The sequence below is a fragment of the Dreissena polymorpha genome, chromosome 3 (genome assembly GCF_020536995.1).
Source record: "Dreissena polymorpha isolate Duluth1 chromosome 3, UMN_Dpol_1.0, whole genome shotgun sequence".
NCBI classification, from domain to species: Eukaryota; Metazoa; Mollusca; class Bivalvia; order Myida; family Dreissenidae; genus Dreissena; species Dreissena polymorpha.
Window position 1 is genome coordinate 114,577,821 of NC_068357.1, and position 144,179 is coordinate 114,721,999.

The following is a 144,179-nucleotide window of genomic DNA, read 5'->3' on the forward strand; positions in this document are numbered from 1 at the left end:
CACATGCTCGAACGGAAATACGATAGGGCTTACGGGATCGAGATTTTAATTAAGACTGTTAATAAAACTGATAATAAATGGTTGATTTTTTAATCGTTTTGCTCACGTGTTACATACGTTCCATATGGGTCTGCGCTATTTGATAAAAGGAATTTCTGTACGAAATATTCTAAATGTAAAAATAGACATCCCTAATTTTGGAAATAAATTGATCCAATTTATAGGATGGGGGAGTCCACTAGGCATAAATAGGTTGAAGATAAAGGAAATACAGAAGGGGTTCATTGCTTGTCAAGGCGCAACACGTACGACATCAAACGTGTAAAATACGTCATATAATATGGGAAATAAATGTTCTCCTTTAATTTCTACTCACTTTTAAATCTTCAAACACGCTTGAGTTACAAACGAACAAATGATAATTAATTATACATGTTCAATTATTTTCAAATGGTCTGAGAAAGGGTAAAATAAAAAAAATATGTGTCGTCTGAAACACTCGATTGATATATTCGAATTCGTTTGTAACTTCTGTTTCTAAGAAACTCTAATGAAAATACTACTTATTTGCTGTCGCTATTGTTGTCCCTTTAGTACTGCGTCCATGCGTCTATCATGCGGCAAATTTTTCGATAGCAAGGTTTCAATGATTCCAGTACAGTAAATAAACTTATGACGTCTATGTGGCTAATGAAACACATGGCAAATTTACACAAGAATTACAGGCTGTAACATTAAATTGCATGTTGTAAATATCGGGCTTCAGATGTGAAGTTTGGTCCTCTCCACACCACGGTAATGTTGTTATACTGTAAATTGTCGTACTCAAATATTATCAATTGCACTCATCTTGATATAAAAGCATGCCCACGTAGTGTACGATCGTACTTGGCAGTGTTCTGAAAATCGAACGAAATAAGTCCACAACAACATTATATAAAACGATACTTCTTTTTAAAATTAAAATAATTTGATTATTATCCTGCTACGCATCAATTTTTTTCAAAAGAAGATATTTTTCCTATTAAATTTAGTTGTGCACACATATATAACTTTATAGACTGTCGAGTATAGAGCTTTCGGGTCATTTATTAAAAAGATACTATATCATTAGTCGTTATATTACGGCTTAAACAAAATTATTTTTGCAAATATATGAGCCTTGTTCTGTGAAAATTGGGCTTAATGCATGTGCGTATAGTGTCGTCCGAAATTAGCCTGTGCAGTCCGCATAGGCTTATCGGAGACGACACTTTCCGCCTAAACTTGATTTTCGGTAAGGAGGGACTTCCTTGAAAGTAAATATACCATAAAAGCGGAAAGTGTCGTCCCTGATTAGTCTGTGCGGACTGCACAGGCTTATCTGGGACGACACTTTACGCACATGCATTATTCCCAGATTTCTCAGAAGAGCAAGGCTCATATTTATTTGGAGAGTTATTGCTTGTGGCTATCAAATATTAAACAAATGTATTAGATGTAATAAACATTAAGAGGAGTTACGTTATGTTTTAAATAAAATTAGGATGCATCTTGCCTACAGTTACACAACTCAAGTGAAATGTGTATCAATCACTAACAAGATAAGTACTGATGCAAAGCATCAAAGGGCGTCGGGAATTTCAGTGTAAAAGGCACTCAATGAAGTTACATGTAACGATTTTTTTCTACTGTAAATATTAATATATTGGCCGATTATTTTAAACAAAATAGAAAAAGATACTGGTATAACCAATATCTATGATTTTGTGTTATAACCCCCAAATAACCAGTATCTATGATGTTTTGTTATAACCCCCAAATAACCATTATCTATGATTTTGTGTTGTAACCCCCAAATATTTCATAGTTGATTTTATTTACATTGGTTTCCTTTTTTTACTGGCATCCGTGTGCAGTTTTCATTAATGGAACAGAACTGTGTAGGTTTAAAAAATCTGCTTCATATTGTAAGCGTTATTTCATATTTTTCTCAACTTCAAGGGTAGATGATTCTGAACTTATTCTTACGTTGCTCATTTACGATAGGGGTTGAGTACTCATTGGTATGAAAACACTGTAAAAGTTTTAATGTGTTAACGAACCCCCCCCCCCACCCTCGCACACATATATGTCATGGGCATAATAAAAACAAAAAATAGTTACAATAAAACAGCATATTTATTTAAACTAAAATGTCTACATAAAAACAAAAAGTTAGCATAGAACACAAATACAATAATTTCATTCTACTGGGGCTGGAACCTTGGACCTCTCACATGTGAAGCGAGCGTGTAACCACTACACTACGGAACCGCTTGAAAAATCACCTTCTAACTAAGATACTAATAAGCTATTAATAGTCGGTTTAAATGTAAACCCGGAAGTTTAAACGCTGGATAGTGAGTGGGGTTAAAGGTCCATACCAAAGGGTCCATACCACTGGCAAGATACGGTTCAGGCCTGCGGCCTTCTATATGTGTTTCTTAAAAAACAACCTGTAGGAGGACTTGATAGTAATGAGACTGGGGTGCTGTGATGGTGCCCTTCATTGATAAGCGGTTGCTTCCTTTATCAAGACTCATTATTACAATTAATAATACGTGTCGCGCTTCGCGCTCAATAGCGCCTTTATAAGTATCTAGGTGGTTGCTAGGGTAGTGGAACAAAGAAGTTTTGTTTTTATACAAAACCAGAAAGTTTCATCGGTTCGCGTATTTGCCCAGTCCCCGGGATCTTTTATTATTGCCCAGTCCTTGTGATCAGTTATGAATTAAAAGAATTAGCTTTGCATTATTTGCAATAAATGTTGTAGTAAATGTAATAGGCACAAATACAGTACTTATTTACACTAATTTACACAAAAAATCACCACTATGCAAGATATTCTGACAACAAAAATATATACATTGATCTGTAAAATAACTTCTCCTCCCATAAGCGAAGAAAAAACGTATTACATACTAGTCGCCGCACTTCAGTGCGACGCCAATAAAAGTCAATGACAAAAAAGACTACCGGGTATCGGTGAATCAAAAGCTCATCTTTGAACACGTTGGTTAAAATACAGCATTGGAGTAACTTTCTGTACAAAAGAGCATGAGGAATTATTTTAAATAAAGTGCAAATATGTGTAAAAGTAAATCATGTATACGGCGTGGTATTTAACAAGCACGTGATATAAGTCGTTAATGCAATGGACTTATTACATATTGCAAACCCGCATCCGATCGTAAATGGAATCTTGTTAGTTTGTCTTTAAATTTTTGGACTCCCGTATTTTTTTAAATTAATTTTCGTATCTAAATTTTCGGACACGAAAAAAACACGGTAAATGGTAAAACATATATATTGGAAATATATTAAGCTTTGGACATGTTGCCCATGATGGCCCCCCCCCCAGCGCACGAGTTTTTTGAGTATTGACTGGCGGTAGGCCATGATGGTAATCATAAACGCGTTTTTGACGTGTTTACAATGAAATGTGAGGCCAATTTTAATAATGATAAATAATATTTTTCCCTAGTATCAACGTCATTTACTATATAGCTTAAAATGACAAATATGTCAAAGCGCGAAATCTTCACACCGAACATTTAATGTATCAATGGTCAGCCTCGCAGATTTCCAGATAATTTAGGGATCATAAGAAATACGAGATTAACACATGGACGCATATTGTCTGGACTTGTTTATTGAAATAAATAATATAGCCTACACGTTTGCTTAACCCATTTATGCCTAGTGGACTCTCCCATCCTTCTAAATTGGATCAATTTATTTCCAAAGTTAGGGATGTCAAGTATATTTATTTTATATTTATAATATGTCTTACAGAAATTCATGTAAGCAAACAGCGCAGATCCTGATAAGACGCCGCATCATGCGGCGTCTCATCTGGGTCTACGCTGTTTGTCAAGGCCTTTTTTAATAGACGCTATGTATAAATGGGTTAACGCTTAAAATGCGAACATGTACATTTATGTATCAACAAATGTTGATCCTTCCTCAATCTATACATAGCTCCATCAACACGACATAGTGACATATTTTGAAAATCCTATATGAGCCGTGCTCTGAGAAAAGGGGGTTAAATGCATGTGCGTGAAATGTCGTCCCAGATTTGCCAGTGCATTTCACGGAGGCTAATCAGGGACGACACTTTCCGCCTAAACTTGATTTTTGCTAAGAAGAGACTTAAAAAAAAATCATCTAAGCGGAAAGTTTCGTCCCTGATTAGCCTGATGCGGCGTCTCATCAGGGTTAGCACTGTTTGCCTAAAGGAATTTCTGTAAGAAATATTCTAAATATAAAAATAAATATACTAAACATCCCTTATTTTGGAAATAAATTGATCCAATTTAGAAGGATGAGAGAGTCCACTAGGCATAAATGGGTTAAGTCACGTTTTGTTATTACAAAGAAATAACAAAAATATAATTAAATTGAAACTTGAAGAGCAGATGTCAACCTGACCTTGTTATGTTTCCTTCAGATGTCTTACAATAACTGCAGTATACTTTTTTAGAAGAACAAATGTACAAACGACAACCTTGCGTGAAAATGCAAGTAAACATATAAGTAAACAGCATAGCAGATAAATAAAATACTACATGTTTGTTATTCTTAGAAAAGAAAACTCCGGGAAAGTTGTGTTTTTGTTTATTTTTTTTAATAAGCTCATTGTACATAAGCATCGCATAGTGGATGGCTGACTGATAACTTGGCAGTCATGTTTTTCCTTGCTGCAGTTTTTTTCAAACGGACTTGGAGGTGGCAGTGGTGTAATGGATATGATGTCCGCCTAGAGATCGTGTGATATGACGGGTTCGATCTCCACCAGAGACACCAAGTACTGGTCCAAGGAAACGGGCTCGAGAGCGTTTAAAATAAGCCGAAGACTTTCTATGCAATCGAGCTTAATTAAATGGGTTGAAACTAAATGGACAGGGAGTGATCTGGTAAAGAGAATACGACATATGAAGTAAAATACCAGTTATAACTTATTCTGAAAATAAAGCCTTGCTCATAAATAATCATCATTAAAAATTTATAAAATAACAAAGAGCTAAACACTCGAAACGATTGAATAATTTGCAAGGATAACGTTGTTTTCGTTAAAGTTTGTTATAACACGTATATCATTTACAAGACGTATAAAGAATGAAAGAATGTCTGAAAGAATGTAACATTTCGGAAGCCAGCGAGGTGTAGACGATAGCCTTTCAATCAAAAGTACAATCGGGGACAAGTTTTTCCATTATTGTTTTCATAATGGAGTTCTACAGGTGTTAGGTTAAAAGCCAGCAACTGAAGGCATTTTCTGACACACTTTATAAATAACCGAACAGAACAAGTCCATTTCAAGACGACATTTACACCGCTCTAAAATTGTTAAACGATTTTAACCTTTTTGCCATGTAGCTATGAATCTTACCGTGCGATGTATGCATACTTGTAGAAAAATAAACTGATCTGACTGATTATTTACGTCTGTTTTTGTGAAAGTAAACAACACTACCGTTGTTATTTTAGCCGCTGAATTTACAAGAATTCGAATTATGAGAAACGGTATAGTTTATTGTGTTTTGGGTAGTCGATTTTGGATTTTTTCCTATCCACTTATTCATACACTTCATCAAGATTTAAATCGTGTAGCACATTAATTTACACTTATGCTACGAAAGACGATAAATATATTTTAAAATAAAAAATAGAGGTCTAAAACTTGTTGTTTAACCACATATGAATATGTAATTTAAATGTTCATATTTCTTTTCAAAAATATCTAGGCCACCATAAATCTGTTAAAAACTTAATGGTTAAATTAATTAAGATAATTTCGGACTTGATCTAAAAGGAAAAACAAATTTACCTGCAAAGGCTTATTTATTATTTGCAGTATACCGGTCATCTATATTGCCAAAGAAACATTTATGTATGGCTGTATATACATTTGAGTCGCGTTTTGAGAAAACTGGGCATAATGCATGTGCGTAAAGTGTCGTCCCAGATTAGCCTGTGCAGTCCGCAGAGGCTAATCAGGGACGACACATTCTACTTGTATGGTATTTTTAGTTTCAAGGAAGTCCCTCCTTACCGAAAATCAAGTTTAGGCGGAAAGTGTCGTCCCTGATTAGCATGTGCGATCTGCACAGGCTAATCTGGGATGACACTTTACGCACATGCATTAAGTCCAGTTTTCTCAGAACGCGACTCATTTCATAGGCATTTTAAGTTGAGGTATGTATTTATAATTGTATGTAAGCAGTGACTTATCACCGGCGCATTATCGGTTTGTTCTTTTTTTGTGAAAACTTGTGTGTGCATTATGGAATTGTCAGATTGACAATTGCGTATATAATCGCATGATAGCAAACCAAAAATCCTGCAATTATGTAAGTTTAGACCTATGATGTCAGATGCTCTTCATGAATATGTAATACTTAAAATATTCTTACAAAGGCACACACTCTAAACAGCAGGATAACATAAAACTATTTTGTTAAATTGTATGGCTCATATAAATATTTAGGAGCGCAACCGAGCATTAAATTTTGGCTTATTGCAGGTAACCTGCAAGTGTATTGGATACTTCTCTAACGCAACATTTTTTAAACTTTAATATCTCTGTGGCAATGTGGCTATTTAAAAACTTTGTAATTAATATTTCGTTAAATATGTTAAATTTTTGTAATCACATATTAAAGAGCGCTTTTGAGTTTTGGTGCAAAGTCGACCTTCTTATTGGCGTAACAAGTACACCGATTTGAATAATACATTTATTTAAAATGCCATGAAATAACCAATAAATTGTATGAACAATTTAATCAGTAACATACACAACAAGAGCTGTCTCCATCGGAAGAAATATGCCCCCGAAAAACGCTTTTCCGAAACCTAAACTCAGATTTCGAAACCTAAACGCGGACCCTAAGTTCGAGGTCAAGGGGTCAAAATTTGTAAGCGTATGGAAAGGCCTTGTCCATATACATATGCATACCAAATATGAAGGTTACATATGAAGCGGCATAGAAGTTATGAGCATTTCTCGAGCGGAAACGCATTTTTTTATGATTAAAGGGCCGTAACTCAGAAGTGCCTGGGTAAATTTGGCTGATTATCGAACTTAAGCTAAATTGTATTGCCTTACACATTTTTATGAAGTTTGGTAAAGATCAGATGACAATTGCTGGAGTTATTGAGTGGAAACGAGAAAAAACTCAATTTTTCGATGATTCAAGGGCCGTAATTTCGGAGTGTCTTTTTCAATTTGGCTGATTATCGAACCTGACCTAGACCTTATGACCTTACACATTTTCATGAAGTGTGGCGAAGATCCTTTGACATTTGCTCGAGTTAATGAGAGGAAACGATACAAAACCCATTTTTTCCAAGATTCAAGGGCCGTAACTCAGGAGTGTCTGGGTCAAATTGGCCGATTATCGAACTTGACCTAGACGTTATTGCCTTACATATTTTCATGAAGTTTGGTGAAGATCCGATGAAAACTGCTCGAGTTATTGAGCGGAAACGAGAAAAAAACCAATTTTACGATGATTCAAGGGCCGTAACTCAAGAGTGTCTGTGTCAAATTGGCCGATTATCGAACTTGACCTAGACATTATTGCCTTACAGGTCACATAACCCCAAACCGGAACTCCTGTTTACAGGGTTACATGCAGTCAATTTGATACTTAGCACACATTGTTCAGTGCATGCTGCATAGGATCTGTAAAATAGAATGCAAATGGTACGTTTTGGTATTAATTTGAAGGTATATTTGTAAGCAATAAGAAAAAGAGCCATTTTTGTGCTCTACTTTTTCTGTTGATGGTTCCCGGCTTTGAAAGTAGGTCATACTATTTGATTAAAAATGGTCGCCTCAACATGTGTCAAAACTGGTGTGCCTATTCTAAGGTTCATATTTTGAGTTACAACACATAGAATTTGATGGCATGCATTTTTTTCCCAAAGATTATACATTTATCTTTCCAATGATGTATGATGATATAGTGGGTCATTGCTTGATCATGGTAAAAATTGATATCGAACTTCAACTATTTTATATGTAATATAGAAGGAAATTAATTGCGCATGCGTAACCTACACCTTTCCGTGAAGTTTGGTGAAGATCTGATGACAATTGCCCGACTTATTGAGTGGAAAATAATCCGGACGGACGGGAAGACGGACGTATGGACTGACGGTGCGATTTTAATATGCCCCCGGAACCTATGCTCTGGGGGCATCATAAAAAACAGCAACAATTTTTGTTCTTCAAAATTAATGGCAAAATGTGTGGACATTATTCAATATTGCATGCACGGTAACCACACAAACTAACTCGGAAAATTGAGCCCGATTGGTAAGGTAATACCGGAAGGTAATAGTTACCGGAATATCGAATACCTGTATATCCAGTGACTGCACGGCTAATTTGCGTTTTATTTTCGAGTTAGAAACGGCCACATACGTCAGACTGTAGAAAAAGCACTTTAGTTTACAGAGCTATCGGCGTCAAGAACTGACGTTGAGTGCACCATTAAATACCAGTTCTTGATTATCAAAACGGACGAAGAAGTCACGGTGACCGCACGGTCCGCAATGTCATAATTGTTATATTCTCAAAACATTTAACAATCGCGGACAATCTTACTAAATCACAATACACTGCATCATAAATTATATTCGTATGTTCTCATGTTGCGCGGTATCAAATGCAGGTAATAATAATCTATCAATAATTAACAAGACATAAACATACAAAAACAATAATTTATTGTGCAAAATGTAAACTGTGTAACAAGTTTTTGAATTATAGATTGATCAGCTTGTATATAAATAAATATCACATTCGACGATGTAAACTAGTATAATAAGTAGACAAATCGAAAAAATTAAACAAGAAAAAAAATCATATAGGTAAACTAGAAATATATCCATTGGACATGGATGCCACAATCTCACATTTTTTTCTGAAGCCTCCACTTACGTCGGAAGAAAACCGAATCCAAATATAGAGAGTGCACATGATGGTTAATATGCTAGTAAAGTGTGAGCCCCCTACCAGCAATAAGGTTTGAATTAGACGCTTCACAAATTGAAAAAAACAAAACCGTACAGTCGTGTTCTGAGAAAACTGGGCATAATGCATGTGCGTAGTGTCGTCCCAGATTAGCCTGTGCAGTCCGCATATGCTAATCAGAGAGGACACTTTCCGCCTAAATTGGATTTGTTTTTGCTAAGAAGAGAATTCGTTTAAACGAACAAGAGCACCGCATAACGAGTGCCACGCTCAGCTGCGGGTGCAGTTTTGAATAAATGAAAGCTTGTCAGATTTTTTTAGAGGTCACAGTGACCTTGACCTTTTACCTAGTGACCCCAAAATGGGTGTGGCATGTAGAACTCATCAGGTCGCAGCTACATATGAAGTTTCAAAGTTGTAGGTTGAAGCACTTTGATTTTAGAGCCAATGTTCAAAACCTTAACAAAATGTTAAGCTTTTAGCTCGACGCGGACGGCAGACACGACGACGGACACGACATGACACGACGCGTTCTCTCGCCGAAAACAGCCAAGCTAAAAAATGTAATAAAATCGGAAAGTGTCGTCCCTGATTAGCCTATGCGGACTGCACAGGCTAATCTGGGACGACACTTTACGCACAAGCATTATGCCCATATATCTAAGAACGCGACTCGTGTTTGGTTTGAATGGCCCAGATCTCCCCTGTTGTTTTAATTATCCTCAACAAAATATGGAGATGCGCAACTTCACATAATGGCTAACATGTTTGTAAAGTTTAATCTCTTTAGCATCAATACCTTTTAATTACGATCAACACTAGTTAAAATGTATTTTTTTATATAAAAAGTTACAGAAACTCCGTTTTTGTGACGAAACGATCCGATGAAAAATATGAAATTCGCATGATGACGTGATGGTTAATAAAAATGTGTTTTACAAATTTCTAGTCCTCTTAAAGCAATAGCATGATACTTTATTAGTTAAACGTGACATGTCTAAAATGTCACTTTTTATAAAAATGGGTTGTAACTCAAGTTGTGTGGAAAAATAAAAACCAAAATATGAAGGCACGCAAGTTCACATGCTTATTAATATGTTTGTGAAGTGCAGGCCCTCCAGCCGCAATAGCGTCCGAATTACGCGCACCGATGTTTGTGAAGTGAAGGCCCTCCAGCCGCAATAGCGTCCGAATTACGCGCACCGCGATATCAAAATGTAATGATTTTGACTGAAAAGGGTCCATAAGTATGGTTATGTAAAAAAATCTTGACATAAAAAAGAGGTTCCCACAAGTTGAAATGATCGCAAAGTTTCACATTTACGATTTAGCTGCAACACAAACAAGACGGACGGACAAACAAAACGGCATAAACGAAAACAAATAAGGTAAACAAATAGTATAACTAATCCCATTACGAGTAATTAAAATATAAACAACATGTGTGTATACACACATTTTAAATCACCTGTATAAATACCAACAAAATATTACAGCACTAAATCGTCCACGCATATCACGTTTTACTAAGTGTATTACATCTACAAACTAAGATCAGTAAAAAAATAAGGCATAGAGTTAAAATTCAATCTAAACAATCTTCAACATGACGTGAGATCGTACTCTTAGGTGTATAACATGACATACTGTCAATAGCAAAAAATAAACAAAGTAATTTGGAGATTCAGACTATCAAACAACACATTTGAAAGTTCCAATCATATATTATTAATATTCATTTTTGTTTTCGAACATAACACTCATGTTTTTCTGTATCTGAGCATTATCCTGTTGAAGCATGATTCATCCTGTCCCTTATTAAATATTTGAAGCAATAAATTGTGGATTTTATAAACTGAGCATTAGGTATGTGTTTAAACAAAGATCTATAAATAAACATGCTTATTGATTGATCTTTGCTTTAAATTGGAAAAATTTCCATATTATTTTTAAAATTGTAACCACCTGATTTAAAGAGAGAATTACAATTAAAATGGTCATTTAATTATGTCAGTTAAAAAGAATAGAGTCTATTTTATCAAATGTGGTCGGGGGTATTATGCCCTGGGTTGTACAATAATTTGGAGGGATTATATATCCATTCTGTCTACAATTCACCATTTACATTGCCACCTCTGCCAAATGTATTGATTTTTTACATTAACTCATACAATTTTTACGAAAACATAGGTTGTTTTTTTTCTATCAGCATTCCTGCCTATGATTAAGCCATCATATATGCCTTCATACACCAAGTTGTGCATTCAAAAGCTTAAATGGTAAAAAAATAAATATATATATATGAGCCACATTCTGAGAAAACTGGGCTTAATGCATGTGCGTAAAGTGTTGTCCCAGATTAGCCTGTGCAGTCCACACAGGCTAATCCTGTGCAGTCCACACAGGCTAATCAGGGACGACATTTTCCACCTAAATTGGATATTTGCTAAGAAAATACTTCATCATAAAAGCGGCAAGTGTTGTCCCTGATTAGCCTGTGCGGACTGCACAGGCTAATCTGGGATGACACTTTACGCACAAGCATTATGCCCAGTTTTCTCAGAATATGACCTATATATTTATTTATTTATATTTATGGACAATTAGATTTATGATTGGAATCACATAGAGAGTATGTCTACAGAGATATCATATTAAATCAAGAAAGTGCGTCAATTCTGTTCTTCATGTATTAACATGTTAAATATCAATTTAAAAACACACACTTTCTACAACAGATACACTGAGGTAAATTTTAAAATTATAAAATAACATTATCAATATTGATATAATAATACTTTATATTTAAATTTCAATGATTAATTACATCAATATTAATGGAAATATTATTAATAATTCAAAAACAAAGTTTACATCCCATGCATTTAAGCACTCAGATACACAACCTAACCAAAACAGTCAAAATGTCACGAGTTTAAATCATTGACAGCCATAAATTCATACCAACCAAAACAGTCAAAATGTTGTGAGTTTAAATCATTGACAGCCATAAGTCATGAGTTTAAATCATTGACAGCCATAAATTCATGCCAACCAAAACAGTCAATTAACATGAGTTTAAATCATTGACAGCCATTAATTCATACCAACCAAAACAGTCAAAATGTCATGAGTTTAAATCATTGACAGCCATAAATCCATACCTACCAAAAACAGTCAAAATGCCATGAGTTTAAATCATTTACAGCCATAAATCCATACCAACCAAGAACAGTAAAATGCTATGAGTTTGAATCATTGATGGCCATAAATCCATACCAACCAAGAACAATCAAAATGCCATGAGTTTAAATCATTGACAGCCATAAATCCATACCAACCAAGAACAATCAAAATGCCATGAGTTTAAATCATTGACAGCCATAAATCCATACCAACCAAAACAGTCAAAATGCCATGAGTTTAAATCATATACAGCCATAAATCCATACCAACCAAAAACAGTCAAAATGTCATGAGTTTAAGTCATTGACAGCCATAAATTCATACCAACCAAGAGCAGTCGAAATGCAATGAGTTTAAATCATTGACAGCCATAAATCCATACCAACCAAAACAGTCAAAATGTCATGAGTTTAAATAATTGACAGCCATAAATCCATACCAACCAAGAACAGTCAAAATGCAATGAGTTTAAATCATTGACAGCCATAAATCCATACCAACTAAAACAGTCAAAATGCCATGAGTTTAAATCATTGACAGCCATAAATCCATATTAACCAAAAACAGTCAAAATGCCATGAGTTTAAATCATTGACAGCCATAAATCCATACCAACCAAGAACAGTCAAAATGCAATGAGTTTAAATCATTGACGGCCATAAATCCATACCAACCAAGAACAGTCAAAGGGTCATTCAATACATAAACAGCCATAAAACCCAACTAAAAAAAACAGTCAATGGGTCATGAATTAGAAATCATAAACATCAATAAATCCAAACTAACCAAAAACATAAAAAGGGAAATGATATAAAGTAACACAGCCATAATATATTATTGCTTATTATTCTTTTGGTGTTAAGTTCTGTTCTGTACTTCCATACATACATTGGTTCTAAACATGTTGAAGCTTTAATTCCAGGCTGGTAGTTTCCTTTCACTGATGTCTTCAGTATCCTGCATATCTATCTGGTCAATGACCTCTGGTGATCTTGACCTCTGAGGAGCTGTCCAAGGTCGTGCCCTTGCCTGTGACCCCTCCCAATGGGACAGGCCAAGCGCCCCAGGTCCTTTCTCTTCTTTTCCTGCATGAGAATCCATAAACTTTAAAACCCCAGGCTGGTTGACATCATTCATTGCAGATGGCCCAGCATTCAAACCTTCAGCCTCTTTTCTGAGTCTTTTCTCCTCTCTTCGTTCTCTCCTTTTTCTTTGTCGCTCCTCCTTTTCTGCCCTCCTTTTCTGTTTGGCCATTTCCTTTTCAGCTTCAGTCATTTGTCTGTCCACATTTGCGTCATTCTTAATCTTCTTTTCATCATCATCATCAATATTGTTTATTCCATCAGGTTTTGCTGTTGCTGCTCTATTTTGATCCTCCTTGGAATCATCACCTGTTCCATATTCTTTTGATGTTATTTGCTTTTGAGGTTTCCAGTCAAGTTTAAACCCAGTCTTCACCAGTTCTTTTTCATTCTCATCTGGCGTTGATTTCAAGTTTGGAACAGTGTTCTGTCTACTCAGTTTAGCAGACTTCCCCTGTATGTAATACATTCCTGAATTTACTCTCATCTAAAAGAGGTCAAAATTTGTTCATTAATTTTTTTTCAGAATTTAAAGTAACACTATATAACAGATACAAAACTGCATTGTTATATATTTATATTAAAATTTGGCTTGAGACCATAAAAATACTAGACATTGCGTACAATTCCAACAAAAAAAAAATGTCGTCTTAAATTGATCATCAATTAAAACATTTAACAAGAAGAGAAAACAATTAACTGCAACTGTTACAATTTTCAACTAACATTAGTTAAAATATAAGCATTTAATGGGTGAATTAATGTTTCTTCCAGAAATATTCATTAGTATCTTAAAAATAAGGCTAAAGCTATATAAAACTAAAGCTGGCATAATATTAATCAATAGTAAATAAGTTCTTTCTCGAGAGCAATTTTTTTTAAGTTCAAAACTTACCACTTGTTGTTGTGATTTTTTCGAGACTTTGGCGGGAATTTCTGTTGCGGCAACCTTGTCTTTTACCTTGATGACGTCGCCTGTTCTAGGCCAGGGGTGGTGCTGTTTCTCAGATAAGGCAGAGGGGGGACGCCCCATCACAATTGTTGCGACCCCGTCGCTGGAATTAAAATAACACAGTTTTAATGTTCTTTTTTAAACAAATTTAATAGAAGTTCAGTTAAAATAAAACGTTCTTACTTGCAACCCTGCTCATATCTTGACAAATGTCATTTTGCAATTATAATTGTGAATGCCATTTTTACCTTTCTCAATGCATTAACTTTAAAATGGAAAAGCAACATGGTAAAATAAAACCAAAAAACAAGAAATGTCTATGTTACTATTTCACACAATTTCTGTGATTGGTGTCAGGGATTTCAAAAGTTCATAAATAAATGTATCACTTGCAGAACGAATCTAAACAAAGTGAAATTTAAGCTGCACCAGCAGGTGAGGTACCTTACTATAACCTATGTTCTTTTATTTACACCAATTACTCCATTTTCTTAACAGTGAGACACAGTACAAATACACTCTACACAGCACAAAAATACACAAAAAACACCCACAAATCAATAAAACTATGGTCCCTGCCTTGGAACAGCCAATCCAAACCATTTTTGGTAAACAACAATTCTAATTGACTCAAAAAGTCACACTTGGCCCCAAGTGGAAAGTGTTGTCCTTGATTAGCTTGTACCCACATGAATTAAGTCCCTTACTTGTACCCACATGAATTAAGTCCCTTACCTTCCCATGACGATAGTGCCAGCGGGGAACTCTGGGAACTCTGGCTGGTGATTGTTACCCAGCACTTCATCCTCTATCAGCTTGGTCAGCATATCCACCCTATCATATACATTAAATGAATAATTACATATTGACATGTTTTGCGAATAATTTTGTTTAGTTGGATTTTTTTTGCCATTTTCAACAGTTTTTCAGTCATATCTCAGCTTTCAGGCTAAATGCACATATTGACAACTGAAACTGACAACTGCCCTACTTGAATCAGCGGTAGGGAGAGAATGGACGTGGACAACTGCCCTACTTGAGTCAGAGGTAGGGGGAGAATGGACGTAGACAACTGCCCTACTTGAGTCAGAGGTAGGGGGAGAATGGACGTGGACAACTGCCCTACTTGAGTCAGAGGTAGGGGGAGAATGGACCAGGACAACTGCCCTACTTGAGTCAGAGGTAGGGGGAGAATGGACGTGGACAACTGCCCTACTTGAGTCAGAGGTAGGGGGAGAATGGACGTAGACAACTGCCCTACTTGAGTCAGAGGTAGGGGGAGAATGGACGTGGACAACTGCCCTACTTGAGTCAGAGGTAGGGGGAGAATGGACCAGGACAACTGCCCTACTTGAGTCAGAGGTAGGGGGAGAATGGACGTGGACAACTGCCCTACTTGAATCAGAGGTAGGGGGAGAATGGACGTGGACAACTGCCCTACTTGAGTCAGAGGTAGGGGGAGAATGGACGTGGACAACTGCCCTACTTGAGTCAGAGGTAGGGGGAGAATGGACGTGGACAACTGCCCTACTTGAGTCAGAGGTAGGGGGAGAATGGACGTGGACAACTGCCCTACTTGAGTCAGAGGTAGGGGGAGAATGGACGTGGACAACTGCCCTACTTGAGTCAGAGGTAGGGGGAGAATGGACGTGGACAACTGCCCTACTTGAGTCAGAGGTAGGGGGAGAATGGACGTGGACAACTGCCCTACTTGAGTCAGAGGTAGGGGGAGAATGGACGTGGACAACTGCCCTACTTGAGTCAGAGGTAGGGGGAGAATGGACGTGGACAACTGCCCTACTTGAGTCAGAGGTAGGGGGAGAATGGACGTGGACAACTGCCCTACTTGAGTCAGAGGTAGGGGGAGAATGGACGTGGACAACTGCCCTACTTGAGTCAGAGGTAGGGGGAGAATGGACGTGGATAACTGCCCTACTTGAATCAGAGGTAGGGGGAGAATGGACGTGGACAACTGCCCTACTTGAGTCAGAGGTAGGGGGAGAATGGACGTGGACAACTGCCCTACTTGAGTCAGAGGTAGGGGGAGAATGGACGTGGACAACTGCTCTACTTGAATCAGCGGTAGGGGGAGAATGGACGTGGACAACTGCCCTACTTGGGTCAGAGGTAGGGTGAGAATGGACGTGGACAACTGCCCTACTTGAATCAGAGGTAGGGGGAGAATGGACGTGGACAACTGCCCTACTTGAGTCAGAGGTAGGGTGAGAATGGATGTGGCAAGGATTTATGACCAATCCCTGCACAAGTTCTTTGGCAGGGTTGGGAATCAAACCTGAAATTCTCCAATTTGTAGTCCAGTGCTCCAGCAACTGAGCTAGCTGGCCCTGTTATCTGGATAAAAAATCTACTAGAGCTGCCCCCTTTAGGCCAAATAATGCAATACTGAGAAAGCATTAATAATCATGTTATTGAAATTTTGAGGTTGAAAATAGGGCACAGCTTTTGAAACCAGAATGAAATCCCAACAGCCTCCAATTGCTGCTCATCAGTTTCTTAGGTTTGGAAATGAAGAGGTCATTAATTTTATTTGATTTTCTAAGGACTACAAACAAGTCAAAATAGGTATCTTTGCTGTAAAGGGTTAAAGACAGCATGCTCTTGAAACTTGGTGCTGACCTTTTTTCAAGGTTCTGAACCCTTGTATCAAGGCTGTTCTGGTCAGACTCCCGTTTCCTCCTTAGAAAATCAGACATCATCTCCTTCTCAAACACCTGCAGGTACTCTAGATGCTTCTTGCCCAGCCACTGCCCTGAAATGGAAAGTGAGACCTCTATAGCTGACAATTAACAGTAGACAAACACAGACCTCTCAGCCATTTGGATGTCAGATTGATTTTGTCCTACGAATCGAACGAAATCAAATTGAATCTCAATTATTCATGTGATATTATCTACAATTGAAATGAAGTATAAACAGATAGCTGATCCATTCATTCATGGATTGAAGAGTATCTAATGTTCAATACCAGTTGAAGATATTTGTGGTTTTAGAGCAATGTGAGCAAACCAAAAACCAATGATAGATACCAAATTATAAACCTCTGGGCCCATAGTTTCAGACAAGATTTTTTGTTACATGCTCATATTTAGAACTAATGCTTAGGCCCAATGACCGTCTTAATCAATAGACTGGAATGATTTCAATTTTTTTTATTGAGAACCACTCTAGAAACTTTGTTTTAAGTTTTGTCAGTTTCTGCCCATCTGTTTAAGAGGAGATGTTGCTTGAAGAACAAGTGAAAACGATCCTCTAGAAGATCTTTCATACCAATTATAAATGCCTTGGGATTTGGAGTCTCAGACAAGAAGAATTTTAAAGGGTTTACCCTGGGGAGAGGCCAGTTTTTACACCAGGGGCTTAATTTGCCCAGTTTTATAGGGGACCTCTAGATGATGCCTCAATAATGAAATATGAAGTCTTTGTTTGCTGTTTCAGGCAAGAAGGTTTTTAACAGTATTTCGTTTATAAGTCAGTTTAAAAGTGTTGACCCCACAAATGGGACCAGTTTTGACCCCTGGGGCATAATTTGAACAAACCTTGTAAAAAAAAACTACCTAACAAATATAAAAAGCCTTGTCTTTATTGTTTCAGAAAAGAAGTTTTTTTAAAGGCATTACATTTAATAGTCTGTGGAAAGTACTGAATCGTTCGGCGGGGCCAGTTTTGACACAAAGAGCATGATGCACATACTATAGCACAATTCAACAATGATGTACACACCATAGCCACTGAAGCACAATACACGAGTGTCACACTCACCATCCCTGGGTTTCTGACAGCACAGGTTCTTGTAGATGGAGTTCACCACGAGGCCGGCATGTACGAGGATGCTCAAAGGAGGCACTAGGAAGGTCTTGTTGGAGTATTCCATCACCAGGTAGTACATCTCAAACTTCCAGATCTGGAATGAGTTCCTCTCCACCGAGTTGAACACGTTGCTAGAAAAACAAGAGTAGATTTAATGCATGTGCATAAAGTGTCGTCCCTGATGAGCTTGTACGGAATGCTTTCATGGAATTCTCTGGAATGAGTTTCTCTCTACAAAGCTGAACACATTGCTTAAATATAGAGGAGATTTTTCTCATAAATTTATTAAAATAAGCCATGAATGTGAGTAAAGTGTCGTCTCATGGAGTTTTTTAATTAAAGAACGTCAAAACTCTCTTCTAAATAAAAATCCAGATAGAAAGTGTTAGTGGAGGCAGATTACCCGAACATGTCCAAAAGCAGGTTACCTGAAGATGGCAATGAGGAGGTTCAGGAGGAGAATGCTGCCAATCATGAGGTAGGCTGCCAGGATGAAGGGAACCATCCAATGAGGGGTCAGACAGTCCCTCTCCCCCGCCACACACGTAGAGTTGCAAGGGTTGTCTGGGGAAAAGCATAGCATGGTATGTAGTAATCAACTCAGGTAGAAAGTGTCGTCCCTGATTAGCCTGTGCTAATCTGGGACTACTTTTTACACACATCCATGGTGTAATTTAGTTTACCTCTGACCTTTTATTATTGGCTAAGTGGTATTATGTGAAATATTGAGAAACACATTTGGACTTTTGTATTTCCAGTTTGACCTGCCTGAAAACTTTAAAAACTTATGACTGGACAGAAACATTTCCGTTTCATGTATTATAAATATTTTTTGTCTGAAAAAAGGTTACAGCACACTGTTATTTCACTTGATGCAGGTTATATCTGTTTATTCAATTTCCTATATTAAATGAAAGAAGTCTATAAAAATAAACAGTTTTTACCAGTTTTGTCTGGATCTTAAATATGCCACTATAAATTGTTCTCCATTTGGTTTTTTAATTTTAATACCTAAGATAACAATCTTGAAGCAAAACAGACAGTTTAAGCCAAGTTTGTTACTCAAATTACGATGCAACAATTGACAAATAAAAGGCATCAGTATTTGCTGAAAATCTACACATACCAGCTGCATCAGGCAAATATGGGTCTTATGCCAGCCTAGCTGCATATATGGCTTAACATTAAGCGAAGTCTGGACAGAAGTTACCCTGTCCTGTCCCTCCTGACCAGACTGCAGAAGTTACCCTGTCCTGTCCCTCCTGACCAGACTGCAGAAGTTACCCTGTCCTGTCCCTCCTGATCACAGAAGTTACCCTGTCCTGTCTCTCCTGACCAGACTGCAGAAGTTACCCTGTCCTGTCCCTCCTGATCACAGAAGTTACCCTGTCCTGTCCCTCCTGACCAGACTGCAGAAGTTACCCTGTCCTGTCCCTCCTGATCACAGAAGTTACCCTGTCCTGTCTCTCCTGACCAGACTGCAGAAGTTACCCTGTCCTGTCCCTCCTGACCACAGAAGTTACCCTGTCCTGTCCCTCCTGACCAGACAGAAGTTACCCTGTCCTGTCCCTCCTGACCAGACAGAAGTTACCCTGTCCTGTCCCTCCTGACCAGACAGAAGTTACCCTGTCCTGTCCCTCCTGACCAGACTGGGCTTAATGAGGAGGCTGATCTGGAATCTGACCAGCAGCATGTGGCATTATACCCACTAAATCATGACTCAGCTCATATTTACCTCCATACATTCCCCAATATTCTAAAAAACATCCCCACAGATCATCCAGTACAGGAATAGAAGATAAATTTTAAAACAAATGTGTTACTCAACTCACTTTGCAACTATTGGCTGATGGGCTTACAAGCGGCAGCAGTTGTCCCCAAAAATTGTAACATATTTACCTCCGTCACATTCCCCGATGGATTCAAAGAAGATTTCCCCATAGATCATCCAGTACGGGAAATAGAAGACGTCCTTGAGTATGTCCCAGCTAGCGGAGCGCTCCGTGTACAGGAGACCCTGGGCTGCTATGCCGTACGCCAGCAGGAACACCATCATGACCACCAGAAACAGACCCATCTCTCCAAACTGGGAGAGAAGTATCAGGGTTAGTTTTTTTTTGGTTTGTTTGTTTATTTGATATTTTTTGCCATTTTCAATAGTATTTAAGTCAAAGTGGCATCTGTCATTTAGGCTTTTAATCATATTTTTTGTATATATGATCTAAATTTAATGTTAGAAATGACCAGACCTGGGCTAAAAATTTTAAACTGATAAATATGACTGTAGATCTATTTCCTGAAAATGCTTCTCAAAAAATGATTCTAGTGATTCTATTACGAAACACTGCCACAATTGTTTCATTGTTGAAAATCACTCAATGATTTGCCACAATATTGAGAGCTGTATCTTAAAAGCCCTTTTTTCTTGATATTCACTTTTTGTTTGGATATATAGGATCTGGCATGAGTTGTCATATCATACCATATTTTATTAAATGAGTTCAGGAATTTTGTTAGTAAGCGAGCGTTTGGCGACCTTACTAACGAATTTCCTGGACGAGTTTATTAAAATATGGTATGATATGATGAGTGTCAGATCTTTTTCATCACATGCTTTTAAATGAGCAAATTAAATAAATATTTACGCAAACATAATGATAAATCTCGAATATTGTTTATATTTCCTGACGTCATTTAGAATGCCTCGGCTTTTACAAAGCAAAATAACAAAATGCGATTGGTCAATAAACGAAAACTAAGCCAATGAAAACGCTTATAAATGTTGTATTACACATGTGTAATAAAAAAAAATATGTAATGGTTGTATTACATTGGAAACAGGGTATAACATGTGATAAAATCACTTATTATACCCACGCTTTTTGAAAAGCGTGGGGATATTGTGGTTATCTCTGCCGTCTGTCCGTCCTGGCCACTATCTCTTCCTACACTATAAGCACTAGGACCTTGAAACTTACACACATGGTAGCTATGAGCATATGTGCGACCCTGCACTATTTGGAATTTTGATCTGACCCCTGGGTCAAAAGTTATGGGAGTTGGGGTGGGGCCGGGTCAGAGATTTTCACTCATTTTTATGCCCCCGGTATGGTGCTTTGGCCATATCTTTTGCAATATTGAAGATAGCAACTTGATCTTTGGCATGCATGTGCATCTCATTGAGCTGCACATTTTGATTGGTGAAAGGTCAATGTCATCTTTCAAGGTCAAAGGTAAAAAAAAAATCCAAGGGAAGTAATAAGCTTTAAAGGGAGATAAGTAATGAACCTGCCAAATGATTTAAAAAAAGAAATAAATCAAACGGTCAATCTCAACTATGCATGGCCCCATTACCAATCCTGGGGTGCCCACTGGGTCAAACATGCATCGTGGGGATACGCGTCGACCTCTGCCTCGCCATTTCTAGTTATTCTTTTTTTTCTGGATAATCATTCATTTTTCAGGAAAGTAACCCTAGATTATCACTTTTTTCCAGACAAACAGTTATTTTTCTGGATTATAAATTATTTTTCTGGAGAACCACTTCTATATGAGGCCTGCTCTCAAAAGAGGGACTCAACGCATTAGCTTAAATGTGGTCCCAGATTAGCCTGTGCTGCATGCATAGGCTAATCAAGGCCAACACTGTCAGCATTAAGTAGATTTCCTCTAAAAAGAGACTTTCTTTCAACAAAAAACACCATAACAGTGAAAAATTTGGTTTCTGATTTGCCAGTGTGGACTAAACAGGCTTATCCATCAAAACTGTAAGCTCATGCATTCCGGCCCTTTTTTCCAAAATGAGGCTCAAGTTTCTCTGGCCTGACTCACCATCCTGCGGACCATGACCATCTTGGGACCCACGTTGGTGCTAGCCCTGTAGAACTTGGTGATGATCGCAATGAAAACCACTGAGTTGAGGCAGTACAAGACCTTGGTAACGGATGGGTAACCAAGGTGATGGAGCAGGAATCCCAGGAAACACAACAGCAGGTTCAGCGCCTCCATGTAGCTCACGAATCCATACCAGTCACGGATCTTGGAGACAAATGTTGGTGACGGGAACGATATGAACTGTAAGGGAAAAATATTTATTTATAGTTTACCTTTGATATGCTATTTAAAGGGACCTTTTCACTGATATTGGCACGAATTGAAGTTTGTTATTAAATTCTTTAAATTGATAAACTAAATTCCTCCAGTAAAAACAAAAATTTCTTCTTTTAAGTCATCCTTAACTGGGCTTGAAATACTGACTCTTGGGAGTAAATGCTAAGCGCTTTAACCACTCCTCCATCCCTATTTGAATAGAGAGTGGCGTATTTTATACTTTACATAGGCAATCCTCAAAATGTCACAAAATATAATGCTTTGCAACGCTTCTTAATTTCCATTATACTGAATCGTCAAACGTTCAGTATTACTGTTTAACAATTAAACTTTAAAATACAATAACTAACACAACTACAAGACTTTTTAAAATGCTTTTTCTTCATAAAATTACCCTCATATATTTTCATGCACAATTATTTACATTTTGATATTCTAGTTTTATTACCAATTGTTATAATACTAGAAAAAAAGACATACCTCAAATATAAATTATCTATAATTCTCAATATAGAAAAATACAACAACATTTCAATAACAGATTTTGTTCAATAAACAAGGCTTACATTTTACCGAACAAAAAACCAAGCTGCCCACTGGTAAAACCTGCTAAATGCATGTGCCTTAAATATTATACCAGAATAGCCTGTGCAGTCCGCACAGGCTAATCTGGGACAACACTTTCTGTCTAGACTGGATTTATAGCTCACCTGATTGCTCAGGTGAGCTTTTGTGACCGGTCTTTGTCCGTTGTCCGTCCGTCCACATTTGTTCGTATACACTCTAGAGGCCACATTAATTGTCCGATCTTCATGAAACTTGGTCAGAAGCTTTGTCCCAATGAAATCTCGGTTGAGTTCGAAACTGGGTCGTGCTGGGTCAAAAACTAGGTCACTAGGTCAAAAAAAAAGAAAAAACTTGTAACACTGTAGAAGTCACATTTCATGCCCAATCTTCATGTAACTTTGTGAAAATGTTTGTCTTAATGATATGTTGGTTGAGTTCAAAAGTGGTTCCGGTGCATTGAAAAACATGGCCGCCAGTAGGCGGGGCAGTTTTCCTTATTTGGCTATAGAGAAACCTTGTAAACACTCTAGAAGTCACAATTTTTGCCCAATCATCATGAAAGTTGGTCAACACATTGGTTGTATTGATATCTCTGACGAGTTCGAAAATGGTCCAGATCGGTGAAAAAACACGGCCGCCAGTGGGCGGGGCATTTTTCTCTATATGTATATAGTGAAAACATGAGAACACTATAGAAGTCACATTTTTGGCCCAATTTTCATGAAATTTGGTCAGAACATTTGTTTCCTTGATATGACAGTCGAGTTTAAAAATAGTTCCGGTCAGTTGAATAACATGGCTGCCGAGGGGGGGCAGTTTTCCTATTTTGGCTATAGAGAAACCTTGTAAACACTCTAGAAGTTACAATTTTTTCCCAATCATCATGAAAAATGGTCAAAACATTGGTTTTATTAATATCTCAGACAAGTTTGAAAATGGTCCAGATCGGTGAAAAAACATGGCCACCAGTGGGCGGGGCATTTTTCTCTATATGTATATAGTGAAATCATGTGAACACTCTAGAAGTCACATTTTGGCCCAATTTTCATGAAATTTGGTCAGAACATTTGTTTTCTTGATATGAGAGTTGAGTTTGAAAATGGTACCGGTCAGTTGAATAACATGGCTGCCGGGGGGGGCAGTTTTCCTTATTGGCTATAGAGAAACCTTGTAAACACTCTAGAAGTCACAATGTTCGCCCAATCATCATGAAAGTTGGTCAAAACATTGGTTTTATTGATATCTCGGACAAGTTCGAAAATGGTCCAGATCGGTGAAAAAACATGGCCGCCAGTGGGCGGGGCATTTTTCTCTACATGCATATAGTGAAAACATGTGAACACTCTAGAAGTCCCACTTTTGGCCCAGTTTTCATGAAATTTGGTCAGAACATTTGTTTCCTTGATATGAGAGTTGAGTTCAAAAATGGTTCCGGTCAGTTATTTAACATTGCTGCCGGGGGGAGGGGGGGCAGTTTTCTTATATTTATACATAGTAAAAAAAGCTTGTGAACACTCTAAAAGTCACATTTTTTGCCCAATCATCATGAAACTTGTTGAAATGATTGGTTTTATATAAATCACATAATTAATGCCATAAGTATTGCCCTTAGTCCAAATTTTCATTATATTATACAAAATCCTTTTAAACACTCTAGAGGTCACAATTTTGTTTTGGATTTTATGAATCTTGGTCATAATATTTATTTTTGTAAGCAAAGTTTGATGTTTGGTTGGGGGGGGTCAACTCAAAATATAGGTCACCAGGTCAAATCTTACAAAAACAAAAACACTCTATATGCCAGAGTTTTGGTTCAATAATGATGAAACTTGACCAGGATGTTTGTCTGGACAATATCTAGGTCAAGTTTGACGTTTGGTAAAGATAGAATGAACCGACTCCTCTCAGGTGAGCGAACTAGGGTCATCTTGACCCTCTTGTTGATTATAAAGAGACTTCCTTTACACAAAAAATTCAAATTAATTGGAAAATGTAATTCTTGATTAGCCTGTGTGCACTGCTCAGGCTTATCTAGGGTGATAATTAACGCACATGCATTAAGCCAGGTTTTAAAACAGGTTTTTCCAGAGATCAGCTTAATTTTTTTTACATGTAGCAGCAAAAGTTTTCAATACACAAGACATTATACCATACCACATGTATCTGGTCCACAGTCATAGTGAACACCCAGACAATGCACACATACTCAATGACCGTTACTCTGTCAGGGTCAAAATCCACCAGCACCAGGTAGGAGAAAATGCCGAGGAAAACCAAGAACATGAACTGCAAAGAGGAAAAACAACAAAACTTTAGTTCTTGCCACATTAAAGGAAAATATAAAACTCAAATTTTCAACAACAAAGAAACACGCTGAAAATGACTGTTTTCATGTATAATGTACACACAATTGTCTTTTTTCCAATAATGGGTAACAAGACGTGTCCATTGGGCAAAGATGCCTGTACATTCCACTTTTGTCTCAAAACTTCACTTGTTTAAAAAATGGCCGAAACTGATTGATCCCTAAGTGTGACCTTGACCTTTGAGGTGATAAGCGCCACACTTACCTTTCAAATGTTGGTAATTAGTGGTACCGGTATGTTATTTTTAAAATGATAAATGACACAGTTACAGTTCAGTTTTATTGCCAAATGTGATCTTTCATTTCTAATCATGACCCTTATTTTTGAGGAAGAGATGAGTGTACCATGCAACGCATCCTTCTATGACGGTTGACAGGTGTGCAAAGTTATTTTGAAATCCATCGATATATGGCAAACTTTTGGCTGATTAAGGAATTTTCAGGATGTTTTGTTAGTAAATTTGACTTTTGACCTCTAAAAAACACCTTGACCTTTGAGGCAGATGGCTTTTGCACAAATAACGTTTTCTTATGATGCTTTACCTATGTGCCACATAACTTTAAAGTCCATCAATACATAGAAAAGTTATGGCTGGGAATTTATAAAAAGTAATCCAGATACTAATACAGACAAATTGGACATAAAAGATTGTCAGTTTAACAGCTATCTGTTGCCTGCTTTAAAGGATGGCATAAAAATATGCATGTTTTACATTATTAATTTATTGTAAACAATAATAAGGGAGATGAAATTGGTATTTTGCACATGAATGATTCCTAAACAGGTTTTAGATTTATTATAAGGTAACGGACCTTTCAACCATGTCAGAGTAAAAGTTGTACAATGTAGTTATTTACAAGAGTTTATGACATTCACTGACCCATGAAATTGTTAACACAACGGCAATTAAAATGGATTTAATAAAAAATAAAACAAAAAAATAAATTATATAAAAGTATATTCACCATTCCGTGACAGAACTTTGATATTGGAGAGGAGTAGAATGTTGCAAGTCGCTGATACCAGGTGAGTGGTTTCTGTCCAACTATCACGAACTCCATGTTGCACACTATTAGTATGGGGCAGATCATTGCCATGAGTACCTGAACAGGATACCTTTATAATAATATGTCTCCTGGGAAATCTGGGCTAAATACATGTATATAAAGTATCGATGAGCTTGTGTTGTAAGGGATGACACTTTTCATTTTGATGACTTTTTTGTTGAAAGCTAGTCTCTTCTTAACCCTTTGCATGCTGGGAAATGTATAGCTACGAAAATGTTGTCTGCTTAATTTCTAAAATTAGCATTTTCTTAGATTTTTTTTCAAAGAATACTATCAGAATAGCAAACAGTTTGGATCCTGATGAGACGCCACATTCTGTGGCGTCTCATCTGGATCCAAACTGTTTGCAAAGGTCTTTAAAATTCGGTGTCGGCGCTGAAAGGGTTAACAAAAATCCAGCTTAGAAGGTTTGTATCATTCCTGATTAGCCAATGCTGGCTGCGCATGCAAATAAGGGGCCACACTTTGCGCACATGCATAAAGCATAGTTTTCCAAGAAAATTATACTAGATATTTTTTTTAGCTCAACTATTATATATGAAATATATATAGTGGAGCTATCCTACCCACCCCGGCGTCTGCGTCTGCGTTTGCGTGCAAATGTTAAAGTTTTCGTACTACCCCAAATATTTTCTTTGTCCCTTGACATATTGCTTTCATATTTTGCATACTTGTTTACCAACATGACCCCAACCTATAAACAAGAGCAGACAACTCTATCAAGCATTTGACATAATTATGGCCCATTTTCCACTTAGAATATGCAGCAAATGTTAAAGTTTGCGTACAACCCCAACTATTTTCAATGTCCCTTGACATATTGCTTTCATATTTTGCATACTTGTTAACTATCATGACCCCAACCTATAAACAAGAGCAGACAACTCTATCAAGCATTTTGTCATAATTATGGCCCCTTTTCCACTTAGAATATGCATATTATTGATAAATCTATGTTGAAGTTTGCGTACTACACCAAATATTTCCTATATCCTTTGAAATATTGCTTTTATATGTTGCATACTTGTTTACCAACATGACCCCAACCTATAAACAAGAGCAGACCACTGTATCAAGCATTTTGACATAATTATGGCCCCTTTTACACTTAGATAATTGAACATTTTGCTTTAATTGCCATAACTTCATTATTTATGATCACATTTTATTATTACTTTGACAAAACAACACTTACCTGAATACCACAATGGATTCCACCCAAACAATACCCCACGCCCCTACCCAGAATCCCTTCCCTCCCCCAACCCCCCCCCCCCCCCAATAGTTTTTTTTAAAAACATCATCTAATGAATTACCACACCCCACATTATACCCCCCTCTCACCCCCCTACCACCCCATTTTTTTTTTAAACATCATCTAATAAATTACCACATCCCACATTATACCCCCCTCACACCCCCCCCCCTACCTCCCCCTAAAAAATAATTTTTGTTTCCTTTTTTTATTTTTGAACGATCGTCTAATAAATTATTGAATATGAACAATTTCCCCATGATGGCTTACGTTATACTGTCAAGCACTCAAATAGTCGAGTGCGCTGTCCTCTGACAGCTCTTGTTTTAGTCAATTTCGACTTCTCCCATGTACAAATGACCATGAAATAAGGGGTTAGCACAGTTAAAGACCCACCAGTCAAATAATCTTATTCCAGCTGGAGCATTGGTTTTTCTAACCTTGACATTAATTCTGCTGACCATCAACTGTATTTTTGGTGAAAGGATGTCACTGTTTAATATTCAACTCACCCTATTTCAGCTTGCCAGATGATTTGCTTAAGAGTGGAATCTATAGTGCATAGGTAAAAATAACCTTGACCAAACCTCTGATGACCTTCAATTAAATTTGCAGACTTTGTAACTCAACTTTTATTCTGCCAGCCTAGATTCCTTGTTCCAAGTGAAATCTATGGTGCTTGTGTATTTATAACCTTGACCTTAATTCCACTGACCCTCTGCTTAATTGGCAGACAAACAAGGTCACAAGGCAACTCACCTTTTTCCAGCTGGCCAAGATGCCTTGTTTCCAAGTGGACTCGATGGAACTTTGGCACGCTCCAGACGCAATGAACATCTGGAGTATACAAAGTCATTTTGTATAAAACAATCAAATATTGTTGATTTTGTATAGGAAGAATTTAGAGTAATGAATAAACATTGGAGTAAAATACAAACCCATTGTTTCAGGCCAAAGTTTCAAAAGCCAAACGAGACTTATACAGAATTCTGTATGTTGTGTTTATTTGTCATTGGTCTGTATTTAAAGTGAAGATTAGTCTTGCAGCCAGGCCCCCTTTTATTGCCTAAAGGACAGCTGGCAAAATATTATAATTTATTTGTTCTTTTAAACATTTTTTGGCATAAAATATGTATGCTGTCTTCAATAAATTATGAATGCAAATGTAATTGCAATACAGAAATAGCCAGCTTAATTAAATCTTGGTAAAACAAGTTAAAGAACGTTTGGGGTATCAAGGCCTGGACCCAATTTAATACTTTATCTACACTATGAATGCAAATGTTATTACAATTTACAGAAATTGCCAGCTTAATTAAATCTTGGGTTAAACAAGTTAATGTACTTTTTGTGTAGCAAGGTTTGGTCTCAATACATTACCTGATCGTCTGACACAGATGCAATCTGCAGGGCAGACAACTCATTCCAGACAGGTGATTTGCGTTCAACAATCATGATTGCCTTTTCTTGGTCACGTTCGTAGCATTCATTTAAAACACTGGTCGCAAGAGTTTCAAACTCCCTGAAAAAGAAGCGAAATAATTAAAACTTAAAAATAAGGCATGTGGATATGAAACACTTTACAGGCCAGTCAATTTTGAATAATTAAACATCTTTCCTAATGAACATTTTTATTCTTAATACATTTGATATTCCAGGTTCTTTACAATTGACGATTGCATCCTTTCAAATAACTAGCTTCTAGAAGGTAACTAGCATCTAAATGGGAGCCATCCATACAGGTCTTATATATAAATATAAGTATAGGCTGGGCTCAAAATTAACACTCGCACACTCGCAAAATGCGAGTGAAAAATGCAGATTGTGAGTTAAGTTTTAAGTCACTAGTATGTTTTTGCGAGTAAAAAGATAGTGAACAAGAGATGTGTTCGTCAGAAACACAATGCCCCCTATTGCGCCGCTTTGACCTTGAAGGATGACCTTGACCCTGAACTTCCACCACTCAAAATGTGCAGCTTCATGAGAACGCCACTTTTATTTTTATTTATTTTTTACCTTTGACCTTGAAGGATTACCTTGACCTTGAACTTTCACCACTCAAAATGTGCAGCTTCATGAGATGCACATGCATGCCAAATATCAAGTTGCTATCTTGAATATTGAAAAAGCTATGGCCAATGTTAAAGTTTTTTTCGGACAGACGGACAGACTGACATACTGACTGATGGACAGTTCAACTGCTATATGCCACCCTACCTGCGGCATAAAAAAACTCTAGATATATTGCTTAATGCGCTTGACGTCGTGAACGCTGAACCGTAGGTCAATTTAAAGAAAGTCTGAATACCCGTATGTGGAAGCGCGCACCTTGTATGTAGACTGGTAGACTTATAGTACAGATACGCGGATGTTATTGGTAAAAAGAACGTTAAACAGTCGACTATTCACATGTGTTCATTATAAAAGACATTAAACTTTAACAGACATGGCGTCGAAGAGAAAAATAACTATTTTCTTTTTGCCCACAGACTGAAATAACAATACCAAAGATAAAGCAAAGTTAACCGTTGAATTAGAAAACAAACGGAAATTAAATCCTTCTACAAAAACACTGAAAAAGAGGAAAAAAAACTTGATATAAAACTAAAACTTGTTGTTGATGTCATATTTTATTTTGTTTTAATAGTTCTAATGTCCAAACTTGCTTTTATTTGCGAGAATATTTTTGATTTTGGGAGTTGGTATTAAAGCTGCTCGCAATGTTTTGCAAGTAGAAAAAAAAGTTAAATTCGAGCCCTGGTATAGGCAGAATCTTACAATGATTATATATACTTACACACTTTTATTTTAAAAACATTTGACCACATTTATTTAAGTGTGGTTTAGTTTTAAATAATATAACATGGTGTTTCCTTTTTTTTTACCCTGTATTATGACAACATTATGCAAAAAACATTGGTCCAGCTTGTATTGCAGTTTGTTAACAACAAATGAAAAAAAAGGAGTGCAGCATTATGCAGAATTTTTTTCCTATTTTAGTTATAAATAAAGCCTGTTTTTTGTCCATACATTTTTTTAACAAGTAGAAAATAAACATTCATATTGTATTCTGTACTTACACTTTGTATTCCTCGACAGTTTCACGGACGCTGGACTCATCGCGGGTCATTTTACGGGCCAGTGCGCTGTACAGGCGCGTCACTGCAATGGCGCTGGTCACAGGCTCATCTCCCATCTCCCAACAGAACTTGGCCAACTCTTGTCTTGCAGAAAGAAATATAAGCCTATTTCTGGGAAACTGCATGGGCTTCATGCATGTGCCTTAAATTTATCCCAGATAAGCCAGTGTAGTCTGTAAAGGCTAAACTGAGATGACACATTGTGACATTTTGATTATTTCTAGTAGGGGACATCCTTTTAATATAAAAACAAGAAACCCTTTTAGCACAAACACTAAGCCCAATCATGATAATCTGGGATGACTCTTTTAGCACAAGCACTTAGCCCAATCATGAAACTCTGGGATGACTCTTTTAGCAAAAGCACTAAGACCAATCATGATAATCTGGAATGACTCTTTAAGCACATGCACTAAGACCAATCATGATAATCTGGGATGACTCTTTTAGAACAAGCACTAAGCCAAATCATGATAATCTGGGATGACCCTTGCAGCACAAGCACTAAGCCAAATCATGATAATCTGGAATGACTCTTTTACCACAAGCACTAAGCCCAATCATGATAATCTGGAATGACTCTTTTAGAACAAGCACTAAGCCAAATCATGATAATCTGGGACGACCCTTTTAGCACAAGCACTAACCCAAATCATGATAATCTGGAATGACTCTTTTAGCACAAGCACTAAGCCCAATCATGATAATCTGGAATGACTCTTTTAGCAAAAGCACTAGGCCAAATCATGATAATCTGGGATGACTCTTTTAGCACAAGCACTAAGCCCAATCATGATAATCTGTGATGACCCTTTTAGCACAAGCACTTAGCCCAATCATGATAATCTGGGAGGACCCTTTTAGCACAAGCACTAAGCCAAATCATGATAATCTGGGATGACTCTTTTAGCACAAGCACGAAGCCAAATCATGATAATCTGGGACGACCTTTTTAGCACATGCACTAAGCCCAATCATAATAATCTGGGACAACCTTTTTAGCACAAACACTAAGCCCAATCATGATACAATGGGACGACCTTTTTAGCACAAGCACTTAGCCAAATCATGATACTCTGGGACGACCATTTTAGCACAAGCACTAAGCCAAATCATGATAATCTGGAATGACTCTTTTAGCACAAGCACTAAGCCAAATCATGATAATCTGGAATTACTCTTTTAGCACAAGCACTAAGCCAAATCATGATAATCTAGGATGACTCTTTTAGCACAAGCACTAAGCCAAATCATGATATTCTAGAATGACTCTTTAAGCACAAGCACTAAGCTCAATCATGATAATCCGGGACGACCTTTTTAGCACAAGCACTAAGCCCAATCATGATAATCTGTGATGACCCTTTTAGCACAAGCACTAAGCCCAATCATGATAATCTGGGATGACTCTTTTAGCACAAGCACTAAGCCAAATCATGATAATCTGGGATGACTCTTGTAGCACAAGCACTAAGCAAAATCATGATACTCTGGGATGACTCTTTTAAGCACAAGCACTAGGCCCAATCATGATAATCTGAGATGACTCTCTAAGCACAAGCACTAAGCCAAATCATGATAATCTGGGATGACTCTTTTAGCACAAGCACTAAGCCCAATCATGATAATCTGTAATGACTCTTTTAGCACAAGCACTAAGTCAAATCATGATAATCTGGGATGACTCGTTTAGCTTATGCACTAAGCCAAATCATGATACTCTGGGATGACCCTTTTAGCACAAGCACTAAGCCCAATCATGATAATCTGGAATGACTCTTTTAGCACAAGCACAAAGCCAAATCATGATAATCTGAGTGACCCTTTAGGCACAAGCACAAAGCCAAATCATGATAATCTGGAATGACTCTTTTAGCACAAGCACTAAGCCCATTCATGATAATCTGGAATGACTCTTTTAGAACAAGCACTAAGCCCAATCATGATAATCTGGAATGACTCCTTTAGCACAAGCACTAAGCCAAATCATGATAATCTGGGACGACCCTCTTTTAGCTAATGCACTAAGCCCAATCATGATAATCTGGGATGACTCTTTTAGCACAAGCACTAAGCCCAGTCATGATACTCTGGGACGACCTTTTTAGCACAAGCACTAAGCCAAATCATGATAATCTGGCATGACTCTTTTAGCACAAGCACTTAGCCCAATCATGATACTCTGGGATGACCATTTTAGCACAAGCATTAAGCCCAATCATGATACTCTGGGATGATCTTTTTAGCAAAAGCACTAAGCCAAATCATGATAATCTGGCATGACTCTTTTAGCACAAGCACTAAGCCAAATCATGATAATCTGGAATGACTCTTTTAGCACAAGCACTTGGCCCAATCATGATAATCAGGAATGACTCTTTTAGCAAAAGCACTAAGCCCAATCATGATAATCTGGAATGACTCTTTTAGCACAAGCACTAAGCCAAATCATGATAATCTGGGACGACCCTTTTAGCTAATGCACTAATCGCAATCATGATAATTTGGAATGACTCTTTTAGCACAAGCACTAAGCCCAATCATGATACTCTTAATCGACCTTTTTAGCACAAGAACTAAGCCAAATCATAATAATCTGGGATGAACCTTTTAGCTAATGCACTAAGCCCAACCATGATAACATGGAATGACTCTTTTAGCACAAGCACTTATCCCAATCATGATAATCTGGGACGACCTTTTTAGCACAAGCACTAAGCCCAATCATGATACTCTGGGATGACTCTTTATAGCACAAGCACTAAGCCAAACATGATAATCTGGGATGACCCTTTCAGCACAAGCACTAAGCCGAATCATCATAATCTGGGTTGACTCTTTTTACCACAAGCACTAAGCCCAATCATGATACTCTGGGATGACTCTTTTAGCACAAGCACTTAGCCCAATCATGATACTCTGGGATGACCATTTTAGCACAAGCACTAAGCCAAATCATGATAATCTGTGATGACCCTTTTAGCACAAGCACTTAGCCCAATCATGATACTTTGGGACGACCTTTTTAGCACAAGCACTAAGCCAAATCATGATAATCTGGGATGACTCTTTTAGCACAAGCACTTAGCCCAATCATGATACTCTGGGATGACCATTTTAGCACAAGCACTAAGCCAAATCATGATAATCTTGGATGACCCTTTTAGCACAAGCACTAAGCCCAATCATGATACTCTGGGACGACCTTTTTAGCACAAGCACTAAGCCAAATCATGATACTACGGGACGACCTTTTTAGCACAAGCGCTAAGCCAAATCATGATAATCTGGGATTACTCTTTTAGCACAAGCACTTAGTCCAATCATGATACTCTGGGACGACCTTTTTAGCACAAGCACTAAGCCCAATCATGATAATCTGGGATGACTCCTTTAGCACAAGCACTTAGCCCAATCATGATAATCTGGGATGACTCTTTTAGCACAAGCACTTAGCCCAATCATGATCCTCTGGGACGACCTTTTTAGCACAAGCACTAAACCAAATCATGATAATCTTGGATGACTCTTTTAGCACAAGCACTAAGCCAAATCATGATAATCTGGGACAACCCTTTTAGCACAAGCACTAAGCCCAATCATGATACTCTGGGACGACCATTTTAGCACAAGCACTAAGCCAAATCATAATAATTTGTGATGACCCTTTTAGCACAAGCACTAAGCCCAATCATGATACTCTGGGACGACCTTTTTAGCACATGCACTAAGCCCAATCATGATAATCTGGGATGACCTTTTTAGCACATGCACTAAGCCAAATCATGATATTCTGATATGACCATTTAAGCACAAGCATTAAGCCCAATCACGATAATATGGGATGACCCTTAAAAGGAATAGATTTTCAATGCACTAAAGTGTATAATTTAAAATGCAAAAAAAGTGGATTTTTTTATACTTAAAAGTGATTTTTTCCACTTTCAAGAGTATAAAATGGGCACATCATGTGCTTTTAAAGCAGACTAAGATACAGTGCCATCATTTAATGGGCATTACATACTTTTTCAAGCAGGGTTCATACCTTTGTAATAATGCAGCATATATTAACAGTTGCTTGTAAGGCCTTTCAAACCGATCATTAGTAAGTTCCTCTTTGTATGGTCGTAGAAATTCATCCACATCAAATCTGGTACAAAAAATAAATAAATAACCACATGCTAATCTTGCTTATATGTATTTATAGCATTATAATTATGCAAAAAAATGTGTCACACATTTGATTTCTTGGCAAAAGTTTGTACACATATGTTGAGAAAATGTCTGACCCAATCCAAAGTTCAAGCCTGTTTAACTAATTTGAATCACAGTAACAAAGTTCGATAAGTGGTCATTTAACCCATTTCTGCCTAGTGGACTCTCCCATCATTCTAAATTGGATCAATTTATTTCCAAAATAAGGGTTGTCTAGAATATTTATTTCTATATTTAGAATATGCCTTACAGAAATTCCTTTAAGCAAACAGCCCAGACCCTGATGACACCCCGCATCATGCAGCATCTCATCTGGGTCTACGCTGTTTGCCAAGGCCTTTTTCTAGACGCTAGGCATAAATGGATTAACGATAACTGATTATCTGCGTTGCCAATTACAAGCACTGACCAACAACAACTGACCATCTTTCGTCCAATCCTAGGCATAACCCAAACTATAATAACAAAAGTTGTCCTTTCTAAAATTATTTTTTTTTACCATTACCATTTATAACAAGGGACAAAATTGTCACAAAACCAGGTTTTCAAGTTGAAAAAAAAAAGTCTGATAAAGGGAGACAACTCAAACTGAACTGATAATTTATAATTAACCCCTTTTGTTTCAAAATAAATATATTTTTAGTCGTGGCGACCTTGACCTTGGAGATATTGACATAATTCTTTCGCGCAACACACTGTCCAATGATAGTGAACAAATGTGCCGACATAATTGTAAAATCTCACAATAAATGACATAGTTATGGCCCGGACAAGCTCATTTATTGCCATTTTTGACCTTTGAACTCAAAGTGTGACCTTGACCTTGGAGATATCGACGTAATTCTTTTGCGCAAAAACCGTCTAATGATGGCGAACTAATGTGCCAAATGATTTAATATCTAATGGCCCGGACAAGCTTGTTCCGCCCACCCACCAGCCCACCCGCCTGCAGACATTCGCCAATCTAATAACCAGTTTTTTCCTACGGAAAACCTGGTAAATAATCAGGCCCTGATTTCAAAAGATTATTTGAGTCTGAATTACTTGATTTAAATGCTTTTTTCATTGAATCATATTACTGTTTTTCAATTAAATGGTGTTTTACCAAATAATATTTATGTTTGTCATTTTACATATGATTTTTCATGTAAAGCTTGTAATATTTTTACAAAGAAATTTTGCAACTTGATATTAAAAACTTCAGCCCCTACAGTTAAAACAGATAGGCAAATATTGTAAAATCATTATTTTTCCTGGGACATTAATTTTCGTTGATTTCATGATTGACGGTCATCCATGAATTTAACACAAATTGTAAAATGACTAGATCAAATTAGTTCTTTTGGCCCAAATCAGGAATCAATTAATACTACGTGTCCACAAAAAAGTATTTTTTAAATACACAACAGTTTCAGGCCAACAAATATAAATAATTGTACAGTACTTGAAAAAAAAGGCATCTGAGAGGCAATATAAGTATCAAATCTAACTCATTGCCACCGACCTGTCAAGCAAGGTAGCCACAAGATGTGCCACATTGACCAGACTCAGCTCAGTCCGTCCCGTCAGCTTGTGGAGGAGCTTGTAGATTGGGTGGTATCTCTCTACCTGCATTGACAGAATAAGAACATTCAATTTTTAATTGCGCCTTGCTTTTCCAACATGGGAATTACCGGGGGTAGTGTACGTACGTCAAGTGTCGCCCTAGATTAGTATGTGCAATCCACACCTGTCAGGTAGTGTACGTACGTCAAGTGTCGCCTTAGATTAGTATGTGCAATCCACACCTGTCAGGTAGTGTACGTACGTCAAGTGTCGCCTTAGATTAGTATGTGCAATCCACACCTGTCAGGTAGTGTACGTACGTCAAGTGTCGCCTTAGATTAGTATGTGCAATCCACACCTGTCAGGTAGTGTACGTACGTCAAGTGTCGCCCTAGATTAGTATGTGCAATCCACACCTGTCAGGTAGTGTACGTACGTCAAGTGTCGCCTTAGATTAGTATGTGCAATCCACACCTGTCAGGTAGTGTACGTACGTCAAGTGTAGCCTTAGATTAGTATGTGCAATCCACACCTGTCAGGTAGTGTACGTACGTCAAGTGTCGCCTTAGATTAGTATGTGCAATCCACACCTGTCAGGTAGTGTACGTACGTCAAGTGTCGCCTTAGATTAGTATGTGCAATCCACACCTGTCAGCCGGGGGTAGTGTACGTACGTCAAGTGTCGCCTTAGATTAGTATGTGCAATCCACACCTGTCAGGTAGTGTACGTACGTCAAGTGTCGCCTTAGATTAGTATGTGCAATCCACACCTGTCAGCCGGGGGTAGTGTACGTACGTCAAGTGTCGCCTTAGATTAGTATGTGCAATCCACACCTGTCAGGTAGTGTACGTACGTCAAGTGTCGCCTTAGATTAGTATGTGCAATCCACACCTGTCAGGTAGTGTACGTACGTCAAGTGTCGCCTTAGATTAGTATGTGCAATCCACACCTGTCAGGTAGTGTACGTACGTCAAGTGTCGCCTTAGATTAGTATGTGCAATCCACACCTGTCAGGTAGTGTACGTACGTCAAGTGTCGCCTTAGATTAGTATGTGCAATCCACACCTGTCAGGTAGTGTACGTACGTCAAGTGTCGCCTTAGATTAGTATGTGCAATCCACACCTGTCAGGTAGTGTACGTATGTCAAGTGTCGCCTTAGATTAGTATGTGCAATCCACACCTGTCAGGTAGTGTACGTACGTCAAGTGTCGCCTTAGATTAGTATGTGCAATCCACACCTGTCAGCCGGGGGTAGTGTATGTACGTCAAGTGTCGCCTTAGATTAGTATGTGCAATCCACACCTGTCAGGTAGTGTACGTACGTCAAGTGTCGCCTTAGTTTAGTATGTGCAATCCACACCTGTCAGGCTAATCAGGGACAGCACTTTCTGCCTCAACTAGATTTTTGCTTACAAGAGGCTTCCTTCAAACAAAATTTCAATAAAAGCTGAAAGTACGCCCATGCATTAAGCCCTATTTACCCAGAACAGGCTCATTTTAATTTACCAATGGGCATTAACACGAACAAGACAGAGTGACAATGTGAGTTTTTATACATTCCTATTAAGATATATGAATTCTCTGTGGTAATTTTTTAAAAACTCACTATGATTAAAAAGAAAAAAGAATTCAGTTTTAGTTTTTCAATCTAACAATTGGTATTAGAAAACTGCTTTTACATACCTTGCTGTATAGCATCTCGAGCCTTTTTCGGGTCATAAACTCCCTCATAATGACCCCTTGCTCCAGAATGAGCTTTATAAAGGCCACCTTGTCAGACACGATGGCCTCTGTCAGCACCTCATCAAGGCTTCCTGAAACAGACATCAGAGCCCTGCAAAAGATCTAACTACAAGCTACGGCTTTCTTTTTTTTTTGTTTTTGATTTCTTTCAAAACCTTCGTATCTTTATCACTCATATTTCCTAGCATAACTAAGTTATATTGTTCCTAGTACACTGCCAATAATGTGTAAACATAATCCCAAGGAGGTTTACTATATAAAAATTATTTCTTTTGTTTTGAAACTATATAACAATTATTTCTTTCGTTTCAATCCTTTTCTGATATCTATTTTATTGTGTATTTTGATATATTGTACTTGCTAAAATAAATAAATATGTTTAAACTATATAAGCTATGGTTACAAATGAATTTTTTTACCTTCAGGCAATACTTGTTTTTTTATCAATGCGTTCCTTTAATGATGGACATGTGAAAGATACCATAAACTACCAACACAAAGTAACCATACAAAATAACCATAGTGCAATTAAAAATATTATTCTTCCAAAAATGTATTGTACATGTTGCTTAAATTGTTTGTTTGATGTGCAGTGAGAAAGGCTCATGGGTCTTTGTTCACAAGAAAAGTTGAGTTTGTTATGCAGGCCCTAGGAAAACAATTTCTCAAGCTTACCTTAAGTGTAAAACATGAATGCTTTCTCTATGAGAATGCATCTGACATCTAGGCCGGAATTTCCAATGGTTAACCCTTTCCCTCTCAGAAGCAAAGTGAAAATGTCTATGTGCAAACAGCATAAAACCAGAACAGCCTCCGAGTAACTCGCAGACTGTTCAGGTTTTATCCTGTTTGCTGCTCATTAGTATCTAAGGATTGGACATGAAGCCTTTAAATCTGGAATCTAGTAAGAAAGGTCTTCAATTAAATTAAACTTTCTAAGGGACTACAAATGCTCCAAAATAAGTATCTAAGTGATAAAGGGTTAAATCTTTTAGCCAAAGGCTAAGACTGCAAATAAAATCACCCCTTTTGAGCAGATCCATGGTGTAGTGGTAATACACTTGTACAAGAACTCGGGGGAAGCAGATTTGATCCCTTGCTCTACCCTGACCTACTAACTCATAGTTTGCATGAGACATCAAACTGAGATTTAGTGTTCTTAGTGCTTTACACTGGGGACTAAATGACCCAGGGTAATTTCTGGAATTGCGTAAGATGAACTTGTGCCTGATTAAATGTGTTGAGGCTCAAATAGATTATAAAATGTGTCTTGTTCTGAGAAAACTGGGCTTAATTCATGTGCATAAAGTGTCGTCCCAGATTAGCCAGTGCAGTTTGTACAGGCTAATCAGGGACGACACTTTCCGCCTAAACTTGATTTTTGGTAAGGAGGGACTTCCTCGAAACTAAAAAATACCATCAAAGCGGAAAGTGTAGTCCCTGATTAGCCTGTGCAGACTGCACTGGCTAATCTGGGACCACACTTTAAGCACATGAATTAAGCCCAGTTTTCTCAGAGCAAGACACAAATTATCCTGACAAGCTTGGTAACTCAGAATTCAAGAAACCTCTTGGAAAGACAGAAAAATAACAATGACAATTTCTTTTAATATGCTTCAAATGTCACATGATGTGAGTCTTACAGACAAGTAAAATGTCTAACAAGATTTTTAACTTATCAAACAATGTGCCTGACACATTGTTTTGTTCAGTTTTTGGAACAGAACTTGGCACCTGGTTACTACTACACCTACCCTGTTCCCATAGAACATCTTCTCTGAAGATCTCTTCTCGTGCAATGTCCACGCGATTCCACATGAGTGCAAGTTTGAGCTGATGATCACGTCGGTATTTATCTGCCCCTGAATGGGACTTTAGCAGCACAGATAGTATGGCAAGGTCTAACTCATCATGTTTGTTCATGTTGAATACTGTCAGCTGTAATAAAATTGTTAAATGTATTTATTTTAGCTCAATTGCATGGACAGCAGAAGGTTAATTGAAACTCTCTCAAGTCTGTTTACTGGGTAGAACCAGCACTTGGTGTCTTTTGGGAGTTCAGACTGCATGAAACTCTCTCAAGTCTGTTTACTGGGTAGAACCAGCACTTGGTGGCTTTTGAGGAGTTCAGACTGCATGAAACTCTCTCAAGTCTGTTTACTAGGTAGAACCAACACTTGGTGTCTTTTGAGGAGTTCAGACTGCATGAAACTCTCTCAAGTCTGTTTACTGGGTAGAACCAGCACTTGGTGTCTTTTGAGGAGTTCAGACTGCATGAAACTCTATCAAGTCTGTTTACTGGGTAGAACCAGCACTTGGTTTCTTTTGGGGAGTTCAGACTGCATGAAACTCTCTCAAGTCTGTTTACTGGGTAGAACCAGCACTTGGTGTCTTTTGGGGAGTTCAGACTGCATGAAACCCTCTCAAGTCTGTTTACTGGGTAGAACCAGCACTTGGTGTCTTTTGGGGAGTTCAGACTGCATGAAACTCTCTCAAGTCTGTTTACTGGGTAGAACCAGCACTTGGTGTCTTTTGAGGAGTTCAGACTGCATGAAACTCTCTTAAGTCTGTTTACTGGGTAGAACCAGCACTTGGTGTCTTTTGGGGAGTTCAGACTGCATGAAACCCTCTCAAGTCTGTTTACTGGGTAGAACCAGCACTTGGTGTCTTTTGAGGAGTTCAGACTGCATGAAACTCTCTCAAGTCTGTTTACTGGGTAGAACCAGCACTTGGTGTCTTTTGGGGAGTTCAGACTGCATGAAACTCTCTCAAGTCTGTTTACTGGGTAGAGCCAGCACTTGGTGTCTTTTGGGGAGTTCAGACTGCATGAAACCCTCTCAAGTCTGTTTACTGGGTAGAACCAGCACTTGGTGTCTTTTGGGGAGTTCAGACTGCATGAAACTCTCTCAAGTCTGTTTACTGGGTAGAACCAGCACTTGGTGTCTTTTGGGGAGTTCAGACTGCATGAAACCCTCTCAAGTCTGTTTACTGGGTAGAACCAGCACTTGGTGTCTTTTGGGGAGTTCAGACTGCATGAAACCCTCTTAAGTCTGTTTACTGGGTAGAACCAGCACTTGGTGTCTTTTGGGGAGTTCAGACTGCATGAAACTCTCTCAAGTCTGTTTACTGGGTAGAACCAGCACTTGGTGTCTTTTGGGGAGTTCAGACTGCATGAAACTCTCTCAAGTCTGTTTACTGGGTAGAACCAGCACTTGGTGTCTTTTGGGGAGTTCAGACTGCATGAAACTCTCTCAAGTCTGTTTACTGGGTAGAACCAGCACTTGGTGTCTTTTGAGGAGTTCAGACTGCATGAAACTCTCTCAAGTCTGTTTACTGGGTAGAACCAGCACTTGGTGTCTTTTGGGGAGTTCAGACTGCATGAAACTCTCTCAAGTCTGTTTACTGGGTAGAACCAGCACTTGGTGTCTTTTGGGGAGTTCAGACTGCATGAAACTCTCTCAAGTCTGTTTACTGGGTAGAACCAGCACTTGGTGTCTTTTGAGGAGTTCAGACTGCATGAAACTCTCTCAAGTCTGTTTACTGGGTAGAACCAGCACTTGGTGTCTTTTGGGGAGTTCAGACTGCATGAAACTCTCTTAAGTCTGTTTACTGGGAAGAACCAGCACTTCGTGTCTTTGGTGAGTTCAGACTGCAAAGGGTAATCTGGGTAGACACTTTGTGCACATGCAATAAATTCCAGCACAATGAGAATGGATTATACAGACATTTTTTAGTCAGTTTTCTTGGAAGTACAGGATTCTTCATAATGTTGCATAAGTGGGGATACCATGTCCACTTCACAAAAGGTTCCAGAATTTGCCAAAAAAAATGTTTTAAATCCTCCTGGACCTGTTATTACAAAAGCATTAAATTTGAATAATTTTATAAATATTTACTTAATCAAATTTTCAAAATGTTGAAATACAAACTCAAAAGAGCCCATCAATTGTGTGATATTGTGAATTTAAGAAATTTTATGAAAAGTTAAGATAAATTCCTCTATGCATAAACAAATGTTTCAAATAAGGTAAGGGTAAAATGGTTAACAATGTAGGTAGTACATTCAGAAGAATCTATAAATGCAATACAAACAAGACATTTGTTTTGCCAATAAAGGGTACCAGTTTAGATTTACTTTATGGTGCACAACAGAATCATTTCCATCAAACACACAAGTTTTGGTTCTACCATGTAAAGCAGAATAATTATTGTTTAAGTACATTTAAGTACATAAATACATTCTTAATCAGACCAAAAACACTTGACTATTTCTAATTAGTATTTGCTATCCTAGAAACTGTTCAAATCAGTTTTTGGAATGCCCAAATTTTGGAATGCTATTCTAAAAACTTTAATTTTTGCAACATAAAAAAATCAATCCAAGTGGTTAAAGATGATGAATCTATAAAATAAAAGCAATGTTTGAAAATGAAGGATTATATAATATAAACATAACAAATGAATACTGATAAAAGGTTTATAGTGATCTTTAGACCCAAGAGTGTTTAACTGCCTTATGATCTAATGCATCTAAATGTCTGTTAGTTTCACTTGTTATCCAATCAATTGTTGTCAACGAATGTCAGAGGTTTCGGAGCTCATCATGTGGGCGTCAGTTAACAGTAAATGTAAAGCTATCAACTACAGAATTTTTTTGGCAGAAAATTGTAGAAGCCAACAATACAAAATGTAAATAAAGCCAAAAAAGATGGCAGCTTCTTTGTTTTTAAGTAATTTTTCCTTGATTTGTTTGTTTTAAAGTGTCATTTTAACTTTATGTATATATAAATATATGTCTTACACTTTAAAAGTCTTTTAAACTGGTCAATATTGCCAGGAGGGATTTATTCATACTTTGTGACGCATTACTTTTTTTAAACAAAAGATATCACCACATTTTTGGAAAGATACAGATTCAGCATTTTTAATTTAAGAATAATTCCAAACTAATGAGTGTCTATCAAGACAATCCTCTGACATACCAGGTCCGGGTTTTTACAGCACTTTTGCACTGACTCCAGTGTGCTGTCCGTTCTCTCCTGCACTTACCAGGTCCGGGTTTTTACAGCACTTTTGCACTGACTCCAGTGTGCTGTCCGTTCTCTCCTGCACTTCAGCCTCCTTCCATGACTTGGCATATGCCGCCACAATCTTCTCCCTAAGCTTTACCAGGTGCTTTTCAGAGATCTCTCTTGCCCCGCTGAAACACATAAGGATCTCTCACATGAGAAATGCTCTGATAAAACGGGGCTTAATGCATGTGCATAAATCATATACTTGATTTTTTGCTAAAACAAGAAAAAAAATACCATAAAAGCGGAAAGTGTTGTCCCTGATTAGCCTGTGCGGTCTTCACAGGCTAATCTGGGACAAAACTTTATGCACAGGCATTAAGCCCCATTTTCATAGAGCACGGCTAATATTTAGGTCATTTTTAACAATTAATCATGTCCATTTATTGCACAATTTTTCACCAAACTTTTGTGTCATTACCTAACTTTGGTGTTCAATGCTAAAGTTGGTTATATAGTACGGTGTTGAACTCCAAAGTGTGTTACCCCAGGTACTCACTTTGATGTACACCTGACTTAATCAATCAACATTATCAGTGTGTTGAATGTTTGGCAAATTTTTAGATTCATTCTTAAATTGTCACACTTTTGGCACATAACATTTAATATAGTTTCTCACCTAATTAATCAACATACTGTTTACCAGCAAAGCAATATATATATATATCCACGGTCGACATTAAGTTTAAGATATTTACAGTGTACTAAAGCCCAAATGATTTTTCTATCATAGCATTCAAAACATATTTAAGTAAATAACATAAAATAATAGGGGACATTTTCAATAAATCATATTCTTTTATATAGTACACCAATTGCAAGACATTATCATGGACTTGGAATTATGCAATTTAATCAGTTAAAACAGTTCAAATAAAATATTGTGTTGGGATTTATTAACTAGATATAAAAAGAAAAGCATTCAATTATCAATCTTGCCCAAAGAGCAAGTCTTATCAGATCAGTGCTGATCTATTGCCCCAATATATTTAACCCTTTCCCACTCAGAAGTGAACATCGCTTTGTGCAAACAGCATAAAACCAGAACAGCCTGCAAGTAACTCGCAGTCTGTTCAGGTTTTATGTTGTTTGCTGCTCATCGGTATCTAAAGGTTGGAAATAAAGCCTTAAACCTTGAACCTAATAAGAAAGGTCCTTAATTAAATTTAACTTTCTAAGGGACTACAAATGCATCAAAATACTTTTATGGTATTTTTCTTTGAAAGATTGTCCCTTCTTAGCAAAAATTCAGGTAAAGTAGAAAGTGTCGTCACAGATTATAAGATGTGAAAACTGCACAAACCAATATGGGACGACACTTTACAAACATGCATTAAGCCCCGTTTTCTCACAGCATGGCTCAATGATATTATGCAGCATAATATTATGGAAGCACTGGTAACCTGGATATAGTCTTGGTGTGCGAGTAAGCGTAGGCCAGTATGTCTGCCGCCCGTCCTGTGCCCGAACAGACGACCACAGGAATCTCATGCAAAACGGAGGACATGGCGTCATCAATGGCATCAGTTCCACCCTCCACAACCACCAGCACTACCGGAATACCCAGACCACCGTCTGAAACATGTTTTGTGTTCACATGTATTTCATGATGGTATTTTTCAAAGAAAGATACTGTTATGCAAAATAGTATTAACTTATTCCTTAAATGTGTATTAAGGGAAAACAATATTCTCTACCCGAAATGAGCCTCACTTTGGGAAAATGGGGCCTAATGCACATGCCTAAACTGTCATCCCAGATTAGCCTGAAAAGTCCGCACAGGCTAATCAGGGATGACACTTTAAGCCTAGATTGGATTCTTTGTTTAGAATAAACTCCCTTTAAATAAAATATGCCATTAAAGAGGACCATTTTCCCCTGATAAGCCTTTGCAGACTACACAGGCTTAACTGGGATGACATTCAATATGCATGCATTAAGCCCTGCTTTTCCAGATTGCAATGGATTTGCAATACTTAATTTTTTCTGTTCCTTCACAGTTGTTTATTATATAACAAACAATAATATTGACAATTTTCATTGTTTCTAATCTGAGTTTTCTTAGGATATTCCTAAAATGTGTATAGAGGCATACAGATCTTCTCAATACCAAAAGATGAGCAGCAGTCTAGGAAAACGGAGCTTAATGCATGTGATTAAAGTGTCCTTTATCCCTTTACCACTTAGATACCTATTTTCATGCATTTGTGGTCCCTTAGAAAGTTAAATTAATTAAAAACATTTCTTACTAGATTCACGTTTTTAAGGCTTAATCTCCAAACCTTAGATATTGATAACAGCAAACAGCATACAACCTGAACAGCCTGCTAACTGCAGGCTGTTCTGATTTTATGCTTTTGCCACATAGCCATTTTCACTTCTAAGTGTGAAAGGGTTAAATATAAGCTTTCGAAGCCTGCGCAGATTAAGAAGGCTTGACACTTGCCGCTATAACAGTATTTTTTCTTACATGGAAATATGTTCAAACCAAAAATTAGTTTAGTTAACAGGCTAATATTGCACAACAACACTTTTTCCATATACATTAGCCCCATTTTCCCAAGAGTTGGGCTTCAATGTAAAAGAAGCATTTAGGACATACTTGAAAGAGGTTCTGAGATCTTCTGCTCAATCTTTGACCTCATTTTGGCCACGCCGCCATACCGGTTCCGGTAGCCATCGTCCACAAAGATGAAATGTGTGTGGTCTGCATTTAAGGGAACCGGCTCACCGTGTAATATGACATTGCTGGTGCGATATTTGGCGTAAAAACAACCCTGAAACATTAATATGAGCAGGGTTATGAGAAAACTGCTTAATACATGTGCGTTAACTCTTTCAGTGCTGGAACCGAATTTTGAAGGCCTTTGCAAACAGTTTGGATCCAGATGAGACGCCACAGAACGTGGCGTCTCATCTGGATCCAAACTGTTTGCTATTCTGATAGTATTCTTTGAAAAAAATCGAAGAAAATGCTAATTTTAGAAATTCAGCAGACAACATTTTAGCAGACGACAAATTTCCCAGCATGCAAAGGGTTAAATGTCATCCAAGATAAGCCTTTGCAGTTCACACAAGCTTACCCTGGAGGGCACTTTCTGCTTTTATTGTATTGTTCATTTAAAGGAATACTCTCCTTGACGAAAGTCCAGTTCAGGCAGAAAGTGTTGTCCCTGATAAGCCTGTGCAGACTGCACAGGCAAATGTAGGATAAAAATGAATGCAAATGCATTTAGTCAATATTTTGGTGCAAGGCTCACATGCATCCACACATGTATATCAGCAGAAATGTATTTTTTATTTTTAATCACTGTGTCTTATTGAATTACAATTATGAAATCAAAACTATGCCCATTCCATTTTGTCATCAAAATGTACAACATGTTTTTTTAGTTTTCTTGGTTTAAGGATTTTGTAGCGTAACAAAGTAAATTACCAACAAAATGAAATTAAATATTATTAAAATAAATATTATATTAATTATTAGTATACTAGATGTTATACGCACTGGAAAATTATTAACAACAAAATTCTTTGTTCATGAAATTGGCAAATTCCAACTATAAGCAATATCTTACATACAAAGAGCCCAGATAATTTATGAATTAACGGATACATGTTTCAGAACTATGTCAGATGGCCAAAACAGATCGTATCTTATATTAAAGAACGTCAAACTAGACAGGAGAAGGCACCAAGTTAATAACTCATTGCTTATCTCGCTTATTAGGCATGTCTTGGGTATGCAGGGAATGTAAATGGCAGGCTTACATCCTCATGTTTAAGAGATCATTTAGATAAAACTTGTGACCAAGTTTGGTGAGGATTGGATGAAAACTACTTGAATTAGAGAGCGGACAACATGGTGAGGTTTAAAACGCACTAAGATACCCTGTGACCTAGTTTTAGACCCGGCATGACCCATATTCAAACTTGACCTAGACATTATCTAGATACAACTTCTGACCAACTTTGTTGAAGATTGGATGAAAACTACTTAAATTAGAGAGCGGACAACATTGTGATGTTTAAAACTCACTAAGTGACCCTGTGACCTTGTTTTTGACCCGGCATGACCCATATTCAAACTTGCCCTAAACATTATCAAGATACAACTTCTGACCAATTTTGGTGAAGATTGGATAAAAACTACTTGAATTAGCGAGCGGACAACATGGTGAGGTTTAAAACACACTAAGTGACCCCGTGACCTAGTTTTTGACCCAGCATGGCCCATGTTCGAACTTGACCTACACATCATCTAGTTACAACTTCTGACCAAGTGTGGTGAAGATGGGATTTAAACTACTTAAAATAGAGAGCAGACACCATGCTCAATGTGTAAAACGTACTTAGTGAACCTGTCACCTAGTTTTTGATCTGGCATGACCCATGTTCTAACTTGGCCTTCCGATCATCTAGATAAAACTTCTGAATAAGTTTGGTGAAGATCGGATGAAAACTACTTACCATGCTGAATGTTAAAAAACGCACTAAGTGACCCCGTGACCTAGTTTTTGACCCGGCAAGGCCCATGTTGAACTTGGCCTTAAGATCATCTAGATACAACTTCTGACCAAGTTTGGTGAAGATCGGATGAAAACTACTTGAATTAGAGAGCAGACAACATGCTGAATGTTTAAAACGCACTAAGTGACGACCCCGTGACCTAGTTTTTGACCCGGCAAGGCCCATGTTCAAACTTGGCCAAGACATCATGTAGATAAAACTTCTGACCAAGTTTAGTGAAGATCGGATGAAAACTACTTGAATTAGAGAGCGGACACTTAATACGGACCGACAGACAGACCGACAGACCGACCAACCGACTGACCGACAAATTCACTCTTATATACCCCATAAACTTCGTTTGTGGGGGTATAAAAATGCTAAAACATCAATAAAAGCAGCAAAACTTTGAAGTGATTGGACAATTTTGATGATTATTAAAAATGGCCTAGGCATATGTTCACAAACAATTAATTCAGTTTGGCAGAGAAAGACAAGATTTAAACTTTTGTACTTAAAAAAGCATCAACAATGTGGTCTAGGCAGTTATTGAATTACCGGTAATTATTTACCCCATCACCTGCAAGGTGGAATAATTTATCTGAAAAGATTAATACACTACAGATCCCATATTATCACAGTATTTGAGATCCATAGATCGTGATTACAATTTTCCGGATCGCGAAACATGTTAGGTTATTCATGCATTAGCACAGTTTGCAATCTCTTGCATTATGTTTTTATCTTTATGTTATATGTTTGTATATCAAATATCATTATTCAATAAAAGTATTTTTAAATGTGTTTAATTAAATGTGTAATATGAAAAGTATTCCCCAGTTTTATTGTTCATGTCAAATTAACAAATTGTAGCTACAAGAGATCAATTCTCATGCAATCCATGTACTGGTTAATTGTTTGTCTTAATTCAAAGCATGCTGCAATCCATGTACTGGTTAATTGTTTGTGTGAATTCAAAGCATGCTGAAATAAGACTTCATGTACGAAGTCTTGTTCAACAAACTTTTTGAGAGCTTTGTTTAAATATTTGTACATTTGTCTTTTTTTTTTTCAAGGATTTAGAAACGTTTAAAGAATAACACACACAACACCATATACTAAATATTCAAAATTGAAGCAAAGAAGACAAAGTCTAAATTATGAGAGATGATGGATATATCATAAAAATTGTGTACTAGAGATTTCAATATACTTAAATAAAGTGCATTTGCAGAAGGGATTAAGATATGAGCAGATTAATGTAAAATGGGTCTTATGCCGTATGTAGCCAGGTTTTAAGTCACAGAAAGTTATGAGGTCTCATTAGTGAACTTAGTAGAACTTGACCAGAATGCGTGAATGCACAGGCTGGTCTGCAGCTATGCTTGCCACATATGGCATAATACTCATTTTAGGGGTTCATAAAATATTGATAATATTAATTCTCTGTCACAATGTGGACACTTTGAGCGTTGAGTTTTGTGCTGGTAAGTAACAACTCCAGGGATTCAGTTTATAAATTAAGATCTCTGAAAAGTAAAGAGACGCATGATTTTGAATTTTTTTCTTTGAACAATATATTGTCTCTACACTCTATCTACAACGCACAGAAAGCACATGATACCTGCTTGAATTATATTACCCAGCGAAGATTGCTGCAGCATGTCTTTTCAACACATTTACTAGAAAATAAATTGTCTGGAGGGCAAAACAAGTTATGCTCATAATCCCCATAGAGTGACAGGAACTTTAGACAAGAGCACCGCATAACGAGTGCCACGCTCGGCTGCGAAAGCTTGTCAGAATATTTTTTTTTTAGAGGTCACAGTGACCTTGACCTTTGAGCTAGTGACCCAAAATGGGTGTGGCATGTAGAACTTATCAAGGTGCATCTACATATGAAGTTTCAAAGTTGTAGGTGGAAGCACTTTGATTTTAGAGCCAATGTAACGGTTTTAGCACGACGCCGGACGACGTGCAGACTATGACAATACCTCGGGTTTTCTCCGAAAACAGCCTCGCTAAAAATGAAGTGGGTTTTATATTCTTTAATAACTGTGCAATATTTTATTTTTTATAATTATAGTGCAATAAATATATACATGTTATGCTCAAGTGTGGTTTATAGCAGAAGTCAGATATATAAAACTGGTAATTCACTGTTTCGTTCGACCGGAAGGAATTTCATGCGTCATCTGTATGTCAAGTAGGAAGACTCACATACCAAAAATCAGCTCAATATACGAAAGCCTTGCTTAAAAAACTCCAAAAAACAGTGATTATACAAAAAATGTCGAAGTCCAAGTCCCATAACTTAGCCCAAAATCAATTGACCAGAACGAATTTTATACTTCATCTCTAGGTCATGAACATAGACTCACATACCAAAAATCAGCTCAATATCTGAAAGCCTTGCGTAAAAAACTCTGTTATTATAGAAAAAATGTCTAAGTCCAAGGCCCATAACTTAGCCAAATATCAATGGATCAGAACGAGTATCAAACTTCATCATGAAGCTAAACTCACATACAAAAAAAAATCAGCTCAATATCTGAAAGCCTTGCGTAAAAAAAACATCCAGAAAACTGAAAACTATAAACTCCCTTGTAAACAAGAGATGTGTTTGTCAGAAACACAATGCCCCCTAATGCTCCACTTTGATTTTTTTTTGACCTTTGACCTTAAAGGATGACCTTGACCATTCACCACTCAAAATGTGCAGCTCTATGAGATACACATGCATGCCAAATGTCAAGTTGCTATGTTCAATATTTCAAAAGTTATTGCAAAACTTTACTGTAAGATTAAGTTTTGGGACAGAATGACAGACAGACAGACAGGCCAAAAGCAATATACCCCCGATCAATCGATCCGGGGGCATACAAATTACCTGTACCTACAAAATGATATTTAAAAAATTCCCTTTAAAGCTAATTACTTCCCTTTAGATCAAAGACCTGTATCTTTTTTCAAAAAAATCAACAGGGACCAGAAAGAAATTTTATACTTCATCTGTAGGTCATGTAGGTGGACTCACATAACAAAAATCAGCTCAATATCTTAAAGTGTTGCATAAAAACCCTCGGGAAAACATAACGCCTGACGGACAGATAGTGCGACTGCTACATGTCACCCTTCTGGGGGCATACATATGAACGTTGAAAACAACCTAAAAAATTGAAAATTACCTTAAATCTCTGAAAAAGATAACAAAACAGTGCAATTGAAATGGCTGAACAACATGCTTATAAATATAAATGAGATTACAAAAATGCATTAGGATTACGAGTAAACATGACCAAATAAGATCTGAACAAGCTGAAGATAAATTGATCAGATTATCAATAAAAGCTTATGAATAAAAAGCGTGCAAAAGTTACATGCACACTTGCTAAGTATTCGCCATTAAGCATAACAATCAAATTAAGTACTAGTATAACAGAAAACAGATTCACTCTTACCCACAAATCCTGAGACAAGTTTGAATCGTAAATATAAGCCTATTAATGCTCGGAAGAATAAACTGTTACAGTCTACGAAATATACACTGTTTCAAACATTTCTAAATTGTTTAGATTTAACCTTTAACCACATAGATACGTATTTTTAGGCTTGTGTATTCTCTTAGAAAGTTGTATTTAATTACAGACCTTTCTAACTAGATTCAAGGTTTAAAGGCTTCATTTCCAACCCTTAGATACTGATGAGCAGCAAGCAGCATAAAACCTGAACAGACTGCAAGTTACTCTCAGGCTGTTCTGGTTTTATGCTGTTTGCACATAGACTTTGCTTCTGTACTGGGGCCTGCTAACAATAGCTTAAAAGCCATCATAACACATAGCGTATACAAGCTCGAAATTTGGATATTAAGAAATTACTTTCCAAAGTCTATGAAATAATGCCACTAATGAGTGTTTAAAAATAAAATAAAAAGATGTAACCTTATCCTTTCACCTAAATGTTGGCATGTCTTCCTTTCCTCCTAGTAAACATTCCGCTGTTGATACTCATAGGTCAAAGCGTTATCTTAATATCATTCAAAAACCTAACCCTTTCACACATATTAAACAAGCAAAGTGAAAATGGCATTGCAGCCAGCATAAAACCAGAACAGCCTGCGAGTAATTCCACTATGCCACTGCCAAAGACTTATTAAAACACTCTTGAGCCCATTTCCTGGGTCGTTATAACCTAGTTATTATACCTCAATTGCATTAAAATCCCAAATCTTATGAGTGAGTATATACATGCCCTCACCTTGCCTTCCTCAGTCTGCTCCAGGCACTTCCTGTCGCGCACATAGCCCCAGGGTGCAATCCCTATGCACCGTAGTCGGGGTGCCATGCGGTCTTCTGTCCAGACAAATGACTGTCCCTGCGCCACTGCCTGACCCACTGCCTTCATCACGCCCATGTTAAATCCCGAAGAAATGAGCCAAGCCGATGTCGCCTGCACAGTCTAATAATCAACATTAAACATTTTGTGCAAATATTTTATTGAAAGGACAAGACAATTTAGTAAATATTATAAGTTAAGTTGGGAGCTCACAAAAGACTTTTATATTGCCAACTATTTTGGTGATATTACAACGTCCAAATGAAATATTTGTACATCAGTGCACAATTTTATGGATTTATCAATATCTTTTGTAGGTTTTATTTTGTGTAAAGGCATTTGATAAAAAAAGAGAGCAAAACTTTCATCATTTCATACAATATTATTACGAGCATGTTAAGCTGTTATGTTAGCATTGCCCTTTGAGTTGATTCAATCTTGACCACATCAGATTTTCTTATCTTTTGTGTCTGCAAACTGAGCAATTGTGAGTTTTTTAAATTTTATTTTTGACCAATCAGAACAAGAGTTACAGCCCATTTGAAATCTGCAAAAGGAAAAGAACTTTGTCATTCATTTTTAGTATATGAACAGACTTAATTATGACTGAATAATCATTGTATAACATTGTGTGTTGATTTTATTTTAATCATCTTGCCATTGATTGAAATGTTTTGTCGGATGTTGCCCTTTGAAAACAGCTGAATTATGGTGGTTATTTTGAGCAAAGAAATCACAGAACCATAGGGTTGCCAAAACAAAAGTGTATAATACCCGACTATACAATCTTTAAGGCATCTATGGTCCCTCATACTTGCATACTTAATACTTATACTAAGATTCATCCAAAACAAGAGATTGCCAAACAATATGGTCCCCTATTGGTGAAACTCCACCATTGTCCGTATTTTTGTAATTATATTTGTTGCCACAGCAACCAGAATTCTTGATGTAGGAACAAAATGACGTGCATAATCTCCATATTGCCATCTGTCCATGTTTCAAGTTTCATGAAAAAATATGAAGAACTTTTTAAGTTATCGCAGGATCCAAGTGTGACGGACTGACAGACAGTCTGACGCACAGAGCGCAAACCATAAGTCCCTTCCAATTACACCGGTAGGGCGGACTGACAGTCAGTCTGATGTACGGAGCGCAAACCATAAGTCCGCTCTGGTGACACCGGTAGGGGACAATAAAACTCACCTTTATAAGGCCATTAGCAAAGGTGGTTCTGTTTCTACCGTCCAGTTTGAAGTTCTTCGCCCCACCCACCACTGAGATGACAAGATTAGGGGCCTGGGGCTCCATAATGTTCCAGTGAGTCTTCATCATCTCAAATAAGTGGTCCACTGAGTTGTCAACGCTGAGTCGAATGTACTGCCGAGCAAGTAAATTGAACAATATAAATGAAAGCAATAATATAGAATATTATGTGAGTTTTGGATATTAATAAAGATCAAGTTTATCATGCGAGGCTTAGAACCAATGTAGCGCGAAGCTCGCCAAGCGCTAACATGGTTCGAGCTGAGCATGATAAACTTGATCTTTATCCAAAACTCACTTTATATTCTATTTATCCTATTATTTCCTCCTATTTTCCTTTAATAATTATAAAACATGGCATTTTTTTACGATTTTGTTTTTCCGTAGTTGACAAAAATGTATTTTCCAATTTTTGGAAAAAGCCAAATCTGATCTCAAAATAGCGAAAGTATAAGGCTCAAGTTTATACGATCATTGTTATACTATTGATTTTCATCTGATAATAGGATAAAAACCGTTTCCCTCTCAGAGACAAAGTGACAATGGCTATAAATGCAACCAGAATCAAACCAGAACAGAGTAATTTGCAGTCTGTTCAGGTTTTTTGCTGTTTGTTGGTTATCAGTATCATAGGGTTGAAAATGAAGCCTTTCAAACGGACAACTATTAACTTAATATGATTTTCTATGGGACTACAAACATGTTAAAAGACATAGCTGAACAGTAGAGGGTTATAAAGGTAAACACAAGAAAATTATGTCAATGCTATGGGCTTCATTCAAAATAACAGACTTTTTTGTGGAAAAAATGGTAAAGGATGAATCAATAGATCAAGATGTCACATCAGCTTTTGGGAAAAATGAATGCTATAAAAAATTTGTTTTGGGATATGCCTGTGTAAGATTAAAACAACTGTGCATAGTATAACTTACAATACAACCATTTTTGGATTTATTAAATGTGTGTTTACATAAAATGTTGTTACTAATACATTCAGGAGAACTTCTTTAACTCAATACCTGATAACTCGAAAACCTATGATTGCTGGGGGAAATCTAGCGAATCTTATGATAACTGAGAACGGCCGGATTAAAGGAATGCAATCTCAAAACTTGTAAAATATAAGATTTTATGGGTGTAAATAGCAAAACTGATATTCTATGAAATTTAATTCAATTCATGATCATAAATATCAGTCACGACATTCATACAAAAATACATTGTTCATGTTTAGCAAAAAAAACAACAATATAATATTTGCTGAACATTCAAAGTACATAAATGTTCATGACTTTTAATGTATTTTATAGCCTGTAACATTTTAGTGATTCTTTTAGATGTTATCACAATCCCAATAACTCAAAACCTTTCGATAATTCTGCGTTTTCCTTATCCTAGAGCAAAGTCTAGGTAAGGAAGTTTTACTGCATTTATAAAACACAAACAAAGTTCATGAAAAATGATCTAAATGGAAACATTTATTTGCAAAATCAGTAACCATGGTAGAAAATTAGCAGAAGTCTAACTCCAATATTATAAATACACAAGAGATGTGTTCGTCAGAAACACAATGTCCCCAATTGCCCCGCTTTAATTTTTTAATTTTTTAAAATATTTTGTTTGACCTTTGACCTTGAAGGATGACCTTGACCTTGAACTTCCACCACTCAAAATTTGCAGCTTCATGAGAACGCCACTTTGAATTTTTTTTATTTTATTTTTTTGACCTTTGACCTTGAAGGATGACCTTGACCTTGAACTTCCACCACTCAAAATGTGCAGCTTCAGAGAACACCGCTTTGAATGTGTTTTTTTTTATTTTTTGACCTTTGACCTTGAAGGATGACCTTGACATTGAACTTCCACCACTCAAAATGTGCAGCTTCATGAGATACACATGCATGCCAAATATCAAGTTTCTATCTTCAATAATGCAAAAGTTATGGCCAACGTTAAAGTTTTTTTTCGGACGCACGGACGGACAGACTGACATACACACATACTGACATACTGACGGACAGTTCAACTGCTATATGCCACCCTACAAGGGGCATAAAAAGCACTACAATGACATGTCTAGGCAACTAAATCTTGATTTTTTTTTTCCTATATGATAAAAGGGCAACAGATAGTTACTTTTAAGTAATATAATCTTGCAGAAAATAACACAAAAAGCAACAAGGAATCTGATTACACAAACCTTTGCAGGCTTTTTACCGCCTCCGTGCTCAACATTGACAAAGTCAATTTTCCCGTAGGCATTGGTACGCGTACTGCGGAAAGCCTCATCCCTGCTCCACTCAAGTTGGGGAATGATGTCCGGACTGGGATCGTCAAGTTTTATGCGTTGAAAAATAAATTTCAGCTCTGAAATTATTGTGAGCAATTTTGATGGTTATTAAAACATGTTTTTGTCTTCGTTAACAAATAGATGAAATCTTTTTGAAGATATTTTTTTGTAGTTGGGGTTGTTGTTGATCTCCAATCTACTGACATAATGTGAGTCGCGTTCTGAGAAAACTGGGCTTAATGTATGTGCGTAAAGTGTCGTCCAAAATTATCAGGGACAACACTTTCCGTCTAAATTTGATATTTGGTAAGGAGGGACTTCCTTAAAACTAAAAATACCATAAAAGCTGAAAGTGTCGTCCCTGATTGGCCTGCGCAGACTGCACAGGCTAATCTGGGATGACACTTTACGCACATGCATTATGCCCAGTTTTCTCGGAACGGGACGCATGTTGTTATTCTTTGATAGAAGGTTGCTTTTACGTCCAGAATGTTGCTTCAAGATTACAATTTACCAGTGGTAACAATTAATTTCTTTGCAGACAAGCATATGAGGCGTGCTCTGTGAAAACGTGTCTTAATGCATGTGCTTAAAGTGACGTCCCACATTAGTCTGTACAGTCCACATAGGCCCATCAGGGACAACACTTTCCACCTATTCTGTACAGTCCACATAGGCCAATCAGGGACAACACTTTCCACCTATTCTGTACAGTCCACATAGGCCAACCAGGGACAACACTCTGTACAGTCCACATAGGCCAATCAGGGACAACACTTTCCACCTATTCTGTACAGTCCACATAGGCCAATCAGGGACAACACTTTCCACCTATTCTGTACAGGCCACATAGGCCAATCAGGGACAACACTTTCCACCTATTCTTTACAGTCCACATAGGCCCATCAGGGACAACACTTTCCACCTATTCTGTACAGGCCACATAGGCCAATCAGGGACAACACTATCCACCTATTCTGTACAGGCCACATAGGCCAATCAGGGACAACACTATCCACCTATTCTGTACAGGCCACATAGGCCAATCAGGGACAACCCTTTCCACCTATTCTGGATTTTTGCTAAACAGAGACTTCTTTGAAACAAAAAGTATCATAAAAGCGGAAAGTGTCATCCCTCACTGGCTAATCTGGGACAACACTTTATGAACATGCATTAAACCCCTATATCACAGAGCAAGGCCCATATGGCTGTTATGGGTGAACAAAAACACTTCACTGAGATTGTGGAATTTAATGTGTTTTTACTTTTAAGCTTCATCAAGTAACACAACATGTGTAACTTGATGAAGCTTAAAGCAGATGTCTGTATTAAAAGCAAAGCATATTTTTAACCTAAACCAACCAATTCCTTTAACAAGAGGCCCATGAGGGCCTGAATCCCTCTACTGCTATAAACACTGTGCAAGTGTGGAAAAAATAAGATGGAAACTGTGTACTTAATCGCGCAAACATGGAAAATTTTCTCAAATTCAAGTGAGATTATTGTGTACTTATTTCTCCGATACTGCTCATATTCAATAGGGTTCAAATCATCATTGATATCAAGATATTGTGCAAATTTGGAAATAATTGGATGAAAACTTTGGAATGAATTGCGTTAACAAGTGGGATTTCAAAATTTTCTCATATTAAAGGGGAAGTCATTATGGACTTATTGCTTCGATATTGCTCTTTTTAAACAAGGGCTGTTTGTAAAACATGCCCCAGATGGGCTGTCAGTTGTAGTGGCAGCATTTTGTGAATACGTTTTTTGTCACTGTGACCGTGACCTTTGACCTAGTGACCTGAAAATCAATAGGGGTCATCTGCCAGTCATGATCAATGTACCTATAAAGTTTCATGATCCTAGGCCTTATTATTCTTGAGTTATCATCCGGAAACCATTTTACTGTTTTGAGTCAAAGTGACCTTGACCTTTGACCTGAAAATTAATAGGGGTCATATGCCAGTCATGATCAATGTACCTATGAAGTTTCATGATCCTAGGCGTAAGCATTCTTGAGTTATCATCCGGAAACCATTTTACTGTTTCGAGTCACTGTGATCTGTACATTAGACCTAGTGGCCTGAAAATCAATAGGGGTCATCTGCCAGTCATGATCAGTGTAACTATGAAGTTTCATGTTCCTAGGCTTAAGCATTTTTGAGCTATCATCCGGAAACCATTTTACTATTTCGAGTCATTGTGACCTTGACCTTTGACCCAGTGACCTGAAAATCAATAGGGTTCGAGTCCTCATTAATATGAAGACACTGAACAAGTTTGAAAAGAATTGGATGAAAACTGTGAACTTTATTGGACAAACAAGAAAAAGTAACCATTTTGACCTAGTGACCCGAAAATCAATAGGGGTCATCAGCCAGTCATGATCAATGTACCTATGAAGTTTCATGATCCTAGGCCTAAGCATTCTTGAGTTAACATCTGGAAACCATTTTACTATTTCTAGTCACTGTGACCTTGACCTTTGACCCAGTGACCTGAAAATCAATAGGGTTTGAGTCCTCATTATTATAAAGACACTGTACAAGTTTGAAAAGAATCGGATGAAAACTGTGGACCTCATCGGAGAAACAAGAAAAAGTAACCATTTTACTATTTCTAGTCACTGTGACCTTGACCTTTGACCTAGTGACCTGAAAATGAAAAGGAGTCATCAGCCAGTCATGATCAATGTACCTATGAAGTTTCATGATCCTAGGCCTAAGCATACTTGAGTTATCATCCGGAAACCATTTTACTGTGACCTTGACTTTTGACCCAGTCGGCAGTGACCTGAAAATCAATAGGGTTCGAGTGCTCATTAATATAAAGACACTGAACAAGTTTGAAAAAAATTGAATGAAAACTGTGGACTTTATCGGATAAACAAGAAAAGTCTAACGCACACACACACAGACAGACAGACACAATGCCATCCCATAAGCTCTTCTGCCTTTGGCAGTAGAGCTAAAAACAAGATGCTGATATCAGTAAAAGCATACGCCTTTAGCTAAAGCCTTGTAAATATTATTCATTAGCCTAATTTAATAAGTTTAAGTCCAAAGTAGATCAACTAAGGTTTTAATGTGGTAAGTTAAAGCGGTTGTATTCTGACAAAATATTGATAACATCAGTACAAGTATTAAATACTTGAAGGAAAAATTAATGATGTTTGATGAAACATGTCAGTTTGATTTCACCAAAGATTCGGACCGTCTGAGTTGGCCTTATTTCAAAAGTAGGTCAGTGTCAAGGTCATAATGAGTTAAGGTGAAGTGAGTGTGCTGATAGTGTTCATACAAATCCATACATGCATCAAAGCTTTGTAAAAAAAACGCAATTGGTATTAGACAAAACACGTCATTTTTGGTTGACAAGGAATTTTGGCCTTCAGAATGATTCTAGCACAAAAGTCGGTCGATGTCATGAGGTCAGGTGATCAGTGTTCTAGAAAAGCTGTGTATCAACGTAATATGTGCATTAGAAATATCAAGATATGCTTAATTTATCATTTCCGTGCGTACATTTAAGCAAGCCAATCTGGAGTTACGCAAATGATGTAAATTCTCTGCGTACAACGTAAATCCAAAATATAAACAGCTGATTGTCTTTCGCCAAAATATGAGACTGGTTATCGTAAAAATTAGAGCTAATTTATGCGCTGGATTGTAGAAATAGTTAGCCAGTCGGTATGTATACTCTGAATCATCTAGACGCATGGTAAATTTAGTATTGATTTTTTTAACAGACAGTCAAGTGCTTACATGTTTATTAAATTACATGAAGAGGTCAGCATGGCTTCTTAGAAACAAAAACAAATTACTTCTCAAAGTAAAATTGATTGTTTTCTATATGGCAAAAGTTGCATCGAGTAAAAACATTGTACTGCCAATACTGAATGATTTAATTTTCTCTGTTTTCAATCAAATAGGACACACTTAAACGCTAATAAAACAACTGTTGAAAGTTGGCAAAAACGATTTCCGTGGCTCTCGGTGGTGGAAGCCTAGAAACCAAAGACTGTTAAAAACACTTTAAGAAACCTACTACTAATAAGGAATACATATAGTTAATGGTTTATCGTGTTTAACATGATTAAAGTAGTGTGTCTGTACCCGGGCTATATTCTTGTTTTACTTTTAGCAAATTACCCTTCAAGCAAGGCAAAATTTGACCATTTACCCCCATGCTTTGAAAAGTGGGGGTATTTACCCCCATGGGTCAAAAATTATCTATAACGCTGGGTGATGTGGGTGTGTTTGATAGCAAAAATAAGTTGGAAGCATTATTTATGTTAGACGAAACATGTTAATTTGGGATAACTTCATACAGGCAGATGAATGGACAGAATTAAAACCGATTGGCCAGTTCCAAAATATAAGCCTACCAGCTGTAGATGCTGGGAACGAGTGAGGGAGGGAAAAAAATCCTGAATCCTGAAGGTTTAAATTAAGCAACTGCCCATAACACCTGTTTTATTGAATTTTGAATGGTTTTCTTTGATTAAAATTGGTGGGCTTAAAACACTCTACTGCACAGGAGTACTCATATACATGGGACTGGAAGACTCAACTTTATATTTAATGACTGTATGATTAGTTTAAACCTTATCCAATACACACCGGCTGGTACTATAAGTCTTTCTGCAATTTCAAGGATTTTTTCACTAGTCTTGGACAGTTTTTGGCTTGCCATCCCAGCATGTTCATTCAGCACCGCTCCACAATGACACCTGAAAAAAAAACAGAAAAATAGTAACCTGTTTTCTCTGACATAACACTCAACTCTATCCTGACATACAGATCAATATCCCATACACAATGGTTAGTCTTATCTGACTAAGTAATTAGTCTCCCCTGACAAAGTGATTTGTATTTCTCTTTATAGTGTTCTCTCTTCCCTGAAATATTGATTGCTATTCACTATCATCCAGATCTATCTTCCCACAAATGATCTATATTCCCTGACGTATTGATATATCTTCCCAGAAACAGTTATATTTTTCCATGACAAAGAGATTTGTCTTCCTGAATAAAGTGATCTACTCTTTCCTGGCATTGTCATCTGTATACTCTTGACATAGTGATCTGTCTTCCCTGACATAGTGATCTCTATACCCTGACATAGTGATATGTATACCCTGACATAGTTATCTGTATACCCTGACTAAGTCATCCTTATACCATGACATAGTATTCTGTCTTCTCTGACATAGTGATCTATCTTCCCTGGAATTGTCATCTGTATACTCCTGACATAGTGATCTGTCTTCCCTGACATAGTGAACTCTATACCCTGACATAGTGATATGTATACCCTGACATAGTTATCTGTATACGCTGACTAAGTCATCCTTATACCATGACATAGTATTCTGTCTTCTCTGACATAGTAATCTATCTACCCTGGAATTGTCATCTGTATACTCTTGACATAGTGATCTGTCTATCCTGGTATCGTGATCTGTCTTCCCTGACATACTGGTCTGACTTCTCTGACATAGTGATCTGTATACCCTGACATAGTGATCTGTATACCCTGACTAAGTCATCCTTATACCATGACATAGTATTCTGTCTTCTCTGACATAGTGATCTGTCTTCCCTGAAAAAGTGATCTGTATATCTTGACATAGTGATCTGTATACCCTGACATAGTCATCCTTATACCCTGATTTAGAGATCTGTATAACCTGACATAGTGATATGTGTTCCCTGACATGTCATCTGTATACCCTGACATAGAGATCTATCTTACCTGAACTAGTGATCTGTCTACCCTGAACTAGTCATCTGTCCTTGTGATATGTCTTCCCTGACAAAGTGATCTGTTTGGCCTTACATAACAATATGTATTCCCTGACATTATGATCTGTCATTATCAAAATCGGTTGCTGTATTAAATATTTCTGAACCCGCAAAGTTACATTTATGTACATTAAAAAAGTCTTATAAGCAGAATTCTGGCCTGCCCAGTTTGAGTAAAATACGAGCCTTCAAAAATATACCACCTCATCAGTTCAACAGTGATGGAATCAGTGGGATGTTTTGTCAAATTTGGGGCCAAAATTCAGCACCATTTCCAATCTCAAAAGGTTCATATTATTCCAAAATGACTGCCTTTAATTCCCAATTGAAGGTGTGTTTGTTAATAACTTGCAATATTTAGGTGAACTCCATATCCAGCTCTAGAACTTGAACATAAAAATATGTTATTTAAAACACCATTATTTTCAATCGTAAGGAATTTTTAGAAAAAAACAACACAACATCACTCTCTGTAGGCCTAGAATATACATGGTTAATGGAAAAAGGCACCCTGTGTTCTTACTTGACTTCTTTGATTTTCTTTCCCTTTTGTCCAGCAGCAGGCACAAATCTGTGACATTCCACCATGGTGAAGTGCTCTCCAACAAACTGGCAATACTCCTCTATGGCCTGTAATTAATATTTCAACAGCTTATGATAGGGGCCAGTTTAATTAATACAGTCAAGCATGACCAACGCCAATAGGAGTTAGCATGCCATTAACTCTTTCAGTGCGGGAACCGAATTTTGAAGGCCTTTGAAAACAGTTTGGATCCAGATGAGACGCCACAGAACGTGGCGTCTCATCTGGATCCAAACTGTTTGCTATTCTGATACTATTCTTTGAAAAAAAATCGAAGAAAATGCTAATTTTAGAAATTCAGCAGACGACATTTTAGCAGACGACAAATTTCCCAGCATGCAAAGGGTTAAATAGAATGTTTGAATCAATAAATCATGCATACTTCTTCTAATCAGGGATTTCAATTGCAGCAGAATCCTGCTTTTCAATGCAGGCATTTTGTAATTTTGTCACTTTTGGGTCCACCAAATTATCTTTCTTACATCATTTTGATGCAAATGTTACCATGAAACTAACTTAAAATGTATTTCTTATTACACAAAATGTTGTTTTTAGTAAGGCAATGTATACTTAAAGATATACAAAGAAATATTTGTAGTGCAATCAGCAAATATCCAGAAATATAATAACTAGATTTCAGTATTTTGACCCCTGAAAAATTCATTTGACCCCTGAAAATTTTAAGCACAGGGTCATTTGACTCCTGGTTTTCAAAGCCATTGAAATCCCTTCAGTTCTAATTATGATGATCTTATCATCATCATAATCATAGTCATCAAGCCTCTGCAGAAGATCAACATCAATTAAAGGCCACTTATAGTCTGGTAATATCTTAACTATTACTAGTACAAACTTCAGTAAACTTTTTTCGTCAAAGGTTGACAGTCATTTGAGTGAAATGATGAAGAAGGAGAAGAAGAACAAGACCTGTGTTAGTAAAATAAAATGACCCCTCCTGCTCTTTGAAGCCTGACAGCAGCTATTTAAGAGAAAATTGTACAATGCCAAGGCCCTTAACATTGCCAAAAATCAATGGACCAGAACGAAACTTGCACTTGATCTGTAGGTCATGTAGGTAGACTCACATACCAAAAAATCAGCTTAATATCAGAAAGCCTTGTGTAAAGACGGACAGACAGTCAGACTGATTTATGCCCCCTACTGGTACATAAAATGAAGAAGAAGAAGAAGATGATGACATCAATTTAGTCATCGTCATCAACATTATCACCAATCTTATCATCATCATTGAATAACAGTTATTCAACTTAATTGAGATATACTAAACCCACCTTATCATTTTCTGCTGCCTGTCTAGGAGACAAGGGAGTCATACGTCTCACAAATTCCTTTGATTGAGGTGTCATATTGAACATGGTCCCTGAGTTGGTAGAACTTGTCATTTTCTGTCCAAAATAAAAACATTCTTACTTATGCAAAAAGCTTACATGATAAATTCTGTTTGGGTTTGCAAATATATTAAGTACCACATATTTTTAATTTTATATAAATTTAAACTTCTTTATATCAGAGGTTTAAACTATATATTACCCTTAATGTACATTGCTTTTAATATTCTGATAACAGCAGAATTTATGTTTTTACTAGTTTCTATTGTGCTTCATTTCTAGAAAGACAAATAAAAGAGCTACTTAAAACCAAAAAGCATGCTGCATACAATAATGAACCTACAACTGACCAGTTTTTCTGGCTGCCTGAAATTCTTGACTCCTTCTGATTGCGAGGCAATTGGAATGTCACTGACGTCAACAGTAGCAATCATGCCTCGTCTTACACTGGCTGATGGCATAATATCGATGTCCACTGGATGTACTCTCTGGTTAAGAATTGTGTCTTTCCTTGCTGAGAGACTCTTCATAGTCTCTGCAGTAATGGATATACCAGACTCTCTCTTCAACAATTTTCTCTCGATGGGAATATGCAGTTCCTCTGCCATCTATACAGTTTAACAATACATAATTAATTTATGTTATAACAATTTGTTTCAGTTTTATCCATTTCAGACTGATTGGAGATTCATTTAAGACAAAGACTGGGTCCAGCAGCTTCCTTAACGTTATTTATTAACTACAAATGTTGTGATTACCTTCAGAGCAAAGGATATGGTTACCAATCAAACAGTGAGATTATGAGAGTCAATTGGACCATGAAGTCCAACTTTGCAAGCAACTAACAACAATCTTGTTAGCCATGCAATGAAACACAAACAGCAGGATACTTGTAGACAATAATATTTTCACACAAGCCCAACTGTAAAATCAATGGTACAAAGTTTTAAGGTTTCTTATATTTCATGACTTAATTGAATATTGCGCAATATATATTTGCTTATCATGGTCAATGGCAAGTTTTGCCAATTCCCATATAAACAATCTGTTCTTTGAGTTGGACATGCAAAATGTCTATGCTTTCAAGCAAATATATAAGAATTTAGACTTGCTTGATTAACATTTACTTTTGAAAATGTAGCATTTAATTATTTTTACTGATCTACCATAAAAAAACATTTACCAAGCAGATTTTATGAAATATTTTGTGTGTTATATGAGAATTAATTGAATATTGCGCAATATATATTTGCTAATCATGATCAGGGCCAAAAAACCTTTCTTTGAAGAGGCCGAATATCGGCCGCTTCCCTAACCAAAGTAACCACATATGGTTGAATATGCCTTTCATTACCTCCCGTATTAATCTCCTAGAGGGGTATGCGTATTGATCGAATTGTCACTGTTGTGCTTACCTCGCGAATCAAGATGTAATTTTGTCATTTGTGACCAATTGGCAAATAAGGGAACAAGCCGAGTTCAAAAGCTATAAATAGATTACATTAGAAGGCTATTACAACATATAATATTTTCAGTCATGTGGATATTTTTGGAATATTATTGTATCAACTAAGAAATACCGGGTAAGTTATTCCTTTTTATGCGTTTACGGTGTCTGTTTTCACGCGTTTGATTAGCTCTTATTTTTACAGCTTGCTTTAGTTTTATGATATACATGTTTCAGGCATTTCCCCAGGATTTTGGTCAAGCACAGCGGCAAGACATGGCGGAATTGGGGTTGATTCAAAAGGGTGCCAATTAAGCTTTCTTTTTTTTCTACATTTTCTTAATCACAATACACAAAACTAAGGAGCTATTTAACCACTTTTTTCTATGTGTTCCTTTATAAAATACACACTAATTTGGAGCTATGAAAACATTAAAATTTATTTTATTGTTTATTTATTTTTCCTCAATTTATTACATTGAAAGCCAAACTTTATATTATAAAATAACAAGAAAAATAGCAGTAGGCATTAGAACGCACTAAAAATGATTGAAAAAAACACCACAATACAAAAGTTACATTTTTTACCACACGTGTACATATATACAATTTTCACTTGCAACGCCTGTTCCCCAAGGCTTCTCCTGGTGCCAGGCATCCACCATTCTTCCTAAGTCCACTGCCTCATTGTCTGGTCCTTCAATGCTGACCATCACCAGAGCATTGAGGACAGCAGACTTCAGGCGAGCAGAATTTTCTGTTTGTACCCCCTTTCATTGTGCTTAAGCCTACTCGCAGTCTGAAATACAAACAAAATGTAAAATTATTCTGAAATTAGAATGTTAAATTTCATTGGCTTAACACTAAGAGATGCTTAAGCAAAAAAATCATTTTTCGTTTGTTATTACATATATTATTGACAGTCTAGTCAAGTACCCAAGGAGCAGTACCGACTTCTGCACGCACTGATCTGCACATGTGAAGAATACACAAAGAGCACAATAAACATACAAAAGGGTGGATTGTTTTTCAAACGACTGTTTTATTTTAAAGTCTAGTATATGTTTATAAAGTTACATTAACATATGCTTTTATATTAAAATGTTATCATCTGTAGTGTCTAATATTTGATTCAACACAATATCTGTCTGTTTTTAATAATTATTCACGTGCGATTTCATTTTGCATTGATTTAACTACATACTTATAAAAAGTTTAGTTAAGTAAAGATATTCTTACCTCCTTCAAGTTCTGTTACCCATGGACAACATTGGACAATATTGCTGCCACTGACTCACTGTTTGAGACTTTTGGTTCGTGGGTTGGAGGTCTCAGGATCACTAAAACGTCCTTGACACTTTCACTTATTTCACTCTCTGACAGCAACGATAATTAGAAGTACTGACAAAGAAATATGCAATCGCAGATTTCCCAGATACAGGGACTGGTCGTATATTCGATCGTATCATTATTTCGTGCATCAAAACTAAAGAAAACTTTGTTGCAGATATTTAGCGTTTTCCGAAAATATCGAATAAGCTAACTGATGTGAATGCATGTAATGTTGGTGCTGTTAATTAAGTCGCGTTTGAGAAAATAGTGTGAAAACATTGTAAGTTTGCGGGAGAAATCAAGTGAGACGTTTGACTTCAATTTATTGTAAATATAACTTAAATTACGCTGAAATGTATACTGTGTTTTACTAAAATTATATGATTAACATGATATGAATCTTCTTAATCACGCTTTGTTTTGTTATACTGCAAGTAATTATAAAACACATGTTATGTTCTGTTATTCAAGTACGCACTACTGCAACAAACAAAGTTCACTGTTTATTTTGTGAAAAGTTGTGTGCAATTAAAATGCAACGACAGCAAAATCGAGCATACCTTTAATTGCTCTTACGTCACGTGTACCGGTAATAATCGATCATTATAGACCATTATTAGGGGATAGAGACATACAGATTGGTCGATGCCAGAATGCAGACAACATTCGGATCAGAGATTGCAATGGCTTGTAAACTTTTCAAGCATCGCGACGTCATTATCTGAAAATCAAGGGCCGTCGCGCAATGGATTTTGAAGTCCAGGCAACGTGGGCCCGCTGTGCTTAAACCGTCTGGGGAAATGCCTGATGTTTCATACAGACGCTTTATGACAAAGGTCACGGAAGTAACTATGAAAATCCACACAAATGTTTGTGGCTACCCAATATAGCCTCTAAACCTATAAGTTCGTGCACCTTAAACTTCAAAGTCATATATTTCATGAAAAATCATAAGACAATAACTAAACTTGATAAATACTTTATGATTTATCTTTTGTTTAACAAATAACGAGTGAAATATGTTGGTTGACAGACAATAATAATGGAGTTACGTACCTTTCAACATTCATGTATATCGTAGTCTGCGTCACACAGAATTACCCTATAAGATCGTGCACCGATTTTGATGATGTCACAGCGAGGGCCTGGGACGTGTTTATAATAACCGATATATGTTTTTGTGAATATGTGTTTATTTGTATTAAATATGTGTTGTTTTAGATGAATTTCGTGAATAAACTGTATTGAAAATAATGGTTGAAACAAAACTGGTCTTCATTAAAACGAAATATGAACTGTGATAACTGTATTCAGAGGTCTAGATAAAGTGTATTTACTAACGGAAAATAGCTTAATAAAATTATATTCACAATGGGGGCATAAAAGGCTGTCACCCCTTCTAATGGCAGTTGTTTTGTGACAAAATCTCAAACTGACGCAGCGAGAATCTTTTTCGCAATAGGCCGGTCACGATCTTAACGTATGGTCTCGTGTCATCATTTGGGGGTAAAATTTACAGCATACACACTTTAACCGTATTGTAATGCAAAGTTCAGAGTGCACAACACAAATTCGTGACGGGCCTCCAAGGGAAACTACTCTTACAACATTTAACGATAAAAACATTGACAAACATAGCCGTCTGGTGAAGTAAATGTGCAGATTTTAAACATCCTTTTAGGCTATTTCTTTGGAACGAGGTCAGAAAAACGAACATTATATCATATGTTTTGTTTTTTCCTCATGATTTTCCTCTTATCGGCTGTGGAAATTCTCACGTTAAAAACTGAACAGTTTACGGGCACGTGCGTTCGAATGTTGCTTAGAAGTTTATGTCATAAAAGAGTACACAATCTTATAGGGCTTCACGAAGTTATAGGAATAGAGGATAATTTAGTTCATGTATCAACTCCATTATCCAAATGAAATACAAATTTCCTTTTTTACCCAAATAAGAAAAAATCGCTATTGTTCCCCTTAAAAAAAGGCTGAAGCCCCTTCCCAAAAAAGGGTGTTAAGGCCCTGATGATCAATGGCAAGTTTTGTCAGGGTTTTGTCAATTACCGTATGAACCATCTTTTCCGAAAATGTTTCATTCGAATGAAAGGTTAGTAATAGTATATTACCAATCTGCAAAAAGTCGGGACATTTCCTTAAATAAAATAAAATTGTATATCAAAAGAAAGAATATTTTCTTACCTCAACTTGTAAGTTCAATATTTAGTGAAAAAAGTGAGAATAATATTATAGTTTCATATTTTAATTAAATGTCTAATAAACAACACCATGGCAAATATGTCAACATCCGGTACAGCACTATTGGTACGGCTATTAGTCGAATTATTTGAGCATCATCATACATCGGTAACACACCATCATAATACTTTGCGAAAATCCGACATAACACAATTTCAGACGATAAACAATCAACACAGTGTTGAATATTTTTTTATATTTTTTGTTAATTTGTGTGTATAGTATCTTAAAATTTGCGCTGGTATAAGCAGAACTTAAGATGGGAACTTGAAGTTCACCGCCAATGGGGAATGGTACTATGAGGCACTTGATCTTACAATTAATTGTATAAAAGATCAGAAAGGCTACAAATCCTACCAACATATTGAAGATCTTCTTTTGAAAAGTGTAAGTGGTGACCCTTCCATGACGGATGATCTGCACTTTGTTGTCGAGCTCTACACTGACGACGTTGAGAAGCAATTAGAATCGCTCAAATCTGTCATGGACAAAAAAAATTATTCGACCACAAACAATGTATCTATAAAAGACATTGTGCAAGTAAGCATAGACATGAAACCCGCTTCTCGTACTATGTTCTCCGAGATAGCGACAGTACTGAAACTGATCCTCGTCATGCCAGCCACAAACGCGACTAGCGAACGCACGTTCTCAGCCCTACGGAGAATAAAAACTTAGCATCTTAATTTGACTTTTAGCATATATCAAAGACCTATAGATAACATCATATGTTATCTATAGGTCTTTGCATATATTTAATCAGAATTGACGTTACATAATCCCTATTGTTGTGTCGTCTGTCTGTCTGTCTGTCTGTCTCAACTTTTTCATTCAGAATATGCCTGCGATAGACGTGTATAAGGTCAGGTATCAGGCATAAAAACGCACAAAAATGCGCCATTTGATGCTAAAAATTGAAAAAATAGAGCCCCTACCAATATGACGGGAGGGGGTTACCCCCTTCCAATACCCACCCATCCGCCGCCCCAATGTCAATTTGCTTCCGACGCCCCTGGGTAAACCAAATTGATACCCTGCTCGTCCGAACTTGCTTGTGATTAAAGGGGGAAACAGGCGTTTGCGGATGGTTTAATGAAATATTATTGGTAGTAGCAGCCATATATGCTTTAATATCCACGACTTTCCGTATTTATTCCAACAAATCGGATAGCTTGACTTTACATTCTCAATAAATACAGAGCCAAAAGTTAGGTCAGCGCAGATGACTATTTGAAGATACACCTTTCGAAATTAGAGTGAGTCATAAATACAGCGACTATTGAGAAAACGCAGACGCTATAGTAAAGTCTGGTGAAAGCAGAACATATTATATACAACAAAAAAGTGCAAAATGACAAAGCATAGATAAATAACTGGACACTCGGATGATGAGACCGGTTTCAAATATCATAAACGAACAAGTTAATTATTCAATTCAAGTAAATAGAACAGTAATATCTAACTAGTAATTATCAAGGGTCAAGCTAAAACAGAAAGTGAATTACCCGCATATAAAAACAAACATTCAGCTAATGTAATGAAAATAATGCATACATGATACAACAAGATAGATGTCAATATTGTTTGAGATAACTCAAGTATAGTAATAACTTATTATTAAAAGCATCATCAGACATGCTATGGTTAAAAACAGATCAAACAGATGTGAGCAGATTGAGATTGAAAACCCTGACAAGACGAGACGTCCTCGTATCATGGGCTGCTACAGTACTTCTATCTTCAAATTGAAATTATGATAGATTTTAATCACAAAACTACAGTCTATTATGTCGGCATTTGTCACATACATATGATTAAATTCTAGTAAACTTAGAGCGACTTGTTGAAGTATTAATCTATTTATTAACAGAAACCAGCAAGCTACATACTACAGTCCACTCTCGTTATGTCGACATCGGATATCTCGATATTCTCGATATGTCGAAGTAAGCTCAATGTCCCAACTTTTTTCCTTCTTTATCTATATAAATAAACATCGCATATCTCGATTTTCGTTATGTCGAATAATTCGATATGTCGATATAAAATTTTGTCCCGAGTCCAGATTTTACACGTATTTACTGTGATTTATCTCGAAGTGCAAATAACTGTCCCAGTGTCGGCAAAAGGTGAGAAAAATTTTCTTTGATACTTCACCGCCCCGCTTCGCCCGGCTGCTCCCGATACTGTTCGGTAGGAAATCGATCCGTTGATTGCATCAATGATCACACGTGTGTAATGTCGTTAGCAATTAAAACTTGAGTACGGCCTGTCACTTTAACTGTCACTTTAACATCAATTAACTGCAATTAATGCACCGCCTGCCGAAAGGCCGAAAGACTAATTTTTTATTTTATACTGATTGAACTTTGCATTTCAAACTACAAAATGTTCAGTATTCTGGAACGCTATTTACGCATGTTTAGATGGAAAACCCTCGTCTTGATTGGACGTCAATTGCATCATAACTATAAATAGCAACATTACCGGATGTTTACTCGACAGTTTAGAAAAATTATAACCGCATGTGTTCATGCAATTATGTAATACTTAAAACGTCATTTTAAGCATTTAAATTTAATCATGCCTCGTAAAAACGCGTATACATGTATATCAGGTAGAGAGTATTCTGCCACACGGTGACGGCTTTAGTTAGACCACTTAGAAGGTATATTTTTGTTAAAAACAAGGTAAATATTCGTCTTATTTTTTCTTTAAAAACGCCATATCGGATATCTCGAACTCTCGTTATCTCGATATATTTTCTTATTCCCGCCGACTTCGAGATAACGAGAGTGGACTGTATTTGGAGAAAAAATGTTGCATCGGTTGGTACTAGATTTAGTCTGCATTACATTCAAAACGATGGAACTGATTCAAAAACTAGTGGTTCCCCTTTGCAATTAACCATAGCAATGACAACACTCGACAAATATTATTATTAAACAAGTCCAGATCCAGCCTGTAACTCGTCTCTATAGAATTATCTTCGGTAACCGTATCCAACCTTCGGTAACTACGATCGACACAATTTGACCCCGTCTGCTCATCGAATGCAGGGCAAGTTTTTTTAAGAATGGGAGTTAGTTTCCCGTGCAGCTTTACATTATTGCGTACACGTTTGCTGTGCTTCGATGCCAAATTTCTGCAAATTTTTCGATTTTCGTAGAGAGCTTTAAACACGTTTGGACAATTTGTCAACAAAAGACATTCTAGCGTTGCTACGTTAACATGAAAAAATCAATTTCCGTTATTTTTTGCGCGGTATATACTATATCGACTTTTCAACTGTATATATTCAACGGGCGTATAATTGTATTGAAGCTTCTTCTGCAATGTAATTTAGAGTACTGGGTGTCGAAGAATCTCATTATATCTAAGTATCGCGGTATTTTTCCTGCAATGAAATAAGTATCGCGGTATGAAATGGAATAGCGGTATTGTGCAATATAATTAGATCTACGTTCTGGTGTTCTCAAAAAGAGATTTATTCGTTTTCAGTTGCGGGCAACGAGTGCTACACAAACATTGTGAAACTTTCCTGTTTTGATGCTTTGATAGTAAATATATACACTGTTTCGTCATTTTGAGGAGATTGTAAGGTGATGTCGAGTTCTTTTTTGCGCAATTATTTTAATTAAAGCCGAATTTGGCAAATTGCTTAGTGCGTAAATGTCCAAGAGTATCTTTCCCTGATCCTTCTTAAATACAAGGGAGAAAACTGTACTTAAACATATATTAAACGGTTCGCTTATTATTTCACCTGCTTCACCGAACATAGTTAAACTCAATCTATAAACTTACCTATTTCTACCATAAATGTATATTTTATAATTATTTTTTTTGCATGTAACACAACGAGAAATAAAGATAAAACAGTGTAATTAATAAAAACGTACGGGATAAAATATAATTCCCCTCCTTCCTTCCTTCCTTCCTTCCTTCCTTCCTTCCTTCCTTCCTTCCTTCCTTCCTTCCTTCCTTCCTTCCTTCCTTCCTTCCTTCCTTCCTTCCTTCCTTCCTTCCTTCCTTCCTTCCTCCTTCCTTCCTTCCTTCCTTCCTTCCTTCCTTCCTTCCTTCCTTCCTTCCTTCCTTCCTTCCTTCCTCCTTCTTCCTTCCTTCCTTCCTTCCTTCCTTCCTTCCTTCCTTCCTTCCTTCTTTCCTTCCTTCCTTCCTTCCTTCCTTCCTTCCTTCCTTCCTTCCTTCCTTCCTTCCTTCCTTCCTTCCTTCCTTCCTTCCTTCCTTCCTTCCATCCTTCCATCCTTCCATCCTTCCATCCTTCCTTCCATCACTCACTCACTCACTCACTAACTCACTTACTCACTCACTCATTCACTAATTTATTCATTCTTTTATTCATTCATTCATTCATTCATCCATTCATTCATTCTTTCATTCATTCACACTTCGATAAAACATGCGTTTGATATATTATTTTCACTGATATTAGACATCCGTTTTTGTAACTTTTGTTTTCAAAATCCTCTTGTTGTAACTTTAAAAGTAAGACATCCACGCATTATTTTAAGAATGTCCTTCGTTTGATAAAGTAAATAATGTAACTTACTGAACAAAAACCTCGCGGACTCGCCACACATTTTAGTCACATTCACACAACAATACGGGACAGAATCGAACAGAAATTTATAACGACTAGTCCAGTCTTAACAATGAAATAATACAAATATCGATAGGTCATGAGAAGAGTGTTCAAATAGACATAAGTAATCTGCATACAATCTAACGTAATGCATTACCGTTGTATGGAAAAATCGCATTTTTATAAAATATTTATGTCACAGGATAGCTGCCATGCTGTTAATATTTATGGATAAACAGTAGAAAACAAAATGTAAAAGTTAATTTCAAAATAGCGTGTGTAATCAGTGTGATGTAAAGTGAAAACAGTGCACAATAAGTGAATATAAAGGACTGAACTTCAATAAAATGTATGTATGATTGAAAATATATAAAACAAAATAAGAATTTTGATCGAACTCTAATTTTGTCAAAGCAAATGTGTTGGGTGGGGAATAGATTTTCGTTAATAATGTTATGTTTTTGAGCGGTTGTCAAGTACCGTTCATTCGTCACGCTCTGCTTACGCGGATCATCGTCACGCTTGAAGGGGTAATAATTGTGAATTCAATAGTGTACTTGTATTGGTGTATTGGTATATTGGCATAAGCTGCGCATTTACCGTATAATCAATTTTCACGCATAAAAAGACGCTCATGCCAGCGAAAATGAATGCAGGCAAGCGGACACTGTCGTGTACCGCAAGTGAAACCTCTACCAACAACAGTATACTAGAAACGTCCGTGTTTGAAAACAGCGACCATAAACAGAGCAAAACCAAATTAAAACAAAATAAATCTGACCCCAAAAAACAGAAAACTATGACTACTTTTGTTACTAGCACGCCAAACGAAAATTGTGACATAAGTGGATTATCGATCGATAAACGATTAGATGAAATATGCAATAAATTATCACACGTACTAACAAAGGATGATTCAGCGTTTATTAAAGATATTATAAAAGAAACTGTAGAACAATTAAAAGATAAGCTGCTGGGAAATTTAATCCGACGAATTGAAATTCTAGAGAGTGATGTGTTTGAACACAAACGTGAAATTGACCTACTGTAACAGGAAAGTGCCGCCAAAAACAAACAAATCGAAGTGCTCAAAACAGAAAATGAAACCCTACAACGCGCGAAAAACGGTGATTCAATAAGCCACGACGAGTTCGCTAACAACACCGAACAATATAGTAGACGGAATAACCTCAGAATAGCCGGTGTTCCGGAGGATCAGGACCGACAATCCTCGGTGTCTGTGACAAACAAAATCGTCTCGCTCGTCAACACACACCTGGGAATCTCGATTGAGCCTCACGATATTGACGTTGCTCACAGGCTAGGAAAATTCAGTCCTAACAATAATCGGCCTGTAATAGTGCGATTCGTAAGACGCCAGATAAAAATTGACATCCTTCGCAAAGCAAAATTATTCAAAGGATCCGGTATCTTCGTGAACGAGGACCTCACAAAACTAAATGCCGAGGTGCTAGCGTCCGTGCGCCTGAAGCAGCCCAGTGCCGTTGATAAGACATGGTCCTTTGAAGGGAAAATTTTCGCTTTGTTCAAAGGGAACGAACATGCTATCCAAATAAAATTCGCTGATTTCAAGGACTGGCTTGAAAAGCCTTGGCCCAAAAAATCATATTCAGAGTGTGTTGAAACCCCAGCGTGTGCAACAAACCGAAAATCATCAAACAAGTCATGAAACGTTTTTTTTGACAACCTTTTATTTTACTGTTATGAATAGCTAAAATACGTCACCTGTGTTTTCAATAATAGCACTCCATCAGGCTACGCAAATGCATTTTAGTTGTTCTTTAGGCATAGTTATCTCCCTGTTAAGAAATATTTAATTAATGAGCATTTAAGCGCACGTGTGTATTTAGACGCACGTGTAAATTGTTTAAAACCTTTATTTTTCATGGGGAATGTAAAACACATATAAACATGGCGTCATGTATAATTAAATTAACTTTCTTAGCGGAACGTTTGTTTGTTCTTTTCAACAAAATGGTCTATTTATTTCAGTAAAGATATATTTGATCTTGTAAAACCCGGTTCAAAACATGTCTCAATTTAATTAAATTGATTTCGCATAATAACATTTTCGTGTATTATTAAAAGTGTTTTTAATAATAATACATTATGCTACCAGTCCACTGTTGGAAAAATTGTGTCAGAAAACAAAACATTAATCCTGGATATATCTTATTTAAGCTTGTATAAATTGAATATCTGTTTGGAACAGCTATTGTGCGTGTTAATCTTCTTTGCATTTCTAAACCTATTTGACTTGCTAATGTTTCATGTACATGAATGTGTTGTGTTTATATTTTATTTTTGCTTGTAAAGATTGGCTGTCGGTTTGTTTATAATTTTTTTTGCTTGTATAGACTGTCTGTTTGCATGTTAAATGTATTGGTCTTACTACCCTATTAGTCATCCCTGTCACTCGACAAAAATACTTACTAATATTCATATACATGAATTTTGAATTTGATTTTCTTGTCAGCAGCTTAAAGATAGTTTCATATATTTCATAATGTTCATAATGAGACATAAGCTTTAATACTTAAATAAAATAGTGTAAATTTTAAACCTCATTTCAATACTGATCTTGCAGTATTACCACTTACTTAATCAGGTTTGCATGTAGGCACCTTCAATGCCAATTATAACATTTAAATTTTATCTGTGAAAATTAAAAATGGTTTTGAAAGAACTAGGATACTAATCTTTCAGTATTACAACTTACTTAATAATTTATGCACTTATGTACCTTCAATGCGGATTAATACATTACGTTTTTAACTGTGAACATTAAAAATGTTTTGAAGGTACAAGAAGTGATGAACATAAGATCATCTGCTTGTTTTCATTTAACACTTATAGTTTAGCCTTTCATACTATATAGTTGTAAACCTTGCTTCATTTTCGCTTTCATCTGAAGCTTTTTTAAGTGTTAAGTGAACTTTAGATGTTGAATGAAATAAGTATCTGATTTAATATAATTGCCTCCTTAATAATTATACTTTTTTGTCTTGTTTTAATTTGTTACAACATAACATACTAGACACACTTTAGTTTGTGTTTTTTTTCTGATGCTTATTAGCAACCGCATTACATGCTTGACACTTTTTGGTCTTTATACCTGTAGTTGTAGTTTTTGTTTAGTTGTTTATAACAACACTTATAACCAAAATCAGCGTGTCTGTTCATGTTGTCATAATTCTGTTTCTTGTTGGTTATTCATTTCTTAATAACATTGTATGAGCTTATAACTGCATTAAAAATGGGGGGGGGGGGGGAATGAGACAACAAAAATATAAATGTTGTTAGTAAAAATTAAATCAAGTTAATAAATTTTTAATAACATTATATTGATTGATATAACAAATATTACGAAAAATACTTTATTCAAACATAACTGTTCGAAAAATAATTCCGAAATTAACTATTTACTGATTGTAAATGACTGTTAATCTATTTTTAATTGAATACACGGTCATTCAGTGTTACACATCGCTGAATAATGTATCCACTAAGATACCTTCATTACATGATTTTTCTTTCTAATCTGTGAATGTTAAACAAGCTATAAATACATTTGAATAAATTATATTGTTGAAGGTATTAGACGCACTGAACTTAGGATTATTTGTTTGTCTTCATTAACATTCTGAAGCTGTATTGTTTTTTGTTTTTTTATGAAGGTGTAAACAGTGGAGGACTAAAATCATCCTTTTATTTTTCACTTTACACTTTATAAGTAACAACTCTTCAATAATATATTAACTCTTACTTCATTTTCGCTTTCATATGAAGTTTTTTTTAAGTGTTGAGTGAAATTTGGATGTAAAATACAACTAGACTGTCTTATTCAATATCACTGTCTTTGTATTCTCTTTCTCATATAGATCAGTTACAATATTATTAAAAAATGTGCTTGTCAAATATATACCTCCCCTACATGCCGATTAAAATAAACTGATACTACAAATAAAAAAGGATTGAAGGTGATTATTTAAATATACTTTTTTATTCCAAAATTAACATGCTTGTTAAAAATCTAGTTTTCACTAGTATGAATAAATGATAATATAACAATATTTATTCTACAAATTACTAATTTATGTTTGAGCAATTGATTATATAACTGTATTTATTCTACAAAACACTATCTTATGTGCTATCATTATGGCATTTAGACAAACATGAATATTTACATTTACTAATCCAAATTAAATTGTGTCAAGTATTAGGTTTGATGTGAACATGCAAAATAAATACAAATTGTTACTTCTGCATTTTTAGTTATTGATTAAAAAACTATTTATAACACTGTTTATTACAGCAACTGGCATATCTTACTTATACCTCAACTATGTGTATGTTATAAGTTTATGAAACATAAGCAAAACTGTTTTAGTATTCTCCTGATAAAGCATCTGTAATTCAATTATAGATATATATCCTTAAAAGAAGGTGTCATTAATATGTTAAGGCTTTGATCCATGAAACGTATGTGTATTTTTCCATGTTTAATCGGAAAATATCTGGATTTTTTTTTTATTTGTTACCGCTTCAGATCGACATCTCTTGTTGCCTGCTTACTTGTACATAACTTAAACCATTGACATCGCTTGTTGCCTACTTATTTGTACATTACTTAAACCATTGACATCTCTTGTTGCCGACTTAATTGTACATAACTTAAACCATTGACATCTCCTGTTGCCTACCTTATTGTACATAACTTAAAAAAACAGTCGCATAACCACTGTTATCGATTTTTGTTTAATGCTACTATTACATGTATAATTTGTAAATAGTCAATTGTTAATGGCAATTATACGTTAATTTTATTGATCGAATGATTACATGAAATTAACAATAATCTTCCATAAGAGTTCAAAAAGTGTTTCATTACGTGTGTTTTTTGTTTGTTATATATAAAAACACAGTTATTCATATCTTATTAACTTTATATTGTTTCATTTCTGCATTTAAAAAAATGCGTCCAATCAAATAGCATAATTTTAATACATTTTTGTTATTTTAAAAATAAATCAACTTAATAAATTTACATAACATTATATTGATTGATATCTGCACTTAAAAATATAACAAAATTCTTAATTTCAACATAACTGTTTGAAAGATAATGAAAAAATATACTATCCACTGATTGCATATGCTCTTTTATTCTCTTTATCTTTGTAATGTTTAGCCAAGCTACCATTACACTCATTGTCATTTTCAATTTTATGTTTTTCTCTGTCTATTATGTTTGTTTCCTAGTTGGGACCAGTGGTTCATTGTGTTTTTTTCTCACTTTTGTGATTATTTCTTTTCACTTCTTCATATCTAAGGAATATTCATCTTTCTGTATCCATAATTTTTGTTTTCTATTTTTGTTTGTATGTATGGACATCCTATGTCTTATAATAGAAACAAACTGGACATGTTTTAAGATAGAAACTAACTGGACAAGCACATACAAATTACCATTCACATCACCCTCCACCCACTTAAATGATTAAATTATGTACTTTAAATGTTAAAGGATTAAACAATAAAGACAAACGAATAAAAATCTTCAAATGGTTAGACGAAAAAAAATATAGTATATGCCTTTTACAAGAATGTCATTGGACACCTACTTTAGCACAAACCTTAAAAGATGAATGGGACGGAGAAATCTATCTCAGTGGAGAACATACTAATAAACAAGGCATTGCCTTTCTGATAAAAAATAATATAGGGGTCACAGTCGATAACTTTAAGGAAATAATAATTGGTAGACAAGCAAGTATAGATATCAAAATACACGAAACACAAATAACACTAATCAACGTCTACGGCCCTAACATAGACGATTCCACATTTTACGAAAAATTACAATCCTTTATAATTAATAACCAAGATAAAAATATTATAATCGGTGGTGATTTCAATACTGTCCTGAACCCATTATTGGATAAAAAGAATGGAAACCTTTATACTCATACTAAAAATAGAAACATTTTAAATAACATAATTGTAACCTACAATATGATAGATATCTGGCGTACAGTATACCCAAACGAAAGCAAATTCACCTGGCACTCAAACACAAAACCAACAATATTTTGTAGATTAGACTATTTTTTAATATCTGAATCTCTTTGCAACATTATTGACACATGTAACATAAAACCAGGATTTATGACTGACCACTCTCTAGTTGAACTTAAACTCCACAATATACAACCTGAAAGAGGCCCAGGATACTTTAAAATTAACAACAGCATTTTATTAGATACACAATATCAAACACAAATAAAACAGGAAATATTAAATACAGTTCAAAATAATAAAGATGCAAACCCAAACACCTTATGGGAAGTAATTAAAGGAAATATACGTAACACAACAATTAGATACACATCATTTAAACAAAAAGAAACACACAAACTTGAAACTGACACCATCAAAACCATTGAAACACTTGAAAAACAATTGCATCAAACAAACACAAATGATACCACCGACATTGAAAATGAAATAACATTAAAAAAACAAATATTAGATGGAATCTATCATACACATCTCAATGGAATAATACTAAGAGCGCGTGCACAGCATGTTGAACACAATGAAAAAAATACAAAATATTTCGCAAACATTGAAAAACGTAGAAGTGAACAAAAAACTGTACACAAATTAGTAGTCAATGGCAAAGATATAACAAACAGAACTTAAATACTAGAAGAACAACGTTTATTTTTCGAAACCCTCTTTAAAAGAAAAAATGTTGAAAATAACACCCTTTTTAAAAATACACATCACGCTTTAAACCAGGAGGAAAAACAACTGTGCGACGGATTGCTTAATGAATATGAATGTGGATTAGCCCTAAAAGAAATGCAAAATAACAAAAGCCCAGGATCTGATGGCATCACAATCGAATTTTATAAAATATTCTGGAATGATATAAAAACACATCTAATTAATTCACTTAACTATTCATTTAACAACGAAAACTTAACTACGCTACAAAAACAAGGTATTATATCACTTATTCCAAAACCTGGAAAAAACTTAGAATCATTATCAAACTGGCGCCCGATAAGTTTACTTAACAATGATTATAAAATTGCAACTAAAAGTATAGCAAACAGAATAAAAAAAATATTACCATCAATCATTTCAAAATCTCAATCTGGTTTCATAAAAGGACGTTACATTGGTGAAAACGTTCGTCTTATCCAAGAATGCATAAACTATTTCAACAATTCAAATAATCCTGGTCTAATATTCTTTGCAGACTTTGAAAAGGCATTCGATTCGCTTGATCATTCATTTATGTTCTCTTGCTTAGAAAATATGAACTTTGGTGAAAGTCTCATTCAATGGGTCAAACTATTCTATACCGATATTAACAGTATAATCATTAACAATGGCTTCTTTTCAAACAGTTTTAACATCGAACGAGGGGTTCGACAAGGATGTCCACTCTCATCATCCCTATTTATTATTTGCATCGAGTATCTATCACATCACATCCAATCAAATAAACACATAAAAGGCATATCACTAGAACCTGACGAAGAAATCAAACAATCCCTATTTGCTGACGATGCAACTTATTTTTTAAATGACAATTACGATTCTTTCCATAACCTTATAGAGTCGCTAACCCTTTACGGAATGACATCGGGTCTTAAACTAAACAAAAGTAAATGTACTGTGCTACGGGTAGGTAAATTAAAACAAAGTAATGTTCAATATATTAAAGAAATGAAATTTAATTGGACATCCGATGAAGCCACAACGTTAGGAATTACTTTCACAAATAATGAAAAGGATACAGTTCTAAAAAACATACTACCTAAATTACAGAATTCTAAAAACTGCTTAAAATCATGGCATCATCGTAAACTTACACTTATTGGAAAAAACACAGTATTGAAAACGTTTGCACTTCCTAAGTTAATATATGTGTTTACAGTACTCCCAAATCCACCAATTGATGTTATTAACGATATAAAATCAGCAATATTTAATTTCATATGGGACGGTAAGCCTGATAAAATAAAAAGAATTCAATCTGTAGAAAATGGAGGTATCCAATTAACGAACATTGACTCATTCTTGAATGCAATCAAATGCAGCTGGGTTAAAAGATACCTAGATAGTACCAATACGAGTAAATGGAAATTATTCTACCAGAAAATCCTAAAAAAATATGGTGACTCCTTACTCTTTGAATGTAACATCAGCAATACTATCTTACATGAAATTGCAAACGAAAACATATTTTTGTCTCATGTTCTATCAGCGTGGAGTGATGTCACAATTTAGAAACCCAAACCAGCAGTAAAACAATAATATGGAATAATAAAGACATAACGTCAAACAATAAGACGTTTTTCTATAAAGACTGGTTTGAACGAAGCATTAAATATGTCGACCAATTATATGACTACAGAATTAAGGATTTCTACTCTTTTGATAATATATGCTACATATACGGAATACCTTCAAATAATTTTCTGAAGTACTACACACTAATCAAAAGCATACCCATACATATTAAATCTGAAATCAATACAAATAATACACCATGTACTCAAACAACATTTGTAGAAAACATACTTGGAAGAAAAAACAAAACAAATAAAATATTTTACACACTACAAATTAAAAACCCTACAGAAAACTCCAAAATCAAAAATAAATGGCAAGTCCTTTTTGGAGAAAATGAACTAAATTGGAAACACATATTTACCATGCCATATAAAGCAACAATTGAAAGCACACTGAGAAATTTTCAATATAAATATATCCATAGAATTATAGCTACAAATAAATATCTCTATAAATGCAAATTATCTAACTCAAATCTGTGTGACTTCTGCAGTGAAAACATTGAAACTATAGAACATCTTTTTTGGGAGTGCAAACACATCCAGCCTATTTGGAATCAATTAATATCTTTTCTTGAACAACATCAACTAAACATTAAACTATCTTTCTTAGATGTAAGTTTCGGAATTAACTCATTGAAATCAATAGACTGTAATAATATTGTGAATTTTATGGTTATATTGATGAAATATTTTATCTTAAACATGAAGTACAAAAAACAAGTACCAAATTTTAATTGTTTTGTCCATAGTCTTAAACTAAAAATCCAGATTGAGAAAGAAATAGCCCTCAGTAATGACACATTACAAATCTTTGAACAAAAATGGAATCGGATTAAATTCTCATAATGTTTTGTCCACTAATATACATTTCACTCTAATGTTAGTTTATCCCTCTAAAATAGTTTTGTTTATTTTTTTTTCTCAATCGGACAAGATCATTGTGAATATACAACAAAACACACAAGTCCAGTATGCTTTCTTCCGACTTTATACAACTCATCATTGTTCATAACTATTTCTCTGTTGTTCTTTTCTTTTCTCTCTAAAAAATATATATATATATTAGCATATCTTATATAACATGTCTGAACTTTATTGCTTTGTACAATCACTGTGTTGTATGCTCATATACATGTTTACATTGTATGTATGATATTGAATAAAAAAAAAAAATTTATGGAAATAAACTAAATTAAAAATTGATTACCGTAATTACTCTATGTTTTCGGACACTCTAAGTTTTCGGACACCCCTTTTTTTAGCAAAAATCATTATTGTTCGTGACTCTTAATTTTTGGACACACGAGTTTTCGTCCATAATTAATGTCTCTAAGTTTTCGGACAGTATATTTTACAGCGCTATTTTACCAAATTTCGGTCCTGTTTTCGATATCTAATGACACTTCGATCATGGGGTTTTACAAACAGATTGACATCATAAATTATTGCAGGTGCATGCCTGAGGGAAACGGACCATTACATTTGCGTTATTGGGTGAATAACCTTGTTAACCGGTATAAAACAATTGTTTCGCCCGATAGCGTAAGCGTTATGACAATTACCAGGGGTAGTGCCAATTAAAAGTTCAATTATATACCGCAATGGTACTACCCCTTCTCAGTAAAATAAATGTGAACAATACTAAACGCTTCCAAGTGTGGTGCACCCTTTTGCAAGTTTTACGAACAATGGAAGGTGATAGACAACAACAATCGGAAATGAACACGCGAAGAATTCATAGCTTGCTTTTTTAATTGCGTTAATTACAGGTTCATACTAGCGAGTATCGGTACACCACGTGCTCATCTTTGAACTCGTTGGTCAAAGTACAACCTTGTAGTAAATTTCTGTGAAATAAATTAAACAATAAAACTTATTTAAAATGCAGTGCAAACATATATATATAACTGTAATTTATACTATACGGCATGGTATTTTACAAGTGCGTGCTATTACCGGTAGTCGTTGATACAATTGACGCTATTTCGGACACTTCAATTTTCGACTGTAAGTTTTCGGACACCATTATTTTGTGAATATTTTTCATATCTAAGTGTTCGGACACGAAAAATAATAATTATTTTTAAGTGTCCGAAAACATAGAGTAATTACGGGTATTTTAGTGTACGCATACCATGCTGATTATTATGCTAATAATAATAGTAATAAATAACACACATATTAAGCATAGATTACATATGGCAGCATATTTAACAATCAGAGAAGTCTCTGTATATATGTTTCAAGATACAAAATACTCTAAGTTGTATAATTACATGTTAGCAATGGCTCATTTGTGCGAAGTTACATTTAAACTATAAATTGTTTTATTGCAGGAAGCTCCTGATCATTGGAGCGGAAGGGGTTTCTGCGTAAGGGATGTTAATTCGAGATTTAAAATCTGGTTCAAAGAAAACTGTGTTTAGTCTAAATATCTATTATTTTGAAATCTAAATTAAGAAGTACATCCATCGCGGTGACACTGTTTCCTGTAATCCGCCACGGGATTTAGCCCTTCTGAGAATGTTGCGCTATGAGCGTAATGGATACATCGATGTCGGTATCAGATACGGCGTAATGATCCATTTGTTTGAATAATGACGTACTACACGCATGATCACACGGTGGCTGATGTCCATGATGACTTCTGTCGGATTGTTTTTTTTTTGTTATTAAAGGTGCACCAGAAGGAAAATTATTCCTTATCTAATTCGCATTTTTCTAACGGTAGATTATATTAGTTACAACATATAAATGCCGAGTGTTTTAACTAACACATTTATGTGGTATTATTTCAATCGTATACGAGTTGATAAATTTTAATTTGTAATTATCATGACGTATTCACCGTACTCTGTACACTCCCATTTAAATAGCATAACAATGTCATTCCCATGGTCATATTGGAGTCACCGTAGTCATATTGTTGTTTACAAGAAAATATAGGATACAACATCACATCGTAGCCTATCATAAGAAACATTTTGAAATAAAGTAAAATTTACTCTTTTTGAGTAATACAAAATAATTTATGTGTATATTTTTGTTTGTCTATTTGCATGAACGTGTTTATACATGCCGCGTATGTGTTTCTAATTGTTTGCGTAATAAGTTTACTTTTTTGTATTTGTGTTCATTGTTCAATGTCAATTTATGTGTTTGTTTTTATAAGTTACATGACTGATTTTGCACGGATGTAAATCTTGTATACTCACGGAGACATTTGTCTTATATATATGAACTAAACATGTATAAATAAACTCGATGGGTGGTTCTTTGCTCTTTCTTAAGTTTTGAACATAATGTTTCCAGGTCCATATAATTCTTTAAATTAGTTGTTAATGCAATATTTCTCCAAGTAACTAACAACGTTTCCAAGTCATGACAAAATCCGTCCATATCCATCCTGATAGGACCCCACCCCTAAGGGGTCCCTGAAGATAAACCTCTAGCGTCCCTCCGATGTGTTAAATCCTTATTGGTTTAGTGTCAAAAGAAGCATTGCTTATATACATGTATCGTTACATAAACATATCAACTTGATGGGTCAAACTAATTTGTTGAAATGCATATACAGGCGTATTTATTATTTGGTAATTGCACCGACACGAAAACAAACATCTATTAACCACGTAATCTTGTCATGATCTTATAATTTAAACGGACTGAACCCATTTACAAGCGTGCATCAACTGTCAACAAATTAATGAGTCTCCGGCCACACTGACGTCAACACATACATTATTGCGAACAAGATATATACATCAATTATGCGACACACCTCATTTTCATCAAAGAAAGATTTTATATTTTATGATTTAAAATCTTGAGAAAGATCAAATTCTGAATTACAAGGTATCTATCAATATCGCGTATAAATGTTTCTGCTGAGAAAATAAATGCGGGTAATGTTATACAATGTAAATGTCAATCACAATGAACTGGAACTAAATAACAGGTCAAATGACGTTGATCGATTGTCCACGTTATACTACAGGCGTTGTTTGACCATTGACCTCCTGCGCTGTCCATTCGGAGTAGGTGTTGCCCGCGTTGAATATGTTCGTGTTGCTGTCAAGTAGATGCCTTGATTTGTTGTTTTCCGTCTATGTTGATTCATGGGTGATGTTGTCTACCACTGCCGCCGTGAAGATCTATCTATCGCCAAGCTGTGTAGGCGAATCGCACGTGAACGGTTGCACTAATCTGCGTACCAAGGTTCACATCGAGGCTGGATATGTCATTGTTGTTTCTGTTGTTTTTGTCGTTGAACCAGCCGTCATCGCGTCGTTGTTTCTGTTGTTGAATTCATCGTGACAGTGTCTCTGATCTGCCTACTGAGGCTTTATATTGTGTAGATGATATGGGTGTTGATGCGTACCGCGTTGCTTATCAATTGTGTCATCGGTTAAAACCATTGTGATCACGTTGTTGTTTCTGATGTTGTTGATGAATCTGTTCCAGCATAAAAACCATGCGTACACTTTGAGAGTGGAAACAATGATGTCTCCATGCTTTTTTCGTTCTATAAGTAGTGACTTTACGACGTTGTGGAAGTCGTGGAAGTCGTTGTTTCGCGATGTCAATCTTCAAAGGCGTTATCTTGAAATCTCGATCTTTCATTTGCGTTGTGGTGATACAAGCATTAGGTGTACAAAATCATGGCAAACATTTATACATATTCCCTAAGTTATCGTTAAATATCGTCATGACAACTTACAAAGATACCTTATTCAAACAATACATTCTTTACAACGAAAAATATCAGTCGATACCTCAACATACTTCGAATAAGTACATGACTGTTTGACATCTAACAATTCATTTACTTAATGCAACCTGTGTACGCCTTAGGTACCATATACTTACAATTTCGACTTTTTGGTATTTTGATCGTACTTCTTTATGTGTATTGACTAGTAAAATCTATAACCAAATACTGCTACTATAAAGAGACATATATAAGAGACAGACACAGTTTTATACATTAAGAAAATCATACCATAATTTGTATGCCATCCTATCGGCATATCACAAGTGAAGGTCTTGTTCTCTAAACAAACTTTTCACCTAACTATTATGCAATAGCATCTTTCACCATGCGTACAAGCAATTGGCGAGATCTAATAAACTTCTATGTACCCGATAGAGTTTATTCTACAACAGAAATTTATCTGTTAATATATCGTTAGATTTTTTTACTGCGCTACATGCGACAGAAACACATAAAATTCTGACTTCAAATTACTCAATACCTTCAATATTACCGATACACTACATACATTTGCAATAAACACAATGATATTTATACATATTTACATTAGTTTTGTGTGTGTGTGTCTGCCCTATTCATATTCGCGATTACCATGACTGTTCTCATTTATGTGCAAAGCTTACATAACATGACGTACAATTCTTCTAATTTATATGCATACCTTCTAATTTCCTATATAAAATATTAAAACAAACTATTAAGAATTCTGCAAAAAAATCCTTAATTATGAATACGCCTTTAATATCTGTATTCTTATAATGTCAACATTAATGTACCATTCTTCTAATATTTTTATTTCCTCATACGTTCTCATTTAATGAAAGTTTACAAAAATACCAACAATCAAAAATGTATTTAATTTATGCAGAAAAGTAAAATGCGTTTGTACATACTTTTATATTATAATAATACGAAAATTATATAAAATTCGAACTCTTAATTATGTATGCGCCTTTAATATCTATATTCTTATAATGTCAAAATTAATGTACCATTCTTCTAATATTTTTATTTCCTCATACGTTCTCATTTAATGAAAGTTTACAAAAATATCAACAATTTAAAATTTATTTTATTTATGCAGAAAAATGCGTTTGTTCATAATTCTATATTATAATAATATGAAAAATATATACAATTCTTGAGGTACTCTCAATTATTTGTTCGCCTCTAATTTCGTTATTTCTATAACTCGTTGAACAACGTACAATTCAATATTTTCTTGAAAATACTCATATCACCGATATTTAATAAAATTTACCGATTTATGCAAAAATGTATTGATTTTGATACTTGCAAAATGTATTCGCACATGATTAATTGTAATCATTATTATTTTTTACTTCTAACTACGTAAATTAAAAAAAACATTATTGAAAATTTCGTTGTCATGACGCCTTTTACTTTCTATTAAATTCCCTCCCTCAGTTTGCCACAATTTTAAAACAACTGACCTGAATTCATGTCGCGTTGTGGTTGTTCTGTTGGCCCGCGAATTCCGTAAAGTGATGTTTGTACTCCAATGTTCATCCTGAAGTCACGTGCACCAAAACCAACATGTGTGCCGTAGCAACACATATATAAATACACTCTTATATTTATTAAACACATTTAACAAATACAAAACTGGCCGAATTAGGAAATCGGAAACGTTAAATTAATAAATACTAATGCAACTTTATCTGACATATATACGCTGTTTTGGAGCTTCATTAATTTTGCACGTGTATCTGCAACTTTGTCTTTCTTGTAATTATATGAAACATTTAATATAATGCACTACGTGCACTTCAACATTTAATCACATTTACAATTAAACTCCGATGAAGTTTATCGGAGTTTGAATTGCAATTTAGAATGCAATTAATGATGCATTGAATGCGAATTTATTTATTGATATTTGTGTCATTCATTATTTAGAACACTGTTTCTATCATCGCCCACTTAAACGAACTCACAAGTAGTTTTTTTTATCAGCGACACGTTTTATGTGACGATACACATAGTCCCCGAAAGCAAATGTCCGCTCCCACTCAGTTCTAATTATATACTGACAATTCTTTTTCTCCCTTCCTAACGCCCTTTGTTATTATTATTGTTAATGTATCCATTACAATTTGTAAAGTGTGAAAATAAAAGCTGAAGTAGAATGGCATTATTCAACAGCATGTCACTAAGACTTTACAAGCAATACGCAGGACTTCATTGACTGTATGATACAATTACTGAAGGACAAGACATCAAAATACACCAATGGACCTACATATATCGGTCCGGCTTTAGGTTGCTTACCAGAGGGTTTTAGTTTATCGATTTGACGAAGGAACAAATAATGTTCATTTTAAAGAAAACATGTAAAAAAGATATAGCGGGCTTTAATTTTTGGAAAGACCTTAAGTTAAATATTTGATGTTTGCAAGAAACACATTTAACGAAAGACATGTGCAATCTAACCATGCTGAATAGGATTGTGAATTGACATGACGCCGCCTGTCAATCAAATCCTTATCTAAGAATTGATCTACCAATAAGCGATCGATTAATCGGACGCGCGTGTTAGCAACGAACTGTCCGCCATTTTCCCAGACAAGCTATGTCTAGGTTCACTTGTATTATGCTCCCCCATTTTTTTGTGGGGGGGGGGGAGCATATAGTCGCCGCTTCGTCTGTCCGTGCGTCCGTCCCTGCACAATTTTTGTCCGGGCTATTTCTTAGCAATTAATGACCGGAATTCAATTAAACTTTATGGGAAGCTTCACTACCAAGAGCATATGTGCATATTATCAGCCGGTTCTGGTCGGATGATTTTTCACAGAGTTATGGCCCTTTGAAATTTTCCATTAACTGTACATATAGTGCAATTCTTGTCCGGGCTATTTCTCAGCAACTAATAACTGGAATTCAATGAAACTTTATGGAAAGCTTCACTACCAAGATGAAATGTGCATATTATCAGCCGGTTCTCGTCGAATGATTTTTCACAGAGTTATGGCCCTTTGAAATTTTCCATTGTACATATAGTGCAATTCTTGTCCGAGCTATTTCTCAGCAACTTATTACGGGAATTCAATGAAACTTTATGGGAAGCTTCACTACCAACAGGAAATGTGCATATTTTCAACCGGTTATGGTCGGATGATTTTTCACAGAGTTATGATCCTTTGAAATGTTCTATAAACTGTACATATAGTGCAATTCTTGTCCGGGCTATTTCTCCCCAACTACGGACTGGAATTCAATTAAGCTTTATGGGAAGCTTAACTACCTTGAGGAGATGCGCATGTTATTTGTGGGTTCTGGTTAGATGATTTATTTAGAGAGTTACGGCCCTTTGAAATTTTTAAGTTGCTAAACCATCCATCGTATTATTTTGTCCAAAGTTATGCCCCTAAAGACGTTTCCTTTTATCTGAATATATAGTGCAATATTATGACAAAAAAAACCTGTGGGGAGCATCACCCGTCTCCGACGGTTTCTTGTTTCAACCAGTTTCTTTTGTTTTCCTCTTAAAAAAACGTAGATTAAAATGGTTAAACGGTGTCAATGGGGATTATGTAACTCGGACAATCGATATCCTGACAGATTAGTTGGTGGCATTAAATTTACATCGTTTCCAAAGCCGAAAGGAGATCTTTAGAAGTGTAAAAAATGGATAATTGCAAGCGGTCGTTCCCACGAACAACTGAACGTCAACACTGTCAAAGACAATTACAATATCTTATTATCAAATTTACTAGCCGGTTTATATAGTTTATGTTATCGATCTGATCATCACATAATAGTTCATGTTTTTACTAGTTTTGTCAGTTACTAGGTGAATCAAGGTTCACCTGCATTACTTTAAGAGAAGTAAAACCCAGCATGAAGCCTAATTCATGATGTGTTTTTATTAATCTGATAGTAATGCACTTTATTGTCATTATACATGTTATTAGAAGGTGACCCGTGATATCTTATCTTAATAACGGTATCTACACATGTGCAGACATGTGGTGTCACCAATGAACGCTTTTAATTCACACTTGGAGATCGAATGGTTAAAGTTTTCAATTTTTTTCAACGAGTTTTTGTGTGTGTCAGAAACAATTGAAAACCATTTTATGTTACTATTTTAATCAAAACGTATCGATAAATGCAATTGTATAAGAGTTATAATTACTATTGGAAGCTTTATTAAGTAGCCTGACTGAATTTTCCTTCATACAACGCTAATTTATATCAGACAATGACCAAACTGATTGTGTTGTTTTGCACTTTCAATTATAGTGATTTATGTCCAATGCCCAATAAGCAATGTTTAATATTATTAATATCACTTTTATACGCAATAACATGTGGGATTTAGGTACCCACTCGGCGTCAGAAAGCGCGTGAAACTTCACCGAAATCCCAGTTATAAAGCGATATTTCGTGTCAAATACATGAGGGAAAATGATTCGTTAATATTTTCGTAAATAACATGAGAGCGTGTTTAATGTAAAGAATAAACCGTTATAAATAGCTGATGTTCTCTATAAACGTATATTTTTGCATTTGCATAAAACTTAATGACACAAACCTCTTTTACAAGTGTTATATGGTGTGAAAAGTTCATAAAAATCATCCGGAATATCGCATCTATATGCAATCTATAGGCAAAGAAGCCATTTTGGTGTTAGCTTGTCTAGGTTTGCTAACCGCTAAGCCACGTGATTAAGTGGGCGGAGCGATCATCGTCCAGGCGTCATGTCAATTTGCTCATACCTATGTGATATGACAATCTAGGTAAACTACAAATTATGTATACAAAGAACTTTAAATATAAAGTTATAATAATAATACGTTTTTGTTATTTATATTTCGTGGTACATTGTCGCGCGTCGCTTCGTGTATCGCCCAAAATATCGTGCGTCGCCGCGACTGTCGCGCAAAATATCGTGTATCGCTTCGTGTGTCGTGTGTCGCCCTTGATAAAAGAAGAGCGAGATTATAGATGGCACTATTCGGATACCGTACTTGAGAGCAAAATATCAATGATAAAACAATCATATCAAGTCTGTTTATCTGCAGTATCGTTTAAATAATAGATTATCCAACAATTATTTAACGAATATATACACGAAACAGCATGTTATGTTCTGTAATTAAATCAAGTTTAAATACCGTCCCATATACATATATTTTATCTGTTATCTTATTGTCGTTCTGTCAAATACCAACATATTCTTAGAACTTTGTTTTTCATTGGATGACGTAGTGAAAATGCAGCGACACACATTATAAAGAGCATGTGAAGTTAGTTATTGCCGTTGTGCGATTCGGGGATCGGTAGCAAATAAATCTGATGTTTCGAGCATAACACGCTGCAATTATTTTGCGATCATTCAAATAACTCTTGCAATGTCGTCGCAGTGCGAGCGGTTCCATATTGGGCAATCCAATAATGTACTGTTCAATGCTTCGGTACAAATGTAACACTCGCATGAAATAAACCACCTGGAGGTCAAAGAAAGCGCATTAACCTGACCCACCGTCTCAACGTCTGATAAATAATAAACGCATATACTTATAAAGAACTAATTAAATTAACTATAAAATAGTCCCTTACTCTACCGTTTGTGATTATTATATGTGAATGTTCCAAGATGTTCATGCATATTTAATGAAAATGCGAACACTACAGAAATAACAGTACTTCATGGGGGTCATTCGTTACTTCTATTTAGTTGCTTCTATTCGCAAAACACATGAAACAAACACCATCGTTTCATTCATTAGCATTATCAATCAGTTATTCGAATAAACGGAGCATTGCATGTAGTTAATGCAGAACTAAATGGCATGCGTGATAGATGTCTCTATTAATTTAGTTTAAAAAGGCGTGTACACAGACCATGTAGTTCTCTAACAATTGCAAGAAGAAATATGAAGGAGTGCGGTTTATTGTTGCCTTCCTGCCGGGTTAATAAGACGCTTATCAGACCATCGAGGGATAATGATGACTGCCGTCAGGAGCAGATATACAAAATTGCCGCCACGAGCAGATATACAAAAAGAGATGGTTTCATACGATGCCTGCAAAAAAATATATGATAAAAAACATCAGAATAGAACAGAACATAACTACTTTTTTGTACACTTAAGCATTTTAAAGCTCATCGTGATTAATATAAAACATTCATACACGCGTGAAAATACATTGTAATAAAGATAATAATAAATCCTTCGTAAGAGTGTTGTGTGTTTATGTACAACCTACAATTGTTGAATATTCGTTTTACATACTAATAGCTAATGCTTATGCTAAATGCTTATGTTTGGATATTACATTTAAAAAACCATTGACTCAGCAATCTACATTTTAATAACATATCATCGAATTCTATATTGACGTAAATTCAAAATACACGGTTGGTATGTTAACACGAAATGCTATATACATGCACAGAAATTAATCATCATTTTATTTTTTTTGCCAGATAAACGCTCTTTCTATTGCTATTTTAATGCTGCAATTCAAAGGTTCGTGATGAAGTTATTTCGTACCAGTATCAAATGTTTGTCAATTCTGACAATTAAAGGGACATCTTCACAGTAACGCAAACTGAAATTTGAAGATAACAAAACGAACTGTATTTATATTCAAATAAGACACATGATACCCCTGATATAGACAACTAGTAAAATTATCAGTTCAAATTATATCTAAAATTATAATATAAATACTCATCAACCGAAATATTGTAAAATAATAAAGCGTAAGAAATGATTTTCGTCGATAATTTGGAAAAATCGTTAATCACAAATATATAGTAAAATCTTTAAAACCTGAATGGACCAGTGGTAGCACGTTAGATTTTGCGAGCAAATTTATGGAGTGATAATACCGTTTAAGCAATTTTTGTTATTTAACTTTGTTTATTGCTAATACAGTTATTTCTTACTATGCAAATGTGTTTGTGTGATAATTTAATGACAATTTACACACACATACGAATTTCTGTTAGCACGTACCTATAACAATATTATATATTTTATTTCAACTTTCAAATAATTGTTCAAAACATGTAAGCAACTTCAATCGAGCCTATATTACCTGGTTTAAAAGTGCACGTTGTGACTTGGTAATCCGTGAATAAACTGTAGCTGACGTTAATAAAAAGTTTCTTCTAAACATAGCACTGTGCTGGCTGCTTGTAAACGTATTATTTAGCTGACGGACGAAACATAATTGTCCCCTACCGGTTTCACCGGAGTTGACTTATGGTTTGCGCTCTGTGTGTCTGTCTGGGTGTCCGTCTGTCTGTGAGTCTGTAAGTCTGTTTGTCACACTTTTCTGGATCCTGCGATAACTTTAAAAGTTCTAAATATTTTTTTTATGAAACTTGAAACATGGATAGATGGCAATATGGACATTATGCACGTCATTTCATTTTGTTCCTACGTCAACAATTCTGGTTGCTATGGCAACAAATAGTCTAGAAATACTGCTGAAAATGGTGGTTTTCTGGATCCTGCGATAACTTAAAAAGTTCTTAATATTTTTTCATGAAACTTGCAACAAGGATTGATGGCAATATGGACATTATGCACGTCATTTTATTTTGTTCCTACGTCAAAAATTGTGGTTGCTATGGCAACTCAAATTTTTATAAATTATTCTGAAAATGGTGGAATTTCGGACAAATTTTGGAGCCGGTAGGGGACCATATTGCTTGACAATAGCCTTGTTTAAGATATGCGGCAGCATCTGATCATTTTGGTTGCACTGTTCCTCATTTCAAGACGAATTCATAATTGCAATGTTAACTGAAATTATTCTGGCTTTGATAAATACGGTTTTGTGTTGGTATTGTGCATGTTAGTTGCATAGAGACTACTGTAATGGTTAAGCGCAAAAAATCCACATGTTTTTTGTTTTGAGATAAATATGAGTTGCAAATCGATTGGTTCGACATTTAAGGTGGGTATTTGGCAGGAATACGATATGGATAAGGAGAGATAAATGGTAATACAACCGTCCCTAAATGTATATGTGTTTTCTAAAATAATCGGCTACATTATTTTCCCATGTGTATTTTGAAACCATTAAGTCGATATTTAGCTTATTTTCAGCTAAGCGTTTAGTTCATGTGAGATGGAATCCGAAAATTAACCGGCTTCATTGCTGTAGAATTATGTTTTATCCCACTTTTACAGCGAATTCGGTTGATTAAAGCCTCATTGATTAAATTTCATCTATAATCAATGGCACAGTATAATCAACGGCACGAAATGACGTCATTAACTGCCGAACCGGGACTACTTTTTCCCACGCACCTCGTCACCTGTATTTGCCAAGTGCACCAATAATAAAAACAATCTCAAATGTTTGTCAATCTTAATGACCTTAAAACAAAGAAAAGTATTATAAAAAAAACGTGTTTGTTGTCATTTATTGTCATTAAAACCTCTAGCATTAGGTAAATTTAACACTATGTTGCAAATAGGTTCTGTTGTTGTTGCTCCCCTTTGAAGAAGTCAGTTCGAGTTGCTACCCATTTGACCGTAGAAAACAATCGTCTGGACCAAGAAATCCTGTGTTAATTTACAAGCTGTACTCGGATATGCGTCCATCTGATTTTTCTTCAAGTTAGCACCCTTTCTACCTGGCAATACGCATAAACTGACACTGCATCCCAGTGGTTCATGCGCAAACAATTTGGTGTCAACAAGCTAGGTCAGATGCTGAAGGCCATGGCAAAAGACGCCGGCTTTCTCAGGCACAAGAGAATAACGAACCACTCAGTTCGCAAATTCCTGGTCCAAAAACTTTGACATGAAAACATTCCACCCACTGAAACCATGGCCATAACAAGGCACAAAAATGTCCAGTCCATAACCAATTATTCCAACATATCTGTTGAACAGCAGCAAAAGTGTTCAAACATTCTTGCTCAGTCCAGTAAATGTACTAATCCAACAGATTCCTCTTGTTCACCTTCATGCACAGAAACTATGGCCGAAATGCAGCCTAGACAATCCCTGTCTACCGTCGAACAAGTTGAGCTTGATGTTCGCCCCACCCAGTCACTTCACCAGCAAATGTCTTTCTCTAGTTCGAACAACTTTGCCTCACAATTCTTTGGTGCCACTTTCCATATTCAAATTGTTAATGTATATAATTAGCTTAAATCCAAGTAATCTTTGTTATTACGTCACGAAATAACCACATATTATAACAAAGAAGCAAATATTGTGCACCTCGTGATCGACTTGATAGTTTGATATCGAAAGTGAATTGTGTGTGTGGTGTTAGGCTACGTTGTAAACAAATGTAGTTCCTTGTATATAACAACTTAATGTCATATTGATATTATTAAACTTTAAGATTTGCAATTTAATATGATTAAAATTGTAATTAATAACGCTCGACTCATTGTTACAGAACGATATTCTGATTAAAAAAATGATTATTTGATCAGCGGTTATTTTTGGAACGCCGAGTAATACACTGACATTGGTTACACTACAGTCATTATCAAAGTACGACAAACACTCATGAAAACTTATTTTGTTTAAATAAAAAAAAATTACTGAATAAAAAGTGGGATAAATAGAATAATAGGTTAGTGTTGATTATAGATCAGGTTTATCACGCTCGGCACGAAAACGAAAAAGCACTCGCCAATGCTCGTGCTTTTAATTTTCTTAGCCTCGCATGATAAACCTGATCTATAATCAACACTAACCTATTATTCTCTATGTAAAGATATTGGTAACTTAAAACTCGTAACCTGAGCGGTGCCACTGAAGTCAATCTCCGTCGCACATTATATACATAAGGCTTAGGGATGATTTCTGTTTGAAATTATGTGTAATATGTAAAACCACAACAGCGAAGATTAACACCGATTTCTTAATTATGTTTGTGTCAGTATTAATCTAGAAAAAAACTTGGTTTATAAGGCAAAGAACTTGTTAAGATGAACGATGATAATGTTACGCAAGCAGGCCGATTTCCTGTGGCCGCCACCGAGCGCTATATGCGCGGCCTCATAATGACGATGACGATGTTACTTCCGAAGCCCTCGGAAGGCCAATTTAAAAATAACAATATACTTCTGTTTTTTTCTTCAGGCTATCAGCCTTTTGAAGTTTGACATTTAAAAGTGATCAAGTCGCCACGAATATTTACAGTGCGACATACAGGGGACCGTTGCCCTATATAAAGCTTAAGCTATTCGTCACCCCAAGGCCCTAGGTGAAACATCCACCACAACCTTGTACGACTTCCGTATACTTAAACCCTCTGAAGACCCTCTAAACTTGCAACAGGAACTGTGCAGCCCAGGCAGCACAGAGAAATGTTCTTTAGAGTACCGTACCCTTTGTGTAAAACTAAGGGAGGTAATTATAATGTAACCGTAAAGAATCATCTAATTCGAACCCAAGACCTTTTTCATCACATGACTATGTATGAATTGAACGACGACGATGATGATAATGACAATGACCATGTTGAAGTACATGGGTAAAAATAAGACGACGAAGACAATGAAGAAGATGATGTTTTTAATGATTTCAAAGTATTTTTAGAATAAAAAATTTACATTTAACCATGATTAAAATAATTGCTCCAGTACAACCTATTCCATATTAGTTGGACACTGCCTTCTTAGAAGCTGTTGTAAACAGCATTTTGAAAATCTACCATGTTCAAATAACGTATATATGCCCAAAATGTTCATTTTTTATAGTAAGCGTGCGGTATATTTGAAGCTAATATGACATTAGCTATTAGTTGCATGCGCTGATTATCTGTTCAAAGACAGTTTTCTTGTTTAAGGTAAAACAATCGTTTATTAGGTACGTATTAAGTGGTTGATTAAAACATAGGCTCAGATTGCATTCAAGCTCAGTTAAATAACATTATTATAAATATACAACTTTTACCGAACACTTGTGCGCGAAAAAAATACTTTTCATTAATGAAATGTACGCGGTGAACCACTTTACACATGCGCCCTATCGAATTTCAGTGTCATAAAATAATTGAAGTGCGCGATTACCCTAAGCGTTAGTTCGAATCCCCCTAGATTCGCGAATTTAATACGTTTTCATTTTACTTACATGCAATTCATATTTTTCAAAATCTAGTATTTTACTCAAAAACAAAATGCGTGATACGAGTGAATACTAATTGTTTTAATAAGTGTGTATAGTGAAATGGAATAACGTGGAGATGCTCCTTTAACTGTATAGCACTGCTATGACCACGATAAGCATTATATTAACAACTAAGTAAATCAAGTGTGAGATATGAGTGACTTTAGAAACCCGTTATGTTGTCTAGACCATATATTATGTATTGGCAATCCGCGTTCTTTCAAATGAGCTAGTCGGATCCGGTTATAAAGAATGTAAAGAGGTCAATACAATTATTAATTTATTTGGAAAATTAACTGCATAAGCGTACATGATCTTGATAAGTGTACACGCCATTAACGAGATTGGTTTGCATGATAATTTATAACAAGAAATACATTGACTGTGTAATCAAAGTGACCTATATTTTATTATTGTGCAAATAATAGTAATCTGTATCTGTATAGATAAAATGATGTGGGTACATCTTGCAAATCTATTGATAACTTTAAAATATTTTCAAAAACGAAACTCCCTTTATTTAATTATCAAATTGGCGTGTTAAACTTGCAGGTGTGTGTTAATTATCTTATTTGGTTGGTTTCGTTATTTTATTTCAATTTATACTTTCAGTATATTAACTATAAAAAATAATATTTAATTATAAAAATCTAAACTTGGTACTCAATCCTTAATATAATTTGCCGAATCGATTCGTGTTCAAAAAAGTAAATTTAGTGCAACCTAAGAATTAGCAATTTGTTACAACTGCCAGCTCTGTGTACACCTTGTGAAGTGGAAACGCCGCATATCCGTAAAGTTTTGAATAAGTAAAGCAACAGTTGTAATGAAAACCTTTCAAAATATGTATTGAGTGAAAATATTAATGTACGGAAATGTGCAATATTGGTTTTATTTTTACACAAATAGAGAAGCAATTAAACAAGTTTAAGACAATAAAATGTTCGTTGTAGCTATTGTTTCGTTGTATCTATCGTTTCAACCGATGCAACGTAGACGTTTGTTTCTGTTAATGTTCTCCTAATGTTTTGAAACAACTGGCGTGATCTTACAGGCATTTAACCATGGCTACGATTACTAAAATGTGTATCCCATTACACAAACGTATGTATGGCAACATTAAATTTCAACCTGATGAATCGGAGAATATAGCTGGTGATCCACTTAGAAGAGAAAAGGACATACATGAACAAAAATGTTCGCTCCACGTAACTGAAAACCTGGCGCTTTATTGTGAGAAACATGATGCTTCCATTTGCGGACGATGTATTCGTTCCAATCACATGACATGTATAGATTCAATCGTTGATCTGCATGACATAACATTCGATGAACGTCGGACCAGTGAACGAATTTCGACTCTTATGAATTTAGAACAGGAAATATGCAAGATAGAAAAGCATGTCGAAGAAAACATGAACTCGAACGACGAATGCCAAGAAACGTATATGAATGCAATTGACAATGTACTACAAGGAACTGCAAACAAGACTTGACAATCTAGTAGCTAAGGCCAAAACGGATGGGCGGAATCGTCATACACAAAACGCAGACAAGCTAATGAACATTGAAAATAAATGCAAAGAAACAAAACTTTGCATTCAAGAAAAAACTAATATTGTTCAAGAATTGTCACAAAAAAATCAACAAAGGCATTTGTATATCATTTCAAAAAGACTGGAGAATGAATACATAATTTCAATGCTGTAATAAGACAGTATTCCTTGGAAAACACAATTGTCAGATTCAGCTTTGACAGAAATTCTAAACTTCAGACTTAACTTCAGAGTACTATTCACAACATTGGCACACTCAAAGAGGCTTGCGAAGGAAGTGATGAGGTACGTAAGCGGCAACTTATTGATAAGGTAATTTTAAAGATTCAAATTCATGTTCAAACAAAACGTAAAGGGCATTTTGCAATGTTCATTAAAGTCCGCAATGTAACGGAACGCTGAATTTACTTATCTTTAATTACAATCTATAGCTATAAAAACCTTATTAAATAACTTGTAATGAAAAAAAAACAATTAAAAAGATAACCATCTGGCTAAAAAACATTATTCAATCTGTCCATTAATGCTTTTAAATGTATTTCGTTAAATTGTTGAAAAAGATGTGCTTCGTCTAGATTTGGCTACAACATAAATCTTATTCATCCAGATGAAACGTATAATATACCAAGATCAAGTTCTAGGGATGATTTTGTGCACACACCATTGTCTTGCATGCATTGTAATATATATGTATATGTGTCAGGGGCCGGAGGCCTATATCACAAATAAACAGATACAGATTTTCATTTCCAAAAAAGTATATTAGAATACTAATAATTTATCATATTTAACGTAAATCAGTAAATAATAAATATAGACATTCACTTGTCAACATATAACTTTATAAGACAATACACGTTAAAATAAAATCATGCCATGAATACTAATGACTCGTCAGACATCTTCCAGTGAGTTGGTTGCTTTTAATATATTTCACAATGATTTTCTTTCAGAAATAGCATAGATTAAGAAAGAATAATCATACAATCTGAAAATTTATATGAAGACTTATTTAAATGTTCAGACGTTGGTTAACTACAAACGTAAGTATTATTGACAATAAAGTATGTTTAAGGAATACGCAATAATCTTTTGAACAACTTGCAATCTGTGAAATGTTTTTTTTTTGGTCGGGTTTAAATGTTCATTTAAACAATGTGTAAGTAAAACGAAATGTGTGTAATAAACATAAATTGTTAAAACTATATATGAAATTTAAAGCCAATATATTAAAAAATAGACATAGGTCATGGAAATACATGTTTTAGCAATAGTGACGCAATAGCGCATACATGTATTGTTTGGCCACGCGCTAGTAATTTATTTAGTTTAGATTGAAGGCTCTGAAGGATCGATGTCATTATCTTCAGTATCGTTTTGCATACAGAAACATTTTTCATGTAATAAATGTTCCGTAAAAATAGTGTTTACAAAAACATTACTTATTTATACCGAACTGTTTAATAAAGTTTATCTGTCACTTTATCTAAATTATACCGTCTAAGTATAATATGGTTAATATATTGCGATCATAAGATCCTTTTTTCTATAAACGCCGATACATGTTTTTCCCAGGAGGGCAAAGGGGCATGGGGCATTACTTTCAAAAAGGGCATTTTAGCGCGCAGTTTAGGCAAGAAAGGGCAAAAACGTTCCCTGAATACCTGAATTACGGGGCAACATGTAATCGCATCTGAAGTAGTTGTGGAAAATGGTAATTGATGTATTTAACTTACTATGATTTATATTAATATATTTACTTTGCAATGTACATTTAAGTTCCATGCTGTTTCAATAACCTCTACAGCACGACAAACATAATAAAGCAGTATATGCATATGAATCTGATTATACACAGATCCACTAACATATATATGAAACCATGTTTGTCTTATCCCATTTTCTAACAATAATCTTGCCAGATGTTTAAAATAACATTGCGAGTAAATTGATCGCTAACAATATGCAAACACTCGTTTCCGTGACATACATCATCCAAGTAGATTACAAATAAATAAATAATGTTGTTGCTATCTTAAACATTTTTATGCATCGTTGATTATCACAGACATTTCATTAATTCCTTCTTAATGTATAATCTCCATCGTGAATTCGATCGTTTAAGACGTTATTTGCCATTTTTGCCGAGTCGCAATTTAATTCTGTATAGTCCGCCATGTTGTTCAAATGTCAAATGATGTAAGCGACAGGTGCGTATAGCAACGTTAAATCGTATACGCGATTCGCATTTTGTTCAATTAGTATACGTCTCAGTAATTATTTCAATAATTAGATCTAATTATCTTAAAGACGAAAGCGATAAAGAATACATTTGTTTGTGTTTTAAAATATAATTATGCGTAAAAATATATGTTTTGATATAACTGAATAATGCATGCAAACGAGAATAACATCGAGTTTTTCATCAAAAGTCTCCGAAGTAACGATTTTATAGTACACATTGTCGACCGAAATGTGCGCTTGGTATAACATAGCCTCTGGCATTAATTGATACTGACACGGGGTTATTCACGCATGACTTATTCACAGCTTTGGAGCAGTCTACCTATAAATCGAGCACTGTAATAGATTAAATCTGCTGAAATATAGTCGATTAGACGTTGACGTCTCTCGAGTAAATCAAGCACAGTCGGAGCGTCACAGACAATCAAGGACGCTGATTTTGCGGACCAAGTTAGATCGTAAGGCAATAAAGATGTTATCGATAAGGGCGCGTGGCGAAATTTGCCTTTGAAAAGAAGGGCGCGTGGCGAAATTTGCCTTTGAAAAGGGCAGCGTGGCGATCCGGGAGGGCGGCGTGGCTTTTCGCCACGCTAAAATGGCCTGGGAAAAACACTAAGTCATCAGATAGCAGCGGGGTCAGTATTTATTTATCAACCCATTTTGATTAAGTCTAAGTCCAATATTAAGTGGATGTAAATGTCGAAATGAGGTCAGGTAATGTGAGCATTGAAATAAAGTATTAAAGCCTTTTACACTGTAATAAGCAATCATTGGTGTGTAGCGAACGGTTAATTTTGGTTAACTATGGGTTTTTATTGTTTTTATTTGGTCAAAAAGTGAGTCAATTTAAAGGTTAAATGAAGTCAGGTGGTGCGTTTAATGTGTTCAAATACATTATCTATGCAAGTATAAAATATTTTTTAGGAAGCATTTTTGATGGAGGACGAAACGCGACCATTTGGGTTATTTTTTTTTACCTTCCGAACTAATATAAATGTGGGTCCATGTCAAGGTCAAAAGGAGGTAAGGGTTATGTGGGAGAGTTGAAAGTGTTTAACGACAAGATCTATGTAAGTATCAAAGCTGTTCGGAAAGCATCTTTATGTTGTGCGGAACGTCTCATTTCGGTTAACCTCGTATTGACGGAAGAACGAATGGACTAGCCAATTAGGAATAATGAATTAAAACAAAAACATTCAGCTAACATTTATATGCGTTGTCCTTATGCGCTTCCTGTAAAACGATAATGCGAAACAATTACTGAAACTGAGTTGAGTACATAGAAATTGACCAGCAGTTAGTTTGTTTAAACAGATCGGGAAAATGAAAAAATAAAAAGCGTACCCTGTAATTAATCAAAGAAATCTCCATAAATCAGCGACATTGGCAGCAAATTATAGTTTTCCTTCTACCTGTTCTGCATACAATTCATCCAAACTAGCTGAAGGAAGTACAATTATAGCATGAATATGTACTATTAAATAAAAAGAACAAAAGTAAGCCCGTAAATATGCCTGTTTTTATACTTAAATATAATATAATAAATATACATATACAACCGATAAAAAACTACAAATCAAGCTGTGAAATTAAAGCCACCCTTTTCACACATTTAAAACACGTAAAACATCGGGGTGTTTGTGCTAGCATCGTTTTTTTGGTACTTCTAAAATTAATTCAAACTGCCTTTAGCCGTTTATAAATTATTGATTTAAGATTCTGTGAGCCAGTATTTCTCTGTTGTCACCTTTGTTTTCATTCCCTCTTTTTTGTAACTTTAACTGTGACTTTTTAAACTATATAACATAATTCAACACCTCCACCAACTCCACCGCTAGAGCAACCGCTTACATAATTAACACCATTACAACTTTTTAACACGACAACCACCTGCGCTACCATCGCTAGCACCGTTACCGAAACGAAAACCACCAATTCCACAGCCACTTCTACCACAACTTACAGAACCATAACCACTGCCGCTAGCATCACTATCGCAGCCACAGCTATCACTACTAATACAACCGACACCGACATTGCCACAAGTATCACCACCGTCGCCAGCACATTACCCCTACCCCCAATACCACCAGAGATAACTTAAATGTTGTCAATTGCTTTTACGAACATAGCAAACTTCACGGTCAAATAACATTGTCTGTGTGAATTTTATTTGAAATCATAGTTGCTGAACACTGTCGTAATATAATCAGAATGTCATTTTTATTAATTTGCGTGATAACATTGCACTGCTTGAATCATCTTTCTATTTTGAAAGGGTCGAAGTCATTATTTTCGAAATACACGTTAAGAAAATGGTAAATCTAGGTTAACGACAATTTTTTAGGATTTTAACTGCTCATGAATATCAAAACAATATTGTACATACCAACTTTATGACATACATTTTTATACATGTGTCGGTTAATAAACTAAATGAACTTCATGAACTTAATGGATATTTCACAGCTCCCATTTAATCGGTATTACCCTGAGAGCAACCAAATACTCTTTGTATTTCGGTAATGGCATTGCAATAATTTGATCCACATTTGTACGGTTTTTAATATAATTATTACTGTGCGACGTTAATGGTAACTTACCACTGCGGGAAAGTGAATAACCTGTAAAAGGATTAGACACAAAATTAAAATACATGACTTAAAACTGTCTTTACACTGATAAATTGTATAGATGAAGCACTGTAATAGGAACTTATTTTGACGCCGCAGTTGTTACTTTATTTAGCCAAACTAACAAATAAAGCGTTGTTTTTTCTTGATCATTGTATATTAATGTATAGCCTCGTATTGTTTATTTTCAAATATGTACGGATGTCTGAGTTATATATCTACCAGATTGACACATATAAAGAAACTTACATCCATGTTGGTGTAAATGTTTAGCACACATTACACTTCTTGCATCATTTTCCCGTTAAAAGATGCAAATTTAATTGTATCAAAAATAGTTTTTCCACATATAGGTGTCGACAAAATATATAACGTTCTACTTGTCTTAATAAATAATACATTGCAAAAAATAAGTCATCGAAACATAAGACAATTTACGTAATTTACGTAATAATCATTGTCTCATGTAATTTAAACAATGTTGCATCTGTATTACCATGGAAGCAATCAATCAATCAAGCATAGTGTATTGCTTATCGTAGTAGAGGTATTTTGTTAAATAATAATATGGTGTATAATCTAATTATTTCAGTGCTACGATGACGAAGAAGAGGTATGTAAAGTTTCACTACATTCATATGCCCATTCAGTATATTTTTTATTTAAAAATAGTTTTATGCAATTCAACTTTAATTTTAAATCATTTTAGAAAACACGTATTTAACGTCACAGTTGTTGATTTGTTACAGCTAATAGCGAAACCATATAGTGCAGCAGTTCTTCTCGATCATTGAATATATGTGTATAACCATGTGGAACCGTTTATCCAGATTTATTAAATAAAATATTTATTGTTTATATTTACCTTTATGGCCAAGTTGATATTATCTACATACATCTACAATTCTAGGATTTAATCGACGTCAACGAATCAACACGTATTTGACTTGTAAAAAATGTAGAAACAAATTCAATACCTCAGTTGTCGCTATCATGACCATCAACACTGTATTCCCCAACGCGTTTACTGCTACCTCACGTATTGCCAAAACTACTAGTGTTACCATCACCAATATCACTTACACCACTATCACCACTACTAACACGACTGCTTCCGCTAACATAGCCGCCGCCACTACCATCATCTATTGAATCACCGCAGTCACCACAACGAAAAACACCACTATTATCACAACCACTGCCGCCACCGTCAACACCGTCACCGCCACCTCAACCACCAGAACTAAAACAAATGCCTCTATAACCACTATTGTCTCCGCCACCACGACGACTACCGCCACCGCTGCTGCCGATTCCGCCATCGTTAACGTCAATGCAGCAACTACCATAACCACTACACAGCAACAACCGCTACCGCTCTCATCAACACCGGCACCACTGCCCCATGTATTGTTATTCTTTCAGTAGCGGCGCAAAATAAACCTTCTAAGAAAGTAGGAACTGTTCTTTTCGAATGTCGTCATTAACACGTCATAAGCGCGTTCTTCGGTAAAGAGGGCAATTGGACTAAACGGTCGGGATGGTCCATTGACAGTCCGGTCAATTTCACTATAGTCCTCCCCATTTTATAGCCCTCCTCTTCACCCCACCAAAACAGTCTGCCACAACCCATAACACGTCCCAAGACCACACAATATGATCTCATACTTACAGACCGGAAAAATTCTGGCCTAGTTTTTCCATTGCATTACCCATTCACCATTTGACCTTTGTATTTTATTTTTACAAACCCGAGCACTCATTTAATTATTTGACCTAACGAGTCCTTCCCTTAAGCATATACCACCTTACTGAATCCTGACACATATTACATTATTTGACCTTACTGCTATTTAATTATTGAGTCTAAATAACCACAGGATCATATTCCAGTCTAACACATAGAGTACACATTCCACTATCAACACCCCTTGACCAGTGTCTAACAGACATCCGACCGCCTCAACCACTAGTTATAGGGCGCCCCCAAACGTGGCACCCTCATATGGTTCAACCTCCAACTCGCCAACAGACTATTTCAAGTATCCGACCCCCTTCAGGTTATAAAGACGTCTGCCGTTCTCAGCAGTAGTACGCAATATCTCCCTGAGGGTCACATTTTGGATCTGGGCCACAGTATTTGCACCTCACCCACGTACGTCGAAGTATTGTCTCTCTTACTCAGGACTCGCAAGTAGGGAGAGTCGGTCTCCACTAGGAGTCGGTCGGCCAGAATCCTTCGCACAGCTGACTTTTGCACCTCATCGAAACGTGCAGCCAGACCTGAGATGCTAAATTAGCACCGAGGAAATGCGGCGAACAAACTCAGAACCTGATAGAGGGTTCCCGTAAAGCAGTGGAGGTGTGTTCTTTGAGTTGGACTTACGTTTTTCTGCATTAGACGGAGGGCAAGGGCACTAGCCTCACCAGAGTACGTGTCCTGCCCCCGAATATGCAAAGTCACTGGTCGCCCAGAAGGGCTCTTTTCCTGACTTTGTGAAGTAGCCCTGGCCCCTGACTTTGTGAAAAAATGAGTCGCGAACCTTTCAAAATTGTGAAAAATTGAATCGCGAACTTCTTAAAATTGTGAACAAACGAGTCGCAAACTTCTTATAATTGTGAAATTTAAAGTTTAATGCATTAGTATAGTTCAAGCATGTTAAACACTTGAATATTATCAAAATTACCTTAAATAATTCAATAAAGGCATATTTTTCTTCTATGAATACTGTATTTGATACAATAACAACACATATACATATATCTTATTTGCAAAGCATTCATGTTCCAAATGCAACTAAAATACCTGGTCAAAACACTTCTTTTCCACATTTTATAAACATAGAACATTTCAAGGGCACAAAACTCAGACATGTTCTGGACTTTACAGCTTTAGAACTTTGTTCTTTTTACTCATGAAAATGTCAATAATTCTCTCAATATCTGAAAGGGAAAATTCCATCTTCATGATAATTTTCATGTTCTGTGAGCCTGACCTTCGCCAGTGCATGATGATCTCCCGGGGAGGTTGTCATTTGATCTGAAACATTAAGTATACATTGAACAACAGTACTTTTGTAAGAAATGTAAACGCGCTATTTTATTTTTCACATTTTTTTCAAAGCATAAATAGACTACAATAGTAACATACAAAGTTTGAATCATGAATATGCGTCATGAATATGCATTTAAATTAAAACATTATTTATGAAGGGACCACATTATTACTTTAACCAAGATTTACAATCGTAAACAGATACGAATAACAAGTCTCAGCCATCAATACTAGGGGACGTTTTGACTAGGGGCCGTTTTGACTAGCTTCCATCAATACATAAGCCGCGGCAGATGCTTTCACTTTTATCAAATGACTTCTCTTATAATGTTATCAATGTGCATGTTTCAAAACTTACCCTTCTGTAGATAGCTTTTGTTTCTTCACTGTTACCCCACATTTCAATAAATCGGGATTATTTTGCGTTTTTTTAATTTTCTTCGTGTATTAACGAGTGTTCCGCGTCGCTATTTTTTGATAGTGACGTTGCTGGGCAGAGCTTTTATTCTAGAAGGCTTTTGATACCGTAGATCACTCGATACTTTTAATGAAACTCCGTGCTTCTGGTCTAGGAGATGATATAACGATGTGGTTACAGTCATATTTGTCTGACAGGAAACAGCTTGTTGATGTGTCTGGCACCTTTTCGTCGTCAGAAAACATTTCCTGTGGTGTCCCCCAGGGCTCCATTCTTGGTCCCTTGTTATTTTTAATCCACGTAAATGATATGTCAGCTAAATTACTCTTGTATGCTGATGATTCTGCCATTTTAGTTTCGGATAAAAGTATATCTACGGTTGAGAAGATGCTTAGTGATGATTTAAAGGAAGTCAGTGAATGGTAAATTGACAACAAACTGTCATTGCACCTAAGTAAGACCGAATCAATTCTGTTTGGTTCACGGCAGAAACTCAGGTCACAATCCTTTTTAAATATTTCATGTGATGGAACACCCATTTCATCTACATCATCAGTCAAGTATTTAGGGGTTACAATTGATCAAATTTTGTCTTTTACTTCTATGGCAGAGTCAGTCATCAAGAAGGCCAATACAAGGTTAAAGTTTTTATATCGAAACAGAAATTTTTATCCACAAATACTAGAAGGCTTCTAGTCATGTCTTTAATTCAGTGCCACTTTGACTTCAGTTGCTCTGTTTGGTACACTGGTTTAACTCAAATGTTAAAAAACAAGTTACAGGTCACCCAAAATAAACTGATCAGGTTCATATTAAATTTACATCCTAGGTCTCACATAGGTAAAGAACACTTTACTAGACTTAACTGGTTGCCTATTGAAAGTCGAGTAATACAGATCACGCTTTGTCATGTTTTTAAAATTAGCCCTAAGTTGGCTCCGCTATATATGGGAGATAATTTTACTCCAGTCAGTAATATTCACAATAAAAATACTAGGTTCAGAGTTAGAACACTGTCAGACTCACCTATTACCGATATTAACATGCATGATTGCAATAGGTAAGCTATTCCAAGGGTCAAGGGTTCTGGCAAAAAGTCATTTGCTTTCAATGGGTGTACTTACTGGAACTCTCTTCCTCAGAATATCAGAGATGCCAAAAGTATTTCATATTTTAAACACAGTGTTAGGGAGCAATTCTTTTAAGCCAGATAGATTTTTAATATGCATCTCTTTAAGATTTCTTACTGTTGATTTAATTTGAATGTTAATATAGATAGATTTATTGTGTCTTATCTAGTTGCTGTATGATTATTCTTAAGCATGGCAAAAAAATTTATGTTAATTTTTAAACACTTAAATTGTGATAATTTCTTAATAATGTCTAGTCTAGAACTTATCAGAATTTATTCTATGCATTTAGGTTAGTGTAACTTAAATGTGTCATATGTCTTTCATTATTATTTACTGTGATATTACTATAAACTGTGATATAAAACGTTGTCTTCTATGTCATACAATATTATAACTAAAGGACCACAATGGAAATAATGGTTTAATTGCAAACCCTATATTGTGCAATCCTTAACGTATAATGTTGATTGACATGGCTTTGTTTATACATGCAGGTTGTTTTTATTACTTATTGTGTGTATATAACATGCTGCCATGTAAATCTATGCATTTTATGTTGAAATAAATCTATCTATCTATCTACTATTTACGCCGGTTTCACTGGTTACACAACACTTTAAAATCGATTAAAACAAGCAAACATGAGTCACGCGAGTCGACAATTTTTCGCGAATTTGGAATTAAAAACGAGGTTATCAAACTGTTCCGAAATGGCCGTTTTTGACAGTTTTGAGCACGAAAAGTCCGTTTTTCACGATTTAAAACGGTCTTTTTCGTAAATATTTACGGCCATGTCAGGTTTGTGAATTGGCCGTATCAAAATTGTGAAATGTCCGTCCACGGCAAATCACAAAGAAGGAAAACAAGCCCTGCCTAGGGCATGCCAGCTCCAACAGCCCAACAAACATCTCCTCTTGCCTAACCCACTCTTGTTCAGGCACGGATCGGTCTTAATCGATCTCTCCAAGCGCTACCACCTCATCTTTCAACAATTCTCTTTCCACCTGTCCTACCCCCCTTTAACGTCCCTTTAGAGGCGCCTTAGGATACACCCGGTCTGCAATTCCCCCATCTGCCCACACCGGTACCTCAGGCATTGGCTCCACGGTATGCCCCACACGCCTAAATAAAACCAACGTTGGTCGCCTTACAACTGCGGTCCAAGGGAAAGTGGCTGTCGAATGCGTTGAGTTTTGTCTTCTAGCCGAAATCCACTCCCGAACCACAGGTGCGGTTTCCACCTCATCGTCCCATTCACACACTCGTCCACCAGATACCCGGGCTCTGGAATCGACTCTGACAGTTGAGCCGACGCCATCTCATGGGCTCCTTTTGCTACACAATTGACTGGCTCGGGTCTCTGAATTAAATCCATCACTGGACTCGACACAGTCGTCTGAGCCTCCACAACCAAACTCCGATCCGGCTCCCTGTGTCAACTCAGATGACCGAGTCGACCCAGTTGTCTGGACCGCCATACACCAATCTGGTTCGTTTTTTTTGCATCAACTCAGTTGCCTGAGTCGACCCAGTTGCCTGGACCGCCACACAACAATCTGGCCCGGGTCTCTGCATTAACTCAGTTTCCTAAGTCGACCCAGTCACGTGGACCACGCCGCGCCGCCTGTCAAACATTTGGGCCAGGAAATTGTCTCTGACCTCTTAGCTGCATAGCCTCAGCAACGCGGCAAACACCCTCCAGTGGAAGAGGAGTGCCCGTGCAACGTGGAATACAGGGGAATGGAAAACATGAACCTCCGAGAGACCCTTTCTAACCAGACCTGGTCCTTGTCGTTCAGGCAGGACTGCTCCGAAATAGACAACCTCTGGCGGACCACGAAAAGCATAGCCTCATCAAAGGAGACCCAGACTATTAATGAGGCATATGACCCCTCTGAACCACACATGGTCCTTCTTCGGATTCTCCAATGCCTTCCGACGAAACACAGGCGTAAAATGCTCAACATGGTGTCTTATAGATCGTGCCCTTAATCCACACAAGGGACAGCCCTGTTTTTTACCAACATCATTTTGCTGGGACCGGTTTCTGTCCCTGGTCCCAACCCCTCCATTAAACTCTGCATCTCTATCAAGAGGCCTGGACCGTCTCTCACACCTTTCCATACATCTTATCATCCTACCTTTAAGTGACGGGCTCGGCCACTTCATCTATAGGCCGTGCAATTCTGGTCCCCTCCACAATTTCCCGGTCAAGGTTATCCGCCAAAGGAGCATCAATCGCGATCTTCTCCGAATAAGAGATGATTGTTCGGGGCCAACCTTGACCGCAGCCTCCGCCAACTGGCGACACAGGGAAGTCTAGTGTTGATGGCTGCGAGACCATGGTGGCCTCCCCTTCAGGCTCGACTTTTACCTCCACCAACCTCACGCGACGAAGTCCAGCGATATCGGATTAGAGACAAATGCCTCCCCCTAAGGTTCGACCTTCACCATCCCACACTCCGACCCCACTGGCAACACAGGGAAGTCCAGCGAAGAAGTATTGGGCACGAGTGACTCTACCGCACGTTCAACCTTGACCTTTTTCGATCCTAACCTCGCTGGCCACGCAGGGAAGTCCAGTGCTGTCGGGACCTAAGCCGACTTTGGTCTCGGTCTGGGAAGCTCCATAGCTCTCAGTTAGCAGTTAGACCCCCGGAGTCCTCCGTTGTTTCTCAGGAAAATCACCCTATTTATGAACGAGTCACTAAAAATTTGGTGGCCGTACTTCCTGACCTTGGCTACAAAACCTAGGCGCCCTCTCCTCCTGGCCGAACTTACCTTGACCTTCCACCGCCCATTCTACCCTTTCCATGGCCCAAGGGCAACATCGTCCCAAGCTTAATGACGAGATCCCGACCCGAACTCCAGAGCGTTCCCCGACCGCTGGCCTCCTCCACCTCACTAAATATGTTGCGACCATCAATGCGGCAAACCACACGTGGCGTTCTACAAAACATCACAAATTTCTAATTTTATGTGCATGAGCTTCACGATCTACCGGAATATAGATAAACATAGACATAACCTGTCCTACAACTTGGACATGTATACATATCTATTTCCTCACCTTGTTCCTCCGTGACTCACACACACTTTCCATGGAACTACTTTTCACACACATCACAATCAATCCTAAAGGAACCATCATCAATTCCCCTACACATACTGTACACTTGCTCATCCTGCACATCTTCCGCAAGACCGCAAATCTCTCGCTCTCAAACCACACATGCAGGAGGGTTGTCCAATGTACAACTTTTCAATCGGTCATGATTCACATTAACCCTCTTCCCTCTTAATCGGACCTGGTATAGGAAATTGGTGATTGTTTTCATTACAGCCCCGGTCTAGTCCATTGTGGCAACAACTTCTTAGCTTTGCCTTTCTTTCCCGACACATTAAACACATATACCAGGTTACCCACCTGATTGGGGTTCTTGCATAACCTCACATCATGATCCCGCTTCTTGTGATCCTGATATCCGCTTTAACACTAGCGAGCGTTTTCATGGACTGACACCATACTTTGTTCTAAATTGTGGACATACTCAGCCACAGGCTTTGCCTCATGAGGTGTCAATGGGTAGACCAACTCAGCAGGAGTATAAACCTCTCTCCCGAGCAGTTAGCGGTGAAGCCGGTACTCCTGCACACTGCTGAACGAATTGCCGCCGCTATTTGCGGTAGATTTTCGTCCAAAGTATATTGTCGGGAACCTACATAGCTACGGACTGCAACCATGAGTGTGCGATTGAACCTTTCCAACTGACCATTGGTGCTTGGTCGATAGGCAGTTGTTCGCGTCTTATGAATACGCATTAATTTACACACGTGTGTGAACAGAATGCTCTTAAAGTTGGTACCCTGATCAGTCATTATTTCCATACCTACAGACGGCTTGATTTACCACTGCCTTTGCAGTCACCTCAGCTGTCTGTGAAGGTAACGGGATACATTCTACCCATTTAGTGAACTGATTCACCACCATCATCACATACCAATTTCCCCTTTTCGTTAATGGCAAGGACTAGAAAGTCTATGTGAACCTTCTCCATTGGGAGTCCAGAATAAAACTTAATCATCTCGCCCTTAGCCTTACGGTTAGGTTTTTTGCTTACAGAGCAACATGGGCAACTGGATACGTACTTGTTTATATCCTAGGGCATGCAGTACAAGGAATACTTGGCCTTAACTCTTTCAATGATACGCTGTTCGCCCTGATGTCCTGACATAGGAATATCATGCTTCAAGACCATGATCTCTTGGCGCATTTCCCGTAGCACCAATTAAAAACATGGGCGATTAATCCAATACAACTTGAAGGCTGCATTTGTTAGAAACAGCTCTTCATCAGGAGGCTCAGTACCATGCCATAACAACTTCCGAATAAACAGGTAGTCGTCGTCCACCAACTGATGTTCTTTAAGTAGAGCGTCCCGGTCCTTGACTTAACCGATGCTAAAGAAACAACGTTATCGACCTCGAGAATAAACCCACCCAATTGCTCTTCTGCCCGAGTAGATTTCGGAAAACCACCACATGGCAAAACCTCAAGGGGTACAACATGCTCATAATGGTCTCCCGCATCGACAAGATATCGAGACAATGCGTCTGCATTTGCATGTTTCTTACCAGCACGGTGGACTGTCCATATCGTACTGGCTCAACTCCTCCATCTTGCGAGCTTATCTGCCCTTGTGACTCCTTGAAATTACTGTGGTCAGTGCGAACCATGAAACGTTTGCCCAGCAACTAGTGGCGGAACTGTCGAGTAAACCTCACTACCGCTAGCATTTCTGTTTGCGTGGTTTAATACCGCCTCTGTTCTTTAGTCCTACGCATTTTTTGCCTAATGGGTTTGGCTTCGCCCGTATCTATGCAATGCTCAACAGCCGTAAATTTGCCCAGATCATACTAATTTTTAGCGACTACATCCTGAAACTTACGTAAGAACCCAGCCACCTGCACCTGTTTTCTATCGCTCAAGTTTAATGTCGAACGTTCATAAAGGTCTCCGAAATGGTCCGGCACGGCACATTTTGCCTCCTCCCGTAACACCCTTATTGAGGTCAGTACCTCGGGCAATGGTCTAACGAAACGTACCTCTCCTGCCCTTCCAACCAATTTCCCTTGCTTCAGCCTAACATGGTGACCCGACATGTTCACCATTGGCAGCCGAAGCCCAGCCTCACCGACATGGACCGACATAGGCACTATCACATTACCACATTCAGCCTCAATTGCAAAGGTGCCGATTGGTTTTTCCAAAGAGCACTTAACCATGTCTACCGAGTTGGGTGGTATGACAACAGTTCGAGCGACAGTCACATTTGCTACTCTTGCCTCCACTAACTCTTCTTCTTGAGCAATGGGAACTACCTGGCCTTTTAACAACATGGTGGCCCTACGCTATCGATAGAGGCTCCATGTTTTTTTCAAGAAATCCAGCCCGAGCAACATGCAATCTTCAGTAAAGGCTACATAAACCCTCTCTTGAAAAACCATGTCACCATGTTCGATGGTTACTGGTCCCTCAATGGAACCATTCAACTGCAGTCCTCTCCCTGTAGTCTTCATGTACACATGTTCCAACACCGGAACCTCTTCCGGCCACTGAGCGACAACCCGGTCCGAAACCAAAGTAACCTCAGCCGCCGTATCTACTACAGCCTGTACTACAAGGCCGTTCACCATCACATTAACCCGAAACATCGAATCAGACCTAATCTGTCTGATTATGACCGTAAGGTCCTTATCATTGTGGATCAGGTCAGGATCCTCTACACTGACCCCTTGCCGTTTAAATCGGCAAATGACACCTTCTTACCTTCTCTAGGGCTATCTCCGACCTTATCAGTGAATTGTTTGGGAAATCTCTGGCCATGTGGCCCAGCTCGTTACAACGGTAAAAGCGGTCACCCCTAGCCGGGGACGGTGTCGTGCTTCTAAGCTTAGAACAGCCCCTTTTTTAATGCCCCGCCTCGTAACCAATAAAATATTGCCGCCTGGCTGGGATGGAGATTGACTTCTGGTGGGTCTTGCCAACAGTTGGTCAAGTTTACCCATCAAGAGGTCCATTTTTTCTTCCAACTTGACAACCCTTTCAACCAGTCTATTCTGAGACGACACTTTCACCTCATCAACCTCTACCTGCCCCTCACATTCCTCCTTTCACACCAACTTTGGTCTTCCAATCATTAGCCCGTGTGTATGGAATGCCCATTTAAGTTTGGCAATGGCCTGTTCTTTTGACACAGGCCGCTGATTTATAAACTGCTTCCCAGCCTCACTCTTCTTAGCTCCCATGCAGAATCTCAAATCGATTCCTGCACCATGAAGCCCTCTGGTAAATCCCTAAAAGCCTTGCCAGCCAGGGTCAAAACCCTGTTCATTTACTGACTCCAACTCTCCCTGCCTCGCATCCGAAAACGTTACCCTCGCCGTTTCTAGCAATTCTCGGCAACCAAAACTCATCTCGAGCTTGTTAATTACCTCTAGGTAGCCCAGCTCCACCGCCCTGTCTATAATTAAGGCAAAGTACTCACTCGCCTTATCGATGAGACAGAGACACAAGTAATTCCGCTTCTCAGCATCCTCCCATTCGAAAATACATGTATATTTGTCTAATTTGGCGAGAAAAGCCTGCAATCTTCCCCGACTATCATAAACCAGTGCTTTAGTAAGGACTGGATCCTGGACTTCTGTTGACCTAAAAGCATAGCTCTCTGACCAACAGGTGTTGCAACCGCGTTATTGGTAGCACCGCGCGCCGCATGTGTAGCATTTCGCAAAACACAACGAGGTGTTGCTCCGCTCCTGCCCACCTGCGGTGTAGGCAACACCTGTGGCGCGGCAACATACCCTGACTGTACAGGTGGGGTTATATATGTCATATGTGGTTGGTTTAAAGGGTCAATTAATTGCAATTTATTGACCCTTACCACCCACCAACATTGATTCAAGTGATCCCCTTGCGAGACTGGCACCTGGGTCATTAACTGGTACTGTACCTGCTGTGTACTCTGCGCCATGGCTTGGTAATGTAATGGGTACGTCCCATTTGCCACTGGCATCTGATTCACTGCCTGGTTTTGACCAGACTGCACCCCATTGTGTAACGGCATATGCGCCACCGGCTTATATTGCACAAGCTGCGCCTCCGGTGCCCTTGCAGCCGATGTCACAGGCACAACCCGATGCTGCACAGGCTGTTCCACTGACAACTGCTGCCACCTGGCATCCACCTTAGGTGGCGACGATTTAGGCCTCGCCCCCTGTTCATCCTCCCAAGCATCAGGTGGATTTACATAGGACGCAGGAGGCCCACTTAGTGAGGCATTTTCAATTACTGCCTTCATTCTCTCGATCGCTCCCACTCCCTTATCAACCGGTTCACTCACTTGTCAATCCAATAACTCTTCCTCCTCCCCCACACTCTCACTATCCACCTCATTCACGGACAAAGAATCGGATTTACCGACTCTGATCATGCCCACATTTGACTAGACAATCTAACGTATGGAATTCTGGCAAAAGCAGCAGGCGGGATGCTACCGTGAATTTCTCGGTATGCTACAATTGCTTGCGCCACCCTGGCGCCAATACCCGGAACCGTGTGTAGTTCCGTTACCGACGTCTTGTCAATATCCACTAGTTGAACACGATTCATTTTTCAATTTATGTAACAAAAATAATGCGTTAAAGAAAATTCGGACTAATATTACAACGCCAATTTAATTTTAAAGGTAAATAGCACACAACAATGGGCGTATATTGTAATTGATATGTCACACAAATTGAAGTGTGCAAGCAGAGAAAAACAAACAAGGGGATATTACACATTCAAATGCCCCGTAAACTTTAAAATGTCATTGAATTTGAAAAACACACAAACGCAATGATTTATAATATAATTTAATAATCAAAGCACCAAAAATGAGTTATAACTTGTAAAAATGTGATTAAATCACAAATCAATGCGTACTAATTTGCAATCATAAAATATCTATTTGAGTATATAAATACTCAAGAAAAATGTAAGAAATTCACCAGTTACTACCTGATTTCTAGTGAAATTTTAATTGAGTCACAAGTCATTGTATCGAATGTTAACTGATAAAATATCTATCTGAGTATATAGATACACCCAAAGAAAAAAAGTTAGAAATTAACCAGTTATTTCTTGATATATAGCGAGTTCACTACAGGTTGGGCGATTCCTGTAGAACGTACCGAAGACACTAGAACGTACCGAAGGGACTTGTGTAATTCAATACGGGTCAAAACGGGTCACAGAATCATACAATGAACATGGGCAAAATACACAAACTACTAATTCAATAAAATAATCAAATCGCCGTTCAATACAAGAACACTCAAAAGAAATAGTGTGTGATTTGAAATGTATTAAGAGTTATTGAAGTATCACCATCACTTATAGCGGAATTATTAATGATGAAACTGTGAAGCTATCAGAATTAAATTAAGTAGTAGAAATACTCTTCTCAAACGTTATCAGAGGGGGTAATCACGTGATATTCAAGATGACGTCGTTCATACCGAGAATTTTTTTTCGCCGTGTTATTCCCTTTATTACTTCTATTTATTTTTTAAATGACGCTCACTTTCCAGGCATATCAGTATACAGGTGATTAGCGTTTATTTCGTATTTAAATTCGCTTTATATCTCGACTTTACTCCCCGCATTATTCTTAGTGGAGCCCTAATTAGGTGACCCCGCTAAGAAATTTTACACCGAGTAAAGTCGAGATATATAGCGAATATTACTATGAAATAAAAGCCAGTAACTTTCTTACTTATATGGCTGGAAAGTGAGCGAAATATAAAACAATAATACAAGTAATAAAGGGTATAAAAAGACGAAAAATACCTGCCTAGGAAAGGACGTCGCTATCTTGTTTGTCACGTGATTACCCCCTCTGGTTATACTGATTATCTAGCAATGTGGCGATTCGCCTGACGATAGATAAAACAATCACAATTCAAATTTACAGCCAGCTAAATATAGATGGCTTATAATAGAGCAACATCAAGTCACACATGCGACAGAGCAATGTAAATAAACACTGCTCTAAATACAAACGTTTGATGATTTAAATAGAATTCACAATCCAACACATTATACATAAACAACCTAAAAATAGACGACCCAGATGAGCCGTTAAACGGTTCAGCGAACCGCAATATAACGTAAATAGTCAAACCTTAAATTCAGCCAATAAGCTGACAAAAGCCGACGAAATCGGTTTAATTCAATGAAAAGTACTTAAAGTTATTTAAACAAATATTTTTTTTCATGAAGTAAACAAAACAACATCTAAAAACTGACAATTTAAATGAAACTTGAAATTTGTTCAAGATGGCCGACTTCGAACGCTACGGTTAAAAATAGCCGATAGTTTAAAGAAACAAATGCTGAAAGTTTGGTGTTCGCAGCGCCATTTATAGTGCTTATGAGTCAAAACACTAAATTACTTACCTTAGTAAGTTGCTTGGATTTGATTCCATCGTCAGTAGCGTCAGTAGCGGCGCAGAATAAACCTCCGTAAGAAACTAGGAACTGGTCTTTTCAAAGGTTGTTTACTGCACACTGTGACGTCATAAGCACGTCATAAGCGCGTTCTTCGGTAAAGAGGGCAATTGGGAAAAATGATGGTCCTTTGACAGTCCGGTAAATTTTACCATAATACTTCAATTGATTTCATTGTTTTTTTTTCAAAGTGTTTAAAGTAATCAATGGAATTTACTTAATTCGTATTGAGTTTTACAAGCACAACATTCATAAGCATATCATATACATCTTTGTCGGCCTACTAACCTGTATAGATATAGAAGCAATTGTATTTCGACAGGAATGTTTAACATTATTTCTTTTGCTGTTCAAGCTCTCCTTTTGAAAAAGAGAGACGAGAAAGTTAATATTTTGCTTACACAATCTGAATCGTTAGACGTTTTTATATCTATAATTGACAACAAAGCCCCTCGGGCCCCTCCCAACCTTTTAGTTTTTTATGTCATCTGTAAAATATTACCTACCTTGCGTTTTTGTTATTCTTTCTGAAAAAAAAAGCAACATTCCAAAAACTTAATATTTATTTCAATTAATATTTAAATTGTTTGCTTCGTGGTTAAATTGTGTTTGACACAAACTCCCCATACAAAAACACAGACATGTTTGAAAGCAATTTTACTACAGAAAATGCATACATTTAAGACGAAAGAAAATGCACATATATAAGTGTTTTTAAGCATAAATAAGCTAACATTTCAAACATGTGCGGTTCCTCTTTGAATGGCGATGTTAGTGCTGGCTCGAAATTTAACCTCGTTCGATTTTCGTGGTTCATATTTGAATTTGAATTTTGATCTCAGAGCCAGAACGATATTCGCATATCACCTTTTAATGTCATTTAATTGGCTTTCTTGAAATTCAAATTTTCGGTTGCTAACCGAATTTCGATCTCAGAGTTGGCATGATATTTATACCAGTTCTATATTCGCGTTCCTTCTTTGCATGTCGACTTCAGCTTATCAATTAAACATTGTCAGTTTAGCGGTCCTTGTTTGAATATTGATGTTAGAGCTAGCTCTATATTTGCGGTTCGCCTCCGAATGTCGATGTAAATGCTGGCTTGAAATTCAACCTAGCTCGATATTCGCGGTAGATGTTTGAATATCGATTTCAGACCGGTTCTTATTGTTGTTACCGACTCTTAACTTGTTGTTTGTTTCCGTGAGTTTTGGATCAGTTTTGCTTAATATTTTCATATCCATTAAAACCATTTAGTTTGCGAAAATGTTTGCTGAAGTCGGTCATTTTTTTGAAAAATGGTTGGTTTCATTAAAAAAGTGTTATCAAAAGAAAGATATCAGTTGTTTTCCTTAACATATGTTTTTTATTTAATGCATATTTATATATAGGCAATAGTGTATTTTTTCAAATTACAAGTGATTACACATATATAGGTTATGATACAATTTAATTCTACAAGTGGAAAAAAAAAACGTGTTCACGTTTCACATAAAAATGAGCGAAAAGTGTATTGAATTGACTTAACTTGACTGAGCCTTTCATGGTAGAATTCAAAAATATGATACTAGTATTTCTGTTTATCGAGGTCACTTACACTGTTTTTGAAGCGTGACGAAAACAATCTGGGATGAATGATTTGTTGCGTTATTCTTTACTTTATACGTATAAAAATAGTTGGTTTACTACACGAAAGATATGCGTTTACTTAATGAATAAATATGACCAAGTAACTTCTAGTATATTTATGTTATAATACAAGACCGATCCTTCGAAAGCTTAACGCATGGTTCTCTACTTGTGTACTCATCGCAAATAAACCAACGGTATGCTTGCACATACATATAGTATAAAGCAGAAATACTTTCAAAGATGTGCACTTAACATATTCGCACAGGCGCTCGTGCAGATATTTGATGTTCGCCGGTTGGTAGGAAAATAGTTCGGTATTTTGAGAAAGCACACACAGGTTGTGTTATTATGCTAATTGTATTGAAATTGTTTAATCAATGTTTAAGATATATATTTAAGGAGGAATTCCATAAGCATACTTTAACACCAAAGCATTTTTTCAAATTCTTTTTTTTAAATATTGTAGAAGCTATTTTTTTAATTTCATTCTATAATATAAGATAATAACTATAAGCAAATCAAGTAGTCTTGGAATAAATACATGTTTATGTACTGTCTGTTTGTTTCAGCAGATTATAAACTGATGAAAAAGTATTCGATCACACTAAGTTAGCCCATGTTCTAAATTTGTTATGTAAGATATGGATGGTACAAATGGCAAAGATGTTCCTTTGATAAACATGCGTTGGATGTGTAAAACGAATTAAAGATAAGAACTTTGTTTTGTTATTTGTATTTGGGGTATATCAATTTGTAGCATACATTACATTACATATTTTAATATACTTCACTCTTGATAAGAATAATGCAAATATCTTTTTAAATCTCTTTTTATTTATAATCTGGTGAAGTTTTATACTATTAAGTAGGCTTTATTCAATTTAAATGTAACATATATATTATTATTTCCCTGTATGTTATATGAGTTTCCTCCCCTTAAAATGTTCTTTCACAGATTAAATATACTTATTTTTATATATAATATTCATGTCAACACTACTATAATTATTGTCTTATTTTGCAACTGTTAGACGTATATTGTTGTTACTAAATAAAGTTTATATATTTTCTTATAAAAAACTTTATTTAATTATGTAATTTATGGTCGGCGTTTCCACCTAATTGGGCAAGGTAATCAGGCTGATCCTGATGACTACCAAAAGAACAGATTTATTTCAGGGATAAATACTATGATATTGTTTAGTATAGACATATGAGAACAAATGAATATATGAGAACAAAAGAACGAGTTAAAACGACCCGTTGCATGTTAAAGCAATCCGTGATAAGACTAACGAATATCTATCGATTATAATTTAATTATGTAAATTATCAATTTGGGTTTGTTACGTTTTTAACGATTGATTATTCTCACAAATAAAAAAAAATCCGAAAAAACACTATATGACTCTATTTCACAAAAGCTAAAATAACATTGAAAGATTATTCAATTAAAATAGCATATATCTATGTAATATGAATGTCTTGTTTAAAATAATAAGTTACTTTTAATATAAATTAAAGCGTAAATATTGAAACCAAACAAGCACTAATTATAAAGTAGAGATAAGTTGTTTTTCCGCTAACCCGAGCGATCCAAATTGGTTTATGCTGGTTGAGTTTAAAAACTTTTTAAGAAATTGGCTCATATTCTCTAAATCCTCACCAGAGTTTGCAATAATGTTTGCTACATTAGATAATACTTGTAAAAGGGTAGGTTTCATTAAGAAATAGAAAGTGTATATTAAGTTGTCATACTTTAAAATGTTTATTGCATAAAATTTATATTACTATTACTATTAAGACACAGGCTATTTTTTGTTGGTGAAAAAATAAATGTTGTTACACAATTCGAAAAACAACAACAATAACAAGTGGCGTAATCACGAGTCAAATTATAGTTGTTTTTATGACCAAATTGATATAAATATTCGATAATGAATCAAGAGCAACAATTTACCTATATATTTTCAATATTGTATCAATAATATTTAGAACGCAAAAATAATTGTATTTACGTAAGTTTCTCAGATTTAATATCTTAAAATACGATTGTAACCATCAACATGAACAATTAAATGCGCTCAATCAAAACAATGTTGCATTAAAAAACCGATTACAAACCTAAATAACAGCTGTTTTGGGACCAAAAATCGAATGTTTTTTTACAATGTAATGAGCATTTTCTGTAAATCTTCAAATGATCACCAAGAAACGTTAACAAACGTATATCTGTACTAGGTGTAAACTTATTTGTAAACTTAAATATTATATATATATATATATATATATATATATATATATATATATATATATATATATATATATATATATATATATATATATATATATGTATAGAGAACAAAATATGTGGCAATACCATCAATTCAGGTTCAAGCTTTTTTGGCTAGTGCATACATTGCATTAAATCACTCTGCATTTGCAACCAAAGTCTGCATATAAGCTACCTCATATACATACACACATTGAAAACACCTGAATTTGAACTAAAATAATGTTGAACGAAAAACATTTAAATAATTCATTATAGAGTTTTAAACTTTGATTGTTGGAAGACGAAGAGTAAACTGAATTTGAAAGACCTTAATTGTTTAATGTTTTTCATGACATATAGGGAATGAATGAATGGACTCGACACATTCGTGCAGAATGTAATCAATCACGTGCCTTTTTTGTTTTACGAAGTCACTGACTCGTCTCGATATGGGATGAACACACTTAACAAGAACACTCGTTCTGGTATTATCAATTTAATTTGATTTTCGTTCTATTTTCAAGCTTAAATATATTTAGCACGCAAACTATGCGTTAACATATACACTTGTTATATACTTCTAGTATGTGTAGGTTCATATACAGGACAATACTGCTTCTTCTTTACCATAAGCCAACTTCTCTTCGTATTGATTCTTTGCAATAAAATAAACCAATAGTCGATTTGTATATACATAAATTAATTCGAGCGAGTGCTCTTGCGGATGTAATTTGTCTCCATTTGGTAAATCTAAAAATTTGTTATTTCAAAAAGAACACATATATGTTTTATAACTTGCCTTTCGTATTGCACTCGATAAGAATTAATACGGTATGTCATTTCTATATTGCAGAGCGACACTGATTATGAGGTCAGTAAAGCACTCTTATAAATACTTTTTAACAAATATATCAATATACTTGGATGTTTTCGAACTTCTTCATTAAAGAAATGTGTTTTCCCATGCATTGAACGTGTTGTCAAAAATGTAAATAAATTGAGAATATGTTCAGAACATATACATTTTCTGGTTGAAATATTTTGCATTAAATGCATTTGCATAGACTAAATATGGATATTTAAGCTGTCGTGGAACGAAATAAATGTTATAAGTTTAATACATGCGAGCTTACCTTCAACGTTGAATAATTAATGCTTTTTATGTTGAGTCTTATATCATTACAGGGATAACCACCGAATACGAGAACGTAAACCATATATCTAAAAAACTTTATTATATTGCGATATACCATAACATTGGTACCCGATTGCTAAAGATGATAACATATTTTTGAAGTCCAGTGTTAATTTCATGGAAGACTGATGGCAGTTTGCGTATTCAATGTACTATACTATTTATAGTATAAATATTATTTTCATTATTATGTTTAATATTTATACGGAATATATTATCTGTATTTCAGGACGCCCAGGAAACGGTAAGTATAGTATTCTTAACAATGCCCAGATGTATAGATATACTTTAATGACTTCAAAGAACCCTTTTCTTAGAAAGCTGTTAATTTTATTTTCCTTGAAGGAATCTATACTTATAAGCACATCCAACCATCTCGTTAAACATACATGTTAAAAAAATGTCTGATTATATATGTCGATTTAAAACTAAAATGAGATCTAGTTAATCAATGTCGCGTACGTTAACTTCGTAAATTGTGCTCCACAATATGCAAGTTTGGAATGGAAAAGGTAATGTTTATGTATATGCGATAAGTTTGTAAACTGGGGTCACAGACACACATTTACTTCATTTTGTTACAGTATGATTTTATACTAATTGGAACAGGTAAAGCGAGTAAAATTATAAATCAGTTAACCTAGACACTTAGTAGATTTTGGTTGTTATCCTTCCTTATCCGGGGTTCACACAATATAAACCCGAATCCTGAATCCTTGATGAAGGGATTAGGAAGACACCCATGTTTACTTCATTTCATCGATCCTCGAGTGAACAAATTTTGTGTCTTGTGTTGTATTGTGCTGTTTTGGCAATTGGTCACTTGCCTTAAATTAATGACTTGATTTATCACCTGGTGTTTCTATAGTTTCTTAATTTTATATTTGATAGGCTGATGACACCTTCTGTTTGTATGTAATGAAAATATGGGTGTGACATCCCACAATTTGTTTTTTACATGCAATTTTTTCTTCAGGCTAGGGTCTTTTTTCCTGGGCCTAAAAATACCCTGCAAAAAGTTTGTGTATGGGAAAATTAAACAACAGTTTCCTTAACTGCAGAAATACACAACTAATTACAATACCAATAACATGTTACAGCATATACTAAGCTGTTACATATCATTCAAGCCATCGGAGGGGGAGGATGAGGGGTCACCCACCAATGACCAGCAATCACCAAAAAAGAACAGCGGAAACAGCAACAATCAACAAAAGGAGCTACCCAGCAACAACAAAAGAGAAGAAGCACCCAGATCAAGAATAAATAGACATCATGTATGTTATTGAAAATCTTTACTTGTAAATTTCATTTTTTAATTATCATAATGAAAATTTCCATTGCAACATATTTAGTATATGAAGTACCCATTATAATTATACATGCTTTGTATATTATAATAATTTAATATTTTCTTTGAATCTCTTGGTATTTATACGTTTGATTAGCTTGAGTGTATACAATTGGACCTAAAGCGAACGATGTTTTTTTAAAAAAAAGACAATGTTTGAATTTTTTAAAAATCTATTGATAGAAAGAATGAATGTTGTTGACACTTGCTCCTCATTTCCTTACATCGTTCCTCAAAGAGTTGTAAATCTGTTGCTCTGGTCTCCTTCCTATCAGAGTAATTAAATGGCAATTACATTTAATGCGTTTTAATTCCCTTTAATTGTTTAATTTGAGTTGTAATGATATGAGGTTAAATTTTATTTACACTTATATGTATCATGAATATTGCTGGGCCAAGTGAGAGGTTGAGCGCTCTAAAACCGGTTCAAACCCCTAATTCGTTGCATTGATAGTTCCAAGGCGGTGACCCCAGCTTTAGTCTACTATATGTGTATGTTGTTTCGTATTGTGCTGTTCCGTACTGTTTTTGCAATTGGTCTCTTGCCTTAAATAAAGGACCAACAAATTGTATATCATAAAAAGGCAAAATTTCTCCTGCAGCAGGAGTTTCACTGCTTTATATTGTGTTAAACACAAAATACATTGACTGAACTCGCCTTTGTAGTAAGTAAGCGCATAAGTAATTCTTAATCAATTTTGATACAAAGGCACACAACTATTTTTGTCACCACAAATGTATTATTTAATAAAAACTGTAAGAACATAACATGCCATATACCATCTTCTTATGCATTTTTTTTTATTTATAATGATCTAACAGGAAAAAAAAGACAGGATCACAGGTCAGCGAAAGAGAAAGAAACATCATTGATTACCGTATATGCAAATGATAATTGTAAACAAAACAGTTTGATCATATTATACTTTGTTGTCCTTAAGAGATTCCCTTAAACACGAAAATGTGAAATACACCATGAAACATTGTTTAGAACATTTGCACTCAAAAGGCTGTTTTATCAGCTAAGTGAAAACAATATGGTCGTACAATGTCAGTTATCAAAATTAGAAAACATAAATCAGGGAAGTCCTACTTCAAGGGGTATACTACTCGAAAACGTAGACCCGACACATGGATTTTAACCCATGTGTACGAGGGGCTCTCAGATTATATTTGAACACAATTAATGACGCTAGATACGAATTGCAACTGTATTTCTATTGCTGTATGTGATTAATATTAGATCTATGATATGCGTAAATGAGCCTATTCCTTTGCGGTCACGAGTAATTAGTCTTATTGATAATATTATAGTCCAGTGTTTTCAACCCTTCACTGAAAGCTTTTTTAAGAAATATAACATATTTATAGAGACGGCGTTTAAGGATTCCAATATACAAAAGTCCATATGGGCAGCGTCCGATGACTTCGACATCCCTTCTTTATGGTCGATACAGTTAACATTAAAGTTCTTTATAAACTGGAGGGTATGCTTAGATATGTGACTTGTGGTTCTGTCCCGAAGTAAAACCATTGACTTCTGACCTTCTAGAAACAGCTTCGGAACTTCATTTGAAAGGAACGGCTCCAATACCATTTTGATTTAGTACTAGAAATTAACTTTAGTTCCTTTGTTGATGAAGCGAATCCTGGTGTTTTATTTATATGAGACACAACCTCATGCCATTAAACCCTGGTTGAAAGAGTCCCACTCAAGGAACTTAAGTTTGTCGGTAACTGTTTTGCCGTTTATTACGTTGCAAACCTTGCGTACCCGTACACACCATCTAAATTAAAAACTGCCTCATCAGAAGTATCAAAGTTCTTCAACCTCCTACCCGTTAACCCTATGCATAACTGCTATTAATTACTAGGGATGGCATCGAATACCAATATCGGTATTCGAATGTTCGCAAATACATTCAATCGAATATTCGAATATTCGCATAAAACGGCTGGATTGATTTTACCTTGTTATGTGTTAATTTCCATTGGTTTGTAAGTTATATCCGTTTGCTAAATACGAAGCTGTTTATTAACGTTGCTATCGAAAAATTGTATCGCTGTCGACTAATACTATGACCGATACTGTGATCGGGCACAAATAGAATGAAAAACATCGTGTCATAGAATTTTATTTTTTAATGATTCCACAGATTTGTAGCAGACCGCGCATATGTAAAACTAAGTTTACACACATTAAACGTTTCGGTCTTCTTATCAACAGACCGTATAAAGTATTCCATACTGCAGAAGGGGCTGGTGGCATTTTCAGATTTGAATTATGATTCCTTGATGATTGTTTAGTTTATATCATCTGTTACTTTTGAGTAATTCACATATTTAAATGTCTGTCCAAACTGTGATCACAAAAACTTAATTATTATTCGCAAGTAAATTGAAGCCCTTAATATGTACCTAATTGACAAACAACAGTTCGGGCCCTTTCTTATAGAAAGTATATTGCATTGCGCGATTTGAGTAATTCACACATTTTAATGGCTGTACATACTGTGATCACAAAACTTAATTATTATTCGCCAGTCAATTGAAACCGTTAATTGGCACCCCATTGGCAAACAACAGTCGGGGCCTTTCTTAGAGCGTGTATATTGCATTGCGCAATCAACACTGATACGGGCCGCGTTATCAGTTTGACACGAAGAACGTCACGTCAAACATGTTACGCCCAGGTGATTTCGGTTGCTTTTTAGTAAGCGGTTTGCAGGTCATTAAATATTGGTGAAATTACGTTTGGATAAAAATGCGAATATGCGAATATCATTTTTATTATTCGAATGCTGACCATTCAATCGAATATTCGAATATGCGAATAATTTTGCCATCCCTTTTAATTACCCATCCTCTTCTTAATGTGCGCCATGTTAAGCGAATGAGCTTGACATTTGTTTGTAGGTTTAGCGTCCAATATTTTGATGATAATGTTATATACAGTTTTCTTTGAGTTGTCTAACATAGACGATATCACACTTGGGTCGGTGGATTTAATTTAGCGATCATATGTTTGATTTTTTTCCTGACTTCTGGTATTGCAACATGTCGACGATATGTAAATGTGGCATACGAAGGCCAACAGTTTCGAGTTGATGGCCTATACGAGTGTTTAGTATTTCAAATTCCAACTAATACCCTTTCCACTTATTATATATAATAAGCACTAATATTCCGACGGACCATGCCATAAAAGCCCAACAGCAATATTGAGACATTAATATTACGATTGTACTAAATTAAAAGCAATGTGCATGTCTTTTCATCGTACCTGTCTAGACGTGTTTACATATTTCGTTCTAATATTTAATGGGTGCCTGACGTATTAAATAAGATAAACTTCGAACAAACCCACATACGTGTAAAGAATATTTACAACCTAATCTTCCGTTTTTTCTAACCACTTTAAGATTGAATGACCCAGTTATTTTTAATTATAAGGAACAAATAAGAACGGGAAACGTATACCATGACCAGTGTTCTTTGCAATGCGATATTCAATGAAATTTCTGCCAGAACAGTACACACTCGTTTTGACATACGGCGTTAATTCTATAGAGACTGTTTGCAGTTTAATAATTATAGATAATAACTGCAAAGAATATACAGCAACATGTTCCCGAACATTATCCAGACAACATTAAGGCCTGATATTGTGTTGTGGTCTACTAAAGATAAGTGTCTGATTATGGTTGAACGGACAGTCCCTTGGGAATCTCGTTGTGAAGAGGTCTTCGAACGGAAAAAGGCCAAGTATACATACCTGCAAGAACAGTGCAGAGAGAAGTGATGCGAGTGTTGCTCCACCCTGTGGAAATCGGCTCTAGAGGATTCCCAGCACAGTCGCAGTGGAGAATGTTCAGTGCCTTTGGCATCAAAGGAGCAGACAGGAAGAGAGCAGTGGGCAAACTGAGCCTAGCAGCAGAGAGGGCATCCGGTTTGTTGTGGATCAAGAGAGAGGAGAGGAGCTGGAAGCCTAGCACCAACACATAGTGTCTGATCAACACTGCGGGCCCGCCGCCTGAAGGATGTCCTGTGATTTAAGGACCGACCAACTTGTTGATAGGCGGTTCTCAGCTTAGGATGTTGGTGGTACTAGCAGTACAGAACTGTATCTCACTCATTAATATTGAAAATAAACAAGTCATTAATAATGAAGAATATATAAGTTGTTTTCCACGTAACCGACCGACCTTAATTGGTTTATGCTGGTTGAGTTTACGAACTTTTTTGTGAATTTGATCATAATCTTCACATGAATTTGCGATACTGTTTGCTACTGTTAATAATATTTGTGAAAAAAGTGAGTTTCATTCAGAAATAGAAATGGTATAAGTTGTAATCCTTAAATATGTTTATTGCATTTACTTTGTATTAATATTCAGACACAAGTTATTGTTTTGTTGGTGAATCATGTAATGTTATTTCACAGGTTGACAGATATACAATAAAATGTGGCATTACCACGAGTAAAAATTTATTTGTTTATATGACCACGGTGATAAAAATATTCGATATTGCACAAATAGGAGCAGTGCACTTATATATAATTAATTTTGTATAAAGTATATATAGGAAGAAAACAATTTTTTTATTTTTTCTTAATTTCTCCAATGGAATGTCCTTAAATACGACTTTAACCATATTGATGAATAATTAAATGTACTCAATCAATAAAACCAGTTAAGCATTAAAAGCAGACCGATCAAAATCTTTAACAACAGCTGTCTTGAGACCATTATTTCGATTTGTTTTCACTGTGTAATGATCATTTACTGTAAATCATCAAATGATCGCTTAGACGTGTAAAAAAAGTATATATAGTAATTGTACGTTTATATGAAAACTTAAATATGAAAATGTATATAGAACATCTACAGATGTTGCCATACCATCAATCCCATTAAAAAATATATTTTACCAGTGCATACATTTTATTAAATCCACTTTGCATTTGAAACCAATGTCTGCATATAAGCTACCTACACGAAATGAAAAGGCAACATTTTTAACTAAGAGTGTTTAGTAGGAAACATTTTTATTATTCATTTTCTTTATCAATTTATAGATGGAGCCATTTTATTCTAAATGTCTTTAATACTTTCAAATGGATTGTTTGCAGAAGAGTTAACTGCCTTTGATAGACGTTAATTCGATAATGTCTTGCATGAAATTGAGCGAATGAAAATATTGACTTGACATACATGATGCAGTTCCATAACATGATTTTTCTGTTTAAGGCAGTCATTGACTCGGCTAAATGTGTAATGAAAACCCTAAACATATACCCTCATTCTTATATTATCAATTACATTCGATTTTGTTCACTTGTGGCGCTTAAATTTATTTGGGTCAAACCAGAAAACTATGCGCAAACACACGCGATTATCTTATAAGAAACTTCTACTATGTGTATGTGAATATGCAGGATAATACTGCTCTTTCTATACTTTAACGCCAACCTATCTTCTTATTTATACGTTACCAATAAACCAATAGTCGGGTTTATTTAAAATAAAATAGCATAAATACACAACACAAAACGCATTATATATGATTAAATCAAGCAAGCGCTCTCGAAGACGTTATTTGTCTCTATGTTGGGAAAACTTAAATTTCGGTATATACGAAAAAGCACATGTATGTTCGAAAGATTTCCTATCGTTTTGCAATATCTATATAAATAAATACCGTAACGGCATTTCATTTCTATATTTCAGAGAGAAACTGCTTATAATGTGCGTAAAGCACTATTATAAAAACCTATTAACATATATATAAACATACTTAAATGTTTTAAATTTGCTCGATTAAAGAAATGTATTTTCTCAAATATTTAACTTTTTGTCAACAATGTAAATCTTTTAAATATGTGTTCAGAACCAATATTCTCTGGTGTAAATATTTTGCATTAAATGCATTTTCAGGAACGGACAATGACATTGAATTCAGCGGGAGTTATCTGACAGGTAAAGAGAGAATATATATTTTTTTATGTGCAGCGATTATTTCATTGAAGACTGATTGCAGTTTGCGCATTCTATATACTTACATAATTACATAAATGTATGATAAATCAATAAATACATATAACTGTAAATAGTTCAAATCATATTAAAAAGTAATATTCACTATAAGGTAATCTTAAAAGGAAGCGACAATTTTCTTTAAAACACACATTGAATGAAGTGTAAATCGAATACACAATATAAACAATTACAGTATGAATTGTATCATCATCAAATTCAATTTTGAGTTTGCGCTAAACTTATATTTGTTATATAAGATTATGTTCGCAACAATAAATTATGGTGGATTTTATTTAACAAAATAAAACACACCAAATATAACGTGTAAAAGTAATAAGTAATTATTCCTTTCCATCAATAATACTATTGAGTCTGTATTATTTAGTATTAATAATTTACTATTAAACATAAATAGGTTATGAGTTCCTTTAGTTGAATTGTCAACGCTAATTTAAAAGAGGTACGAGTATCCGCGAGTGTAAATATATGAGCACGTCACGTATTTCGAAACGGTTCGTTGAGTATTCTTTAAAACAATAAGATGTTTACAGATACTTTAATTTATTTTAATGAACTCCTAATCTGAGGAGGCTGTAAATTGTTTTCCTATAAAGAATATATAATCATAACTAAGGTGTGTTTGATAAATTTCATCTACGTCAATTACGTTAAGTGTGCTGCACAATATGCAAGTTTCGAATGGCAAAGGTAATTCTTTTGATTTATTTGCGATGAATGTGTTAACTGGGGTCAGGACAAACTATTACTTCATTAGGTAAAATGATGCTGTTATTAGGCTTTATTCAAACTATGAATATTTAAAGACGACCATGTTTGTGTATCGGACAAAAGTCATATTAAGACGGTGTTATATTATAAGGTAATCGATTAAAATCTAAAAATAAACTAAGGATTATCAGTGCTTGGGTTTGATCACGTAGGTATTCTCGAAACATTGACTAAACTCGCATTTGTCGTGTTAGCGTATTATTAATGTTTAATACATTTGAGTAAAAGTGAAACAATTCAAGTAAGAATAAAACAGTATTGATCTTTTGAGTAAAAGTGAAACAATTCAAGTAAGAATAAAACAGTATTGACACCACGAATGAATAATCAAAGTCCTCTGTCATAAAAGTCCCTGTCGAGTACACTATATACGCATGAACTTTTTAATTGATTATGATCTAGCAGGAAATAATGAATGACAGGATCACAGGTCAGCGAGAGAGCAATAAACATCAGAGTACCGTAATTGTAAATGGAAGTTGAAAGCAATAACAGTTGGGTAATATTATACTTTGTTGTTCTTACGCGAATCCCATTAACAACTTAATTGAGCCATCAAAAGAAGACTCGAACGTATCAACCTATAAACCAAGTTCAACCTATAAACACCTTTGTGAGTACTAATCTTTCGATTTGATGGTCAAATGTACATTTTTGCAGTCATATACATAGCTGACAATCTGCGGTCCGCAATATGAAAAAAAAATCACGGTTAGCATTTGTTTCAAGTTTAAGATGACATATATATATATATATATATATATATATATATATATATATATATATATATATATATATATATATATATATATATATATATATATATCTATATTAATGACAGAAATGCTACCATGTCGATACTTTGTTTAATACCCTAACTCTGATTATGAAGAGGTATGGCCAAACAAATTCTTTTTTTATAAACAATGTCTTGCATTTCTATGATAACAAATTTATCAAATTATTTCGTAGGACTTTGAGGTAGTTTGTTTTCAAAGGACTATGAGATAGTTTGTAAAGATTTTAGATACTTACATCACATTATGATACTTAAATGGGTAATATGGGTAATATTCTACTCATGCATGACGTGTGTTATTCAGTCTCGATATGAATTACAAAGTATTAACAAAGTGTGTGACGGCAGTATGGTTCCAGACTCGTTCTGGGCTAATGGTGATTTTCAGCTTGCCATCAAACCATTCTTAACTCCAAGTTCTTTTATTTACCGCCCCACGGCGTTTATCCAGGTTTTACTCCCTTGTGTTTATAGTTGGTATTTCGTTACAAAAGTTGCAGACATGAACATACATTTCTCCTGATACAGTTTCTAGAGTTTAAGTGTTTGTTATATGCTTATTATTAGCAAAGCAAGTTAGGAAGACTATAATGTTGGTACGTATTTTAATACAGAATATAAGTTAACTTCTTAAGGACCATTAACATATTATTTATTGATTATTGTTGAGAAAAACAACAGCATACGAAACGTGCGTTTACCTCGTATGGACGAACGATCGGGCAAGTTATTCACTATATACTTTTCGTATCAGAGGTGGTCGGGAGCATACAAAACAACACAATTAAAAGAACTTCTCCGCACGTCAGCTGCAATATGATTAAAATGATCGCAAAATACTATAAAGTGTTTTCGAATTCGCGATAATATTATCAACTAACTACTACGATTATATTTCCAACTAACTGCCGTCCTATAATAAATTTTAGCGGTTTTTGTATTGGCTGGAATTTTTTGCTGTTTACATGTTAGAAGTTAATGTGATACTAAGGCTAATATTAAACCTATTGCAATATTGGCTCAATGTGACATTATTCGTATTATATAATATTTTACTTTACACAAAATGTGAAAAACATGAGTTTCAAAAGTCCAAGTCTGTTGTAGCTTAAAGAAATGAAGGAAGACCACGCTTTAATATTAAGCATAACGTTTTGTAAAGCTTATAAGGTAATCGATAGTTACGTCGAAGTCACGATGTCATATGATTCTTTCAGTCTTGAATATTTAGGTCACACTATACTAACATATTTCATTAACAGATTCGACGTGAAAGCATGAACTTTAACAAAAAATAAAGAGATGTTATCGGGGCAGTAGTCAGAGTAATCATTTACATTATTTATTTTATCTTGTAAAATAAAATCACATTTATGTCCAACTCTGCTATTAAGACCACCAGTAACAAAAATGTTACCAAATTCAGACAAATAAGTTACATCGTTTTCTAAATTTTCAAAGAGATCAACATTAAAAGTATTATACACTGGTGAATCATTTCACCATTTGTAAGTGGCACAAATATAAAACTCTTCTGAAATATTAAAAAATGAGCGATCAAATTTAAACGAAATGATTGTATCATAATCATTTTTTTCTATTTTAATGCCATCAGCTAATTCACCTTTAATATAGACAACAATGCCACCACTATTTCTTCGGGCTTTTCGATGCTGAAATTTTCTTAAAAAGTTAAAAGACAAATATCCACTTAAATTGATACTACTAGAACTATTCGCCCAGGATGCATACAAAAACATACATCATTAGAACTCAAGATATTCACAAAATTAGGATATAATTTTTTACAATTGGTTAGTCCGTTTACATGCCAGGACATGATTTTCATTAGAATTCATCACCGTCGTGTTCCCACGCTCGCACCGGTTTCCGTAAAATAAATAGCGTATCGACTGCAAGGTACGCCCGTTCATTTTCGGCACCAATAACAGTCTTTTTGTAACACTTTCGGAGTATATTGCTCAAAGATGCGAAAGCCTGTGCCGTCCATTTCTTTCCATTTTTTCCTCACCATTTCTCTGTCTTTGAAGTAACTAAACATTGCCACAATGTTTCTTGTTTTCCCGTGTGTCGATGACCCCGGGGACCGGTGCACACGTTACAACTTTATGGATGCTGCTTCTTCCTTAGCCAGCTTCATTTTCTCGCGGAGAAACGCCCGTAACGTGCTTTCCGTATCTTCGTTAGTATTGACGCGAGGTTCCGTTATGCCACTGAACATATAATTGTTCCTCATAGACTGCGATTGCAAGTAAACAATGTCGTCCTATAAATTGCTCTTCTGCTTCTCTAATTAACTGACTTTACTGTTTACAGTACTCAGGGCAAAGTCTATAATCTCAGTCTTTTCCTCAACCTTTGTAACCTGCTCCCACAACTTCCGGTTTCTATCTTCTACCACCATTCACAACTTTTTTCAATTCCGTTTCAAAGCTGCTAACCTTCCTTTTCACTTCTTCGATGGTGTTAAAACTTGATTCTATGTTATCTATTCTAGCGTCTATCTTCTTCAAGTATGCGAGCAGCTCGCTATTTTACAGTTCTGCTAAAGTTGGAATTTCCGGTTGGACAGAACTACTTACAACACTTTTCACATACCCACTGAACACATTGTTAATGTCTGGAGAAGGTACACAACCTGATTCGTTTAAAACAGCATTTGTCGCACATAAAATGTCACTCACAGAAATGGATGTATCTCCTTACGGGCCACTTTGTTTGAAGATTTTTCCTTTGTTGACTGTATCACTTTCACTTCCACTGCTTTCTTTAATCTTTCTTTTTGATTTTCTCCCCATAACACTTCAGCAAATACTATGCACACTTTATTTCCATGCCTATTCACGTTTCTCTGTATTTAGATGGATTGTAGCTAAGATTTTAAAGATTTTCATGAGAGCTCACAAAATTCGACTTTTGCTTGACACCACATGAAGCAACGTATTCAGTTTGTGTGTCATTATGAAATTTACAATTGGATTGGTAAAATTTAAGTTCTTAAAGAATAAATGTATAAGTGCTTTGTTCTTTTAAATATCAACTGAAAAAAAGAAAAGAAAAATAACACCATGTTTTTAAATCTTTAATCGTAATTTATAAGCTGACGTAAGTAAGTTAAGATTTATAGCCTCTTAAATGTTCGTTTAATAACAATTTGAGTTTAATTATTTACCCAGGAAATCAAGGAATCCTTAGATAAACTGTGAACATGTGTGATTTTGTTTACCTTTTTCAACTTTGTGTAATAAAGTTAAGTTCCATTTATCGAGACGCAAAGAATCATGTTGTGACCGTCGTCCTGTTGTTTATGTGTTTATGCGTCTTTCATTGTGCTTCGTGCGTAAACGAATCATTGAAACAACAGGTCCTGTTAAACCGTTTTCAGAAACGGTTTGCAAATTATGCGAAAATTACATTAATGCTTTTGCGACTATATTTCCTTGATAACATCATTCAATTTCACTGTCTATGTTGCTCACCAGTACTTTAATGTTTGTTAAATCAAAATTTAACAAATCATTTCTAAAACCGACATGTTCTGATGTTAAATTAGGATTTTATTTATAAATAGTGGGCCGCAATATTATTTGCTCAAATCAAACTCCTGGAGTTAAAACTTTAAACGACCTATTCGTTACATTTTATATATAAACTTTTAAAGCAAAGTGTGTTTTGTTTTAATTTCAGGTACAAGTTTTCAAGTCTTTCTCCGATATAAAGCAAAATGGTAAGACTTAAACAATCATTCGTTTCAGTAATAAGTATCGGTTATTGTTTAAGTACATTACGTCTGGCGTTAATAAATTGTTATTGTTCTCTTAGATTATTTGTCAACAGTATAAGATTAAAGACACACGAAGCAAAACTTCGTCCATTTGTTCTCAAATATTTTGAAGAATTTCATAAACTATTTCAATATGTTAACAAAACTTGTTTTAAAACATATAGTAAAACAAATAAGGCGTCGAATTAAAATATATGAATAAAGTGCATACTCGACAATGCTAATGAACTTTGTGGGTCAATATGATTTTTTTGTAAGAGGCTTAGGTCGTTCAAACTCATTTATATAGTAAGCATGGTCGTGACTTCGAAACCTTTTAACCAGGCAAGAAACAACGAACATGTCGAAAAAAATAATTTGAATATAAAGAAGTGAAACACCAGCTGCTGAAGCAGTACTGCATTCTTATTATATACAATTTTGTGGTCCTTTATTTAAGGCAAGTGACCAATTGCCAAAACAATACGAAACAATACAAAGCAACATGCACACATAGTAGAATAAAGCTGGAGTTACCGCCTTGGAATCGTCAATGCAAAGCACCGGGGGCTTAAAACGGTCTTAGAGCGGTCAACTTCATACTTGGCCCAGCAAATTTCATGAAACATTTAAGTGTAAAATAAATTTAGCTAACCTCATAGAATTGCAACTCAAATTAAACAATAATTAAAGGGAATTAAAACGCATTCCATTTAATAACCATATAATAACTCAAGTAGGAAGGGGACAAGAATAACAGAGTTAAAACTTTTTAATTAACGATGAAATTAAATGACGAACACGTGTCAACTAAATCCCTTCTTTTTACAAAAAGATTTAAGAATATAGCCTCATAAAGTTAATTCTTCAGATCAGCATCGTGCAAATACATAAAGCAATATGAAAACTCTTGAATAAAGCTTGTATAAATTGATATTGCAAACCTACCAATATTTATCCAAAAAATAGAATGATGCAAAAAAATGAATTAATTTTTTTAAAAATTTATACATATTGCAAAAACTTGTGCAGAAGACAATTGAGAAGTATATGTTAAACAATCATTTAATACATACATGATATTCAGTGTCTTGAATGAATATTTGGAAAATATTATAACTTATTGGTTTTTATACGCCACTGTAATGTAATAATAATGAGATCAATCTTCATTTATTTAAGTGTACAGTAACTCATATTGTTAAAAGTAAAAAATACAGTAAATGACGTTTTGATTCGTTATAATGTTTTTTTACTCAGAGATTTATATATTTTTCTTGCTAGTCTACTCGTGCTTACTTTCACCGTAAAAAAAACTGAAATCGAGTATCGACAGTGTAGTTAATTTTTTATTGGGCTTTACACCACACATGTGCCATCACTGCCATGCAGGATAACATTGAGAACAACAGTGTGACAACTTGTAAAAATACCGCATACCTCTTTTAAGATTTATAACTAGGATTGACATGTGATTTCATAATAATAAAGACATCAAATAGATAAATACCATTGAAACGTTGTGGGAAAATTGTTAATTATTATTTCTGATTGTCAACATAAATAGACCAGCAATTCGTATACAAATAAATTGTATTATTATATAACCTTCATGCATATAGATTTGATCCAAACCTACCAAAATAAAATCCTAGTCAATTAAAAAACGCTAAACACAAAATTATTTCATTACGACTGGAAAGGAATTAAGTACTTAAATAATTATCCGTTTCTGGTTGCTCAATATTATATGGGTCATTGCTTTTTGACTGTTGACTACACATATACCTGATTAAGAATCAATAAAAAACTAGAGTTGAAGGCTGATGTTTACCCATTTCAGAATACTGGCCTTATCAAATAGTTCCCGATTTCTACACGTTGTTGCAAAGCGTGTCTTTATTAGTTCAATATATCATACAAATGCAAAGAAATATTTAACCATATTTAGGTAGATTGGTTTAAATGCAGGACAAACGTTCGTTTTCACTGACGTGACGTAGGTTTTATGAACGTGTTAAACGTAAATATAGGAGCAACCTAATCCGCAGTTGATTCAGAAGTATAAGAACGTCGTAAATATATGATAATATTGCATCATTGATTATATGTAATAAATTTTTTCAAATAGCACCGCATTGTAGTTGATAACTTAAGTTGTTGTGAAATTCAAATTATAAAAGTATTTCTAATATTTTTTAAGCATAACATCAAATATAACTGACATTTAAAAAAATAATGTTTGCACAATGCAGAATATTTGTGCGACATGCTTAAGTATATGATGATTCAATAACAATTTCCTAAAACTATCCTTTTTAATACGTCTCGGTTGCGATGCTAACATCACAAACATAACAATTATCAGGTTGTATTGACAATTTTCCACGTTAAGACTTTTTCTTCCGGTTATAAGCATCGTAAATTTGTATTGTGACGGTTGGAGAACACATTGATTAATCATTTTTCGTTGCTTCATAAATGTTTATTTTCTTGTGGTATCCCCATATTTGATATCCATCGCGTTCTGATTCAAAATCCAAAAAAAAAATGCACTTATTGCGCATTCGTTGTTACAGTAAAACTAATTTGATTGAAACTTATCTTCCGCGTACGTCCGTGAACACTTACGAACATATTTTATTTATGTTTGTGTTTTCGGCTCCTGTGTAGTGACTGGACCTCGTTACTCAAAGATGAAGCAGTATTACCTGTTCTATTATATATTTAAGCATTTTTAATTTTGATTTAGCTAGACACATATCATGATCATACTAAAATCCATCATACAACGGAATATCGAGGAAAATATCAGCCGAATGGTGTCATTCCATAATTAACTTTACGATCCTTTTCTCCTATATATGAACACGATCACCATAACGAATTGTATTCACTTTTACGACAATCAATACCTCTTCGATAATTTCATTAATTTGATTAATAATTTGATTAATTAAACGTTTAGTTAAAATCTAGGTAACCCAGTTTTACTAACTTGAATTTGAAAGTCGATACTTAATTATATCATTTTGTCTGTAAAAAACATAGTCTACATATGTATATGTACTATTATAATAAAGGCTTCAATAGGATAAAAAACGATATATCACTAAAATTTAAAAATATACATACAACAGTAATGACATTTCTACATTTACAAAACATACTTAGAAAAGCTGAGATACCAAATGTGTATGTCTTATATTTTGAGAATATTTCTTGCAATGTGTGTACACTACATATAAAGACGTGAAACTCCAGCTGCTGGAGCAGTATTGCATTCTCATTATAAACAATGTGTTGGTCCTTTATTTAAGGCATGTTACCGATTGCCAAAACAGTATGAAACAGCACAATACGAAACATTTTTCACACATGGCAGAATAAAGCTGGGGTCACCGCCTAAAACGGTCAATGCAAAGAATTGGGGGATTCAACCGGTTTTAGAGCGCTCAACCTCACACTTGGCCCAGCAATATTCAGGATACATATTAACGTTAATTATATTTAACCTCATAGCATTGCCACTAAAATTAAACAATCATAAAAAGGAGTTAAAACGCATTCAATATAATTACCATCTAATTATTTAGTGGTAGGAAGGAGACCAGAGCAAAAGAGTTACAACTTTTTGAGGAACGATGAAATGAAATTACAAACAAGTGTCAACTATATCCCTTCTTTTTAGAAAAAGATTTAAGAATATAGCATATGGTTCATTCCTAACTTGTCTTGCCTTTTAAAACTTGTTTCTTTGTATGTTTTCCATGCTGGATATTAAGTTAATTAAAATATTCCGATTGTTGTTATATTTTTATCACAATATCGTTGGAGTTCACATAGTTTTGTATAGGTTGATTTATTGTGTAGTTTTAGCCAATATGAATAAAATAAAGATTTTCTTATACAAATGCAGGGGCTTACATGACCACCTAAAGAGATTTTAACACATATATTTTTATCTTGCACTACACATTAGGCATAGACTAACATTTATCCCATTTTCACCGCGACATTGACGGTATAACACATTGTGGAATATACTTGCTTGTATTCAACACTGTGGAATATACCTGTCGCGTGCACGGACTACTTTTTAAATGACGTCATGTGATATGCGCTAAAATTAGGTCGATATTGTTTGGTTCATTGATCGAATTTTAAGGTCACCCATTAGAAGAAAATGTGCATATTTTGCAGAAAAACATATATATGACATATTCACCAAATGAAATGTTGAAATAAAATATGAAATTACACGATTTTTGTTTTGTTATTTTTTTATTTATAACAAAGTCGACAAAACTTAAGCTTCGAAATTATACGACCATCAATCTTTAAATCTAGTCATATGACATAATTTTTCGCCATCCGTATAATGAATCAGCTGATTGTTCGCGTCATAAAATGACATACTTATTGCGTCATTTTCCCCATTTTTTTGACGATTTATTATAAACGCGACTTATTTCACATGTTTTCTACACGTACTGTATGTCGACATATGTGAATTGTCAATTGATCACATTTTCCTTATTTCGTGTAATGTGCATTGTTTATAACCAAAACATATACTTTTGACATTTAACTTAAATATTAAGAATGTATAACAAGCCATACACATATCGCACAGTTCATGAATAATCTGCTATGTTTGCTTTCCTATTTAATTCACGTTAGGCATAGAGCTGTGTAAAGTATAAGATGGTAAAAATAGCACCACACTGGAATTGGGAACGTCCCATTTTGTACACGGGTATTTTCTACTCATTTATCTGTTGTGTACTGGAATGTTTTCCATTCTTAGTGTATTTATATATTCAATTATTTTCTCGTACAATAAGGGCATTTACCATAGATAAATAAAACATTGTGCAAGTTAAAACATAATTATGTTTGTATGCAAAAAACTGCAAATGCAACCGAGTTTACCAACGGCTATTATTAGATAAACTGCTCCGGTTCATTTGAACAGCAGTAATGTAGAGTACATGACGTAGCGTGTGACGAAGAAGAAAGTTTATCGCGTTCATAAACTCATTTGAAAAAAGTGATAGAATGGCATAAGGGTCTTTATTTAACTATGCTAAAATAATTTTTTAAAGACCCTAGATGCAAAATCGTCAATTATTGAGTTAAATGGATTTTTAAAGGTATTTAAAGGATAATTAAAGGTAAGATACTAGTTCTTACGTTTTTTGATTTTTGTTTGTACTTTTGTCGTTCCCTGTTCTCGGGGAAATGATTTTAACATGAGCGCTATTGATGCATCGGATCACACACGGCATACCCATAACATTATATAAAAACACGTTCTGCGCGTCCTTAAATTCGTCGTCCGAAGTCGGAAAACGTATTGCCCTGTATATTTTGTCAAATAAAGTGTCAGTCGCTGCAATTGTCTGTTTACTCGTCAAAATTGTCAAGGTCTTCGATAGCTAAAGAAACTTCAGCGTACAGTTTATTTAGTATTGACAGACCCGTACAAAGTCGCGCCAGTCAAAAATCAAAAAGCGACATTTAAAGTTATGGTTGCCAGAACTAGGTCGTCGATGGTGTACATGTATGTTGACATCGACAGCATTTTGTCAGGAGCAATCGCCGCCATATTGGATTTTGATCATTTTCTTTCGAAAATAAAATGAATTATAGTAAAGTAAAATCTTCTTTTCGCGGTCGTAATGTGTTAAAATTCGCATACTGCGTAGATTGAATGTAGGCATATGGTGATATTTTTACTTGTTTTACAGTTTGTGTGTGAATTTTTTAAAGACTATTTTGCGTACCAGAACAAATACATGTATATCACTACGCATGGTTACATTTCTTAGTTTTTAAGCGCTTTTATGACTGAATTAAAATTATTGTTAAGGTTATTAGATCTATTTATGTTAAATGTCACGTTGAAAAATTCAAATGGGATAAATAGAATACTAGGATTAGCGTTGAAGACAGAAGTTTATGTTGCTCGGCTCGAACACCGAAAGCGCTCGCCAAGGCTCGCGCTTCCGGCGTTCTAAGCCTCGCAACATAAACTTCTCTGTATTCAACGCTAACCTAGTATTCTCTATATATATACATGTGTAGTGAAAACATAAAACTACTGAAAAACATCTGATCGTATTAGGTGGAATTCGGAAGCCTTCATAAGGTGTGTTGATTTAAATTTAATGTTAATTACAACTCGTTTTATTATAATAACAAATCAAATAACATCGAATCAATAACAGTCAAGAATTTCTGTTTGAAAATGTATTGCAAATTTTCTTTTACATGATCACAAAATCCGTTCACACATGGGAATTAAAAACAATTTTTCTTGCGAAAACAAATTCTGTTGAACACGGACGAATTGATGTTTTCTTGGTTACGCATGGCGTCTTACCCCATATGAGGGATTGTAAAAACGCAAATAATTACAGTTCTGTAAACTCGGTTATCAATATAGTTTCGGAATATAATCCACATGGTTAAGGGCTTTTGAATTTTAACTCCCATCCTTAATCAAAAGACTATCTTGCCTCTATCAATGAAACAATTGAACACATTAAAATAAATTTTCTTTTTCAGTGTTAATTTCGAAAAAAATCTTCAATCGGTAACGAACATAGAATTTCTAATTTACGTAAATAAGAGGCTTGAGAATTACATGTTCATAATTTAAAGAAAATGAAACATTTATAAAGACGATACACACATGCAACTTATGAAAAATAATTTGAATAAAGCTAATGAAGAGTTATTGATAACTCTCCGAAATGAACTAAAATGAATAAGAGACGAACATATTTAAGGGAATATAATACGTAAGCAAAATGGTTGTGCAATAAACTTTATAAATAAAATTAGAGGGTCTTATTTTACTGAGTATCCATAAACAGAAAATGGAGAAACATTATTATTCAGTTGTTTAGCAATTAAGAAAAGTAAAATGAAACAAACACAAAATTAACGTTCCTAGAATAGTTTGATGGAGATTTGTGTATGCTCAATCAGAAATTAAAAAAAGAAAAAGATTGATTTTATAAGAATGCATACAAGAAGTCAACGGAAATGAAAGTTTTTGTATATTAACAGCTTTTAAGAACATACCACTATAAATAAACTAAATGAGGAACAATCTTAATTTTTATCTATTGAAGGTATTATATAAGTAATGAGGTATCTACCACTTTAAACAAATATAAAAAATCACAAAATTGTCGGTCAGATGGATTGACGTCTTACTTTGCAATATTTGTCATTTGCCATGTAATTTTCCAGTTGAAACTCCTTGTTGTGTCTATTTTGGAAATACATAAACACGTTGTCATAAAAAAATGCAATACGACACTTTCACCCGTTTTGCAATAAACTTACATCATTCTTACCGTTCTTGCCATTAATTTATGCATCAAAACTAACTGTCCAGCGCCGTTTGAAACATTTGCTTACATATATTTCAACTGGCCGACATTTTAAACACACGAGTGATTTCATTGGTCCAATGCGAAGATGTGTCTTTATACCTGAAGATTTCATTCATAAATCGGGTCTGATCGAGTATTCATATTGAATTAGACACGTCAATCTGTGTATCAATACATATTTGCATTTCTTCGTAATCGTATCTGTAATCCTAGATCTGCTGAAATACCTTTCGATACACATACTGTGTGGTTTTATCGTATTCAATCTCGTATTTCGATATAATACTATTTAAATACGACAAATGAAATTTTATGCTAATCTTTCCAATCACTTCGAAATAATCAATACATGTGTACTGATCTTATTGCAAAACGAGTTTATTGTCAAACGGGTTGTTATAAAAATATTGAATTTCAATTACACATCGCAACCCTTTTTGTAATAAAATTATTTTGTTTTTGGGCTTTCTTCACTTCAGTAGAAACTTGTTTGAAATCACTCTTCATACACATTTTGCAATGTTATATCATATTTATCATGAACTCGAGCACTTTCGATGCCTTTTTTTGTCAACACTTATACGTTTGTGTTATTTTGGAAACAAAATCAGTAAAAACGATATTTTTTTACTTTGTTTTCATAGAGTATTCAATCAATGTGAATCAATTAATGCACGTGTGATGCACCTATTGTTAAACGGGTTGTTACAAGAATTTTTAATTTCGATAAGACACTATAACCGTATTAATTAATAACAAAACGGGTTTATTGCAAAACGGGTTGTCACATGATATAATGTAATCTAAAAATTAAGCCTTCTATAAAGTTTGCTTTAAGTTTGTCTGTGGACAGGAGCATGTTTTCGTTGTTATGATGTGTTATGTAATCTCCAACAAATACATTATACTGCCCACAATCTTGTTTATCAACAAAAGTAATATTTCTATCCCTAAAAGAATAATATATAAAAGGACTGCATATGTCTCGTAAAATAATTCAATTACAAAATGTACCATAACGCATAAGCTTTAAATACCGTGTCTTATTGTTTAAGCTGTCTTAAGTGCATTAATATTGGTACAAAAATAATT

At 35.6% G+C, this 144,179-nt stretch overlaps 1 protein-coding gene and 1 long non-coding RNA gene across 3 annotated transcripts in view; one reads left to right on the forward strand and one right to left on the reverse strand.

Annotated features, from left to right (window-relative positions):
- Positions 1–13,071: 13,071 nt before the first annotated feature.
- On the reverse strand, positions 13,072–68,383 carry LOC127871106 (transient receptor potential cation channel subfamily M member 3-like). 2 transcript variants are annotated; one of them, XM_052413791.1, is made up of 28 exons: positions 68,261–68,383; positions 63,633–63,890; positions 63,226–63,339; positions 61,874–61,980; positions 60,166–60,275; positions 55,448–55,614; positions 53,188–53,361; positions 51,904–52,104; positions 45,740–45,914; positions 44,541–44,712; positions 43,115–43,265; positions 39,820–40,003; positions 38,006–38,136; positions 36,280–36,383; positions 34,606–34,710; positions 30,501–30,644; positions 28,801–28,942; positions 28,180–28,257; positions 26,064–26,201; positions 24,887–25,018; positions 21,887–22,129; positions 19,955–20,141; positions 18,484–18,619; positions 18,008–18,186; positions 16,865–16,997; positions 14,963–15,061; positions 14,171–14,330; positions 13,072–13,729 (listed from the first exon to the last, which is right to left on the reverse strand). In XM_052413791.1, exons 2-28 carry the CDS (start codon positions 63,888–63,890, stop codon positions 13,106–13,108), a joined length of 4,548 nt encoding a protein of 1,515 aa, XP_052269751.1. In that variant the 5' UTR covers positions 68,261–68,383; the 3' UTR covers positions 13,072–13,105. The 2 variants fall into 2 exon arrangements, with proteins under 2 accessions (XP_052269751.1, XP_052269750.1); XM_052413790.1 differs by having other exon boundaries at positions 13,072–13,762.
- A 29,272-nt stretch (positions 68,384–97,655) lies between these two features.
- Positions 97,656–144,179, forward strand: part of LOC127871131 (uncharacterized) — a 47,638-nt gene continuing 1,114 nt past the window's right edge. Inside the window, exons 1-6 of the long non-coding RNA XR_008045153.1 lie at positions 97,656–97,769; positions 99,005–99,085; positions 104,243–104,263; positions 122,570–122,587; positions 123,141–124,188; positions 130,202–130,243. This is a non-coding gene — a long non-coding RNA (uncharacterized LOC127871131). The remainder of the gene's footprint in view (positions 97,770–99,004; positions 99,086–104,242; positions 104,264–122,569; positions 122,588–123,140; positions 124,189–130,201; positions 130,244–144,179) is intronic.

Bases quoted from the DNA above. Each gene is read 5' to 3' on its own strand.
- LOC127871106 (XM_052413790.1), bottom strand. From the start codon at position 63,890: ATGGCAGAGGAACTGCATATTCCCATCGAGAGAAAATTGTTGAAGAGA. The intron at 30,645-34,605 runs GTATGAACCCTG...TCTTTCTGCAAG, and splicing joins TATGCTGCATTATTACAAAG to ACAAGAGTTGGCCAAGTTCT. The intron at 28,943-30,500 runs GTAAGTACAGAA...CTTCTTTTTCAG, and splicing joins ACTGTCGAGGAATACAAAGT to GGAGTTTGAAACTCTTGCGA.